We start from the raw sequence: 136,280 nt of genomic DNA, 5'->3' as shown, positions 1-136,280 counted from the left end.
AAAGCAGTTCCTAGTGTCAAAGTCTGAGCACAGTAAGCTCGTTATGGGCAGGAAATGTGTCTGTCTATTTTTGTATTGTATTGTCCCAAGTACTTAATACAGTGCTTTGCACACAGTAAGGGCTGAATAAATACAATTGATAAATGAATAATAATAATAATGTTCGTATTTGTTAAGTGCTTACTATGTGCCGAGCACTGCTCTAAGCGCTGGGGTAGACACAGGGGGAATCGGGTTGTCCCACGTGGGGCTCACAGTCTTAATCCCCATTTTACAGATGAGGTAACTGAAGCACCGAGAAGTTAAGTGACTTGCCCAAAGTCACACAACTGACAAGTGGCAGAGCCGGGATTCGAACCCATGACCTCTGACTCCAGAGTCCATGCTCTTTCCACTGAGCCACGAAGTGACTTGCCCACAGTCACACAGCTGACAAGTGGCAGAGCCGGGATTCGAATCCATGACCTCTGACTCCCAAGCCTGTGCTCTTTCCACTGAGCCACGCTGCTTCCCTATGAATGAATGAATGAATAAGCCCATAAATAAACCAAACACCTTCCTTAATGGAAATCTCATCATCATGATTTTTAGATACTGGTAAGTGTAAATGGATCAGCATGACTATCTGATCATTCTTAAGGCCATTAACCCCCTCAAAACTGAAACCAAGAATTCACGTCATAGCGTATTAGCTGATTCACTAAGGCATAAATCCTGTATATTTTCCTTGTGGTATCATCTAGATAAAAATGAAGACACATTTAAAACTGTATTTTTAATTTACATGATGCAAAACAACTTTGATACACTTTTATTTGTTTAACTCAATATTAAACTTTTTCTGTCTTTTCAAAAAAGTGTTACTCCCATGTCTTGTTAAAGTCGCCCTCTGGTGGAAGAAAATCAGGATGTAATATGCCAAAAGAGCCTCATTTTGTACTGCTCTTCTTGTAATATTTTTAGCATACAACTTCCTATTTCTTGAGAATATAAATTTGACATTATTTGCAACTGCAATTAATATCTTTAAAATAAATTGTTAAGTGTGATGGAAATTCCTGATATTAATTTTAGTCTGAATATAGTTTACCCAGCTGAGAAATAACTTTTGATTCATTTAGAAGAAGGAAAAAAAATCATACAATGGTTAATGACAAGGACTTTTTATATGTGTCTGTGTAATCATAATTATTCAATATTCTTAAAAGGTTATCTGCTCTATAGTTTTATTTTGCATTTATTCCTAAATCAATAAGGATGTTGGTTGTATAAATGTAAAAAAAAATCACCTTAGACTTTTATCTCATCAAAGACTTATAAATGAAGACTTTTCTTTTGGTGTCATTTGACTCTGCTTTACAATATTAGTCTTAGAATCATTTAAAAAGTACAAATTATTGAAAGCCTGAAGCATAGGAAATAGTATATTCATCTCGTGAATTAGATCTATGTACACAGCCTAACACCTTTTCGTGCTATATTAAAAGGTCTAGCAACAATTCCCTTTGAGAAGCTTTATTAAGCTGTCCTAAACAATTGAAAGCACAGTGTTTAAACACTTGTCTTAGTATTTTAATTATATAATTTGCTTTTTAAAATCACTTTTTTCCCCTAGGGCTTAAATTCCTAGGGTTTTACTGAGGAGTGAGTCGTGAACTAGAAATGGGTGAGCCTTTTTGCAAACCCAAAAGTTACCATAATCTACCTGTGAGATTGATATAAAAACAAGCCTATGCTCATAGATTATTATATCACTAGAAGTTCTCAGCCTGGATCCAATGGAAGCTTACTTCATGGAAGCTCTACTTGAAAATAGCCCTGGAATTCCTCAGCTTGAAAATTAGCAGAGTTCCAAACATCTACAGAATGCCCATCGAAAATGGAACAATATAATTATTATTATGGTATTTGTTAGGGACTTACAAGCACTTGTCAAGCAGTGTTCTAAGTGCTGGCCATTCACTCCAATGAATGAAATGACTAATCCGTTGAATAATAATACTACTAATAATAATTATGGTATTTGTTAAGCACTTACTATGTGCCAAGCACTCTTCTAAGCGCTGGACTAGATACAAAGTAATCATGTTGTCCCACGTGGGGCTCATAGTCTCAATCCCTATTTACAGATGAAGTAACTGAGGCACAGAGAAGTGAAGCGACTTGCCCAAGGTCACACAGCAGACTAGTGGCAGAGCCGGAATTAGAACCCATATCCTATGACTCCCAAGCCCGTGCTCTTGCCACTAGGCTATGCTGCCTCTCAAGCTGTAGGTAGATTTGGACTGTGGGAAACATGTTTTTGTTTTGTATTAAAGGGTGAATTTCATGTAAGTAGGTCCAACATCTACTAGGCTTTTGCTAGAGGACTCCAATAGACATGGAATAGGAAGCCACGTTTCCTGAAATTGCTGCTGCCCTCTAGTGGTGGACATTATCGATCACTCATAACGATCCGTCTTTAAAGCCATACAAATAAGCTCAACCTTTTCATTCTGGGATTGAGGTTGATTGCTTTACATATCTGCATAGGAAATTCTTAAAACTGCATTTAGTATTTCCACATTTCCCTCCAGTTCATGTGTGTGTGTGTGGCGGGGGAGGAATTGGTGGCAGGAGGGTGGGGTGGAGTTAGGAGAGAGAAAGAGGAGGGGTGGAAAGGTGAATTCATGAATGCCATCTGTATACACAGTGAGGAGAACATTTAGGTTGGTACTTCCCTATGAACCCCATAGAAATGATTTATGTTCAGGTCAGGCCAAGGGGAGATGAAGGGGAGAGGCATAGAACATCTGCAGTGTAGATGTCACTGGATTGGTTCTCTGATAAGAGGAAATGGCGATGTTCACCATAAGGAATCATGGTGCTTACAGTGAAGCATTCTTTGCTGTCTCAATCAGCACTTAAGATGTCTATAAACTAGTATCCTCCTGCTCAGAGTAGGACTAATAGAGCTAAGTCGCTTACTGTTCAATGAAATATATCTATTGCTAAAACTTTTGTCTACTACTCTTGAAGTAGGCAAATCTGATCTCTTTGGGCAGAAAGTGAGTCCTTGAAAGCATGACTGGAAGGAGGGTGGACTTCTGTCAGGGCAAGCTGTAGGCAGGGCAGACTGGTATTCACCAACAGTCTAAGCAAACACTTCGGGCAGTCTCTTCCTGAAGGCAGAATTCAGGTGTCTAGCCAATACAGAAAGGATGCACATGAATCTGTTCCATAGCACCAAGAAAGAGTAAGTGACAATGCCAATCAATTTCATTTAATGGTATTTGTTAAGCAGGCACATAGTAACCAGTACCAGTACCATGTGCCAAGCACTGTACTAAGGGCTGGAGTAGATACAAGTTAATCAAGTTGGACACAGTCCATGTCCCACAGTCTCACAGTCTTAATTGCCATTTCACAGACAAGGTAACTAAAGCCCAGAAAAGTTAAGTGACTGGCCCAAGGCCACACAATAGACATGTGACAGAGCTGGGGTGAGAACCCAGATCCTTCTGACTCCCAGACCTGTGCTCTATCCACTGACTATGCTACTTCTCATTCAATCAGTCATATTTGTTGTCAGAACACTGTACTAAACATATTTATATTTATTGTTTGCAGAGCGCTGTACTAAACACTTTGTAGTAGAGGTAAAAAATCCAATTCCTGTCCTCAAGGAGTTCACAATATAAAGGGGGAGACAGGTACAAAATTATTTATGGAGAAGAATGAAAAGATGGAGACGTGAACAATATCTGCTGAAATAGGAGAGTTTGTAAATTGTTAGGTAAGTAAATGCTACAGGCAAGTGGGAGTGCAGAAAGTGGTAGTTAGGTAGATGTGATCTGGGGAAAATTAATTGGAGAATGTCTCCTGCAGGAGATAGGTAGGCATACTGAAGGAATTTGAGGATGAGGAGAGCTGTGTTTTAAGTGGATTTGAAGGGGAAGGTAGTTCCAGGATGGGTAGAAGGCATTTTGTAAAGGGTCAGAGTTAGTGTGGGAGAACAAGACAGTTTTCTTGGGATGAGCACAGAAGACATGTTGGAGAAGTAGTGGATGTGAATCGGGCAAAAAGGTAAAAGAGTTGGTAGTGAGACGTGAAGTGAATGTTCAGGAGTTTTGATGAATGCAGAGGTAACTGCAGAGGTTCTCAAGGAGGGGAGACACATAAGCAGTATGACCTTTTAGGAAAAATGTTTTGGATTGTGGTATGCAGTATAGATTGAGGAAACTGAGCAATTTGGAGACAGAGGACCTGTGAGGAAGTCTGATATAGGACAATAACTGAGAGAAAATAAGAATTTGTGCTAGGTTAGAGGCCATTTGGGTGGAAAGAAAGGAGATGATAGGAGAAATAACAGGTACCCTGGTGCTCGCCCCTGCCCAACAGTACTTATGGAGATACTCTTATGTTCTAGTAATTCCCCTGTCCCTAATCTCTTTTAATGTCTTTCTCCCCCTGTAGAATGCACTCAGAGGTCACCCAGGTGCCTGCAGTCAGCAATTCACCAACTCAACGGAACCACTCAAGCAAGATCCCTCATCATATGTTAATGGCGAGGGACATCAGTCTTGAGAACATTGCTGCCTTTCCCACTGGATTTGCTGCTCTCTGAATCAAATCAGAAGTCCAGGAAAATGTGGCTTGGTCCAACATGGCCCCTTATTTCCTAAAATACAAGCACCAGTTCAGGGCTTAGGTGGTGGTACCTCTAGGGCTACTGAATCTGTCTGGAAGGGAATCACCATGAGGCTTCCACCCCATTTCACTGCCCCTCCACATTCCCTCCTATCATGGTGCTGTCATCACCACTGGTGGAGAGACTTCTCCCTGCAGATGTGGATACTTGAGGAAATAGCCCAGGGAAAGAAGGCTGATCACTGGGTTGAGTCAGTCACTCCGTATTAAGATGCTCTGTTTTGGTCGATATTCATCGAGATTTCCCTGGAATTTTCAATATGTCTTTCTGTCCAGAGATTTAATTCTCTCAAAGATGTTTAGGCAACCCTCGTCGAAATTTTGATTGAAACATCTCAACCAAAGCAAACCACATGGCACATTCCCCAAAAATCTATAAAATAATGAATCTAAGTCCGAAGCTTCCTCAGCACAGCCTAAGCTCCTCAAGGTGGGAGGCGGGGAGAGAGGGGCCACATGTTTTACCATTTGACATCCATGACATGCCTAGTGCAGGTGTTCGTCAGACATATGAAACAATTTGTTGCTGAAAACAACCTATTCTCCCCACAGTGGGGGCAACCAGCCCCTTGAGTCCAAAAATAGAGGGGCCTCCTTCATCCCCTCCCTATTTCTACATGCTCTCTCTTTTTTGAGTATCCTGCTCTTTAAATGGGGGACCTAGAGCACAAAGTAGGTGGGAAGGGGAAGTTTGGGTTGAAGTCAACATCTCCCGTCCTCAAGGGCTTATCGCCAGGCTTGAAGTGAAAAGTCTAAATCTGAGATATTCCTGATTTTTCAGTCACTAGTGGCAGTGGTATTCCTCCCTACTACATAGTTTGGTATAAAGCATTTTCTTCTGCTATATGTATAAATGGGCAGACTAAATTTGACAGTGAGTTAATGATTGGTGATTCCTGTTGATATTTTCAGAGTCAACTGATATACTCCAAGCAGCATGCAGTCTGTGAGTAAGGAGCCAAAAAAAAGGACTTCTTAGAGAACCTGTAAAGAATCAGTCATGACACCAGGCATGTGTAAGCTACACCAGTAGAGACTGGCAGTCCTGAAAGGAAAAGCAAAAATCCCTATGAGGCAATACATGTCGAAAGATATAATGATTCCCAGGCTACTTGTTCAATAGCAATTTCCCAAACAGAAGGATTAACATTAACTCTAACAGGCTCCAGTCTGACGGAGCTAGTCAGAGCTGGTCTGGGGTTGGTGCATTCTTTCCTCTTTCACACCTACTTCAAGAAGGCTGTGTCTGCCAACTGGCAGTGGGACAGAAAAGCTGACTTAATTAGTAGTGGAACTCCTGAAGGCAATAGCCAGTCTTGCTCTCCACATTGCAGGTGGGGGTGGGGGTGTGGGGTTAGGGGAGAATTCCTATTAACCCATTAGGGACTGAAATTATGATCGTCACAACTCAAAGTAAGTGCAAAGATAGACTTCTTGGGGTTGAGGTTGTGAGACACTGGCTTTGATTGTGAAATATGCCTATCTAGTGATGATGCTCCTCAAAACTCTCCAGTGGTGGATAATTCCTCTCCACATTAAGCAAAGATTCCTAACAATTGACTTTAAGGCATTCAAATAGCTCTTTCTCTCCTATTTATCCTTCCTCCCTTCCCATTACTACTCCCCACTAAAGAGCTCAGTTCACACTCTTAACTCCTTCCAAGGCAACCTATTCACCGCGTCTCATTCTCTCATCTCTGTCACATACTTTCCTGCTTTCCTGGAACTCTTTCCTACTTCACATCTGGCAGACCACTGCTCTCTCCATCAGCAAAATCCTTCTCAATTTCATCTGCCGGAGAAAGCCTCCCCTCATTAATCCCTCAGTTCGCCGCCCTATTTCTCCCCCTACTGACATTCCAGCACTTCCATTTCACCTAAACTCTTGGATAGACCTTCACCTAGCACTGCTACCCAACTACCTGTAATTTATGTTAGTTCCTGTTTCCCCTGCATACAATGTATCAGGCTCAAGAATCTCTGCTGAGGAATTGATTAAAGCAAAACTGGTCTGCACAGCACCAGTCACAATCTCTCACCTGCCCAGAGTCCCTTCCAACTGAGGTATGGAGTACAGTGATGCAGTGTCCTGCAAAGAGCACCCAATTTTTTGTTGTTGTTTGAGGGACCCATTTACAGGTGAAGTGGACATAGCATAGTGTCGATGTTGTGTCAGAGCTCTCTAACTTGGCAGGCGACTGCTGCTTTGGAAGTTAATCGCTGTGGTCTTCACAGCCTATGTTAGCCATTACTTTTCTCGATTCTTGCTGATTATGTCCATCTTTCAGAACACTTCAAGGTAGGCTCCATAATAATAACATAACTCCATACTAAGAATTATTATTGTGGTATTTTTTTAAATACATACTTGAAAAGCAGTATGGCTTAGTGGCAAGATCTTGAGCCTGGTAATAAGAGGACCTGGGTACTAATCTTGGCTTCTCCACTTACCTCCTGTGTGACCTTGGACAAGTCATTTCACTTCTTTGTGCCTCAGTCCCCCATCTGCAAAATGGGGATCCGATACCTATTCTCACTCCTACTTAGACTGTGAGCCCCATCTGGGACCTGATGATCTTGTATCTACCCCAGTGCTTAGTATAGTGCTTGGCACATACTAAGCACTTAACAATTAATACAGTTATTACAATTATTGTCATTATTATTATTACTACTACTATGTGCCAAGCACTGGGGGCAAGATAATCAGGTCAGAAAAAGTCCCTTTCCCAAATGGGACTCACAATCTAAGTAGGAGGGAGTACATCCATTTAATCCCCATTTTGCAGATGAGGAAACTGAGGCACAGAGAAGTTAATTGATTTGCCCAAGGTCACACAACAGGTTAGTCGTGAAACTTGTATTAGACCTCAGGTATCTGACTCCCAGACCCATGTTCTTTCCATTAAGCCAAGCTCCAATAGAAGAATTCCTAGTTGTAGAGCTGGGACTAGAACCCAGGCTTCCTGATTCCCAGAGTCATGCTCTTTCCCATGAAACAGCTGAACAGCAGATGCTAGACATTGTGTGAAATGCTTCAGAATTGTTAAGTGAAATTTGACCTGACACAGAATGTTCTACACAAGCACTTAATATTTCCCAGCTGCTTTTTTGTTTAAGTTCCATGGGTTTGGGGGGAAAATAGCTTCCTTGTACCAAGGGAAGTTCACCTCTCTCAGTTATTCAGTTGTTCATTCTTTCATTTAATCATATTTATTGAGCACTTACTGTGTGCAGAGCACTGTACTAGGAGCTTGGAAAGTATAATTTGGCAACAGATTAAAAAAAACCCTACCCAACAACGGGCTCACAGTCTAGAAGAGGGAGACAGACAACAAAACAAAACAAGTTTAGAATTGAGTGTTCCTTTTGTCACATTGCTACCTTCACACTCTACTGGCTTTGTTTCCCATTATTCCCGACACTCCAATTACAACATCTCTGACCACAGTGAAAACCTCATACAGCATCTCATCTGCCCTCAGTTTCTGCAACATGATACTTTGACCAGTTAAAGATCATCAAGTGCTCTTTCCTGTTTTGTGACTAAATATTTAAAAAGCTAAATGATGTTAGATGTTTTTCTTCTATTGAAAAAGAAGCCACAACTTTGCAGCACTAAAGAGGAACAATGTTCTTTCTATTTTTCTTGTCTGCCAAGAAGGGAAAGGGGAGCTAATAAATATTAAAAGCTTTGGAACCAGAATGAGTAACAGTGTTTTTCTGCTCTTTTATGTTGTGCATCTTCTTTTTTCTTCTGGTCATTATCTGTGGAACATGGCTTTGTATTAGCAATCTCCAGATGAAATGTTTTTTTCCGGTTTAAGTTTGTTGACTCGGACTGTGAGGACTATAAAATGTCACCAAGGGTGAGGGGAGAATTTGACTTTTGAAGGTTTGAGGTTCAGTAAGGCCTGTAATCTCATTTTCTTTTCCCTTTGAGAAGCTTGGGGTTCTGAAGGGGACATTATCAATTAATCAATCAATCAATCAATCAGTGATATTTGTTGTGAGTCAACTGTACTAAGTTCTTGGGAGAGTACAACAATAGAATTGGTAGGCATAGCATTGCCCTCAAAGATTTTACAATGCAGAGTTCAACTCACATGACTTCAGAGTTCCACCTCAGACTGTTAAAACTGAAATGATATTGATTGTATACCAGGAAACTTTTTAACCTGACAAACTCGAAAGGACAAAAGACTTCTGTTGAAGTCTAAACTCATCCTTTAGAATGCAATCTCACTAAAAGCAGGGCTTCTGCTGCACTTTCCCAAACAGTACAGGGTACAGCACCTCCATAAATACCATTACTGGTAGTGCTGCAAATAGTGATGTCCTCTCTAACTTTCAATATCACTGAGCTAAGAGTTTGGTTCCAATAGATCTCCCAAGTTCAGGAGCTTCTTAGCCACTGAGTCAAAGACCTTGATACTGAGATTGGGTTAGGATCTAGAAACAGAGAAATTCAGGGGCTCCAGCTTGTTGACAAATTCATGAGGGGAAAAATATTATTTGTTGAAGGGTTTCTCCTCTTGACTGGAACCAAGAATGAAAAATAACTCTTTCTCCATGCAATCAGGAGTATACAACTTGTATACAACTTGTAGAATCTATTTTACTTTTAAACTGTGGGGAAGATCAAGGAGGCAGTTGTGAAAGAATAGAGCAGGAGAAAATAATAATGTGTCTGGTGTAGATGAATAATTTGCTCTAGTTGCCTTAAATGTGAGGGTGAGGGAAAGACCTGCCCAACCCTGGGTAACCATAAGACATGATCCTCTTAAGCACAGAGACATTTGAGGTGGAAGATAAAATATGTGCTGACTAATCTTGACATGCGTATAGCATTTGCTCACCTAAGGATTTATCGAGGGTTTTGAGTCATTAATTAACATGGGCCATTCATGACTATACATCACTTTAGAGTGTGAAGTTGGATAGGATAAGGAATTAAGGAGCACAGAATTCATCCCACTACCTTTATAAACTGGTTCTGAACCAGTACACTGGGGCATACTGAAACCTATGGCAATGCCTGAGTCTAAAGAGCCTGATACTTTGCCCTGGAGTTACATCGGATGGGGAGAAATTTCTACTTGCTGGCAAAGGTTCCTAATTAGTCAATCAATCAATCAGTAATAATTATTGAGTGCTTACTGTGTGCAGAGCACTCTACTAAGCATTTAGGAGAATACAGTTTAACAGAGTTGGTAGATAGGTTCCCTGCCCACAACTAGCTACAGTCTAGAGGGGGAGGCAGACAATTATATAAATAAATTAATTATAGGTATTTACATAAGTACTTTGGGGCTCTGGGAGGGTGAATAAAAGGTGCAAATCCAAATGTGATGATGGGGCAGAGGAAGTGGCAGAAGAGAAAATGGGATCTTAGGCAGGGAAGACCTTTTGGACAAGATGTGTCTTTGATAAGACTTTGAAGGTGGAGACAGTGATCGTCGGTCAGATATGAAGAGGGTGGGCATTCCAGGTCAGGGGCAGGATGGGGATGATGGGTCAGCGGCAAGGTAGTTGAGATCAAAGTAAAATGAGTAGGTTGGCTTTAGAGCAGTGAAATGTGTGAACTGGGTTGTAATAGGAGAGCAGCAAGGTACGACAGTGTATCCTTGCCCTTGTCTGTCAAGCCAGTAGCCCAGTACTACCAGCTTGGTTTAGAGTGAATCATGAATCAGATTTATCTCCCAACTCAAGACTCACTGGTTGCTAGGTTTGTAGGCTGATGTCATTCACACCCCCAGAAAAGAGATGACTTTTATGTTGTCTAGTTCTCTTAAGCCATGGGCTCATTCCTCCAAGTGGGAAGAAGGGGCATTTTAGGTTGCTGAAACTCAATGAAATAGGATCAGTGAATTGGACTTGGAAAGAACTTCAGGGCTCATTTAGTTCATCTCTGCTTTTCAGATACATCCCAGTCAATTGAGGATTTATAGTTCCAATAAAAGTCTCTAGAGGAGGCAGTTCCCCAGCTATTTTAGAGACTCTTCAGTAATTCTTACTAAGGTCAATATCCTGGGTCAAACCTAAATTCCCTATTCTGTGTCTTAAGTCTGGTCCTCCCAGATGGACTACTACTAAAAACAGCCTCTTTAACTTCTTCTCCGGCCTCTAGCCTCTTCTCTCTTTAACCTAGTTGCGAGTATCATTCTTCAGTGGCATTTGGAGCACGTGATTTGCATATTCAAAAGCTTCCAATAAGTACATATTGTTCTTATCTTGAAAAACAAAAATTCCTAATCAATCAATAGTATTTATGGAGCACTTACTGTGTGTGTGTGTTTTATGGTATTTGTTTAGCACTTACTATTTGCCAGGAACTGTTCCAAGTGCTGGGGTAGATATAAGCTAATTAGGTTGGACACAGTCCCTGGCCCATATGGGGCTCACAGTCTTAATCCCTATTTTACAGATGAGGTAACTGAAGTCCAGAGAGGTTAAGTGATTTGTCCAAGGTTACACTGCAGACAAGTGGCAGAGTTGGAATTAGAACCCAGGTCCTTCTGACTCCCAGGCCCATGCTCTTTCCACTAGGCCATGAAATCCTTGGGAGGTTAGCTTCAAAATTCTCCATCCACTCTCTCACGTTCCAGTTTGTGCCCTTTGGTTATGCAAAGTACCCTCCATCTGTCGCTCCCTTATGTCTGTCTCTGGCCCATGTCCGGGGCCTTGTGTGAAACACATTTCTCCTCTACTCAGACAGTCATGAGATTCTCCTCTTTCAAAACTTCACACCTCTGAGAAGAGTGCTTCACTAACTGCTGATCTTCCTGGACATGTCATTCATTGGTCTTCTTAGTTCTCAGGTAAATATTTGCTTATTTATTTATTTATTTATTAGTGTTATTTTATCATTTGTAATGGAAAGTGCATGGACCTGGGAACCAGAGGACATGGATTCTAATCCCATATCTGCCACTTGCCTGCCATCTGACTGTGGGAAAGTCATTTAGCTTCTTTGTACCTCAGTTTCCTCATCTGTAAAATGGGGGTTATGTACCTTTTCTCTGTCTTACATAGACAGTGATCACCATAATGGACAGGAATTGTGTCCCTGTATCTACCCCGTGTTTAGAACAATGTTTGGCAAACAAAGATTAACTAACACCACAATTATTATTGCTATTTAAAAAAAAACCTTTACCACCATTCTCAAAAGTCCTCCTCGTGATGAGGTACAATGAAGAAAAAAAGGGGTTATACAAAATTTTAAAGAGACCAGTTGAAGAGTTCCAACATCAGACAAAAAAACACAATCGGGTGGTACTGAAATCACAGTTGGGTGTCACTGATTCTTAAACATGGAAAAAAAAATCATCACGTTGCATAAAATTGGCCAGTAATAGCATTAGCCTACACTTATTGATTGAATGCTTCAAATCCATTTGTAATCACAGCATCATCTTCCATTACTTGTCAAATGGAAATAGCCCATAGGTATCTATGATCTAAACAGGGACATCTTATGGACTCTTTCAGAGTGAGATGGAGATAAGATTTATCAAAGATAAAAGGATCACAGCTATCACACTTTTTTATGTTATTTGGTAAACATTTACTATGTGTCAAACACTGTTTGAAGCACTGGGGTAGCTACAAGTTAATTAGGCCAGACACAGTATCTGCCCTGCATGAGGCTCACAGTCTAATTAGGAGGGACAACAGGTATTTTAATCCCCATTTTACAATTGAGGAAATTGAGGCACAGAGAAGCTAAGTGACTTACCCAAAGTCACACAGCAAGCCATTGGTGGAGGAGGGGTTAAAATTAAAATAGTAATTAAGCTATTAGTTAAATGTTTACTCTGTGCCAGGCACTGTACTAAGTGCTGGGGTGGATACAAGCAAATTAGGTTGGACACAGTCCCTGTCCCATGTGGGGTTCACAGTCCCTATCCTCCTTGTACAAATGAGATATCTGAGGCACAGAGAAGTGATTTGCCCAAGGTCACACAGCAGACAAGTGACTGATCAGGATTAGAACTCATGACTGTCTGACTCCCTGGCTTGTGCTCTATCCACTATGCAATGCTGCTTCTCAACCTAGAGCAAAGCTCTGAACAGACCATCATCTGGGGTGCTCCAACCTCTAACTATAAATATGGTATTTGTTAAGCATTTACTATGTGCTGAGCACTGTACTTATGCACTGGGATGAATACAAGCAAATCAAGTTGGACACAGTCCCTGTCCCATGTGTGGCTCACAGTCTCAATTCCCTTTTACAGATGAGGGAACTGAGACACAGAGAAGTGAAGTAATTTGCTCCGGATCACACAGAAGATACGTGGCAGAGATGGGATTATAACCCAGGTCCTTCTGACTCCTGAGACCGTGCTCTATCCACTAGCTCATAGTGCTTCTTCTAACAGCAAGTGCATCAAAAAATAAGCTACATACTGCTAACACAACTAAACACTAAGCTTCTGGAAAATAAAAACATGTGCAGCACTAGTTTAATATCTCTGTTGTAAGAAGAAACTCAAACTACATTTCCTCATATGAACAATTATTTCCCATGATACTGTCTACCAGGCAGTCATTGAGATGTTAAGTTTGGCCAAGTGGAGTCACCAAAACGATTTGATGCAACCTAGAGAGAAACGATCTACTCTGAAGACAATTTGCCAGAATCTTATAATTCTGTCATAACACTGACAAAAGTGAGATGTATAATACCCTGCATTTTGCTACACAAATCACGTTAAGGTGACAGGAAAGCAGAAGGGACATAAGGCTCTGAAAACCATCACAAAACCAATACCTTCTACATCATGTTAAACATTGTATTTGGTCCTGAACCTGCTATCATGAACTTCTAAAAAGTGAAGAGGGTTCCAGACTCACCACACACAAGGAGGAATATTGAAGAGATGGCAATAACATTTCAGCATCGTCCTCCAACCACCTTTTACTCTTGAGGATGAAGTCTTTCAGAACATAGAAAGCTTTTCCACATGCAAAGACATGATAGATGGGACAAATGCTTCAACTACTAAAGATGAAGCCACAACAACATTGAGTTAAAAAAATGACAAAGCACCTTGAACTAAGGGCAAAGAAAAAACCCTGACTAAACTGACTAAACTGCCACACAAGCTTTTCCTCAATGTACAGAATATTTAGGAAATGCCTTGGGATCTTAATATCACCATCTTCAAGAAGAAAGGTGAATGATTTAACTTTGTGGTAATCATCAAGGCCTGCTCTCTTTATATCACTCTCATCTATTCTGCTGCCCTCCCCTTTCCCATATCCTACCTCTGGGACTGGAACTTCCTCCCTCTTCATATCTGATAGTCCACCACTTTTCCCACCTTCAAAACCCTCCTAAAATCACTTCTCCTCTAAGAAGCCTTCCCTGACTAAGTCCTCATTTCCCTCTTTGTTGACTATGCACTTGGCTGTGTACCCCTTAGGTACTTTGATACTTGCTCCAGCCCCACAGCATTTATGCACTTATCACTTAGCACTTATGTGTTTATGTACTTAGCACTTATGTACTACTTCACTGTACTTTACTGTAGTTTATTTTAAATACCCATCTCCCTTGTAGATCATAAGCTCCTGTGGGTAGGGGTCACATCTACCAATTCTATTGTATTGTACTTTCCCAAGTGCTTAGTACAGTGCTCAGTAATGCCGCTGATTGATTGATTGACAACCCAGAGGCTATTGAAAAATGTAATCTGCTGAATGCCTATGTAATCCTAAAGTAGCTGCAGATCAGAGTATGGTACAGAGGATCTGACCTTTGTAACATCAATCAATTAATTAATGGTATTTAGTGAGTGGTTACTGTTTGTAGAGCATTGTACTGAGCACTTGGAAGAGTACAATGCAACAGAGTTGGTAAACATACTCCCTGCCCGCAAGAAGTTGTTATATATAGGAAAAGAATATATAGTGAGCGTCACTAAAACCTTTACACAACTTTCTTACACATTTACAAAAGCATTTTGCCCCAGCAGTAAATCCAAACTCTGGAAATTGATGAGTAGATTTGACTTCCCTGTAAAGTTCATTAAGAATCTGAAACTATTTCAGAATGGCATGAGTAGTCACATCAAAACTGAAAACACCTGCCTAATTTATCTCTCATCACCAGTCCTGGTCAATTTATTCAATGCTGCTCTGCTAGACGATATAACAAGAAAGTCAGACACAGTTGCTAGAATATTTTTCTGCTCCCCTGGAAAACTCTACCCACTTAGTGGACTTCCAACATCATGTCAAGTCCTAGAAATAATCATTTGAGAATTGCTATATGGAAATAAATGCACTCTAGAAACCCACACTCCAGAAAATATGTCAGTGGTTGTCATCTGCTTGGCTGAATCAGCCATTTATTATGGATTGGTGTTAAGTGTAAAGAAAACAGACAAAATATCTGCTGTACTAGAGAAGCCATACACACAGCCAAAAATCTACGTTGGTAGCACAGAGCTCAACATTGATTCAAAATTGTGCTTCCTAAGCAGTAGATGAACAATACTGTGGTTATAGATTTATAAAACTAAGTTAAAAAGGCAAGCACATGCTCTGGGAAACTGTCCAGCAGAACATAGCAACAGTAAGGCACTAAGTACAGAAGAAACTCAGTGTATAGAGCTGTAGTGCTATGCAATCCTATGCATGATGGGAGATCTGGACTGCCCACAGACAAAACTTCTAATTCTTTAAATTCATAAACTGTTCTCAACATTGTGGCAAGACAAGATCACAAACAATGAAATTCTGAACAAAGTCAGTGTCCTAGAATTGAAGCTGCTGCCTCCTTAACATAACTGTGTTAGGGGGGACATTTGAGGACAATAGGTTACCCAAACAGTTTCTGAGTGGCAAATCAACCAATCATATTTATTTAGTGCTTACTATTTACAGGACACTATACTAAGCACTTGGGAGAGCATAATATAATAGGGCTGGTAGGCACATTCCCTTTCCTCAAGGAATGTGGGAAGCTGCTTCTCTAAGAACCAACTTGGCCTTGTGGATAGAGCATGGGTCTGGGGAGTCAGAAAGACCTGGGTTCTAATCCTGACTCTACACCTATTTGTTGTGTGACCTTGGTCAAGTCACTTCACTTCTCTGCGCTTCAGTTATGTCATCTGTAAAATGAGGATTAAGACTGTGAGCCCCATGTGGGACATGGACTGGATCCAACCTGACTAGCTTGTATTAGCCCCAGTACTAAATACAGTGCCTGGCACATAGTAAGCACATAGCAAATGCTATTACAAAAAAAGAGCTTAAATTTGGGAAACTGAAAGCAACAAGGGCAGAGGAAATATTTTAAGGCTATTGTGAAAGAAATCCTTAAGCAATGCTGCATCTCAACTGAATACTGGGAGATACATTGCTGCAGTTAAAAAAGCATGTATTCAAGAAAGGAGTGTTCTTTTCTAATAGAGGCTTTATAAGGATAAAGTTCCTGTGACAAGGAGGCAAAAATGAATATAACTCCAGGCACCTCAAATAATTACCATGGCAAACCATCATCTTTATGAAATCCTTACTTTGTGCAGAGCACTCCTACTCAGCACTCCGTCAAATACAATAATTAGTAGATCCCACCCATGCACTCGTGAATTTACAGTCAATCATATGTATTGACTGTAAGCCCGTAAATGGGCAGGGATTGTCTCTATCTGTTGCTGAATTGTACATTCCAAGTGCTTAGTACAGTGCTCTGCACATAGTAAATGCTCAATAAATACTATTGAATGAATGAATGAACACTTTGTGCAGAATACTACATTTGGGTCAGGTGAGTACAATATATCAGAGTTGGTAGAAAACGTTCCGTGCCCACAGCGAGTTTAGTCTAGAGGATTAGCTATAGCTGCAGAAGGAAGGACAGTTAGTCTTGGTGTTTGCTCGATATGGTTGGAGTTTGCAGTCCTATATTGGCCTTTTCAGTCTCACCTAGATTCATGGGTGAATTTCATTCCATGGCAGTCTTCTTCAGACATGAAGGACAGACAAATAAATATACTTAGTGTACATTTAGCATTTTATGTCCTCTTATCCCCATTACATTGTAAGCTCCCTCACTAGAGAACCATTTCATCTATTTCTATGGATGTTCCCCAAGTGTCTAATACAGTGCTTGCCACAGGGTAAGCCCTCAATAAATGCTGTAGTTGATGATTATTTTCCCTTGTTCTTTCCCAGTGGAGATGAAAAGTAGCTGATCACCGTCCCTCATAGAACAAGTCTTTATATTCTTGAAGATTAGTGTTCAATCATTCATTCTCCTTTTCTACTTCCGTTCTATAGCGCTCCTTTAATCGTTCCTCCTGGCCCTTCTTTTCCAATCCATTAATCATTTCTATGGCTTTCCCCTAAATCCTTTCCTAGTTCTCATCATCCATCTTAAAGTCCAAAACCGGAACTTGTAATTGAGAAGGCAGCTGCCGAAGCCGTTAAAATTATAGATAATCTCATGGTTTGTTCACACTATATCCCTGTTCTTACAGCCAAGCATTATTCCCACTTCTAAGGCCAGTTATAAAGTTGGTGGGCATTGGCTCAAGGGACATTTGACCAATAGGCTTTAAGAGTCCTGTTTACTTCATATGTCTCAGCCCACTTTCTTTTAACCATAATCTAGTTTAGTTTAGGTGACCAGATTTATCAGTAGAAAAAAGAAGTCTATTGACATTCTAAAAGAACTTCTCAGAGCATCAAGGACACCCCAAACAGATACATATATTGTTAGATCTTAAAAATAATTTTTTTTGTTTCTATATTTTTCTTTATTTTAAATATTATTGGCTAAGAAATGATAAGAAAAGTTGGAAGACTGGACCACTCAAGGAGGGATTTGATAAAAAGTTGAATTATAAAAAGTGATGGTGAGAACTGCACTCTTTTCTGGGGAATATCCAGGTCTGGTTTGCTTCTGCTGTTAACATGCTGCCCTGATCCAATAAGACAACAACTGGAATAAAGCTCTGCTTCCACTTTGACCTCATTTTCACCAATGGGCATGGAGGGGCCTCCTAGATTAGTTTCTCATAAATTAATTCCAGGGAAGGAAGGGGGAGCATCCTGTCCTTATCTCCTTACTAGGTAAAAAGGGGAGAATGTTCTGTATACAGAGGTTTCTGGGACACTGGACAAAGGGAAAATCCCTTAAAAAGAGATGAATAGTCCTCTTATACTGGTTTCCATAAAAGATCTGTAATATCTTTCCATAGAACAAAGTAAGGTGCATGCCATAATTCCCTCAGGACAGCGGACTTGCTGGTGGGAAAAATGGGTAAAGGTAGGGTTGGAGTAATTGAGTTTTTTTTACTTGGTTTCCCAAATTCAGAGGTTTCTATACCCTGTCCTCTGCCAACTATTTCTGAGAAAAACCATCACACTGGGGCAAATTCCCAAGAGGAACTTAAAGTGTGAAAATTAAACATGACCCTCCTGCCCCAAGAAAAATATTAAATTCAGAATAAAAATGGCGAGGAAGCCATAATCTCCTGCATTTCCTCAACCCTCTTTCTATTTCCAGGCTCTCTCTCCTTAATTCATCAGTTCCTAAAGAGGGCAGCATATGTTGGCAGGAGAGGAAGAACCACGTTCAATTACATAATAAATCAGTCTGCTGGGGATTCATTAGGGATTACCAAACAATTTAAGTCAAAGTTCAAGAGTATAAAATATTACAATAACACTGTTTTGCTAAACCACTGTGCCTGGTTTTATAAAATGAATATCAAGTCCTGACTACTAGGTGACCTACATTTTAAAGTCTTAGAGAGAGCATTTAGCCAAGATAGGATCTCTTTATTATCTGGAACCAGATTTATTACAGAATCTTGCCCTCGACGCCTGGGTGTCCTTTGGAATTTAGATAACTGGCTTTTGGTGATCTTGGCTATAGTTTTGCTTTCAGGAATTGGTTCAAAGTTTTGGTGAATTCATGAGTCTTAAGTCTTCTGACTCCTGTATCATTACAATAAGGCCATTTCTTCTATTCCCTTCAGACAGCTTTCCATGGCAGGCTGCCTCTCTTGTATTGGGTTTGCCAATAAAATTAATCATTCTCTGCATGGTGTGTGTTGTTGTCAGTCTGAATTGTAAATCATCCAGAATACCCTTCACATATGGTTAGTGTTAGTTACATTTTGAGGTCCCAGTTATCTCACTCCTTTCTGACCCATGTGACCATTTCCCCATTGCATAATCACTGCTTGGCTGTATAAAGAGTTGGGCTTGCAAAACTTATTAATATTTTTCTGCTCTTTAAAGATTGTACCAGATCTGATAGAGAAAGTCCTATCCAGAATACGTTGATATTGCTGGAGAATTAGGAGTGCACTCCCTATTAAAATGATGGGAAATAAGTAGGTTCTTTAAGGGAGAAAGAATGGACAGAAATGACAACATTCAAGCCTGCTAGAGATGGGAAATCAAAAACACCTGGTGGCATGTGAAGAGAGAATGTAATATAAGCTATGCAACCACCCAACTCCAGTGGAAATGGAAAATGGAAAATGTCTCTATCTGACCTAGCTACAGAAGTGATACTACAGCGATTTGTATCCAGTATAAAGATTCTATGAACAGGGAAGACTATTCATCATAATCATCATAAAAATAACCAACTTTTTTTGAGTATTTTCATCATTTAAAAAACCTAAGGAGTTGAGGAATATTTCATAAAAAAAGCTATTAGAGATCACCCCTACCTCAATGGTGCTCACAGTCTATGGAGGAAATGAACAGTTCAACAATATGGAATACCTATCAATCCCGTAATCTTATTTATTGAGTGCTTAGTGTGTGCAGAGCACTGTACTAAGAGCTTGGGAGAATATAATATAATAGAGCTGGTAGACACATTCCTTGCCCACAAGGTGACTGCAGTCTAGAGGGGGAGAGAGACAATATAAATAAATTAAAAAAAATAAATGTTACAGATATGTACATAAATGCTGTAGGCTGAGGCAGGGGTGAATAAAGGGCACAAATCAGAGCAAAGCAGAAGAGAGTGGGAAAAGAGGAAATAAGGGCTTAGACAGGGAAAGTCTCTTGATTGAGATGTGCTTTCATTAGGACTTTGAAGGTGGGTGAGTAATTGTCTGTTGGGTATGAAGAGGGAGGATGTTTCAGGACAGAGGCAGAAGGCAGGGGCAGAGGCAGGAGGAGGGTGAGAGTTTGGGGGTGAAATAGATGAGACTGAGGTACAAAGAGTAGGCTGGCATTAGAAGAGTGAAATGTATGGGCCAGGTTGTAATAGCAGTAAGGTTGTAACAGTAAAGTAAGGTAGAAAGGGGGAAAGGTGATTGAGGGCTTTAAAGCCAAAGGTAAAGAGTTGCTGTTTGATGCAGTGGTGGGTGGGCAAACACTGGAGGTTGAGAAATGGGGAAATGATCCGGTCAGCAGAGTGAAATATGGACTGCAATGGGGAGAGACAGGAGGCAGGAAGGTCAGCAAGGAGGCTGATAGAAGTAATCTAAGGCGAGATAGGATAAATGCTTGCATTAACATAGTAGCAATTTGGCTGAAGAGAAAGGGGTGTATTTTAGCAGTGTTGTGAAGGTTAAATCAATAGGATTCACTTACAGATTGAATATGTGGGTTGAATGAGAGAGGAAAGTCAAGGTAAGGCTTGACTTTAAAAATTATACTTTGCACACTTATTTTGAACTATCTGCATGTCTTTTGTGAAGGTACCACTCAGAGAAGCAGCGTGGCTTAATGGAAAGAGCACGGGCTTGGGAGACAGAGGTCATGGCTTCTAATCCCGGCTTCACCACTTAGCTGTGTGACTTTGGGCAAGTCACTTCACCTCTCTGTGCCTCAGATAACTCATCTGTAAGATGGGGATAAAGACTGTGAGTCCCAAGTGGGACAACCTGATTTCCTTGCATCTACCCCAACGCTTAGAACAGTACTTGGCACATAGTAAGCACTGAACAAATACCATTATTATTACCACTAGATTATCCCAGGACTTTTAAGAAAGTGAAAATTAAATCAAGAAAGCCACTGAGACTCTTAAGAGAGCAAAAGGCTAATTGTGGCAGCAGTGGGATATCCAGATTCAAGCCAAATTGAAGGTTTACAAGGCTAGTATCCAGTGTACTAATGTGTGTGACTATGAATTTCACCCATGTAACCACAGCCCAGTTATGCTTTTACAATAAGCCTCTGCTCTTTTAGCATCCTATAGTTTATCATGAGGCTAACCCTATTTTATGGATGGAGATCCTCCAGTTTGCTAAATTTCCCAAAGATCGAGTCATCTGGGCAGTTTATTAAAGCATGAACCCTCCCTTTTTCTTCATTTGTACAGTTGCTGTTTGACTCCTCCCATCTATCTTTTCTTCTTTAACCAGAGCATATTGTATCTTCTCAGTGTCTAGCTTTTAGACCAGCTGGGTGACATATTAGATGTCAATACCATAACCACTCAAATTCACATCTGTTTAAGCTGTAGCTGGGAGAGAAGAAAAACTTCAACCAATCAGAGAAATCCCTACATCTCTTTAAATATGGAAGTAAGAAAAGTTAAGGATGGTCTTCACTGATTTCTAAATTCATTATTGACTTGTGCTTGATCTACTTTTGAAAATTTGAATCCGCTTCTTTACAATATTTTGAAAGTACAGGGAACTGTGGTCTGTTCCCTATCGAATCCAACCAATCAGTCAATTACTAGTATTTGTTGAACATTTACTCTGTGCAGAGCACTGCACTTAAAAGAGTATAATAGACTTAGTAGACACAATCCCCATTCTCAGTGAATTTACAGTCTAACGATGAAGACAAGAATTAAAATTAATTACAGGTAAGGAAAGTAAGAAAGTATAAAGATATGTACACAAGTGGTGTAGGGGTGGGGAGAGGGTGGGGCAAGAACCGATGCTTTAGGAGTATGGACTCAAGGGGCACAGTAGGTAGGAAAATAGGATGAGGGTATGGAACATTAGTCAGGGAAGGCTTCCTGGAGGAGATGTGGCTTTAGTAGGGCTTTGAGGATGGGGAAAGTAGTAGTCTTTCAGATATGAAGGAGAAGGGAGTATAAGGCAGCACTATTTCAGGGCTGAAGGAATCTGTTATATTAAGGATTAATTAAAAAAAATTAGTCTGTACTTTTGACCCATTCTCCAACATAATAAGCATCTATTTATAGCATTCACCTATTCGTTAGGAGTCAGGACTTAGGGCAAAATCTTCCACTTATAAACAGAAAAAAAAAAAAGAAACACTGATATGTCTGCTGGATGAGGTGCTCTCTGGGAAAGGAAGTGAAGTTGGAGAGTGGATCTGAAGACATTCCTTGAGTCCACAGAGGGTGACAGAAAGGTCATTCAGCTCAGCAATGGGGACATTCCTGACTGTGGCCTTTGCATGAGTGACATGTGGAAGGCAAACACAAAGAGAGGTTAATGGGAAGTAGCTGAAGGGAAATGCTGCAGTCCCTGCCACCTTGGTAACAGGGCTGTAAAACACCCAGCAAAGCAGCACAACCAAACCCCAGCTGGTGATCAAATGCCCCTAGTGAGTGTGAGATCCCAGGGAGAATTGTTTCTTAAAGATAAAAATGTGTCGAAAGTTGAAACGAAAAACAGAAAGAGGGGCTTCTTAAGCTAACTGAAATTGTAGATGTAAATCTAAGGATGTATTTGCAGGACTTCAGATCCAGTGGAAAACCTGTGCCAGGGGAGCACATGGCATGTTCTAGTAGCGTGGCTCAGTGGAAAGAGCACGGGCTTTGGAGTCAGAGGTCATGGGTTCAAATCCCAGCTCGGCCACTTGTCAGCTGTGTGACTTTGGGCAAGTCACTAAACTTCTCGGTGCCTCAGTTACCTCATCTGTAAAATGGGGATTAAGACTGTGAGCCCCACGTGGGACAACCTGATTCCCCTTTGTCTATCCCAGCACTTAGAACAGTGCTCGGCACATAGTAAGCACTTAACAAATACCAACATTATTAGTACTGCTATGTTGGAATGACCACACGTCCAAAATGTGGAAAGAGATTTCCCCATTAGAAGGGTTCTTTTCAGGACACCACCCAAAAGAGAAAAAATTCCAAATGGGATACTAGCCTCTGTAGTCCTGAGAAAACAGTAGTGAGTCTGACTCTCCTATCTACAAAGGAATGAAGATAGCCTTGTTGAGATCTCACTGGATCCTTTGTGGACCCGGGCTTAAGTCTGAGAAGGCATGTCCCTACTCCAGAGAACAGCTCAATAATGTTATATCCAAAGTTTCAGAATGCCCTTCAGGAAGCATTTAGGGAGATCTGGGTTCAGAGTAGATGGTCAGTGCCATTGGCTCAATCAATCGATTTATCAGTCATATTGATGGAGCACTTACTGTGTGCAGAGCACTGTACTAAGTGTTTGGAAAAGTATGGTATAACAGGATTGGTAGACATGGTCCTCACCCACGATGAACTTACAGACTAAAAGGGGAAGACAGGCATTAAATTAAATATATACTCAAGTGCTGTGGGACTGAGGATGGGAGTAATAAAGGTTACAGATCCAAGTACGTAGGCCAGCCAATCAGTCAATTGTATTGACTGAGTGCTTGAAGTGTGCAGGGCACTGTACTAAGCACTTGCTAAAGTACAAAATAACAATATAAAAGACACAGACTTTGCCCCCCATGAGCTTACAGTCTAGAGGAACTAGATGATGCAGAAAGGAGAGGGAATATAGGAATCCAGGGCTTAGTCAGGGGAGACCTATTGGAGAAGATGTGCTTTTAATAGGGCTTTGAAGAAAGCCACTGGACCAGCTAGCCAGTGCCACCAGGTTGAATTCTCCTGGCAGACTATTGATGATAATAATAATCGTGGTCTTTGTTAAGCACTTATTATGTGCCAGATACTGTAATAAGTGCTGTAGTAGTAAGCAAGGTAATTGAGGTGGACACAATCCCTGTCCCTAGGCAAAGTCTTCATCCCATTTTACAAATGAGATAACTGAAGCACAGAGAAGTGAAGTGGCTTGCTTAAAGTCACATAGTAGATAAATGGAGGAGCAGGAATTAGACCCCACTACTATTCATTCATTCATTCATTCATTCATTCATTCAATCAATCATATTTTTTGAGTACTTACTGTGTGCAGAGCACTGGACTAAGCACTTGGAAAGTACAATTCAACAGTAAAGAAAGACAATCTGCTCACAATGGGCTTACAGTCTAGAAGGGGCGAGACAGACATCAAAACAAGTAAACAGGCATCAATAGCATCAATATAAATAAACAGAATTATAGATATATACACATCAAAACAAGTAAACAGGCATTAATATAAATAAAATTATTGCTATGTACATATATACACAAATGCTGTGGGGCGGGGAGGCGGGGTAAAGCAAAGGGAGATGCTGGGAGATGGGGAAGGGAGAGGTGAAGCTGAGTAAAAGGAGGGCTTAGTCTGGGGAAGCCTCTTGGAAGAGGTAAGTCTTCACTAGGGTTTTGAAGAGGAGAAGTGGGATTGTTTGGGGGATTTGAAGAGGGAGGGCATTCCAATCTGGTTAGGACATGGGCCAGGGGTGGGGCAGACGAGAACAAGGCACAGTGAGAAGGTTAGCACAAGGAGAGTGGAATGTGCGGGCTGGGATATAGAAGGAGAGAAGGGAATTGAGGTTGGAAGGGTCAAGGTGATGGAGAGCTTAGAAGCCAATAGTGAGGAGTTTTTGCTTGATATGGAGGTTGTTAGGCAACCACTGGAGATTTTTGATGAGGGGGGTGACATTACCAGAACGTTTCTGTAGAAAGGTAATCCATGGAGCAGAGTGAAGTACAGACTGAAGTGGGGAGAGACAGGAAGTTGCAGATTCTGATGCAGTAATCCAGTCGGGATAGCATGTGTTTGTACTAATGTGGTAATGGTTTGGATGGAGAGGAAAGGGTGGATCTTGGCGATGTTGTGAAGGTGAGACCAGCAGTCTTTGGTGATGGACTGGATGAATGAGAGACCTTCTGACTCCGGGCCAGTGCTCTGTGAACCCCACCCATTTGTGAATGAACCCTTTGTGTATGATCCCAAATGTTCCTGTTTGATAGACTAAAAACCAGTTTTTTACTTTCAAATTGATTGCCACCTCACAGTTTAAGATAGATTGACTTGGAAAACTGCCAGATTAAAACAGTTGCTTGAGGGTTCTTATTTACTCTTATTTCTGATCTGTAAATGTGCTAAGGGGTAATTGTTCCTTATCTACTATGAATAACCAGGAGAGAAATGGAATTTTGTTTTCTGGCCAAGCACAATTTCTTCTTAGGGAGGTCATTACCTTCCTCAAACTATTTAGTGTTTTATTTAGTCTGTTGTTTTAGATAGGTGATTTTGATAATAAGCCTGTAAATAAACAGCTTTTCTAGTCATTTTAGATCTTTGTCTCAGAGTTTCCCAAGGGAACATCTGGGTTTAAACAAGGCTAGGGCATTAAACAAAGCTTAACACCATTTCCCAACCTCCCAGATAGATGTGTCATTGTCAAAATTACTGGGGTGAGCTCTGAGACAGATCAGTAGGTTGATAGAAGGCTAACTTTGTTGATGAAGGAATTTCTCATAACAGTGGGTTGGCATTTAACTTTGCTCTCTGCAGATTCTGGGCAAATGTGGACTTTTCCATTGGAACAGTTATCTCAAAAATATTCTTGCCCCATAAAGAGACACTTACTTTTAAGAAGGGAAAGTTATTATCATACTCATTTTAGAGGTTGTGAAACTAAGGCATGGAGTGGTGAAAAGATATATAGAATGATAGATTAGGACTAGAGTCTTCTGGCTCCCATGCTGACATGACTGATGTAAATGACACAGCATAAAATAGGAATTTACAAAAACAGTGATCTGTGTAAGATTGTTATGAGCGGGAAAAGTGTCTGCCAATTCCTTTGTATTGTACTCTCCCAAGTGCTTAGTACAGTGCTGTGCACCTGGTATGTGCTCAATAAATACCATTGATTGATTGATTGACTAACGAAAGACCTAAAGAACTTTCCCAAATTAAAGTAGGGTATACCAAAATGGGTCAAATGCTTAGTACAGTGTCCTGCACACAGTAAGTGCTCAATCAATAGGATTGATTGATTGAGGGACTAGGAGGAGTTGTTGCAAAGGTCGGGCAGGGCCTGAGTTGGTCATTATTACAAGCTGCTCTCCCTTACCTCCCTTATTCCTCTCATGGTGCACTCTCCACAAGCAACACCTACTCCCACTTGTTGGAGGGCAGTGGCATGGTGGGAGACCAGGGGAGAAGAAGAAGGGAAATGGGGAAAGAGCTTGGACTCCACATCACAGAGGGGTCTTTTTAGAGCACAGGGTCCACTACAATTATCTTATTATTAACTCCTCTTCCTCAGACTGAGGAGACAAGAAGGCATTTTGTTAGGTACATTTTCTTAGGAAAACCCATATTTTCACGATTCCTTCTGGAAAAATAGGGCAAGTTGATTATCCTCTTTCTGTTTTAATCAGAGAGAGAAATGGAGAGTAAAGCCCAATTTCTGATCCCTCGAAGATCACTAGGAGATGTATGATTCTGCAAGAAATATAACAGCGAGCCCAAAAACAGGATTTCATGCACTTACATCGATATTTATGCTGGTTGAACAGCTGCTTCAGGCAGCAGGAATGGCTGAATTCTCAGGCAACACTCAGGCTTTGACAGGCCCCAAAGAGCCAACAATTTTGAAAATCTATTTCTCAAACTTATTGCTCACCAGAACACCAAAGGGGATTGAGAGCTGCATAGAGCCACCAGATGGCCATCTCCCAGAGAAATATCTGGGCAGTCTGGGAAATGAGCGGTTTCAAAACCAAAGGTCCTGGAGACTATATATTGTGAGTTTCCAACCCTTTTAAGTAAGATTCCTTCCTCCTGTTATTTATATAGTTCTCGCTATATAAAGAGAAATTTATATATGCATCTATACAGCTTTTGTTGTAACCAGTGTGGAATACTCAATAACAGTTTTTGAGCACTATGCAGAGCACAGTACTAAGCACTTAAGTGATGATAATAGAGTTAGAAGACATGAACCTTGCTCTCAAAGACCTTTCAGTCTAGCTGGGAGACAAACACTAAAATGAAATAGAGGGAAAGGGAAGCAACAGGGTTTAAAGTTATTTATATTATTGTTATGAGAGAGCTGGAAGGTTATTGCCCAAGGACGTAGGTGAAGCAGAAGTGTTATAATGATTACTGTATTTGTTAAGCACTTACTATGTGCCAGACAATGTACTAAGTGCTGTGGTGAATATAAGCAAATTGAGTTGGACACAGTCCCTGTCCCATGTAGGGCTCACAGTTTCATTCCCTATTTTACAGATGAGGTAATTGAGGCCCAAAAAAGGTAAGTGACTTGCCCAAGGTCATACAGCAGACAAGTGGCAGAGCTGGGATTAGAAACCAGACCTTCTGACTCCTAGGCACATGCTCTATCCACAATGCCATGTTGCTTCTCTAGTGAAAACAGTTTGGAGAAATGAGAGATTGGTCAGGAAGTCCTTCTGGGAGAAATGTGATTTTAGAAAAGCTTTGAAAATGGGGAAAACAGTTGTCTGTCTGATGTGGAGGGGAGGGAGCTTCAGCCTGAGGGAGGAAATCCAGCTTTCCTTTATATTCATAGAGAGAAAAGAACTTCAAATCTTAAGAACTCTATGTGGACTGAAGAAGCGGGTAGTGAAAATCACTGGGCTGGGGTGGGATGTCATACTACTTATAAGACCACACTGCCCTCACTATCACTGGGTTCCATCACCTACTTGAGGCATACAGGGAGGGAGAGGAATAGGAAGTGAATCTTGCACACATTTTCCCTGCTCAAATGGAAAATAATAACATTGGTATTTGTTAAACACTTCCTAAGTGCCAAGCATTGGGATAGATAGAGGATATTCAGTTTGGACACAGTCCCTGTCCCACACGGGAATCATACACTAAAAAGATGGGAGAATTGGTATTGGAGCCCCATATTAAAGAGGGACAAAGAGGTTAAGTGACATGGCAAGCAAGCAAATGGAGGAGAACCCAGGTTCTTTGACTCCCAGGGCCATATGTTCTCTGATCTGTCCACAAAGTTGGATTAGCCTCATGGTACTCTAAAGAATACTAAGAGAGCAGAGGCTTGTTGTTAGGGCATAGTTGGATTGTGGTTACATGGGTGATATTCATAGTCATATACATTAGGGAAACAACATGGCCTAATGGATAGAGCACAGGCCTGGAGGTCAGGAGGCTCTGGGTTCTAGTCCCGACTCCGCAACTTGTCTGCTGTGTGACCTTGGACAAGTCACTTAATTTCTCTGTGTCTCAGTTACTTCATCTGCAAAATGGGGATTAAGACTGTGAGCCCTATGTGGGACAGGGACTGTGTCCCATCTGAACAGCTTGTACCTACCCCAGTACTTAGAACAGTGCTTGACACATAGTAAGTGCTTAACAAATACCATCATCATCATTATTATTGTTATACATTAGTACCCTGGATACTAGTTCAGCCTTGTAAACCTTCAATTTGGTTTGACTCTGGATGACCCATTATTGCCTCAATTTGAATTAGCCTATTGCTCTCTGAAGAGTCTCAGTGGCCTTCTAGATTTGATTTTCACTTTCTTAAAAATGCTGGGTGGATCTAGTGGTACCTTTGCAAGAAATATGCAGATAGTTCTGAACAACTGTGCAAAGTAAAGCCAAGCTGTGCGGTTGGAGAATTAACCTGAAATTAACTTGAGTTACTTGAAATTATTCTTCTCGAACCAGAGGATCCAACTGATTTTTGTTTTTATTTTGTGGGTTTGTCAATAAATCAATCATATTTATTGAGTGCTTACTATGTGCAAAGCACTGTACTAAGTGCTTGGGAGAGTACACTGCAACAGAATTAGCAGACACATCCCCTGCTCTTAATGAACTTACAGTCTAGAGGGAGAGACAAACATTTATACAAATAAATATTTTATAATATACAATTTATTGATTGTCCTTATCTTTTATATTTTCATCATTCACTTTGCTAGTCCCTGCTCCCTCATTTTATTCTTAATAAGATTGTGAGACTCATGAGGGGCAAGAAATAGTTGTTTCCCAAAGCTTATTATAGTGGTCTGCACACCGTACACACAATAAATATTACTACTACTCCTACATAAGCATGTAAATAATAGCTAGAATCTGTTCATCATTTGAGCAGCTTTTCCTATCCTGGACTTTTCATTTGTGTTGGGAAAGAAATGTAATTGCAGATGGACACTTTAAAGAAATTTAAGTGACCTCAATAATTAGTTTTATAAAAATTAATTCCTCTTTCCTCTTGTTTTTTTCTCAGGATAGCATGACCGTATTCTTTTTCCTTCCTCGGAGAATTGGACAAATAAAATCCATTATCTTTACTTGTTACTGTGAGAGTCCAATCTTGTCTACAAGGATTGTGTCTAACTACTCCATTGTATTGTACTTTTTCAGGCCCTTAGTACAGTGCTCTGCAAACAGTAAGTGCTCAATAAATGCCAATGATTGTTTGACTGATTAATTGATTGTCACTGACTCATCTCAGGGCAGTGCTACCCTCCACATTAATTGGAAGTGCTTTATTCTAGGTTCTAATCCTGGCTCGGCCACACATCTGCTGTGTGATCTTGGGTAAATCACTAATTTCTCTGGGCCTCAATTACCTCATCTGTAAAATGGGGATTAAGAGTGTGAGCTTTATGTGGGATAGGGACTGTGTCTAACTTGATTAACTTGTATCTACCTCAGTGCTTAGAACAGTGCTTGGCACATAGTAAGTGCTTAACAAGTACCATTATTATTATTCCTCTGGAATATGGCCATTGCAAGGACTCTTGGGTCCAACAGCTATTCTTATTCCTGTCTCCAGAACAGGAATGCTGCTAAGAGATCCTTCTTACTGCCACCAAAATGGCTCACTAACAAGGTAACTGGCCGTCTTCTGCCAATATTTTTTTTTGTTTTTGCTTATGTGTCTATTGCCAAACTCCTCACCCACTTATTCTTAAATTTGTAGGGAGGTCCTTATGGTCCATTGGTGGCCAGGGACTATATTTGTATGTCACCCACATACTCCTTTTTCAGCACTTAATGCAGTGCTTTGCATATATAATAAGCACTTAATAAATACCATTACTACTAGACCTCTGTTTGATAATAAGCAAGGCAGTGGGGATTGATCAAAATAATCTTAAGTAACACTTATTCATAGTCATTAAAGTTTAGTGTTTTTTTTTAAATTTGTTCCAAAATCATTGCCCTGAATTTTTAAGGAGCTGGGATCAATCAAGTATTCTAACCTTGGGATGTTATCCACTACTCTATTGATACATGCAGATTAAACTCTGAGGTTCTGTAGCTATCTGTGATTCACCTCCAGATTGAGGAGTTGAATGCTACACCTCCCTACAAAACACTGGCAATTTTTGCAGTTTCCAGGTAAAGTTAATTACCTTAATTACCTTAATTAATCATTGGCCAGGTGATGCCCATTGACATTACTAACTGAGAATGGCTTGAGGGCAAGGCATTCTAATGGCGACTATCTGGAAGCAACATGATAAACCTCTACTGCTTTTCATCTCCAGTTACTATTCTGGGAAGCTGGTAAGTCAAATTTAAAACATTGGTGAGCCTTGAGCAGTCGTGGTCAAAGTTCATTCACCCTGCTCTTTTTCTGTGGCTTGTGTATACTGTTTACTTTATATTCACTTTGCTTCACCTACTTGAAAATGTTAGAACTATTTTTAGGCTCCACTGGTGGAGGTAGGAGCAGCAGAGGGATGTGGTATTGCAGAGATGGTTGTAGTGATAAAGTGGTGAGAATATTGAAGGCTCAGAGAAGGAGGGGAGTGGAGCCTTCAGGGAAAAGGGGCACTTGTATGGTAAGCGTTCATATCCTTTTTCACGTGTTTGTAGAGAATGGTGTGCTAGGAATACAATTGAAAGAATAAACAGGATTACTGCTCTTGAGTAGTGTACATGCTTATGTAGAACAAGCAGGCCAGCAATTATATTCATACTTATAGATTGCAGGCTCTTGAATGCAGAAAGGAGATATTTTCTTTTTATTGTCAGACCACAGCACTATGTAGCATCTGCAAAGAGCTTAATACTAACTTTCTGTGTAGGTGCCTCGGGAGGAAAGCCATCTGCATCAGCAGTTCCTGTACCACTGGTGCAAGGCTTTCTCTAAACCTTGGGTTAAAAGCAAATTTTCATCCTAGCTTCCCTGTCTCTTATGGCATCACTGAGCCTTACAACATAGAAGAAATTGAAGAGAACTGTCCCTACCGAAAAGCCCTGTTTAACTTTGATAGTCATAAGATTTGTTCAATTGTATTTGTGTGCTCACTTTATGAAGAGCACCTCACTAAGTGCTAGAAAGAGTACAATATAACAGAGTTGGTAGACCCTTTCCCTGCCCAAGCACAAGAGTTGGTTGTTAACTCCACCAACAGTCGCATTGTGGACTAGCATGGGAATCTGCCTGAATTTTTCAGGGAAGCCTAGGTCTACTGATAATCTGAGATGGATTAACATGGTGTAAAGGTCCTGGTTGTGGTATCTGCCTATTTCCTGAATCTGTGAAGATCATATCTGCTGGGTGGAGATTTAGTCTAAAGCCAGGTGGTGATTCAAGTAGTACATAGCTGACTAGGCCTTTTCAGTTGGTTTGATAGGCCTCTGGTTACAATCTTGATTGATGAAAAACAGAATGTTTTGCTGTAGTTTCCAGTCATCTGGCTCTCTCCAGTCATCGTGAAGATGCCAGTGCACATGCACCCATTGTTCACTCCTGTTGGTGAAAGCCTGGCTGCTGCCCTAAATACAATGACAATGTGGGTTATATCCTATAGTATTGTATGTGAGCCAGAATCACTTCCCTTGCCTGTGTTGGAAACTTTAAGCAAACAGTCTGGGTAGGACACATTTGACTATGTTTCTCACATTGCTCCTGCTGCCCAAGAAGAGCACATTTTGCACCCACATATTATCCTTCAAATGAGTGTATGATGAGGACAGCGGCGATATGCAGACTAACCCATTGTGTGAGTTCTTTGTGGTGTGGGGTACACAAAGTTCTCCATTCCTTAGCTAGATTAAGAAATTCCTAGGGCATAGTCATGCTTTAGACCATAATAGGAAGCTCAGGAATTTGTAGCCATTTGTATTCCCTAAAATGCCTTGGCTCTCCTGATAGAGCAGATGCCACAATCTGTTTTGACATCACCCCACAGTTCCCTGAGGTAGGTACAGGAGAGGCACTTAAGGTGTCGGTGTCAAATGCAACAATTCTTTATCTGGTATTGGCACAGGATTCTGGAAAGCTCCTGATTCTCTGGAGGATATGTTTTATACCATTGATGGGGAAAAATTCAGCTTCTGGCCATGTCTAGCTAGCCTGATTTTCTTTTTTTTTTTTCCCCACTGCACAGAAAGGCTTAAATTTTAAGACTCACAAACTACTTGTCCAATCTCAGATACAGTCATGGAAACTGGTGAAGGTATAAAAATCAGCAAGCATGGCCTAGTCCATAGAGCATGGGACTAAAGTTGGCGGGGGTAAGATCAGAACCCAGGTTCTTCTATTTGCTGTGTGACCTTGGGCAATCACCCATCTTCTCTATGCTTCAGTTACCTCATCTGTAAAATGGGAATTAAGACTGTGGGACATGGACTGGGTCCAACCTGATTAGCTTGCATGTACTGCATGCTTAATACATTGCCTGGAACATAGTAAGTGCTTAAATACTATTTAAAAATAAAGGTCATCTCTATTGATTGAGAACAGTTAGGCCTTTGCCAGCTCCCAGTTTTGCTGCCTCATCCACTGTGCCACTCTAAATTCCCAGAATCTTGCTGGGCTGCCATGTGGTGAAGGGAACAGCTCTAAGCTATTAGTATACTGCATAGCACCTGCAGTTAGACACATTTGATCCATAGAAACACAAAAGAAATGTACTTATTATGTCTCAGTGGCCTCAGATGAATTTTTCTTACCTTTTCATTCTGAATTACAACAAAAACCACTACTAAAAGTAATCAGTATTATTAATCACTTACTGTATTAATGTCTGAGGTAAAATACATAGTTGGGAATTAGATCACTTCTGGCCCTCAAGGGGTTCACAGTCTTAGAGTATAAGGGAAGGGGGAAAGAGGACTGGCAAAAGACATATAAGGAGTGAAAGAATGAATACACCAAATTTAAAATAAGCAGCACACTAGTAGCAAATCTATTAGTATGCTAATCAATAATTATTGAGATTTTTAAGAAGCATATGGATCTTCAAAATGTCTTCAATCTGAAGCTTTTTTTTTTTTTGCTCTCAGCAGCTTTAGCCAATGAAATTTGATCTGGTTGGAGTGGTGAGAGGGATGGTGAAGACTGAGCTCCTTATCTTCCATCCCAAACCTTGTCCTTTCCCTGCCTTTCTGGTCACTGTGGACGGCACTACCATCCTTCTCGTCTCAAAACCCACAACCTTGGTGTCATCCTTGATTCTGCTCTCTCATTCACTTCACACATCCAGTCTGTTGGCAAAACCTGCCAGTCTCACCTTCACAACATTGCCAAGATCCACCCTTTCCTTTCCATCCAAATTGCTACTTTGCTGGTACAGTCTCTCATAATATCCCGACTGGATTATTTCATCATCCTCCTCTCTAATCTCCCATCCTCCTGTCTCTTCCCGCTTCAGTCTATACTTCACTACACTGCCCAGATTCTTTCTACAGAAAGACTCTGGGCATGTCAGTCCCCTCCTCAAACCTTCACTGGTTGCCTATCAACCTTTGCAGGAAGCAAAAACTCCTTACTCTTAGCTTCATAGCTCTCCATTCCCTTGCCCCTCCTACCTCACCTCCCTTCTCTCCTTCTATAGTCCACCCGTACACTCCACTCCTTTGCTGCTAACCTTCTCACTGTGCCTTATTCTCACCTATCCCACCAGTGACATCTGGCCCACGTCCTACTTCTGGCCGGAATGCCCTCCCTCCTCACCTTTGCCAAACTAACTCTCTTTCCCTCTTCAAAGCCCTGAGAGCTCACCTACTCCAGGAGTCCTTCCTAGACTGAGCCCTCCCTTTCCCTCTGCCTCTCCTGCTCTCTCCATTCTCTCTACTTCCTCCCTCCTCTCTACCCCCTTCCCTTCCCCAGAACACTTGTGCATATTTTAATATATTATTTATTACTCTAATGATGTGGATATATGTATGATTCCATTTATCTATTATCATGGTGTTGATGCCTGACTATTTGTTTTGCTGTTTCCCTCTTTTTAGACTGTGAGCCCGTTGTTGGGCAGGGATTGTCTCTATCTGTAGCCGAATTGAACATTCCAAGCACTTAGTACAGGGTTCTGCACACACAAAGCACTCAATAAATAGGGTTAAAGGACTGTGGGGTTTTTCCGTTTGTTTTTTAAACTGAAGACCTAGTATAAGGTGGCATGGCAGCAGGATAAGAGGTATGAGAAGAATAGAAAACCTTTGTAGGTCTTTAAGGAGTAGGGAGATTGGGTGCAAAATGATATCTTAGAAAAATGATATCGACAGCAGAGTGAAGTAGTGATTAGATGGAAGATAATGTAGGCTAAGACATCTGCTAGAAATCTAATGAAGTAATCAACCTGGAATATAGCTACTGCTTGACCAGTGTGGGGGACCATTTGGATGAAGAGGAAGAGCTGAATTCTAGTGGTACATCACAGGGAAGAAGCACTGTGTCCCTGTCTAAACTGGTGAAGTGATTGAGACTTCTTGTAAATTCATTTGTAGGATATGGATCCTCTGAGATGCCTTTTTAGCATGAAACATACTTACCTTTATGGAATATTCAAACACTGTCAGAGAGCTGCCATTTTTTTAAATTTTGGAAACAGGCACATATTAGCATTTAAACTGAGGAATCTTTAAGGAGGCAGTCCTAAGGCTAAGAAGGTCCTCCCAGCAGTCCCTAAAATGTCATCTTCACAACCAATTTGAAATGCTACACCTTAGTGCCTCAGGTTTGTTCTCAGCTTGCCAAGAATTCAAAGTTTCAATCTTGCCAATTGCCAATTTTAATGTTCTCCCGTAAATCTATTGAAGGGACTAATGGAATGAAAGTGTGAAAGGATAACCCCCAACTGATTCCAGTCATTAACAGGTCATAAATTATTTTTTTACTGTTCCCATTTTGGTGACTCATTGGATTTTCAAAGCATTGTTTTTTTTTTCCCCCTTAGTTTCACTTCAGTCCTGGCTCCCTTCTACCAGGGCTGTTGCTACAGTTTGGAATTGATCTGTCATAAAGGTCTCCATGCAGAATGTCTTACAAATTTGGCTCTCCCATTCTCCATCTTATGCCCCACGTTACTTGACAAACTGTAGAGACTAGAGTAGATTGGGAATTCTGGGTGTGTGACTTCTGAAGTTGAACTTTGGCTGTGTCCACCTTATGATGGGTATCTGGTACATTTGAATGATTTTTAAAAAGGGGAGAAAGAGGCTTGCTGAGAGTGTATGAAAAATGTTAATCCTCTCACCCTACAATCAGACCTGGGAATACTAATTCATAAAAAGACAGTGTAGTTATAAGTAAGAATCACTGTCTTCAAAAGAAGAATGAGGCCCAAGACAGTCACTAGGTCACTTGGGATTGTTTCTTTAGCAAAGACTTGGGAATAATTTGGGGTTATCAAGTCCCAGTGTGCCATAGAGATGTGTTCCAAGAAAAAGGGAGTAAATTAAAAAATAATGATTCAGCTGGTCTTTACCATTCTTATTAGTTTATTACTTTTTTGTGGTTCCCTGTTATTTCCAGTGTGGCCCATTCACTACTTTTTTTAAAAAAATTTATATGATGTATTGTTCTTCGGTACATTTAGATGAAAAAAGTGGAATGAAAACCGGGGAAGAATTTTGGGAATGAATCTTGAAAAATGAGTCCAATATTTCATGAATCAGGCAAACACTTTGTAATGATGCCATTTCATTTATAGACTTTTTTTTTTCTTCTGGTCAAAATTCTCATTATGAAACATTTCCCCTGCTTAGCTGCCTTCCAGAGAATTAGAGTTGTGAACATAGCCTTATCATAGAAATTTCATGTCTACAAAAGGAATATAACTCAAATGAACATTCCCTGATATTCTTAAAACTGATTTGTAAAATTAAACCTGTAAGGTTCTAACCTTCTTCTGCTCAATCCTCTCCAAGTCCTGTGCAGATCACTTTCCATTCTTTCCATTGTGACTGGATAACAACTTAGAAGTATTTGTGTTTTCTATTCTTAGAAGAACTCTTCAGACTTTCCTCCAGGATCTCTGCATATTCCTCAAACTGGCTTTCAGTGGATGGAGAACTATTGCCTTTAAGAAGGAAACTAAATTGTTAGCTGGTCCTGTTTTCAAGTGGACCCTTCTAGGAATGAGCAGTGATGGGTATATCCAAGAGTTTCTGAGTTAGGATTGGATGTGGACACGGAGGAGGAACAGTAGAATTCGTTTTCCTCCATTTGGTTTAGTAAAAACCCAAGGCCCGCCAGTGGGTGGGCTTTATATTCTGCTAGGTGGGTTAGGTTTCAATGTCTGTTGCAGTTGGCTCTTCTGATAAGTAGGGAGATACCTCAGGTACCCTTACAGGTAGCCAACTTGGAGGAGATTTCTGATTATTGGGAAAATACTACTACTATTTCTACTATGATACGAAGTCCTTTGGACAAGCGCAACACAAATTTCTTGGCATCGTTACTATTTCACAATTGATAAGCTTGAACCCCTGGGAACCCTGTAGCAGCTACATGCAAAATCCTTATGTTACACTTTAGAGATTTGAACAATATTTATTCTCACTTGAGTTTCTTCACCACATATGTGCCTGGCTCCCTAAGTCACATACCCATAAATCTGGACTATTTGGAATTCGTGACTTCCAGAGCTCTTATCAGGTATCTCCATATGCACATGACTAGTCATTTCATCTCCTATTTTTCCATCAAAGTCCAAAAATCCCTTCCTCATTACCCGCTCTATGGTGCAACCAACCAATATCATCATCTTAGAATGGGAGGAATGTTCTCACCACAGTCACTTAAAAGGCTCATTTGAGATATTACTCTGTTTATAAAAAAAAAAAAAAGGCTTGGGTTGAGACTTTCTGAAAGTTTAATATTTTTCCTGTAAAATAGACTCGCTCTGTTCTCATCAGCTTCCATGCCAAGATGCAGTAAATTCTAGAAGGCTTTAATCCCCATGCCATTTTTGCCAACAGTGGTATGGAAACTGATGAGGACAAAATAAACTCAAAACACTATTAACTGATCGATTAATTTATCACGGGCTCCAAATAAAACCCACATTTTATACCACCTCTGATTCAGATACTTACATAACCATCTTTTTTAAATGGTACTTGTTATCCACTTTGTGCCGAGCACTGCACAAAGTGCTTAGACTTAGTTTCTGTCTCATATAATAACTGAGGTATTTAAGAGCTTACTCTGTGCTAAGCACTGTACTAAGCGCTGGAGTGGATACAAGCAAATCGGGTTGGACACAGTCCCTGTCTAATATGGGGCTCACAGTCTGTATCCCCATTTTACAGATGAGGGAACTGAGGCACAATGAAGAGACTTGACCAGGGTCACACTGCAGACAGTGGAGCGGGGATTAGAACTCGTGACCTTCTTACTCCTAGGCCCTGAGCAGGGCAGGCTGTCAACAGCAGCATATAATTTTAGAACATGGGGAAGGTGACTGTTGTGAGCATTTGACTCTAAACAGCCTACTTATGTGGTAAATATCTTGAAAATAGCTCTTTAAACCGCAATATTATTTAGGTGTCATTGAGTTCATCATTGCCCTTGTGTTCTTTTGGTGTTTTGTCTTTATATATTCAAACTTTCTTTGTATGTCTGTCCCCAACCTCCCAGCTCTCACTCCCTTCCAAGTGCTAGGGATCATCTTTTTTTTTTTAATTCTTGTATTTTTTTTCTAGTGCTTGGTACAGTACACATCCAATGAATACTAGTAAATGAACATTTTTACCTCCACTGACTGCATTGTAATTGAGAGAGCTGGTAGCAAAATCCTCTTCTCTCTGCTCACTGACCATGATTCTTTTAAGATCATGTTTTTTTAAAAGTATTGTCAGATGGCCATATTGTAATGTAATGTAATGACCATGCCGAAGTTTAATAAAAATGGGAGGGATAATGGGGTGGAGACTAGCAAGAGAGATGCTTATTTGTGTGTGGGTGTTTGTTTGCACATGTTGGTATTTAAGCACTTTTGTGCCACACATTGTACTAAGTGCTGGCATTGATTCAAGATAATCAGGCCAGATCCAATCCCTGTCCCACATGGGACTCAGTCTAAGCACATCCTTCACCCAAGGCATAGGCAAAGTAATCCAGCTTTTCCCTCTTGTAATTTTAAAGAAAATGTTTCATGTGGAAAGATGGAGAAATGCTTAATTGCCAAGAAAGACCACAGGGCTGCCCCAGGCAACTGTTAATCACTTATAAAAAAAAAACAAAACAAAACAAAAAACAATGCAACAGATTTGACATGTGATTTACAAAATAAAACAATGCTTTATTCATCAACCAAACGTAAATTTCCTGAAATGAACATTCAGTAGGCTAAGTGCAACAATGACCAACAGAAAAGACTTCTTCATTAGGGTGTACCACATAACAGTGGGCCACCTATCTTTAGAGAAACAAACTGCTTGTGTAACATTACATTATAGGATCAGAATTGACAACTCACACCGCACAAGCTAGTCTCTCCTTTTACTATCTATCCCACTGATTTCTTCTGAAGGTTGAAATAGACAAGCCATTTGAGTGGTTTTATGCAAAGGTAAAAGTGTGGTTTTTAAAAAAACCTAGCTAGAAAAAGCATGGGATTTCATGGCAGCACAATTTTTCATGATATTTTTCCTTCAATGAGGAACATTTATGATTTTTTTTAAAAAGTAAAATTCCATTTTAAAGCAAAAGCTCATTGATCTGTCCATCATACTTCCCCCCCCACCCCCCCCAAGACAAATGTCCACTGGATTACAAAATGATACACAACAGTTGTACTAGAAAATTTATTTTGACTTGGCTTGAAGGGCACTTTTGGGAGATATGCTCATTTCCAAAGAGTGGTTAAAGTACAGTATCACATACAATCTGAAAATGGTCATTCTTTCAGCTTTTCTTTCAATTTGATAAGATGCAGGGAAAGGTCACTACATATACACAAACAGCACAGTATTTAAAAAAGGAGGATGCTTATAAGCAGACAGGACACAGACAGATATTTCATATAGTTCAAGACTGTCCCTTTGACACCTGGACACAGACTTTAGTGCTTCTATCATTTAAATGATTAAAAGGTTTAATAGTACATGTATTAATTATTACATATGTAATATTACATTATGTAAAAATAGTACATTTTAAATGCTTTGATCATGTATGTCACAAATCCTTTCTGGAGTGTAACTGAGAGAAATGCTATTTGGCTGTCAGATACTTTAGATGTTGAGATAAATTCAACCATTTTCTCTCTCAATCCAGTTAGGAAATGTTATTTGGAAAGATCTTTGTGAAAGAGTTAAATGAAATATTTGATTTTTCAATCACAAAAAAGAGAAAGTTGTCAGAAGAAAAGGGAAATGTACTACTGTGAATTTGTTGAAAGAAGATAGCACCAGATTCTGGGAGCTACTCAATCTTAAGCATAGCGTTTGTTTTCACTTTCACCCTAAGTATCATGCAGACCTGTGAATTTACTTCTCGAATACTCCATTTCTCAACCTGTGTATTTCCCAGACTATGGTGACTCTTCTCCTCCAATTTTGAAGGTATTCAAATTCACTCTTTAAGAAACTCTCCCTGTTCATTACAGCATCCTTTTGGGCCACGTCCCAGCATGCATGGGTATTGTGGGGGGTAGAGTTGGCACACACAGTTGATGTGTCTTTGGCTTATTGCACTTTATATCAGAATAGTTTTCTTGAGCAGCTGAAATATCATAATTACACATGCATTCCTACAGCAAACTCTATTCTGTTTCTGGAAAATATTAATAGTGTAAAGTCCCAATCATCAGGGTTGCAGAATTGTCATCTGGCTTCAGATGTGAAAGCCTAGAATTTGGTACCCTGGTTGGGAAGAAAAAGGCCTAATATGCTCCCATTTTGGAGCATTATTCAACAATCTGCTGGGCTCTTAGCCAACAGCCAAATCATACTGCATTTAGAAGAGGTAGATATTTAATATTCATTCAATCATATTTATTGAGCACTTACTGTGTGCAGAGCACTTGTACTACAAGCGCTTGGAAGAGTACAATACAACATTGAAATTCTACCACACTTCACATCATCAGGTTAGCCTTAGATACAACTAAATAGCTGAATAACTGATTAGGTTTTCTTATTTGAAAACAATGTCCATGCTCTTACTGTACCTAAAGGTTTGGGCACTTGAAAAAATATTCTTTTCTCTGACAAGTTGGCAAATCTAATTGGGTGATTTCTAATTTGTGTTACTCAGTTTTAACTTTTAAAGCATCAAGGTGTTATAAATCCTTTCTAGCATTTACTCTGGAGACAAATCCAGCAAGTGTATTGCTTCATCAGCAATCCTTTTCTTCCTAATTCAGGAGCACCGCGGAATCCATCTTTCTTGCTCAGCCAACACTGAATACTCTTCAGTGTTAAATTGATAGTTTCAGGAAGCCTGCAAGCTTGTCAATATATAGTACTGTATATAAATGAAACAACAAACATTTCACATCTTGTGTCTCAAAGGCATATAAACAAGGCACTGAGCACTACAGTGTTGATATGTCTGTAAAAAAAAGTAGCAGAATCATAAAAAGAAGTGAAGTTGCTGTAAGTTACAAAAAAATGAGGACATTGGGGCAAAGCTGTAAGCTAATTTACAAAGACAACTAATTATAATTTACTTTGTAAAACTACTTCATATAGAAAGATAAAACTTTGAACAGATCAAACTTAAAAATAATAAAGGTTTCCCATACAAGGATAATAGATACATTAATATACATTGCTTTTCATTCATTAAATATTAAGAACACTTTTCTGCATCTATACACTCACTGTCATACTCCTAAAGACATACAGAGGTTAAACATTATGGCAATCCTGATAATCAGGATTTACACAGTTGAAATTCTTATCGCTAAAGAATTGAGCTACTTTATTCTCTCAATGCTTAAAATGGCAAGCTCCAGGATCAATTCTGCAGTTATCTGGAAGGCCAGAACTTCTGGATTCTCTTAAAAAGAAGAGTATCCAGAGGGGCTTCAGCACTGAGTCTCTGAACCATATCCAAACCCTATCTTTATTGGGATTTTAAAGCAGATTAAGCAGCACCGTGGCTTAGTGGATAGAGAATGGGCCTGGGTATCAGAAGGACCTGGGTTCCAATCCCAGTTCTTCCACTTGTCTGCTATTTTGGGCAAGTCACTTAACTTCTCTGTGCCTCAGTAACCTCATCTGTAAAATGGGAATTAAGACTGTGAGCCTCATGTAGGGTATGGACTGGGTCCAACCTGATTAGCTTGTATCAACACCAGCACTTAGTACAGTGCCTGGCACATAGTAAGCACTTAACAAATACCATAAGAAACACATTGGTTTAGGCTCTTCATTGATGCATAGCTTCTGGGCCTAAATGTATAAAAGGAAGTTTGTTCTCTTTGCTTTCAACCCCCATGTATTTCTTATTGAAGGAAAGGAGTTGTGGGAAGAAAATATAACAGCCTGTAAAACCATGCATACAGTCTGGATGCTGAATGGCTATCCATCCCCCAGAGATTAAACTGCAGTGTTATACATGATTTCTGACTTGACACAAGACTCAGCCATCATTTAGATGAACAGAAAACTATAAAACAACACTTTGTGAGAGTCTGAACGGTTAGAGAAGTGGCATTTGCTTCCATCATTGCAGATCTCAGGACAAGTGACATCTATAAAAGTAGATAAAATCTTTGGCTAGAAAAACTGAAGGACTCAAACTGACATAGAGCTTGGACACTCCTGGGGCAAGGGGACTGTGAGTAGCCCAGGCAGCCTTCTACCAGGGTGCTCCTTGGGCTAGCCCATCACTGCCGCTAACTCCACCTTCCCTTCAGTGGCCATAACTTCCTTCTCTATATCTTGGCAATTCCGCCTCTCACATAAGTTTTCCTTTAGTTTGTTGAGCTCATATTCATGAAGGATCTTTATGGTTAGAAATTTTTCCCTTTTGATTCTGGCTTTCACCTCTTCTGGGACATCAGGAATCATCCAGGCCACAAAGAATTTGACCACGAACACAATGTGCTGGAGGATGTGGGAGGAAGAGAAATGGAGAGTGCATGGTTACATTATGAAGGTCTGCGGTAACAGTGTCTATTTCAGAGTTAAGTATCATGCTTTCCAAACCTTGTAAGTGTTCTCATTATTATAATCATGAAAGTTTGCTCAAATCACAGACTTATCTCAGATTGGAGATAAGATGGATGGAGGGCCTGATGCTAAGCTATGATGAATAGTTTTCCTACAGTGCTGACTGTTTGTCCCTCCAGGTGCCTATGCCAACAAATTTTTGTTATTACTTTGGCTAGGAGAGAGGCACCCATTCCAGGATTTCATTCAAAATAGTACTAGAAATAGCAGTGCTGGTAGCAGAATTAATTGACCATTTATTGTGGTGTACTGTATTTGGGGCTTGGGAAAAACAGAAAAAACAGATAATGTTCCAGATCTACAAGGAGCATAAATGTTAACAGAAGAGACTAATATTAGCAACAATTACAATATTTCAACTAGACAAAGCTCTTAACTTCCAGGATAAAGTGTTTTAAATCTTTAATGACATGTCTTCAAAATCCATCGCCCTTTTCCTGATGGTCCTGGTAAAGATTATATGCATGTAACAGCAGTGTGGCTTAGTGAAAAGAGCATAGGCGTGGGAGTCGGAGGTCGTGGGTTCTAATCCCGACCACTTGTCAGCTGTGTGACTTTGGGCAAGTCACTTAACTTCTCTGTGCCTGTTACCTCATCTGTAAAGTGGGAATTAAGACTGTGACACCCACGTGGGACAACCTGATTACCTTTTACCTAACCCAGTGCTTATAACAGTGCTTGGCACATTGTAAGTGCTTAAATGCCATCATTATTCTTATTTATTATCTACTGATTATTACGATTGACAAGATTGCATATTGGCAAGAAAGACACCAGATGCAGCTGGTTTTTTGGGAAATGGCTTAGTTGTCAACCTCTGGGGAATGGTAGAAGGAATTATATCTCTAGTTACCTGATAAGATATTTTACAAAACCCATTTTAAAACTGTCATCTCTTTGGGTTCGATGAGAATCCATTTGAAAAATTGTTTATCAATTTCTTGTCTAGGACTTGGCTTGCTACTGATGCAGCCTACTGGGAGTACAGTATAAACTTTGAACCCCAGGTCTTGTTCAGATTTTTCTGAGGTCATAAACCAAATCCTGTCCAATGGAAAATTTCAGTGTACACATCAGACCCAGGTTTTTGTTTTTTTTTTTGTTTTTGGTGGGGAGAGGAGGAACCTGTGGATGATTCCCCCGATATATCTCATCCTTCACTCTTCCCCACTTCAATTGGCATGTAAACCTTCTTTGGCCCAACCCAGATAGTATAATCACAAGCACTTCAGCCAATGGTATAACATTCTAGCATTGGAAATGTAAATGATGAACACTTCACAATCAATTTCTCCAAAAACTATGACTTTACTCACAATATTTTCTCTATTGAAAGAGGAGAGATTGGGGAAGTGCCTAGATCATTTTGTTAAAATGAACTGTTGGTATTTTTTGATCACCTACTTAGGGCAAACTACTGAACTAGGCATTGGAAGTGTAAAAGAGAAATAATACACATAATATCTGCATTCAGGTGTCTGACATAAATTTGATGAAACAGGCAAGGGCCTATACCAAGTAGGACATACCTCCATTATAATGATGAAAGCCATCTTAGCAGCGAGGATGTGCCAGAATTGCATTGTGTGCTCATATTTCTTCTCATGGCTGGGTGGATATCGGTAGTCCCTGTACCTGTAAGACAAAGTGAAGGTGAAAATCTAGACCGGATGTATTCAGGCATGTGGAACATGAAAGGAGTGATTTGGGTGTATGAGCATTGAAGGGGCACACTGAAGCAGTGAGGAAATAGAGAATCATTTTTAAAAGCTATGCTAAAGGATAAAAGGGTGAATTTTAAAGAGAGCTTGGAAGGTTAGCAGGAGAGGCCAAGGAGCCGGGGGTATAGGTGGGGTGGTGTTACCTAATGGTATAATAGTGGTATCTGTTCACTGCTTATTGCATGCCAAGAACTACAGTAAGAGCTGGGGCAGATAAATAGCCCCAAAATACCCCCTGTTCTACATGGGGCTCCGAGACCAAGGTGGGGGGGAGAGAACAGTGTCCATTTTATGCTCATTTTACAGATGAGGAAATTGAGGCATAGAGAAGGAAAGTGAATTGACCAAGACCCCACAGCAGGCACATAGTGGACCTCAGAACTTAAACCTCCTGATTCCCAGGCCCATCCTCTCTCCCACTAGGTAGCTTTTCAATCACAAAGCCTACTTTCACGGGAGGGTCAATATGACCATTTTACTTCAGATGAATGAATGAAGTTCACTGTCACAGAGCCTCTCTAATTCCATACAAATATGTTAATGTAACTATTTTGTCCATGACTGAATGCTAAATGTTAGAAAATTTGTACAAGTGGGTAATAGTAAAGTAGAAAATACAAACCTGCAAATGGAATACGTGACTGATGTGTTGGAGGTTATGGTGCTGTTTGCCACAATTGGTATTTGGTACTCTGAGAGGCTGTTGCTAATGTAACCAGCCATAGGGGAATCTTTATCTACTGAGTAGGCATAGTAGTAAACTAGGCGAGGGATCATGTCTGATGTGAAGGCGACAATGAAGGCCTAAAATCCCGAAGACAAAAAAGGGAATATATCCTGGGTTAATCAATTCCATTCAGAAACAGAGGATTCTGATATACAAATTTTTAACTTGTAAATCCCCTTGCTTGGCAGATATATTTAAAATAGTTGAACTCTGGTCAAACTTGGGACTTATGTGGCCAACAAATGAATGGACCACTGGCATGAACTAGGGCTGGCAAGGGAAACTCATACTCCAGTAGTACATTGATTGTTCCATCAGTTGGAACAGGCAGCATGGGGCCCAACAGTTGCTTGGATTTGCTCTAAGTGTGACATGTTTAATTTCACTTGTTACTCAGGGAGGAATGGAATTTATTGGAACAAATGGAGCAGCAGATTACAACTAACACAAAGTCTAGGGTGAGTTTCAAAATCATCACAAAACCCAGTCCTTCCAACACAGCAAGTCAATTTTGAAAAGGGTCAACTTACATTAGTCACAACAGACAAGATAGCCATTGCATTTAGAATTTCCTGCCAAACACCAATGCTATGGGCTTTTGCAGCAACAGGTCTCCTGTACTGTGTGGTGAGTTTCCAGGAATCCACTCGAATCTCCAAAATGTTATTCATAAGAGCAAGAAGTGGAGCCAAAGGAAAGGAGGCGACGAAGAGTGTAATAAATCCAAACTGGATGACTGCGGAGAAAGATGGAAAATCACAATTGGCAGTGCTTCAGGGAAATCATCACAAAGCTTTGATTTCAAATATCAAGCCCCATTACATGAAATGCACCTTGAAATGCAAGACTATCACCATAGTCCCCAATTTCATCTTGGTCTCTGACTAGAAATGGGAAAAACACATTTTGAGGATTGTGAAAATGTAGTTACCCTTGAGCTGTGCTGTATAAAGAACCTAAAAAGCATCACAAGACAAAACTATAAAACTTTAAAGATGTTTTGGAGCCATATGAAACTCTGCTTGATTGTGTGGGTAAAGGCAACAGTAAACCTAGACTTAATGGGATCAATCAGGTTGGGGCTTGCCCACACCAATCATATTTACTGAGTGCTTACTGTGTGAAGAGCACTGTAGTAAGCACTTGGGAAAGTATAATAAAACAGTACATTGCCTGTGTACAATGAGTTTACAGCCTAGAGGGAAGACTGACATTAATATAAATAAATTATGGATATGTACATAAGTGCTGTGGGACAGAGAGGGGTGAATGGTGCAAATTCATCCAATCATATTTGAGTGCTTACTGAGTGCAGAGCATTGTTCTAAGCGCTTGGAAAGTACATTTGGCAACAGATAGAGATAATCTCTACCCAACAACAAGCTCTCCAAGTACAAAGGTGATAAAGAAGGGAGTGAGAGAAGAGGAAATGGAGACCCAGTTGGGGAAGACCTCTTGTAGGAGATGTGCTTTCAATAAGGCTTTGAAGGTGGGGAGAGTGACCATCTGTCAGATATGATGAGGAAGGATGTTCAGGCCAAAGGAAGGATGTGGGAGAGATGTTGGCAGTGAGATAAATGATATCAAGGTAGAGTGAGTTGGTTGAGGAGCAATTAGAAGAGCAAAGAATGTGGTCTGGGTTCTAGTAGGAAAGCAGTGAGGTAAGAAGGTAGAAGGGGACAAGATGATGGAGTGGTTTAAAGCTGATGGTAAAGAGTTTTTTATTTGATATGGAGGTGAATGAGTAACCACTGGAGGTTCTTGATGAGTGGCGAATCATTGAATGAACATTTTTATAGAAGAATGATCCAGGCAGTAGAGTGAAGTATGGATTAGAGTGGGGAGAGGCAGGAGGCTGGAAGGCCAGCAAGGAGGCTGATGCAATAATCAAGGCAGTGTAGGGTATATGCTTGGATTAATGTGATAGTTTAGATGGAGAGACAAGTGTGGATTTTAAGTGATGTGAAAGAACTGACAGGATTTAGTGACAGATTGAATGTGGGTTGACTGAGAGAGATTAGTCAAGGATATCGCCAAGGTTATGGGTTTGTGACACAGGAAGGATGGTGGTGCTGTTTACAGTGATGGGAAAGTCAGGAGGAGCACAGGGTTTGGGTGGGAAGATAAGGAGTTGTTTGGGACATGTTAAGTTTGAGGTGTCAGTGGAACATCCAAGAGGAGATGTCCTGAAGGCAGAAGAACATGTGAGACTGTAGAGGGCTGGAGATGTAGCTTGCAAATCACCCGCATAGGAGATGGTAATCAATGAGTGGTATTTGAAGGCTTACTATGGGCAGGGCAATGTACTAAGAGCTTGGGGGTGAGTACAATACAAAATAATTAGTGGACCCCTTCCCTGCCCATAACGGAGCTTACAGTGTAGCGGGGGAGTTGAAGCCATGAGAGTGAATGAATTCTCTAAAGGAATGGGTGTAGTTGCAGAATAGAAGGGAAGCCCAGAACTGAACTTTGAAGGACTCCTACAATTAGCGAGTTAGTGGATGTAGACAAATTACTCAAGGAATTTGGAGAACAATGGTAGGAGGGAGATGGAGCAATAACTGGAGGGAGCTATGGGGTGAATATGGGGTGTGAGTTTAGGGTAAGGGAGACATGAGCATGTTTGAAAGAAGTGTGGGGGGAGAAAGCCATTAGAGAGCAAAGACTTGAAGATGACAGTCAAGAAAGGAGGAGGGAGAAAGTGCTCTGATAAGGTGCAAAGGGATGAGGTTGAATGCATAGGTGGAGGGGTGGATTTTGAGAGAAGACAGGAGATCTCCTCTTTAGATACTGCTAGGAAGGATGGGAGAGTTGAAGGGGCAGGAGGAAAGGGGGACTGGAGAGAATAGGGGAAATTTTATGGAGATCATGCATAATGGCTTCTCTTTTCTCAATAAAGTATGTGGCCCGGTCATTGGGGTGAGAGATGGTGAGGGTCGAGGGGCAGAGGCTTTGAGGAGGGAATTTAAATGCCTGAAACAACTTGTAATGGCAATGGGCATGGGGGTGAAAAAGGATAGAGAAATAATTTTGCTGGGTATAGTTAAAAAATGCAAGGACAAACTCAAGGTGGAAGGGGTCACCCTGATATCTGGATTCCCACAAGCAGTGCTCTGTGGCTTGTGCACTGGAGTGAAAGAAGTGGACTTTGGAGTTAATGCAAGGTTGTGGGCTAGTGATAGATCAAGAAGGGATGGGGAGTGAGTGAGTGAAGTTTAGTAAAGATGGTGGTGTTGAGGGTGTCAATTTTGTTGTCAAGGGAAGGTAGTTTGGGTCTGGAGACTAAGAAGGGCATGATGACTTGAGAAAATTGGATGGAGCCAAGAGATAGGAGGTCTCTGTGTGGGAACAGGGCAGATCTGTGGGGAGAGGGCATTTGGAAAAGAGGGCAGGTGAGGAGGTTGTGGTGGTACAGGGATTTCAGAGTTGGTGAGGGTAGAGATCATACAATGACTAGAGACGATGACATCAAGTGTGTGGGCAAGTTGGGTGGAGCAGGAAGTCAGTGGAGTAGAGAAGTGATAGAAAGCAGGCAGTGGAAGGGTTGTCAGGAACATCTATATCGATATGAAAGTCCCTAACAAAAGTTATGGGGAGGGGCACAGGAAGGGTTGATGGGAATAGTATCCTCCTGGTCTTTACACGCATGAGTCTCCTGGCTCTACCAGAATTCGCCACTGAATTTTTCCTAGACTACCATCCAGAGGGGAGGAACGTGCAGAGTCTGTTTCCATCTTCAAAAGTACCAGCCAGAGGTGCTTTGACCTGGCTACACTAAGGTGGCTCTATCCCTGAGTGGAAACAAAGCTAACTTTTTCTGCAAGTGAATAGCTTATTCCACTGGGTAGAAGAGTTCCTTAACATACGGCAGAGCCTCAGGCAGGGGAAAGAAGGAAGGTGGACAGTCATGGTAAGTAAAGTTTTTATTTAAAAAGTAAGCTAACAATTTAGTAATGGTTTCCAGATCATGGCCCTCACCGAACCCTTGTGGCAAGTCTGATGTTTCAAGACACAGTACTAACCGGAAAAAATGGTTTTCATAGGGCATTTAAAAACATAAAACTTACTACCAGTGAATTAGTAATAAGCCTACTGTTGGACAGACCTTCTTTAACCAATCCAGCTGGACTCAAGAGCCTATGAAACCAGGAAATGCTGACACATGCAACATCCAACGCAAAGTTCTGTTCAAAACATATGCTTTGGAGCCTGTGGCTGCAGCTTACCCATTTCTAGATATTCATAGAACAGCCCCAAGGCTCCAAAGCTCTGAAGATCATGATCCTGTTCCCATCGGCTATACAACTTCTCAGAGTTGGTTCTTGCTTTTCGGCGTCTCCACCAGTTCCAAATCCACCTTTGGAGAAGGGGAAGAAGTCATAGTATGAATGAAAGTAATCAAGTCTTCCAAATAATCAATGGTATTTATTGAGCCCTTACCGTGTGCAGGGTATACTATACTAAGTTAGTGAGGGGGAGTATAATAGAATTGGTAGACAACCTTTGCCTATAAGGAATTTGCAACCTAGAGATCTCTAATCTTGCTCAAGATTAATAAAATGGAACAACAAAAATTATATTTATATACACATTAATTTATATTAACATGTCTTCCCATCTAGACTTAAGCTTGCTGTGGGTAGGGAATGTCTCTTACATTGTTGTTTGTATTAAGGGTTTGGGAGAGTACAATGCCCTGCACACACCAGACACTCAATAAATGATTGATGTCCTTCTGTACCTCAAATTCCACATGCCCAAAACTGAACTCTACATCTTTCCCTCCCCCCAAATTCCTCTCCATGATCTAACTTTACCATCACAGTGAACACACCCACCTCTATCCCCATCTCAAGCCCATAGTCTTGTCATTATCCTTGACTCCTCTTTCAATCCCCATAATTGAGTCTGCCACCAAATCCTGTCAGTTGTTCTTCACAACACCTTCAGAATCTGCCCTTTAGGGAACAATACATACGGAACAATAGCTTCTTGAATATTTCCCCATATCTGTTTTCCAGCCATGATGATAGTGAGTTGGGTGGTCAGCTCTATCAGGCAGCCTGCGGGATCACACTGAAACAAAAAAAGGGAAACAAAGTCATTTCAAACTCTTTTCCCAAGATGCAATGATCACAATGAAACCTTTTCCATTAAAAAAACCAAGCAAATGGGTAGGGGCAAAAAGGAGACAGGACTTTCTGTCCATTAGTAACAATAGCAATGGGATTAAGAAAGAAGCAGCATGGCATAGTGGATAGAGTATGACTCTGGGAATCAGAGGTTCATGGGTTCTTATCCCAGCTCTGTTGTTTCTCTGCTGTGTGACCTTGGGCAAGTCACTTCACTTTTCTGTGCCTCCATTACCTCATCTTTAAAATGGGGATAGGGACTGTGTCCAATCCAATTTGTTGAATCCACCCAATTGCTTAGTAGAGTGCCTGGCATATAAAAAGTGCTTAATAAATACTGTAATAATTATTATCAAGAAAGACTATATTATTGTAGTACTGCCTAGTATGAATTCTTACCTCTTCATTTCTCCAACGGCTAAACATGTATGTATAGGATCCTGGGTAGCCCACAAACTTCCCTTTGAAGAAAGCCACATAAAAGCAGGACGAATAATAGTTGACAAATTGGAAGAGAAACATCTTCATTGTAAGTCTGTTCTCATACTCTAGATGAGTCCTAGGAATTTCTGGAAAATTAAAAAATTTATTTTAATGGTTTTACCCCTCACTTCCTAATATCCTCCACTCACTGGACACCTGAACTGTTGTTCTTGCCAGAGAAACTCTTTCTTGACCTCAATTTTGGAAATTTTCTGGTCAAAGCTTAGAATCATGGGAGAGGCTGAGCAAATTATATTACAATACTAAAGTATTTTCCATTCCTGGAGCTGTAGAATTAATAAAATCAACCTTGCAGAAGAGGGCAGGGTGTATTTTTTGTTTTCATTTAGGCAGATGTGGGAAGTTTGAATTTTGGAGGGTGAACGTCAGGTGATGTCGCTTTTGGTGGAAGGGACTGGGCTTAGGGTTGAGAGCAGTGATATAAAGCCTAGTAGAACCCAAACAGAAGGCACATGTGAATTATACTGTGTATAAGTAACAGTAGAGTTTCATATTTCACAATTTAATTTCCATCTGAAATGTGTAGCATCTCAAACCCTAATTGTTGTTATTCCTTTTTCCATGTACCAAATATTGTCTATCCTCCTATATGATCTGCCTTCACTATGTGTTTTGGATAGAAAACTCTTGGAGAATTAGAAAAAAAAATCTTCTGATAACATGCACCTGCCAAGATAGAATGGGATTCAAAATCAGTAGAATCAGAGGCACTGATCAAGGAATGTGTATTTCTTCCAGTGAAATACTACTTGGGGTTGGATGAATGTTTTGTGGAAGTGGGGTTTTTGAATTTAGGTGTACAGGAAGTTTGAATTTGGGCAGGAGGAAGTTAAATGATGTCACTTCTGGTGAAAGGGGCTGGGCTAGAATTTATGATGTCTAGGGGAGTCCAAATGGAAGAATATATTTTGTGGCTGTAACCACAGTAGAGTTTCTTACAAGTTTTCTTTAGCAAGAAGCTCATGAGAAAATGATCCTCCTGTTACAAGTGGCATGTCTACCAACCTTGTTATATTGTACTCTCCCAAGTGCTTAGTACGGTGCTCTGCACACAAGAAGAGCTAGCTCAATAAATGAGACTGATGTTACTGGAGAACTGATTGTATTTTAATTAGGATTCACGTGCTCATAATGCAAGCCATCTTCTTAAAAGGCTTCCTGTCTTTCACTACATTGAGGTTGAGAACGTGTTGGCTTCCCTTTTCTCCACTAGGTGGTAGCAACAACACATAAAACCAGTGAGAGTCGTATTCCTCAACTGATAAGCCCTAATATCGGGAGCTAATTCGTTGAGGTCAGTGACATTTCATAGGTATAAAATTAGTTCTTCCCATTAACATAAAGACATACACACTAATGTGATTGCTCTGGTGTTAATCTTCTGTGTTTTAGTGCAATTTAACTGCATTTCAATTAGAAGATGACAAAGCAAATTAACTCAAGCACATTTTCATTTAAGCAGACTGGATAGCTTGGGCTTTAAAAAAAAAGTAGTTTATTTGCTCTGATTATCCTGTTATTGGACAGCAGAGGGAAATGGAAGTTAAAATGAGACAATAAAAACTTGCCTGGTGTGAGCAGTAAAGCAACAGAGAACTAAATTTGGACTTTAGGGTCCCTGGGCATTTAATAGGATTAAAACTATTCCCCAGTGGCCAATCAAGAAATGCATCTATAACTGCTATTTAACTGCCTTAAGATTCAGTGATGGGGATCAAGTAGGGTGTTCTTCTATAGAGTGCAGGATGCCAGGAGGCCAAAGACTAAAAGCCCTAGTGCTGATTTAGGTTTATTATTATTAGTAGTACTAATATATAAAGTGCAAACTATGTGGTAAGCTTTAGGCTAAATACAGTGTTATATCAGATACAATCCCTATCCCAGATATGACTCACATTCTCTTATCTCCATTTTACAGAAGAGGAAACTGAGACCTAGAACGGCTAAGTGACTTGCCCAAGGTCATGCATCAGGCCAGTGGCAGAGCTGGGGCTCTATTAACATGGGTCTCCTGACTCCCAAACCCATGCTCTTTCCATTAGGTCATGCTGCTTTCATTCTGTGCCACTGTTCTCTATCTTTCCTTATTAGAAAGAATGATAGTAACGAGTCAAACTTCAATGGCACATTTAAAAATGCTAGAAATTTAGGAGACAGTGAAGGGTGCTGTCTTGCCATCATGGAACAGTGCCAGCTAGGGAAGGGGCTCCATGCTGTCTGGAAAGGAAATTTTCTGAAAGCTCTCAGTGGAAATATTTTCATTTTAGATTGAAAAATTAGATAATTTGCTTTGGAAACATCTGCAATCTTAGATTGTAAAATTAGATTCTGCATATAAAATTAGATTATTTGCTTCTTGAAGACAAGGATTGTATTGTTTACTATGATTGTATGTTTCTAAGTGCGTGCAAATAGAATCAAATGAATACTGTTTATGATATGGGATAACCTCTTTAGACTGAAGAGGTTTCATACTGAGTCCTTAGTTGTTTGGATTGGAATAGTATATAAACATTTTCCTGAAGGGAGGTGAAGAAATGAGATCATTTTGGAGATCAGGTCATTCAGAAAGTCCACACTTAGGAGTTTGTATATAGCATTTCATTATTGCTAGAGATTTTGTTTCACTTTAATAAGGGATGGGACAACACTTTTAGTCATTCAGCTTTCTTGAGAAGGGAACCTTGAATTATCATTCATATGATGATTTGAAAAATCAAATGCCAATCATTATAAAGTCATTGCAGATAAAGGCTCCATGACTAGGTTCTCCAAGTAGAGACTGGTGACAGGATAATGGTTTCAAGAACCCCAATAGGGCTGTCGGGAGAATCTACTCAGCAGTGATTTAAGGACCTGTGGTTTTCAACTTGACTGGTGTGAATTATTCAAGTTCTGGGACCAGTGACTGAGTGGTCTGTTCCCTGCAACTGTAAGATGTTTAGTCTCTTGATCACTTTGCCCTTCGCGCCTTATTTGGTTCCATAATCATTTCACGAACTCCTTAGGTCTTTCTAGAACAATGGCCTGAAGTTATTTGATTTTGGTTTCCCTAGACATCTCCTGAGGATAACTCTTTCCAAAGAGCTGTTTGAGCTTAACTACTATCTGGATTGGGGCAAATGTAGCCTGAATTTCTTGCAGCCAAATGCTTGAATTTTCTCACCCTTTTAAAGGGATAGCTGGCAAAAGAAATGACTGAAAGTAAGGATGCAGGGAGTTGGGAGACACCAGGGCAAATTGTATGCACAGAAAAAGCAGCATGGCTCAGTGGAAAGAGCAAGGGCTTGGGAGTCAGAGGTCATAGGTTCTAATCGCGGCTCTGCCACTTGTCAGCTGTATGACTTTGGGCAAGTCACTTAACTTCTCTGTGCCTCAATTACCTCATCTGTAAAATGGGAATTATGACTGTGAGCCCCTTGTGGGACAACCTGATTACCTTGTATCCCCCCAAGCACTTAGAAGAGTGCTTGGCGCATAGTAAGCGCTTAACAAATACCATCATTATTTATTAATAGATTTTTTTTGACCTGGCTGTTGTTTATAAAACTGTGGATAGGGATAGATGCAACATGTAGGTCGAAATATTTCACCTTCTAAATTTGATTTAAAATTGGGACCAACTGACTTCTTTAAGGGTTCCTAACTATGCACAGAGTTTAGATTTATGGATTGCAAAAGTAAATGAATGTCAAGTGGAAAATGCATCCAAGCAATAGAAATAAATTGAATACACAATATAGTATATTACTTGCTTCAAAATTCTTTTCTTAGAACCCTAGTCTCTAATGTGGTTGGTTCTATCATCCCCTATTTCTCATGGTGAAATTAAAGCATTAACAAGGTCAATTTTAACCTCTGAAAATGGTTAAGATTTTGAATGGTTAAGAATCTCAAAGATGCTTGGAGAAAACTGATATCCAATATGTTCTGCTTGGATTAGTCTCTACTTCTCTGGGAACATATTTTAATATAATTTGGTTAAAAATAGATAATTTTTACCCACCAGGGTTATATGTTAGCCGGATAACCCCTCCATTGTAGGCCCAGATTATAGATTCCACTTACCCATATCTGTAATCCAGATTGCTATTCTCTCATACAAAAAGTTCAGGATCATGATGATGACAAAGTTCAAACACGATGCAGTGACTGATGTTGCCAGCTGGGGAGTCAACAACCCTTGGATGGGTTTGAGAGTTTGTGCATTTTCCATGAAGCGAGCAAATGCAGCATAAACTGCAAGACGGTATACAATCACAGCTATCATGCTTGCTATAATCAGAGAGATCTAATAGGGGAGAATATTGAAAGTTCATCATTTTATACTCTTCACTATAAGGAACATACAATATGGTCGGACAAGATTCCCTGCACCCATGTATGTCTCCCTCCATTTCATTCTTTATTCTTTAGTTCTGATATGCAAAGTGCACCAAACCAGATTCTATATGAGCCACAGGCAAAAAAAATATATAAATTCAATATAAGGCTCACAGATCATGGAGCATCCCAATAAACTATTTCCCACCTAATTATTTACTCCAAAGTCAGTTTCCTACATCAGTGTGAGAATAGTTCTCCTTTATAGGAGTGTAGTTTGTGAAATTTAAACTTTATTTGACCCCAAATAATTTCAGAACCTGGAGATCACCCCATGTAAAAATGTGATACATAATCTCTAGTAAGGGGGACCCAGGTATGTGAGAGGTATTACAATTATTTTAGTTTTAGAAAAACTTTGGCTTCCATCACGTAAGCTAAAATACAATCATTTAGGGGTTCATTCATTCAATTGTATTTATTGAGCGCTTACTATGTGTAGAGTACTGTACTAAGCATTTGGAATGTACAATTCGGCAACAAATAGAGACAATCTATTGTCATAGATTCATTGCAAATAATTTAAATCTTGCTCCTATTTTTCCAAAAAGCAAAAATTCCGGCCCAAGAATATGATAATTTTTAAGAGGAAATGGGAGCTATTCTTCTCAATATTTTACACAATTTATCTTGTATTGATTGTTACTGAAGTTTTTTTGATGATAACTTCAGGTTACAAAAGAAAAACCAGAAATGCAGAGGCTAAGTGAGCTGATGACTTCTTTGAACATGATAAGTTAGATAGTCATACTCTGCAATGCTGGGAAGCCAGGTAGGAGACAATGAAAAATGGTTTATTAGTTTAAAGGCACATATAAAATTGTCTGAAAGATGAATCAACTATACTGAAGCAGCCTGGATGCTGTTTGTTCTTAAACTCTTGCACATCCATCAGGAGTTTCTGATCAATCAATATCCATCTGCTGTTTCCCACGAATATGCGAATAGAAATAGGGACATAGAATCCTTTGGAGGACAGTCACAAGGTGGCTGGGGGAAAACTGAGATAGAACAAATTGTCTTAGCAGGAAGAGGCTGGCAGAGACAAGGTATCTCTCACCAGCTTCTCTCATCAGACCCCTCCCCAGCTCCCTTGACTTTGTTCCTCTATACACTCAAAGTCTGCTTTGTTTCTAACGAACTGCAGTGGATTTTTCCCCTTCAAATCAGTTTTTGAATTTAGCCTCCCAGTTAATATCAGTTTCCTTTACTTTGGATATCCCAGGGTGAAAATTCTGAAAATTGTTTCTAGAATTTTCTTGTAATTCTGTTCTTCACTAAAATAGAATGTCTCCTGTCTGTACATCTAGACAGAAGCAGCTTGAATTAGTTTCAAATTTTCCCATTATCACACTAGGAAAATAACTTGTTTGGTTTCAAAATGAGCATTGTTCGAAGAGTAGTCCACCACTATTCTTATTTGATTTCTTTTAATAGAAAGTGCACTTTGCATGTCAGGTTGAAAGCAGAAAACATGCAGTAACATTCTGGGCCCAATACTTCACAGAGAACATACCAGGTAAAGTGAGCCTGAAAATAAATACAATATGATGCATGTTAAAGGGATGAGTAGGTTTGAAAAGTTGCTCACCCAGAACAATACTGTAGCTCCCGAGAAGCAGAACCGCAGAGCCTGACTAGTTAGAGGCAAATAAGGCTCCATCTCCTGTAATAGTCAAGCAAGCACACAAAGTTCACAATCCACAATCATATTTTACACCAAGCAGCAGTCAAAGCCACCAAGAGCTGTGGGAAAGCAACCATCCCAATGAGAGACCATTACTGTTCATGGAAAGTCAATGCTGGGAGCAACATCAGGTGAAGTCAATGTCTGTTGGGCTATAAATAGTACATCAAGAGTATAGGGTCAAATTATCATACCATCGTAGGGCTACGGAGATGGATTTCTCCAATGAGCAGTATAGCCCTTCAGGGTTTTTTCACTGAAGGGCTTTGGTCAAAAACGCCAGCTGGACACATACCCGGCTGATTGTACTTGGTTTGGGATGTTAAGCTGGGGGAGTGGGTGTCTGATTAAAGTCACAAAAATGGGTCTCTTCCTGTTGCTCTCCCTCAAGCCAGCACTGCTCTGCATGACTCTGAATGCAGGTACATTCTTTAAATTGACGCATAAATACTTTATTCCTCACTTCAGCCACCAAGCCTAGCTCTTTTCATATTCTACTCCTGGAAAGAGTTAATTTGATTAGTTGTCATTCCTAGCTGCAAATAAAGGCAGCTAGCTCTTACCCAAAAGACTATTGCCATCCAGCAGAGGAATAGCTTGCCATAGAAATCTAAAGTCCATTTTTTTCCAACCAGTTCTATTTCCTAAAATATCAGATAAAATGGTTAATAATGAATAGAAATGAAATAGAAGATAGAGTTAGGCCTTATAAAAGCTGAGGCCCCTTAACCAATGAACTGGACCGTGTGTTTGTTTTCTAATAAAGGAACCCATTCTCTTCCTGAAATGACTGCTACTTGTGTTACAACTGATCTCTGGGTAGTGTTATTCTCTGCTTTGAAAGAAGTTGGTCCCAGCTGTCCCTAACCTATATTTTGGCTGCAATCCTATACTTCTTATTCTTGCAAGAAAATGAAAAAGATCTTCTTAGCCTTCACCACTCTAACATGCTCAGAAATGAGTTTCCAAATAGATAAGGATCCTTTGGGGTCTACTGATGCTAAGATCTCAGAGATAAAAACAGAAGTGTTGTGATCACAGAATAAGAATGACTGGGTTTGGGGTCTTCTCTCAATGTAGGACACTAGATACAGAAACAACTCCAGCCCATGTTCTGCTTGTGGTGGGGCATACCTCTCTCCTCTTAACCACTGGTGCTTCAGCAACTATCATCTGAATGGCAAGGGGCCAGAGAAGAAGCACCCTAGTATTTTCATGGACAAAATGAGCAAGGAGGCAAGACATTCTCTCAAGGACACCTATATGGATACAGTCTCACCATAAGCAGCATAATTTTCAAAATAAAATACAACTCTACAATTAATTCTTAAACTACAGCATTATCCATTTTGACCAGCTGAAAATATACTTTATCACATTTAATCCACTACAAAAGATAACCATGGTTAATGGAGGCTAGCTTTTAAAATCACATAATGGTAAGCAAAAATTATCCCATCCTTTCACTGGAGTTTACAAATCTACTTGAATTCATAGTATGGGGGACAATGAAAGTTGCATGTTTTGCTAAGGGACTATTTCTCAGCATTTATAATGCTTAGAGTCCATGACCCAGCTTAATGTATGTGCATGTTTGCCTGCCTACAAATGCATATGCATCCTTGGAGAAATTGTGCTTTAGTTAATCATCTCATAATAATTATGGTATTTGTTAAGCGCTTACTATGTGCCAAGCACTGTACTAATCTCATCTTCTAATTGCTGTGGTGCACCCTCTACAAAAAGAGTAAACAATGTAAAGATTACATCTGTTGGGTGGGCAATTACTGTATTTTTACGTTATTTGTTAAACACTTACTATTTGTCAAGTACTGTTCTAAGTAGTGGGATACATAGAGGTTGGACAGATTCCCTGCCCCACATGGGGTTCACAGTCTAAATTGGAGGAAAGAGAATTTTAATCCCAATTTTACAGATGATATAACCGAGACACAGAGAAGTTAAATGACTTGTCCATGGTCACATAGCAAGCAATTGGCAGAGCCGGTATTAGAACCCAGGTACTCTGACTCCTAGGCCTTGTGTTCTTTCCACCCTGCCATGCTGCTTCTCCTACTGACTGAACAGCATTGCTATTTAGAATGTAAAGAAAAAAATGATGGAAAATTAGCCTTACACCAGGAACAAAATCAACTTCAATACACTGTAAATTTGCTGAACTGTAATCTTTAGCTGTTCATTTTTTATATAATCACATGAACATAACGATAGATACACATTTGGAGCCCTACATGGATTTTCCAAAGAAAGGGAATTAAAGTTTGTGGGGTTAAGCTGTATATTTTTCTAAGCCACTGATGTTCCAAAAGCTTTTGGAAAGAAAGCTTCTGGAAAGCCTCAAAAAACCCAAACACTTAATTTCATAGAGGAAGGGATTTCCAGAACAAAGAGCTGCACAGGGAACTTTGATCTCTGTTTTAAATGTCAATATAAGCAGATAGGGTTCAGCAGAGAGGTGACAGACTTTGGGATCTGAGAATCTTTGACTCTCCTGCTTTAGAAAAATGGATTGTCTTGTAGACAATATCACAAGCAGTATTAAACAATTTACTATAGTATTCTATTAAATGCATTCATTTCTAATCACTTAGATTCGTTTAATGGAAAATAATTAGAACCCATCCTTTCCCTTGGGCTCGGCTCCCAGTAGATGTCACTTTCTATCCAAATCTTTCTGGCTTTGTACTCAGACCTATCTTCTCTTGAGAGAAAATGAATGAACTTTCTCATGCACTTTGGGTTTGGAATTGAAGTGGAAGGCCATGAAACATAGGGGAGAAAGAGATGATGAACAGGAAGATGAAGGGTCAGAACAATGAATTATGGAGAATTTATTTATGGGCTCTTGTGATTTATGGAGTGAGTAACAGGTGGAGTTCAATGCTGTGCATGAAATGTCTAATTTTATTGAATATTCTCACTGTAACTAGTAGCATGAGGTTCCTGGTTGACAGATGTTAAAACAGTCCATTTTTAGGGCTGGTTAGGCAATGCTGTGAAAGAAATGGCATCATCCTTTCTAGAAGCATGGCGTAGCGATTAAAGCAAGGGTCTGGGAGTCAGAAGGTCATGGGTTCTAATCCCAGTTCTTCCACTTGTCTGCCGTGTGGCCTTGGGCAAGTCACTTCACTTCTCTGTGCCTCACCTATCTCATCTATTAAATGGGGATTAAGACTGTGAGCCCTATGTGGGACAAGGACTGTGTCCAACCCGATTTGCTTGAATCCATCCCAGTGCTTAATACTGTGCCTGGCATATAGTAAGTGCTTAACAAATACCATAATTATTATTATTATTAGAGAGTCTATGATCAAAAAGATGAACCAAGCAAGGGATACATTTATATCAGAGAAAAAAAAACACCCTGAATTTTTCCTTCAATTAAATTTAAGGTTGTAGAGATGAAGGGACTTCACCTTGCATGTGATATTTTGCTGACTCAATTCAAAGTGAGATATGCAAATGCCCAAAACTCCTGGGACATGTCCACATTTCTCTGAAAATTATGAGAGAGAGAGAGAGAGAGAAGCAGAATATTCTTGGAGATGGAAATAGGCCAAGGCAAAACTGTATTATGTAAAGCACTGGTTTTCACTCCTATGACCAGAGAAGTAAATTACAGAGAGACTACCCTAAAGAATAATACATTCCCTTTATTGCTTTTTGTCTCTGCATGTAGCATGTAAGCATTAATTATAATAATAATAATTACTTATGGTATTTGTTAAGTGCTTAACTATGTGCCAGGCACTGTACTAAGCATATTATACCTGATGCTATGATGGTGTGAAGGATAAAAGTGCCTGTTAGTTATATAATTATTACTCCTATGTAATGCACAAGCCAGGAAAATCTCAGAACTTTTATTAGATACAATTCAGTGTTGGATAATACTGTGTGCCTGATTTTATGGTGCTGGGTAGTTATCTAAAAGTCAAATGTACTTTCTTAGGTGGAACTCAGCCAGGTCTATATCAAGTTAATAAGGCCTAATAGGATACTTCAGAATACAGACCATTTACAAAGTGAGTTAAAACAAAGGGCAAACAGGATTGTAATATGAAATGAGGTGCAACGGTCATTGGCTTACCAGGGTCAACAAGTTCCTTCAGGACCCCCAAAGTAAGCTAATGACCTAAAATCTTTTTATTTTTCAAGACTTGTTTTCTAGACTGTAAATCTGGGTTTTTTGTTTGTTTGTTTGTTTTTAATGACATTTTAGTGCTTACTATGTTCCAGGCACTGTACTAAATGCTGAGGTAGATACAAGCTAGTAAGATTGGGTACAGTCCATGCCCCGCATGGGGCTCACAGTCTCAATCCCATCTTTTTTTTTTTTTTACAGATGAGGTAACTGAGGCCCAGAGAAGTAAAGTGATTTACCAAGGTTACAGAGCAGACAAGTGGTGGAGCCAGAACTAGAATCCAGGTCCATCTTTCTCCCAGGCCTGTGCTCTATCCACTAGGCCATGATGCTTCTCACTGTGGGCAGGGAATGTGTTTGGCAACTCTGTTATATTGTACTCTCCTAAATGCTTCTAATACAGTGCTCTGCACTCAATAAATACCATGATTTGATTTATATCCTCTAATCCTCTACCACACCCACTTTCAGTTAAACCCTGGGATAAAATTCTATGCACTGAAGGCTAATAACCCACTATGGGAGTAGGAGTGAGTTAGGACTGTTTAAAGTTACTTTTCAACTAAATCTAAAAAATGAGAGAAATGTTGGTATCTTCTTCAAATTTTAGATTATTGTATTACTAAAGTCTCACTGTTTCTTCCATCAGTTAGGATTTTGTATTTTTTCAAGTGCTACATGGTGTGGGAATTAAAAAAACAACAACTCCATGGCATAATGCCAAAGAAACTGTATTAAATAACAAGAAAAATAGTAATAATCATGGTGTTTGTTATGCACTTACTATATGCTGTGCACCGGGGTAAATAAAAGATACAAGAACCTTTGAATTACTACATTATAGAACATCTGGTTGGTGATCTTTTGTTTTGTACTTAATGGGCATTTTACATTCTTCACAGGATTGTTTGCTACCTGAGTCACTGGGTTCTTTTTCTTTTGGCTACACTTTGCTTCATACTCTGGTCTCAACTGGAGCTGTTGCTGTTCCTCTTCAAAATCGACCAAATCCCATTCATATTCCAGCCTGGCTTGTCGTCGCTTCCAAAACTCCAGGAAGAGCGTGACTGCAAGGGGATAAATGTAAGTAGGAAAAAAAAATGGTGTGAGAGGACACATTAGAATATAATTCCCTCTTCAACTTGCTACTATTTTAATGATTATTTATTGCTCTGGTGAAGTAGCAATTTCTTCTCTAAATATATCATGCACTTGTTATAAACATAAACTTAAAAGCAGGAAGAGATCAAGATTTTAAGTATATTGCCATTGGCGTACTGAGTAGGATACCAGAGTTTTACTCTTGAGGCTAATAGAAAAAAAACCAAGATCCCAGATTAATCTCTTTGAACATAGGTAGAGAAATATTTTTGCTGTAGCACAATTTTCGCTAAGGTTGGGTCTACACAGGCAAATTGAAATGGAGGGGTGAGAATTGCTCAGTATTTGGATGCTGGATTGATTTGTACTATGCAATTCTGACATGATATATTTTTCCTTGGTAATTTGATCGCAGTGTTAATGGAATTAAGGCAATATTTTGGGTAACTAGCTGTTTGTTTGGATACACTGTGTCACAGGGTGATAAGAAGTGGCTTGAGTGCCAAGTGCACGGCAGCAAAAGAGATTCTTTAAATCAAAACTGGAGATAAGGCTAATATGAATGGGTGGCCTGGGAGTCAGGAGGACCTGGGTTCTAATCCCACCTTTGCCAAATGTCTGCTGTGTGAACTTAACCTCTCTGTGCCTCAGTTACGTCATCTGTCACATGGGGATCAAGATTGTGAGCCCCATGTATGACAGGTATTGTGTCCAAACCAATTTGCTTGTATCCACCCCAGTGGTTAATACAGTGCTTAGCACACAGCAAGTACTTAACAAATGCCACTATTAATATTATTATTGACTAGTGTCAAAATTGTATAGTACTTTATGGAAAAAGAAATTTTACGAAACTGAAACCATTGGCTAATGATGGTTTACACTTTTATTCCAGGAAAATTGTGGCCAAAAATGGATAAATGGGTAAAAGATAAAATGGGCTTTGAAACCCTCTGAAATAAAGGAATTTCTGAAGGGTATATTTTGAAGATTGAATCCTAGCATGATACAGTGGAGCAGGCAACAAAACCCAGCTCTTAGCGCAGGGGTTTATGTTAGAACAATCAGAGACCCATCGGGCACTTGGAGGTTGGTGATAGTCACCTTGGACAAGAACCCAGAGCTAATAATAATATTTAAATGCTTACTATAAGTAAAGCTTGTATTTAGTGCTGGAATAGATAGAAGGAAATCCAGATGGATATAGTATCTGTCCTAAATGGGGATTACAGTATAAATAGGAGGTAGAACAGTTGTTGAATCCTCATTCTTCAGATGAGGAAACTGAGGTACAGGGAATTTAATGACTTGCCCAAGGATACATAGGTGGTAAGTGGCAGAGTGGTGGTTAAAAATAATTTTCTCTGACTCCCAAGCTGGTGCTTAGTTCACTACGCCACACTGCTTCCATATTATAGGCACCCTCTCCACCTGCAGTCTAGCTGGGTCATATCCTCACTGATGGAAAGCAGAGGACGTACCCTGACCTTAGGGTCCAGACTTGTTAATACTGCCCTTTTTGGGTATGACCTTTTTTTTGGGGGGTAGTATTTGTTTAGTGCTTATTATGTGAAAGGCACCATTCTAAGCACTAGTGGTTTGTGGGCTATACTTTAGTTAGTTGATTTAGGTTGGTCACCTGAAAAATGTTACCATATTCTCATACTGAACAGAATTTACGCAGCTATGAAGTGACTTAAAACCCCAAAATAAATCCTCCAAATGTTACACTAAATTCTATGAAAGAACCACCTGATGGCAGCATTAACCAAAGTACAGGTAATCCTCCCACAACCTAGTAGCTATGTTCTTGAAAACCGATATTTCAGCTAAATTTCCTATGACATGAATCATTCCAAATGGTGTAATGTTGAAATTCTCAGTCAAATCCATAGTGGGTCAAATTCAAGACAGTTTATAAGTTTCAAAAAGCTTTTTCACCTTCCATAAACCTCTTGAATAATTATAAAGCTAAGCTTTATAAGACAAAAAAGCTTGAAATAACTACTGTACTTCATGTATTTCTCTAACATTTCTCCGATACTCATCAGTGGTCCTTAATACCTTTTAGAGAACTAATGTATGCTACTTAAAATCAATCTCTAGTAAATAATGAATTTTAAATGATCACAATGTCTTCTCTTTACAATGCTAATGAAAAATTGAAAAGTGGGTCTTGCTGGAAGTAGCATTTCTGGCTAAAACTTTATTCTCTGGAAGTTATGGCAACAATATTCCCCAATTCTTCCATCATTATCTATCTAATTTACAAGGTGAAAACGTGTTAGAGGAAAAATGACTTGTACCCCACGTGTTTGAGTAAATGCCAGGGGCTGAGAAGATCAGTGAGTGTATGAGAGGATCAACCAGTTAATCAGCGGTATTTATTGAGTGCTTACTGTGTGCAGACCTCTGAAATAAGCTCTTGTGAGTGGAAAGTACAATTCAACAGAGTTGGTAAGACATCCCTAAGGTAAAAAGGAGACAGATTCAAAGCAATGGTTCAGAACTGTACTGTATATTTATTCATTTATCCAATTTAATGATAGGAGGCCAGGGAAAATGGTGAGAACTCCAGGCTCCTTTCTTCATGTTTTAGACATTTCTGCCTATTTCATCCTGGTCAGGACCCATCCTTTTTTCTTTGTGAGTCAATTACTTGTAACATTTTTCACCTTTCCTCATTTGAAAAGAGGGGAAAATAAAGGTTTGCTACAGTTGAAGAGTTGAAGCCACCTCTAAGCTGTGGGACTTGTTTGCTCTTGATACTTTATCAAAGCTAAGAAATAATAATAATTGATAATTGTCGTATTTAAGTGCTTACTATGTGCCAGGCACTGAGGTAGATACAAGATAATAGGGTTGGACGTGGTCCTTATCCCACATAGGGCTCACAGTTGTAATTCTCATTTTACAGATGAGGGAACTGTGACACATAGTGACTTTTTCAAGGATACATAGCAGAGAAGTGGCAGAGTTGGGGTTAGAACCCAGCTTCCTCTGACTGCTCTATCTGCTCGGCCAAGCTGCCTCTCAGTCCATTTTCTCTAGTAGTCAAATATTTATCGATTAGACAGTCTAGGATTGCCAGAGCAAAGGTCTGGATCATATTTATCTGAGAAAAATTGGGAAATTAGTGAATTTAGGGTTTATTATGTTCTGATTGATCAGTAAAAGTACTATTGTTTAAAGGTGCTGGCAAATAATGGTATGTAACTGAATTTTTCCGAGCAAAGCAGTGATATGTACATATGAGTAAAAAGCAGAAATTTGTGATTTCATTTAAGAAAACAGCTATCTATCCTTCAGAATACTTACCCCAAATTCCCATGAATATTGCAAAAAACAGCGTTGCCACATTATCAAATAAATAGGAATACTGCAAAGGGAACACAAAGAACATTGAGCCAAAAGTCAGCAATGAAGTTAAAGAAACTCCAAATTTTCCAACCCCGAAGGAAAAATTACAGACCTCAGAGGATGCACATGTGCTATTTAGTCTCCAGGGTTCACATTTTTCATCACACAGAGGGCACATGATGATCTTCCCTCCAATGCTACTGTCACAGATTTCTTTGCTGTGGGAAAAATACTTTCCATTTTTATAGGTCTCTATGCCATGTATTTTGTGAATTCTAAACTATGTCTAGCAAAATGCTCATTTGCACAGTTTCCTTACTCACATAAGTAGAAAGTGCTGATATGAAGTAATCTGTCTAAAAGTACAAGAAGCAATTGCAGAATATCCATTAAAGCCTACATTTTCTTAACTGAGAATTTCTTCAAACAAGGCATCCTCAAGATGGAGATCAGTGATGGGATACCATTGTTTCTGCATTTCAAAGTATATGCATGCTTTGCTGTAGTGCCAGTGTTAATTTATCCTAAGATTAAGACTTTTTCTAGAGTCTTTAGCCAATGATATGATCAAACATTCTGCTTTATAGCAGCTCAGTTCAACTACAATATTTCCTAGACAGTCCTTTGCGAATGCTATCATGATCAAAGTTTTGTTCTACAATAGCTAAATTGAATTCCACACTTAGGCAGTTGATACATTAACCACACAGCTAGAGAAGGAGAAAAAGGTTCCGAAGTTTCTAGGGTAGGGAATTAACTACTCATTCCTTAACATCCTCCCAAAAGAGGAAGCTCATTGTATACCAAGTCCCACTGGTTAACTTAGCTGGGACACAGCCAACTAAAGGGGGGGATTTGGGACAGAAGGAAGCTAGCTAGGAGGCTCCATGATGAGCCACTGTCTCCATTTCAGGGACCAGAGTGACAAGACCTAGGAGTAAAGGCTCCATCATAGGTTCTGCTGGAAGCAGACTTGTGAAGTTGGAGCTCACCAAAAAGACTGTGGTCAGCAGGGTGAACAGCCCCAGAAGACCTGTAGATGTGGTAGGTACAGAAGTGCTACTGAAATATAGTGATTTGTGTGGGGAGACTACCTCTGGATTGTATCATTAATATGTTTAGAATAAGGGTAGGTAGTTATTCCCAAATTTTGGTTTAAGATCTGTGGCACCATTTAGTTATATTTTAAAGATCTGTTAAATTTTTAAATAAGAAAAATTCCTGGTATCTGCTAACAGCCAGTGGTTCTTGTGATCCTTTTCTCTGTGTGTGGAACTCAAGAACTTTGGTGGGCTCACAATCAAAGAAGTTCAAGGTATTTTGTATTCCTTTAAATTTCAGCAAACAATCCTGAGAAAACAGGACCGGCTAGCTGAAACTTTAGCTTTGGAGAGAGAATAGGCCTGGGAGTCAGGGGACCTGGCTTCTAATCCCAGCTCTGTTACTTGTCTGCTGTGTGACCTTGGGCAAGTCACTTACTTCTCTATGTCTCACTTACCTGATCTGTAAAATGGGGATTCAGATTGTGAGCCCCATGTGGGACAATCTGATTACCCTGTATTTACCCAAGCGGTTAGAACAGTCCTGGGCACATAGTAAGCACTTTAACAAATATCTTAACCACTTAATTAATTATAACCTTGGGCAAATCATTTAATTTTTCTGTGCCTCAATTTCTTCATCTGTAAAATAGGGATTGAGAGTGTGAGTCCCATGTGGGAAAGGGACTCTGTCCAACCCGATTTGCTTGTATCTATCCCAGAGCTTAGTACAGTACATGGCACATAGTAAGTGCTAAAATACCACAATTATTATTATTATTATTGTTCCCATACCATCTAAGGGTGGAAACTCTCAGAATCAAGCAGGTCAGACAGGAATAAATCACATAATCTCATAGTGCATCAGCATGGGCTCTTAATTTTCCTGCCATGGTCATAAAAACCAGGAGTTACTGAAACCATGGTGTAATATCCTTAGTGTCTGATTTTCAAAAGTGACAAAAGTATCCAAGGCCACAAAAAGGCAAGGGAGACTCCAAAGTGGTCACATACTACTTACCTGCTCATATTTTCGTCCATTGTAAATAAGCCGTAGAAAAAGCATATTGCTCCAACCACTGCTGCAAAGAACAGCATCTCTGTGTAGAATCCCAGCCAGGCGAAATAAATGCCAATTTTCTCCCCATAGTATCGCCTATGCAAACAGAATAAAAAAGTAGAAATACAATCAGGGAAGAAAATTGCATTTACCTTACTTCCCATCAGATGTGGCTTTATTGGGTGTAACATGAGTTCACTTTTCTGGCATTATCTCAAAAGGCTCTTGGATATCAGATAGCCTTTTTCAAACAAATTTTCCCAAGTGTAAGGGTAAGAGAATCTCACAGAAACAATTTGGTACACCAACCTCTTCCACAGTAGGAGTGCAGAAAGGGCAAACTCACCAAAGTCACCACACAAGGACATCAATGATTATAGTGGAGCCCATGAAGTCAAAGCAGGAAAAAGTTATTTGAGAATATGTGAAATCACCTCTGGAATCCCAAAGATTCATTAGTTTAAACACTGTATCTAGTAGGCTTATATTTTCTCTTGCAACAATTCTCCCTAAAGGTAGTTTCACAGATTCTTCCAAGCCATGAAACAGCCACTCAGTGCAAAACACACAATCCTAAATTATTTTTTACTGGTACATCACACTAGAGATTCAAATTCAACACTTGCTTTAAGAATTCTTGTTTTCAAGCTCCTGTCATGCTCTTCTCTATACATTTTCCAAACCAAGCACCATTTCTAAAAAGGACAATATTGAGAGCTCTTGTACTTTGGAACAGAATGACACCCTAATGCAACCTGTTATCCTGGCTCTGCAATCAGCCTGGTGAGTGACCTTGGGCAAGTCACATAACTTCTCTATCTCAGTTTCCTCATTTGTAAAATGGGGATTAAATAATTGTTCTCCCTTCCCCTTACTGTGGACTGCATCCGATCTGATAATTCTGAATCTACCTTCGTGCTTGGCACAGAGATAATGATTAACAAATACCTCAATTATTACTGTCATGTTACATTACACCTTTAAGACCCATAGGCCTCCATTCCTTGGAGACCATGCCCCTGTGGACAGGGCAGTGTGGGGAACACCACTATTAAGTTTGCACTCACAGATTTTTGTTCTAGCAGGTACCGCTCCCCTGCTGGATCTGGAAAGAAATAGAGGTAAAGCCAACATAGCAGCTCTACTCCTTGCTGTCTCCTGGCAAGTCCTGGCCCCCAGCCCAGGGAACTGTGGGAGTGGGCTATCAACTTTTCATTTCCATGGAAATGAGCTGCCTCATGGTGTAGTGGGTAGAGAACAGGCCTGGGAGTCAGAAGGACCTGGGTTCTAATCCCGGCTCTACTTGTCTGCTGTGTGACCCTGGGCAAATCACTTCTCTGTGCCTTAGTTACCTCATCTGTAAAATGGGGATTTAGACTATTAGTCACAGAGGGGCTGTTTCCAACCCGGCTTGCTTATATCCAACCCTAGCGCTTAGTTCAGTCCCTGGAACATAGTAAGCACTTAACAAATAGCTTAATTTATTATTATTAGGCCTGCTGCCAGCTGCCCACAGGAGGAGCACCGAGAGTAGGCCAGCTCAGCCAGAATTACTGTGGGTGCGTGGTACACCAGGGAAGGACAGGGCTCCAGACAAACCTGGATGAACTAAGAGGCGATGGTGACAGGATGTTGGATACATTAATATAAATAAATTACAAATAGGTAGACAAGTGCTGTGGGGCTGGAAGGGGGGGATAAATGAAGACAGCAAGTTTCAGAGATGCATAAGGGAGTGGGAGAAGAGGAAATGAGGGCTTTTTCAGGGAAGGCCTCTTGGAGATGTGCCTTCAGTAAATTAATCATGCCATAGTATCTGTCAAACATTTACAATGTATGAAACACTGTACTAATAATAATAATGTTGGTATTTGTTAAGCGCTTACTATGTGCCGAGCACTGTTCTAAGCGCTGGGGTAGACATAGGGGAATCAGGTTGTCCCACGTGGGGCTCACAGTCTTGATCCCCATTTTACATATGAGGGAACTGAGGCACAGAGAAGTTAAGTGACTTGCCCACAGTCACACAGCCAAGTGGCAGAGCTGGGATTCGAACTCAAGAGCCCTGACTCCAAAGCCCATGCTCTTTCCACTGAGCCACGCTGCTTCTGGGTTAGATATGAGTCAAAGAGGTCTCTTTGCCCAACCCCAGGGCCCTGTGGGGATGGATGGACTCTGTGCCTATCTTGCCCACCACCAGGGCAACTGGATGTCAGCAGGGCAGGAGCCTTGCGTAAGACCCCACAGCTGGAGCATTGGCTGAAAGCTGCACAGCTATAACATGATGTGTCACATTGTCCATCATGGCTCCAGAGGGCTTAGGGTCTTCTCTCCATAGAAATCTGAAGCCAGTGTGCATGAAATGGCTGCTTTTTATATAGGTAAGCTGAAACAGCTTCTGAGAGCTGACATACAGTTCCTTTTTCCTGATCCAGCTCAGCTCAACATCAGCCCTGGGCAAAAGTCCCTTTCCCCTTCCCCGAATCCCCACCTATAATGTTTCTCACACTCAGTGATCTGCCCCAAAATTTGGGCCCAGCTCAAATGAACAGTGGGCAGCCCTTTTTAAGACCAATGTGAAGCCCTATATCTTTACCTTCCCAATCAGAATATATATAATATATATGTATATGCATATATCTTTGAAAAAAGTAACAAATACGTTTACAGGCACCTCATTGCCAAATAGGAGCTCTGATTATATTCAGTTGTATTTGTTGAGCCCTTACTTTGTGCAAAGCACTGTATTAAGTGCTTGGAAAGCATATGCCAAGGATTGGCAAAATGTAGCACTCATTTTATTTTCTTCCCACATTAAGGCACTGGCCTTTAGAAAAACAAACACCCAACCAAGGCCAGAGGATATTGAATTCAAAAGCAGTTCCAGGAACTCATGAACAATGAACTGTAAAATGTCAGAAATAACATCATTAGTTGTAAGGGGAACATGGTTAGGAATACACAGTGTTATGTGAAATATGACACGGATGTTTATTAATGTTATTTCACTCAGACTGTTATTGAAAGTAACTTACCTAATAAGATCTAAAGGTTGCTCTTTGTAAAACCGTAAAAACCGAGCCCATTCTGTGTACAACGTATATCTTTCATTGCCACAATTTTGATCCTTTGCTTTCTTCCAATACTGGCACTGTGGGAATTAACATGGCAAAGGACAGAATGGATTAGCTGAATTGAAGATGATGTTGCAGTAATAGCTTACAGTATACTATGGCAGAGGTGTTTTCTCTCCAGTTTCACAAGCTAATTTTATCTTCTCCTTACTGCTTTGTTAATATCACATTGATATAAAATGGCTCTGGCAAGAAGAAAGTCTGCAGTGCTCTCTAATGAGATTGTTTATCCTTCCCTCACATACCAAGATATCACTGTTTTCTAGTTTAATTTTAGGCCTTTGGCTTGAGACACCATACTTACCTGGCTCTGAGAAATGTTGTAGGGCCTTCATTACTCTCATTGTGATCTAAGCAGCCAATTAAGAATGCAGCAGTTTGGGAACCACTATGCTGCAATGCAACTGGCTTCTAGCTAATCTGGATTCCAAGCCCTTTCTTGCTTTTTGTGGCTCTAGTACTGCTCACTGCAGGGTGCTGAAGATGGAGGGGAAAAAAATAGCCAATTTGGGTAACGAGTGAAAAGTGACTTCTAAAAGAACATGACAAATTAGCTGACATTTCTTCAATATTCTCCATATATCTTAGAAGTTGAGCTATAATATAGGGAACACCAGCAAAAGATAATATATATTATGGTGGTGAAGTAGATGTAATTCCAATCCTTCTTACTGTAGGTCAGCCCAGGAGCATCTTCCACTGTATTATACGGAGTTGCCAGTGGCTTTGTGTTTTATAGCTAAAGGTGATTTTCCTGTGACACTTATTTTCCATTAACCTGAATGCTCTGAATCCAAGAGACTAATAAACAATCAGATCCTGAAGAATTGGACCGATCCTCTAGTTTGTAAGGTTGTTGTGGGCAGGGAACAGTTCTACCAACTCTGTTGCACTGTACTCTCCCAAAAGCTTAGTACAGTGCTCTGCACACAGTAAGCACTCAATGGCATTTATGATGATCATTTTAGATCTTTTCTACTCAGTGGATGGCTCCTCTGATCATTTAAATATACACCTTCCCTAACCACATCAATCAATCGATGGCATTTACTGAGCAACTGCTGTGGGCACAGCACTATACTAAGCACTTCAACTGAGCAGCATCACTCTAGAAAACATAAAATATACAAAATATTCCAAAAGTACCTTAAATGTGACCATGAGCTTTTTTCGGATGCTCCAATCTAGCCCCCAATTTCAGAAAATCTTTCAGAAAAATGTGGAAGGCTTCAAAATTCCCTGATTTCTCTTTACTTTTAGTTTCAACTTGCTGGTGTGGAAAAAGACCATATTTGTCCTTATGGGCCAAGTATCAACTAAAATAGAATTAAAACAGCACTAACCACACCGGAGGGGTCTATGCAGTCACAAAATCTTCCTCTTAGTAGGTGACTGAAGACAACTTATTCAATATAATTTGTTTCTCCTAAAGTAATGAAGTAATTTATTGCAAAGGGAAAGCATCATCGTAGCCTTTTGAAGAATACGGAAAGAATTTAAAGTAGGCATGCTGACTAAACAGACTCTAAGAAGTTCATTCTAATAGAGAAGTATTTGTGTTCAGGAATGCTGTTCCCATAAATTGTGGTAATGGGAATGCATCCATATTAAAAACAACTGGAAAAAATGTTCCACTGAGTATCTCATGATCCTGGCAAATCATTTCTTTACGTTAATTTCCAGGACCACACTATGGAAATATCTGTTTCACAGTTTCATCTACCTATCTCTAACTTTTCCTAATCAGATCAATATTGACTTAGCCATATTGGGGAAAAACATTTCCTTGTTTTGGTAACAGGTGAGGGCAATAGGAAAATAACTAGTTGAATATTTATGCTAACCTTCAAGACTGAAACCTGCAATGTTTCATCATCAAAGGTTTCAAGTCCTCTAGACTATAAGCTCATTATGGGCAGAGAACATGTTTACCAACTCTATTATATTGTACTCTTCCAACTGCTCAGTACAGTGCTCTGCATACAGTAAGTGCTCAATAAATACAATTGAATGAATGAAGACTATTGATTATTCATAAAAAATGTCAAATTTGGGGTTCCCCTTCTCCTTCCAATTTTATGTTACTCTGAATCTTGATTTGAATTGTCTTGAGAACATTCTGCTGGGAATGGCTTCAGGCCAAATGTGTACTTACATCATGGAGTGGATAAGCAGCAGTGTAGGTACCATTGGACAACAGTCTTTTAATCCCAAACTTCTTCTTTCCTTCTTCTGTACCATAAGGGCACCGTGATAGAATATAGTAAACCTAAGAGATAGAAATCAGTTGATTATTTTTATACTCTCCCTGAAAATTCCCCTTACTCCATTTATTCATGACTCAGTCCTCACATTAACACGGTGCTATTAGTATGATATTTATTTCACAAATAATGAAATGACTTAATTTCAGGTCACTGAGTCACAGCTCCTGTAAATGGCTGGCCATTTACTCTGTTGACCCATGCCACCTCTTTATTTACTGTTTCAAAATAGGCTCCCAACTGTTTTCTGTAAAAATTTCCTAGGGGCATTTTCTACATTGCTCACCCTCAGTCAGTCTAGGCTGGTGGTACAGTGGTATGCAACTCTGCAATGCACGAAGGATCTTTGTACACTGGGTTTTTCCAGGATCAGATGGGTGTTGTAGATTGTGAAGCTTTCTGTCTCGCCAAGAATGGTGGGGCAGTTTTCTCCAGAGACAGTAATGGGGCTGTGATTTCATTAGGTGTCACTTCAACAGTTCCTGGGAGATTTCCAGGGGAATGGAAAGTGAGTCAGTGGTTGGCACTTTGCCCCTCTGACTCACTGTAATCTGATCATTTTGCAAGGAGGTACAGGAATTGTTGCTGGGTGAGATTTAAAATACCTTTTTGGTGAAATTGAAGTTTTCACACTAGTGGCATGTTTCCATCCCATACAGATGGTTTCCTTTAGAAAAGCAGCATGGCCTTGTGGAAAAACCATGAGTCTAGGAGTCAGAAGAATCTGGTTCTAATCCCATCTCTGTCACTTGTCTGCTGTGTGTCCTTAGGCAAGTCACTTCACTTCTCTATGCCTCAGTTACCTCATGCCTCAGTTACCTCACCTGTAAAATGGGGATTTAGACTGTGAGCCCCATCTGGGACAGGGGCTGGGTCCAACTTAATTTGCTTGGTATCTACTCCAGCACTTAGTACAGGGTCTGGTGCAAAGAAAGCACTTAACAAATGCCACGATTATTATTATTATTATCATTATTACTATTTTCTCCTTTTTTCAAGGTCTATGAGGCAGAGGCCCTGTTACACATGGAATGTATCCCCTTTGTGACAGTTTTGCTGGACAGTTTGGAAAGGGTGTGTAAATCAAAGAAACTCTGGTAGTAATAATAATAATGGTATTTGTTAAGAGCTTACTATGTGCTTTGCTGTTTTAAGCTCTGGGGGTGGATACAAGGTTATCAGGTTGTCCCAAGTGGGGATCACAGTCTTAATCCCATTTTACAGATGAGGGAACTGAGGCACAGAGAAGTTAAGTGACTTGCCCAAAGTTACACAGCTGACAAGTGGTGGATCCAGGATTAGAACTCACTGTGTATAGAGCATGGGTTTGGGATTCGGAAGGACCTGGCTGTACCACGTGTCTGCTGTGTGACCTTGGGCAAGTCATTTAACTTCTCTGCGCTTCAGTTACCTCATCTGTAAAATGGGGATGAGTGCAAGCCCCATGTGGGACATGAACTCTATTCAACCCAATTAACTTTTATCTACCCCAGCATTTAGAACAGTGCTAGGAACATAGTAAGCCCTTAACAAGTACCATAATTATCATTATTATCATTACTGCATGACTTTTTTGTTTCATTTCAGTAGGAAAGAAGAGATAAAAACCTGAAGGATTTTTTTTAAGGTATTTGTTAAGTGCTTACTATGTGCTGAGCACTGTTCTAAGCACTGGGATAGATACAGGGTAATCAGATTGTCACATGGAGGGATCACTTTTTTTATCCCCATTTTTACAGATGAGGTAACTGAGGCACAGAGAAGTTAAGTGACTTGTCCAAGGTCACACAGCAGACAAGTGGCGGAGCCGGGATTAGAACCCACGACCTCTGACTCCCAAGGTAGAAGTGAGATGACGGGGGGCTTACCCAAATGGGTTGGCACACTCTAGTTCCAGAAGATCTAGAGTACCCCAGAGTAGCAGCAGCAATTAGGTTAGACACCTGGACTCTAGACCACAGCAAGGAAGAAGATCATGGGTGAAAACACTTGAAATAGACCTCATCACTTCAGTGGATGAACTTGATGTCCAGGTGGCTCCAGAAATATTTCCACATCCCCATTTAGCCCCACTAAATTAAAAGGAAACTTAACTACAGGTTTATTTCCAGAAGATTTAAGCCAAAAATACAGTTTTCAAAAGAAGTATTTCCCCATGAAGGTAGAATTGTGATCTTGGAATAACTCTACCTGGGAGAGATAGAGCTATCATCTAAATGGTCTACAGCAGAGGTAGGACCTGCTGGGGTTTCAGTCTGTCTGATTTTGAGGTGATACGTAAAAAGTTAGTATACAACAACCAACAGCCAGCAAATACTCTATCTTTCACAAATAAGTGGTTTTTCAGTGTTTTGGAATGTAAGGGTGAACATCAACTAGTCCCTGAGGGAGGTTCCCCATTTCCAGCCCTCCAAGATAACAGCAGATTGTGTGTACAGTATTAGGGAAACCTCATAGAAATTTATGAGGTCATTAGGGAGAATAAAGCTATTGGTTACCAAGAATAAATATAATAGGACTCAAGAATTCAAGTAGAGAGGGTCAATCAAGTTACTCAGCTACTCCAAAAGCCCATTTTGCAAGTTTGGGGCAAAAAGTAGATCTAGTGTCTGTAAACTGATCTGTGTCCTCATCATAGCGACTTGGCATAGGCAGCAGTAAAGATGATGATTTTTCCATTGAGAGACTCAGAGGGTTACGACAAGTGAACAGTTAACCCATAAGTGCATACCAAGCCTGCACAGAAGACCATGTGGGTGGAGAGAAAGTGACCACCATCACGGTGCACACACAAACCACGTGGAGAGAAAATGTGTATCCAAGTGTGGCTCTTTCTACAGGGTAGTCCCTCAGGGAGACAAGGGTCTGTCGGGGAACCCAGGCAACAAACTCAGCTCTAGTCACTTAAAAGTCGCTTGATGTTGGATAACTGTGATCTGCTCTGGGCTGGTACCCAAATACCACTGGAATCACTTGTGGATTGGCAATCAGAGGAGTTGCTAAAGGTACTGGCTAATATCTTTTCTTGCTCTTGCTGTTTGATAATAGTTGCTGTAGCTCCCATTTCCTGGTCACCATCAAGGCATTTTTAAATATTAAAAGGGATTTTTAATTCTTGCTCTCAAATGAACACTTAATCTACAGATATTGATTTCTCTGGATTCCGATAAGCTGCAAACATTACTTTGTCTTCAGTCCCTGAATGGGAGTCTAAATGTTATCACTGTTTAAAGAGCTTTTTTGGCAAGCCAGAGGAAAGTGCGTTGACCCAGGAAACAGGTGATGAAATCACCAGCTCCCTGGAGGGAGAGGCAGCTATCTACAGGGGAAGTAGCTTAATATCTCACTGTCTCTCAAGGAAGACCAGGAAAGAGTCTCAAGGGTCTGTGTGCAAGCTTCATAAGAAGCTGTATCTTGATCTCTGCTAGAATAAGAACTGTGACTATCATGATGCTTGAGAATGAGGGTAAAATTTTAACTGGAGGGACGTGTAAAGAGCTGCAAAAGCAGAATAAGAACCTCCAAACAGTTCACCCTCAGATTAAGTGTTTCAAATACTGCCCATTTTAGTGAATTCAGATCAAAGATCTACAAAGATCAGGACTTTTTCTTCACAAGATATCCAGAAATAATGCAACAACTTGAGTGAATAGATGCCTATTACTGTTCTATGTATTGTGTGTACATTCAATTAGTAACTGATTGACTCACTGCTAACGCATCTACCAATTCTATTATATTGTACTCTCCCAAGCACTTAGTACAGTGCTCTGCACACAGGAAGTGCTCAAATATGATTGATTGCTAACTACCTATGCGAAATGTGAAACTAGTGTAGCCAAAATCTATATAGATCTCAAATTTTCTCTTGAAAAAATTATCAACCTATCATATTTATTGAGCATTTACTGTGTGCAGCACTCTACTAAGCACTTAAGTAAATTATCTTGCCATAATTATCCTGAATTTGCCTGATATACCCAGATAATGGAGGAAAAAGCTTGGTTTGGGGCTTGAAGCATTTAGATTAGTCCCTCTTTGAGGCACACACATAAACAATTTAATAATAACAGTAATATTTAAGTGCCAACTATGCGCCAAACACTGTACTAAGCACCTGGCTAGATATGATACACTCAGATCAGACACAGTCCCCATCCCATATGGGGCTTTCAGTCTAAGGAGAAAAGACAGGTGTAGTATCCCCTTTTAGCAGATGAGGAAATTGATGTTCAGGGAGGAAACTGACTGCAGGAAAGTGTCCCAGTTCACATAACAAGCAAGAGGCAAAACCAGTATTAGAACCCAAGCCTCCTGACTCCTAAGCCCATGATTTTTCCACTAGGCTGCACTGCTTCATAGAGAGGAAGATTCTGATTTTTTAGGAATCAGGTTAAGTGTTGGTCTACTTACAATTCTGTTCCTTGTTGAGGGCAGAAAGAAACTATTTTCATCTTCAATGATGAAGAGTTCTTGCTTCTGTTTGCTGAATGGGGCCGTGAAGTAATCAACTTCAGGATGCATGATTTTCTCTGGAAGCCGAAAGGGCTCGGAGATACATTCCAGGAGGTTGTCCTTGGTAGGAGGGAGATCGCTCTCTCGAATAGGCATTTTAATATTCAACACCTCAGCATAGGTGGCCAGTACCTCCCAGGGGGCATGGATCTTGACAAAATACGTTTTGCCATCTTCGGAATCCTGTCCGAGAAGAGTTTGAGTTGATCAGCTAATTGGCAATTGAGGTATGGAAATGAAACCAAAAGGCTTATTTTAAAGCATGCAAGGTAAACATATATTTCCTGCTCAATTTATTGTTATATAAAGGGGAGAGGAAAGGGAGAAAGACAATCCAGGCAAAACCACCAAAAATGAGTCCAGTGCTATGTGCACAGTGGGCACTGAAAACATGATTTAATTGAATGGAATTATTAAAGAAAATGTCTGTTTTCACTAGAGTCAATGTTACCCTGAAAACTGAAATTTGGAAACAACCCTTTCCTTTGTCATGTGATCATGCTAAAATGAAAGTTTTTGTGCTTACAAAACCTCAAAATATGGACTTAAATGCAGTGATAGTGCTTTGTTGGATTAACTAGCAGCCTTAAAGAAAATGTTAAGTTGCCATTTCATCAGCTCCAGTAATTCATGAGTAATGAACATTTTCAAACTGCTATAGGAAGATTAACGTAATTTCTCAGCATTAGAAACCTTCCCCTTTCCCATTGAGAACTCCATGAGCTCACAATGCTGATGACATGAGAAATTGGCACCCACAGTGGAGCACTTCCATTTCCATGTTCACCAGATTCAAGGAAAAAAAAATGGGTGTAAGGCAGCACTGAAGACCCATTCATCAAAAACAAAACAAAACCAAAAAACCCCTGTGAAGATAGCAACCCAATCCAGTATTTTATGTCTGCTGCCTAATATACAGATTGGTAACCACAATGTTACCTTTTTGTCTTCAGTTTCCAACTCCAGGCCAGCCTTTAAAAGGTTTTTTTCAAATTCTCTTCTTCTTTCCTAAAAAGATCCAAACAATCACTCTAAAATGACCAGTCTGTCATTGTATTAATAACCTCACTTCCTTAGTCCAAAAGTTGATAAAATCTTCAGGCTGTGGGTTTCTCTAGGACCAAATATTTTCACGGGAGGGAAGAAAGATTTTTACTCTGGTGCTACAGTGAAAGCATGCTCACCTCATTCCCTCAATAGCAATATTTTCACTCTTTACCCTTTCTGGTTTTAAAGTGGGAATGGGAAAGGAGGGCTCAGCTCCACTCTTGAAGAGCCCTAATTCCAAATGTATTGGCTTATTCAATCACTGTAGATGTCCAGGATTGAGTTGGTAGGAGAGGGAAGGGAGAACATCCATTTATTTTTATATTCAGTGAAGAGCAGAAATAATCTGTACTCAGTTAATGGAAATTCAAATTTAAGACTGCAGACAATTTGTTTCTTATCTTCTCTTAGGAGTTAAAATTGTGCATGGATGTTTAGGAAATGGGAAGTTAAGAGTTTTTGCTACATTAACATCCTAGGAAAATGGGAAGAATATTCCTAAAGTAAATAGAGTATTCTCAGCTGGAAGATCAGTTAATGGCATTGGGCAGGCCTGGAAAGAAGATGGTACTTGAGTACAGTATAAGTCCTTAGATAATTCAGTTGACTTTTGGCTCTCGTATTAGTTTCCCTATTAGTCTTTGGCAAATTTCACTCACTCTCTCCAGGATATATCCAGCAACTTTTCACTGCAGAAAAATGCAATTCTTAGAATAAATATCAACTGTGAAGGCAGATAAAAATGAGGCAATGCCAAAATTGAGCACAATGCTTTTCTTGTATCTGCCTTAATGGACAGTTAACATTTTGACTGGCTTTGAATTTCACTCATGATTAACAGTCACAATTTTGCATATGTTACTAAGCTAGAATTCATTCTTACACTGGTGCTCGTACCTTAATTCCTCCAACCATGTATTAAATTCCTGGAAAATACAAGGAACTGCAGGAAAAAGACTTTCTAATTTGGATACTACTTGTTCATAAGCCTGTTCAATTTGACTAAGAAAAAAAGGCTTTTGTAATAAAGCCAAAGGTAATAAACAAGCTGCTTTCATAGTGAGTTATGGATTCAGGCTGGGTGCCTAGAGGAATCATTTTTTTCTGTAAATGCAGAAAACAGCAAGTAATTGGCTTAAGAATCAAAAAACTCAAAGTGCAATTCTTTAGTTTAGGAGGCTTCCTGTCTACCACATCAACTTTAGGAGGAAACAGAGAATAAGGAAGGACATATCAATCCTAAAGATCAACAGAACTACATAGGTAAATAGATTCAGCTAATTTAACATGCTGTTGCTGGGTAGCAAAGACTTCAAATTCAATTCCAAGCACACAGAATAGAAAGCAAATGCTGTTATCCTTCTTAGCAATTGCCTGGAATAAAAATGTATCATCAAAGGTTATACTTCATTTATTCTTTCCCAGACCTGTCATTCCTCATAAAAGCAGAGTTCACATTAGCCAGTGCACTGAAACCTGTCAGTCTTGAAAGATCCAAAATCCATTTCTCTTTCTAAAGGATAAATATTGCATTCATGTTCATTTTAAAGTGTTTTACAAAAGGCCATGGCTATGAAAACACATATCAATGTAACACAAGCCAAGTAGAACACAAAAGAGTGTTGTACCTCACCAGCATGTACTTATTACAAATCCTGACCTCCTGTTCATAATAAATGAACAATGAATTTTGTTTTCATTGAATGGCTGTGCTAAAATTAAAATTATTTCACTTGCTGATATACAACAGAAGGTTAAGCTTTATTTGCTCTGGGGTATTATGAGTATTTGAACTCTACTTATTTAGTGTTAGAGTTATAAGGGTGAATACAGAGTTGTAATTAGGTGTGACAGTCAGTTCTCCACTATTCTCTTTCAAGAGCAGAACACTCTCTTTTCCAAAATGCAGCGGGACTGATATCTTATTCACTGCAAAATTTTACATGATCCAAGAAGCAGAAGATTCCCTAGTTGTGACCACCAGAATCCATAAATAGCTTATTAATGCCCTGACCAGTATGAGATGATACTAAAGAAGAATGATAAACACATTTATCTAATCTTATACAACATCTCCCAGATACACCCCCACCTTTTCAACTACAACAACAACAACAACCCCAATACAAACTCTGGTTATATCATACCTAGGCTACTGTATCAGCTCTTTGATGGTCTCCCTACCTTCAGTCTCTGCAGACTCGACTCTATACCAAACACTGCGGAGAGCAACTCCTGGAAGCACTGCTTGGCCCACATCTCTCCTCAACACGCTCTCCCACCCCTGGCTTCTTGGTCCTCTGCATCAAACAAAAACTCCCCATAATCTGTGACAGTGAGATCTTCGCCAACTTATCCCTCCTATCTATCTGCTCTGTTCACCTTCTGCTTCCTAATTCTCTCTTTATTGTTCATCTCAATCTAACCTAGCTGTGCTTCACTCAACTTCCCAATTTCCATTCTCTTTCTTGCTCATGCTGATTCCCACATTGGAACTACCATTCTCCCTCCCCAAATCCCCCCACATTTGAAGCCCACCCTCTTCCAATAAGTCTTCCCTGAAGAATTCCCAGAGCCCTAAGTGTATATTACCCATAGCTGTGTCTAATATTTATGAATTTGCTTATACCCATCCTCAGCCCTGCTGAATGTATTTATTCATTCGTTTTGATTACTCTATGTGTAGATATTTTTATGACTATCTCTCCACTTAGACTGTAAGCTCTTTTTAAGCAGAAAGTGTCATTTCTTTGTTTTGTACTTCCCAAGGACTTAGTAAAGTGCACTGCACAAAATGGAATACAAATACTATTACTACTAATTTGGTTTCCCACTTCAGAATGATACCAAAAGAACCAGGAAAGATTAAGCATTTCCTTCCATAATGAAGATCACTCTGCTTTTTCCTTCCTATCCAATTATGCATTTTGACACTGGGGCTACAGCCAATTCCAAGCCAAATTGCGTTTAACAGGGTGGCTAGGGATGCGCCACAATGTGGGACAAGAGAGACAGAGAAGCTTACTGTTATAGTACTGGTGCAAATCTATGACGATAATTTGAATTAGAAATTATTTTACTGTATTTCTGTGGTAGTAACTCTAGGCCATTCAGCATTATATGCACAGCATTTACATATGTGTTTGACAAGCTGCAACTCTTATCCACACTTTAGATGTAATACATTCTAGTTTGAGTGATAAAAGGACTAGCAGACATTTTTAGTAATTGTGTAGGAAAATAGAGGTGGAACATTTTTCCGACAAAATACGTAAAATGAGATGCTCTACGTATAAAATGTGTATCAGTGAGCCATTTTAAATAAGAAAAGTGAGCTGAAATATGGTTAAGCATAGGAGCTTTTGGGTTAACATCTGAAAAGATCCATTTTGTTTCAATTTCCAATCATAATAGCTCTAATTTACTTACCACCTTTTTCTCCCCTTCCTGTTTTGGATCATCAACATAAGAAAGTACAAAGTCTATGCGTCGGGTTCCATCCCTGAAGAAAACAGAATCCTTGCTTTGATGACGTTTGTCAAACTGTGGAAAAGACCAAAGATGTGAATTTAACTGTCCAGCTCTATAAACTAAACTGAAATGGCAAAAAAATGAAAGTGGTTTTCTCATATTTGGGAGGAATTTGGTTTCAGAGTTGGAATGCAATCCAAGACAATCATCCCAAGAGTAGACTCTCCGTGGTATTTAGCGATGGAAAACAAAATTGATTTTTGTTGGTTTTCTGCAAATAAAAACCCTCTCATTAGTGGTTATGCATCAAATACTGAGAAATTGGGATGGGGGTTAGAGGGAGGCTTGCATGCATACAAAACCCGATGCTATATATGCTGAAATGCAGAATCAAAGAGCTGCTCATTAGTTTCCTTATAAATGTACTAATTGCTATGTAATTTCATAGTAGAGGACACAACATTTTCATCTTTTCTTTGTCATGATATTCTTGTTTGAACACTGGACTGTTTCATTGTAAAGTTAGTGATTAGTCTTTGACTATCACTTCACTGGCAGTCTTTATTTAAAAATATATATTTTTAAACAAAGGAAAATTTGGAAAGCAGGCGGTCATCAGCATTTCTAATTACAAAGAAGGCCCATGCACTCTTTTGAAGCACGGCTCACTTCACCAGGAGTTACCCAGAATGAAGAAGGATATATACTGAGCTATGTTTATGTGCTTGGTGCTTTAATTAGAAAACAGGGACAAATGGAGCAAGTTCTATCTGTGGTATAGCTGGCTATTTCCTTCATAAAATACCAAGAAGTGCACTACAAAGTGGCTTCCCCCCCCCAAAAAAAGATTTATTTCTCATTAAACAAATTTGTCACTTCCCCATTTTTATTTGGAGCAACCCAAAATGTTGGATGTGACTCACACTCAAAGCTCATTTTGTTACACATTGCTGAATGTTTTGAATGTTTCCATGCTTTAACAGCTGCATGACTTGCAATATAGATGATGATTAAGGTGATTTTGGAAGAACAATATATGGAGACTTCATGACACTTCCATAATATAAGAACAAAGGCCTCTAGAAATCTATTTTTCTGTCTGATTCTAGAGTCAAGCTTTCCTACCTACAGTCTTAATCCCCATTTTCCAGATGAGGTAATTGGGTCATAGAGAAGTGAAGTGTCTTGCCCAAAGTCACAGATCTGACAAGTGGCGGAGCTGGGATTAGAACCTATGACCTATGACTTCCAAGCCTGTGCTCTTTTCACTGAGTCACGCTGCTTCTCTGCGAGCCCCATGTGGAACAATCTGATTACCTTGTATCTACCCCAGTGCTTAGAACAGTGCTTGGCATATAGTAAGCATTTAACAAATACCATCATTATCACTGCTCTTATTGAAGAGGCAGTGTAAAAATACTTTCTTCGGTGAGACCTTCTGCACAGTTCTAACAAAGAACTGTTCATATGTCTCCCCCCGATTAGACTGTAATCCCGTCATTGGGTAGGGAATGTCTTTATCTGTTGCCGAATTGTACATTCCAAGCGCTTAGTACAGTGCTCTGCACATAGTAAGTGCTCAATAAATACTACTGAATGAATGAATGACTTCATTTGAGTGTGTTGGTCAATGCCTATGAACATGTAGTTATTTACGACAAATGGGAGACTAGTAAATCAAGGCTAATCCTCACCCACCTCATTCTCCATGTGGGTTGAGGCCCCTTAAGTGAAGCCACAGGAGGACAATTCAGGGGGATCTTTCACTGAAAACATGTGCCTAAAATACTTTTAGGAACAAGACTGAATGAAGACATCAGGAGACTTGGGGACATTTTCCCATCCAGTTACTGGGTGCATTTTGTATTAAAGTGGAAAATATCTCCCTTTTTGAGATAAGGATATTATTTCACCTCATCCCTCTGCACCTATACTATGAAGATAAGGAACTGCTGCCAATTACAACTCTTGCCACATAGAAAAATTACTGGAGAAAGGCAATTTTTTATGTCTAACATCTGAAGGCTGGAAGGGAAAATCAGGAGCAAATTATTATCTTTCTGCACTATTATTTGTGACTGCTATATTCACACCCTGATCAGATGGGGGCATGGTTTCTGAATCTAGCTTAATCTTTTGCTGATATAGTTGGAACCTTTTGCAACCTCTCCTCTGCTTTTTAATGAAGATTACATCATGGGCATCAGTAAATTAGTTAAGCAACCAAAAGCCATGTAACATGAAGGGGCAGGTTCAGGATTACTCATAATTAAAAACTGATGGGCCTCCAATTCAAACTCCAGCCAACCGAGTTGGGGTGGATGCAAACTGAGTGAGGTAAATGATTGAAGTACATTAGGAAAATATTTTGGTTTGGATATTTTAATTTCAAATGTGAGACCAGGTGCACTTACTCCTTTGCTTGAATACAAATACTTATCTTACATATATACCAGAGCCTCTGCTTTCTCTTCATCTTAGATCGTATATACTTGTGGTACAGGGACCGAGTCTATTTAGATCATCTCAACAGATTTTAAACAAAGGCTCATGTAATATGACTACTACTTAAATACTGACTGTAAAATCTAGTTTTGATGGATACAAGGTACATTAAATCTAGAAATCAGTCAGAGAGGACACAGCAATAAATTGTATTTACTGGGTGCTTACTGTCTGCAGAGCATAATATTGAGTGCTTGGGAGGGTACAACATAACAGAGTTAGTAGACATGTTCTCTGACCACAAAGAGCTTACAGTCTAGAAGAATACCTAGCTCAAGAAGAAAAAGAATTATCAAAGATTTTCTTGCTTTTTAGATTTTAATAAAAACTTAAATGCAGAGAGATCTATTTTATGTGGTACAATGAGAACAGAAAAGAATAGAGTTGCAGCCAATCTGGTAATAGTTCTTCCTCTAGACTGTAAGTTCATTATAGGAAGGAAACATGTTTACCAACTATGTTATACTGTACTTGCCCAAGTGCTTGGTATAGTACTCTACACATAGCAAGCGATCAATAAATATGACATTAATCCTGAGTAGATAATAGAGGCAAAGTACCAGACTAAGTATCACAGAGAGTTGTAAAAGCATTTAGTATGTATCTGTCTTCCCTGGCTAAGCCCTCTTTTCCCCAGCTCCCTCTCCCTTTTTCATCATCTATGCTCTTGGATCTGTGAGCTCTGGAAATTTGGTATTTATACCACCCTCAACCCCACAGCACTTATGTATATAGTATATTATAAATGATTCATTTATATTAATGTCTGTCGCCCCCTCTAGTCTATTAACTCATTGTGGGCAGGGAACACTAGGCGTGTTACAACAAATAAATTTGTTGTACTCTCCCAAGTACTTAGTATAGCGCTATGTACACAGTAAGTATTCAATAAATACCATTGATGATGATGATGATGTATACCTGCATATTCAGTTATTTCATTCTATACACTACCAATTATTTCCTTGTTCTTCCTCCTGCTCTATGTGTAAACTATTTATTTCTACCTGCCTCCTTCATTAGACTGTAGGTCCCCTGAGTCCAGGGACTGAGGTGTACTTTCTCAGGTGCTTAGTACAGTATATCACTGTAGTGCAACTAGGAGGACACTAAATACCAACGATTCAATCATTAAATAAGATGACAAGGTATACTTTTTTATAATGCTCGGAAGGTTTAGAGACTGATACATTCTTATCAAAATATAATTTCCTCAATTATTTTTCTAATATTTTGGGCAGAGGAACAAGATTAAAGAGAGCCAAATGAAACCGAAACTATCAGCAATATGGAAAGGCGAATGCCAGTAAAGGACTAAGACCACCTTTGTGATCTATGCATCATGTGTGGTTTCTGTTTGGTAAAAAGGGAACACAATACTTTTGAGGTCAATTGGGAAGGTGTTCATTGTGTCTTATAAAGGGGCTGCATTAAAGATACAAAATTTGTGCTACTGTTCTTTTTTCTCCCATACATATCACAGAAGAGCTACAATTCTGAGAAGCAGCATGGCTTAGTGAATAGTGTATGGGCTTTGGAGTCAGAAGGACCTGGGTCCTAATCCTGGCTCCACCACATATCTGCTGAGTGACCTTGGGCAAGTCACTTAACTTCTCTGTGCCTGAGTTACCTCAACTGTGAAATGGGAATTAAGAGTGTGAGCTTCGGGTGGGACAGGGACTGTGTCCAACCTAACTCACATCTACCGCATCATTTAGAAGAGTGCTTGACACATAGTAAGCACATAACAAGTAGCATTATTATTATTACTACTGTTATTAATGATAATAATTCTAAACATTTAAAAGTTGGGAAAGGAAGCTGTACATACTCCCTCTGGATAGGATTATAATATGAGCAACTGCACTGCTTCCCCTGATCACTAAAGTAGCTTGAGAACTAGGAAACGGGAGAAAGAATCACTAAAGAAAAAAAAGTATTCATCTGAGTTGGAGAAGGCCGAGTTAGAGATGCCACACAGTGAAGCAGGTTATCTGAGCCTGCAGCCATCCAAATCACTAGCAATAGCATTCAGCACTGGTTTACCATGAGACGCCGCTTCAGGAACAGATTATATTTCTTTGCAGTCTGTGAAACAACCAATAGAGAATTAGCAAACACTTTCTAATCCAAGGATGTCCATTTTAGGTTTAAGGAGGCTCAGTGCAACCACTTTGGGGAATAGGAGTTACCCTATTTTGCAAAGTGCAGTTCTATTCTTGGCATTGCTAAGCACGAGGAGTAGGTAGTTCCAGCCATAAATTTAATGTCCTAGATGGCTTTGCCACTCAACTGTAGTGACATCACCACCACTGCTGCTTCTGCTAGAGCCCGTTTTTGCCATCTTCTCCTTTTCTTCCCTGAGCCATGATTCAAGATAAAATTAGGAGATAAAATTGACACAGAAGATAATCTAATGGAGACAAAGAGGGGAAAATGAAGTTTCTACAGATGGGAGGAGGTGAACTAGAAAGGTATTTAGTCCTGGGACAGGCATACCTAAATAAGGTTCAAGTTATATAACAATAGACCCACTCATTATTTCAGAATCTGCTTGAAGAAGAATGGTCAGTATGGGACAAAAATACTGCAAAACATTTCAGGATATCAACTATTACTGCATATAGTATTTGAAAAACTGCCCTATAATTTGAATTAGAGTCACCAAAAATATATTAAGGGAGTGAGAAGTAACTTATTTCAGCCAACAATTTGATAAATTAACTATAGTTCTTGTTATGGTTATCCTTTTAAAATAAGATGCTATCTGGTGAAAGAGATGGAAATGAGAAGGATAATGAACAAATACATTAAATGAGGCCAAGCATGCATTAAGTTGTATAATTAACACTTCACACAACACAAAACCCAAATGATTCAACTGAGTACTTTCATACCTAGTCAAAATGATAAGGATTGTTCCTCAAGTCATCCTTTAAAGTATTAATGAAACTAACTTTTCCTGTTTGCTGCTGTCAGAAACAAACAGGTCAAATTCAACCATGGCATAGAGGACAGTGAGTCAGAAGGTCATGAGTGCTAATCTCACTATACCACTTGTCTGCTGTATATACTTAGGCAAGTTACTTAACTTCTCTGTGCCTCAGTTACCTCATCTGTAAAATGGGGATTAAGACTGTGAGCCCCAAGTGGGACAGAGACTGTGTCCAACCTAATTTGCTTATATCCACCCAGTGCTGAGTACACTGTTTGGCATATAGTAAGTGCTTAACAAATAACGCAATTATTATTATTTAAAAAAAACAAATCTTACTCCCTCCTACCAAGACTATGAGCCCCATGTGGGAGAGGGACTATGCCCAACCTGATTACCATCTATCCACCCCAGTACTTAGTTCAGAGCTTCTCACATAATAAGTACTTAACAAAATCAATCAATGTTATTTGAGTGTTTCAATATGCAGAGCACTGTACTAACCATTTAGAAGAGTACAGTATCAAAGAGTTGTTAGACACATTCCCTGCCCATAAGTCACTTACAATAATAATGATAATAATTATGATATTTGTTAAGTGCTTACTATGTGCCTAGCACTGTTCTAAGTACTGGGGTAGATACAAGGTAATCAGGTTGTTCCATGTGGGACTCACAGTCTTAATCCCCATTTTATAGATGTGGTAACTGAGGCACAGAGAAGTTAAGTGACTTGCCCAAAGTCACAGAACTGACAATCAGGGGAGCCAGGATTAGAACCCACAACCTCTGACTCCCAAGCCCGTGCTCTTTCCGCTAAGCCAGCTGCTTCTCTAGAGAAGGAGCTTTACAATACCATAATTATAATTATAATGGAATATTGCCATTCTTAGAAATACGGCTCAGGAGCAGGAGGATTTTTAACCTATTATGAGGGAAATTATTATTTTACTTTTTTACTCCATAGCAAAGCTACTAAAATTGATTATTTCATGAGAGGGAACTAAGAAAGGATGCTGGAGATGGTTCAGTGTATTTTTTTTACATGCACTCTTTTGAGACCAAGAGGCCAAACAGTCTTCTGAAAACACTGTTCACTGGATTTAAAACATTACATACATTTCCCAACTAAGAGTTAGAAATAGTTCAATGAACAATTTTTAACCAGCAAAAGGGTGTCACACCTGTAAATAGCACACTCTGGGAGTCAGGGGAAGGCTGAGGATTCTTGGGAAAACAGGGAAGTTTTATTTCCCAAGATCTCTCCATGGCAGTGAGGACCCTGTTTGGGTCCCTAATGTCGGTTATGCTGAAAGTATTCTGGGTTTGACCATACCATGGCCAGATTTTCAGAAGCCACCCAGAAGACTAGCATACCAAGAAGAGGAGGGAAAAGATCCTGATGCCTGACTACTTGTTTTGCTGTCTGTCTCCCCCTTTTAGACTGTGAGCCCATTGTTGGGCAGGGATTGTCTCTATCTGTTGCCAAATTGTACATTCCAAGCACTTAGTACAATGCTCTGCACAGAGTAAGTGCTCAACAAACATGATTGAATGAATGAAATCCAACAATCTATCCAAGAACCTCAGATTCCAGAATACACCCAATCCAGTTCAGATTCCTCAGTGGAGTCGTAAGCTTATTCAATTTCAGTGCCTTGCCACTCTGCTGTACTACCATCACTACTGGTGCTGTTTCTGTCAGACCCTGTTTTCACTCCCCTCTCTTTGGGCCCTAATAACCACCAAACCATCATTGATCACCATCATTTATTCTTCAGTGCTTTAATTGGCAAATATGAGTTTCAATTAGAAAAAGTGACTCCTTCCAAAGGCCTGATTTTCCAACCAAAAGGGAGGATTTGGTTGTAGTGTATTTTGCTTCTATATGACCTTCAGACCACAAAGGGTAACTCTGACACTCTCAGATGAAGGACAATTCTGAAACTCCCTAAGAATTAAAGATGGAAATCAAGAACAAAACCTCCACAATCTTTCCAATTTGAAATACATTTTCTATTCACAAATTTTTCTGAGTACATAGTTTGAAATCGTAGGAATGGACACACTGAAAACTGAGTTGATAGCAATCAATTATAAATGATACCAAAACAGTCCATTTCAAGTACTTAATGAATGGCCACATTCCAGGTCGAAAGTCCATGCAACCTCTTTTCTTACAGATGCAACCTCTACATTGCAAGACAAATTCTAATTGATCACCATTTTGCAATCGCAACTGCGAGTCTGAAAACTGTACCCAGAAAATCAGGTACCTTTGTAATGATACTGAAAATAGCTTGTTCCAAAGAAAAATAGAAACCACAGAGTGTAAGCATCTAGCATGTCTAAGGATTTAGCAACCTAAAAGAAGAGAACGTTTTTAACTCCTCTGTTTTGAGAATTATACTCCATGAAAACTGCCCTCTTAACGGTCACCAATGATCTTTCTTGCCAAATCCAACAGCCTCTACTTCATCATAACCCTCCTCGACCTCTTGGCTGCCTTTGACATTGTGGACCATCCCCCTTCTCCTAGGAAGATTATTTAAACTTGACTTCACCGTCACTGCCTTCTTCTGGTTCTCCTATCTTTCTAGTCACTCATTCTCAGTCTATTTCATAGGATCCTCCTCTGCCTCTTACACCCTAACTTTGGAGTCATTCAAGGCTCAGTTCTGGGTCTCCTATTCTCCATCTACACCCACTCCTTTGCAGAATTAATTCATTCCATGGCTCCAACTACCTTCACTCTGTAGATGAATCCCCAAAATACATCTGCAGCCCTGATCTTACTCCTCCTCTGCAGGACATCTCTATTTGGATGTTCTACCAACACCTTAAACTTAATATGTCTAAGCCAGAACCCCTCATCTTCCCATCCAAACCCTATCCTCCCCTTGATCCTTCCCATCACTGTATACAGCACCCCCTTCCTCTCTCTCTCACAGGCCCGTAAACTTGGCTGTATCCTCAACTAATCTCACTATTCAACCCTCATACTCAATCTGTCACCAAATCCTGTAGTTTCTACCTCCACGACATCACTAAAATCCACCTTTTTTTCTCTATCATTTGATAAGAAGTCTATTCTAGTGGAAATAGCACATGCCTGGTATTTAGAGGCCTTGACTTCTAATCCTGACTCCTCCATTTACCTGCTGTGAGATCCTGGGCAGATCACTTAACTTCTCTGTTCCTCAGTTTCCTTTTCTGCAAAATAGGGATTCAATACCTATTCTCCCTCCTTCTTATTCTGTGAACCCCATGTGGGACTTGATAATTTGTATCTACTCCAGCACTTAGTACAGTGCTTGGCATAAAGTAAGCTCTTAGATATTATTATTATTGTAATTATTATAATATTATTCAAACTACTATTGCATTGATCCATGCACTTATCCTATCCTGCCTTGACTGCTGCATCAGACTCCTTACTAACCTCCCTGCTGCCTCTCTCTCCTCATTCCAGTCCATACTTCATTCTGCTGTCCAGATCATTTTCCTAAAAAGAACCATTTAGTCCATATTTCCACACTCCTCAAGAACCTCCAGTGGTTTCCCAACCACCTCCACATCAAATAGAAACTCCTCACTATTGTTTTAGAGCACTCAATCACCTTGCCCCCTCCTATCTTACCTCACTGATTTCCTACTACAACCCAGCATACCCATTTCTCTAATAACAAACTACTCCCTGTACCTTGATCTCGTCTATCTTGATGCTGACCCTTGCCCATGTCCTGCCTCTGGCCTTGAAATCTCTCCCCCTTCATGTTTGACAGACAATTACCCCCCCTCAACTTCAAAGCATTGTTAAATCACATCTCTTCTCGAGGCCTTGCCTGATTAAGTCTTCATTTCCCTTACTCCCTCTCCCTTCTGGGTCACCCTTGCACTTGAGTTTGTATTCATTCATTCAATAGTATTTATTGAGCGCTTACTATGTGCAGAGCACTGTACTAAGCACTTGGGATGAACAAGTCGGCAACAGATAGAGACAGTCCCTGCCGTTTGACGGGCTTACAGTCTAATCGGGGGAGACGGACAGACAAGAACAATGGCAATAAACAGAGTCAAGGGGAAGAACATCTCGTAAAAACAATGGCAACTAAATAGAATCAAGGCGATGTACAATTCACTAACAAAATAAATAGGGTAACGAAAATATATACAGTTGAGCGGACGGGTACAGTGCTGTGGGGATGGGAAGGGAGAGGTGGAGGAGCAGAAGGAGATGGGGGGAAAAGAGGCTTTAGCTGCGGAGAGGTAAAGGGGGATGGCAGAGGGAGTAGAGGGGGAAGAGGAGCTCAGTCTGGGAACGCCTCTTGGAGGAGGTGATTTTTAAGTAGGGTTTTGAAGAGGGAAAGAGAATCAGTTTGGCGGAGGTGAGGAGGGAGGGCGTTCCAGGACCGCGGGAGGATGTGACCCAGGGGTCGACGGCGGGATAGGCGAGACCGAGGGACGGTGAGGAGGTGGGCGGCAGAGGAGCAAAGCGTGCGGGGTGGGTGGTAGAAAGAGAGAAGGGAGGAGAGGTAGGAAGGGGCAAGGTGATGGAGAGCCTTGAAGCCTAGAGTGAGGAGTTTTTGTTTGGAGCGGAGGTCGATAGGCAACCACTGGAGTTGTTTAAGAAGGGGAGTGACATGCCCAGATCGTTTCTGCAGGAAGATGAGCCGGGCAGCGGAGTGAAGAATAGACCGGAGCGGGGCGAAAGAGGAGGAAGGGAGGTCAGAGAGAAGGCTGACACAGTAGTCTAGCCGGGATATAACGAGAGCCCGTAATAGTAAGGTAGCCGTTTGGGTGGAGAGGAAAGGGCGGATCTTGGCGATATTGTAGAGGTGAAACCGGCAGGTCTTGGTAACGGATAGGATGTGTGGGGTGAACGAGAGGGACGAGTCAAGGATGACACCGAGATTGCGGGCCTGAGAGACGGGAAGGATGGTCGTGCCATCCACGGTTTGTACCCTTCATTCACCCAACCCTCAGCCCCACAGAATTCATGTACATTTCTGTAATTTATTTTAGTATTTTTCTCCCCATCTAGACTGTAAGCTTGCTGTGGGCAGGGAATGTGTCTACCAACTCTGTTATATTGTACTTTTCCAAATGCTTTGTACAGTACTCTGCACACAGTGAGTGCTCAATAAGTATGGTTGATTGATTATAATGAAGGAATGAAAGGGGCCAGAATGCAGGAGTTTTTATATTGGATCTACCACAGGAAATGCAAATAGTCTTTCCAAGACTTGGCAGTTAATATCAATAGAATTAATTCTTGGCTAAATTAAATGGAACACTGACTGCCCTTCTTGCCCCTCTTGATTCTTGGCATGGAAACTCAGTGATGAAACAGAGTCCCTGTTTGTGTATGGCATCAAGACTAAAACATCAAAAGACCGGAAACCTTTGGAGGAGTTTCTTGAAAAGAGTTTAACTGGAGAAGCAGCTCCTTTTCAAAATAATATGTAAAGTATACAAAGCAATATTTTGACCCAAATTAGTAGGCATTGTCTTAGGAGATTTATGGGGTCCTCCATCAGAGTTAGAGAGACAGCATATAGAAGGTAAATAGGGAAGTGTGAACACTTGGATTGATTTAATTACCCTAAGGCAATTAGTTCAATTATCCCAAGGTCCAGGCAACTTATAAATTGTAACATTCTGATGTATCAAAAAAAGAGATGCATGTATCTGCCTGAAAGAAATCCTATTTTAGTCTACTTATTTCATAACAATATCCTCACAGGAACTCCTTAGATATATTATGAGAAATAAAATTGGGAAACTAGCTGATTTAAACAGCATCTTGATAAGACAGCCCTACTACTATCGAGCCTATCCCCACTCCTACAAATTGCCCTTTCCCACCCCATCATTAGTGAAAATGGAGAGCATCTGCTCATTACAATCTATACAATGTCCCTCACACATTTTCTTGAATTTATAGTTTCATAAGACCACATCTGCAATTTTGAAAAGTACTGCCAAAAGCATCAACATCAGCAAAATAGATAATTCTTTTGAAGAGATGCTGCTGTTAAAGCAATCATTAATTATTAAGTTTGTCTCATTTCAACTCTTGGCACATTTATCAGTAGCAGCTAAAAAGCGTCCCTGGCCTCTTAAAGCAGCACTGGTTCAGCTAAATAACTCTCTCTTAGATATATAAAAGATTTACAGATAACTCAAATCTTTGCATCTAAAAATAACTACCAAATAAATTAGCAAAAAAATCTAAAGAGTTGAGACAATCCAAAATTGGGAACTGACTAAGAGAAAGTTCTTGAAAAATATATCTTATTCAGTCATGTTTATTAGAAGCACTATAGTCTTTTAGTGTATCAGTCTTGGTTGTCATCATCTTAAATCTACAAGTGTTCTGCTGAAGATCATTAAAAATACTTTCACATTTATAATGCATGGGTCTTCTTTGACCCTTGTGACTATAATCTACTTGCAACAATATTATTTGGATTAGTCTTGTACAAAAGAACCCGGAGAAAGGAGGTTTTCTAATGAGACCATAAGAACATAAGTAATGCCATTTCTGTATCACCTCATCCATTGGATGATCCATCTTACAATGTGATTTGTTTTCCTTTTTTATCACTTACTTTCCTTCTCACAGTACATTACAGAACTCCCATTAATACATTTATCTAACCCCTTTATGAATTTCCTAATATTTCAGCTTGCACAATTTCCTGTGGTAATTTCATACACTTACCACCAACTCTGTGAGGAAGTATTTCCTTTAATTGTGTATCTAGTATGTTCAGGCTTCAGTGAATCCCCTCCCTGTCCTGGAGATGTGGAACAACAAATCAATATTCAGCCAGTCCTGCCTGATTTTTTAAACTTTAATAATTCCTCTCCCTGTCTTTATCTTTCCAGATGGTTTCAGTCCACACTCATATAAAACTTCTTCCATTCCATTGATCTAGAAATAGTTTTTCTAGATCAATGGAATGGAAGAAGTCTTATAGTTGATCTAGTTTTTTTAGTTCCAAAAAACTGTAGACTCTGGGAACAGAGAGCACTCCATAAATACCTTGACTGACTGACTGATAAAATATGCTGCCTACCACTCTTACCATATGAATATACTCCATGGTAGAATGCTGTGGAACTGGAAAACTTAGTCAAATACTTAAAAAAATTTGATCTGGAATATTGATTGTGCAATCATTTTTTTTTTCCAAATTGCCAACCCCTGACTCAGAGAATACCTCAGTTTATCATGCTTCGTACTGTACAACAATCATTACCAAGTCAAACACTAACTACACAGAATTGCCTTGTTATATGTTCCAAGTTTCAGTTGACAAAGGAAAAAGTGAACTTGCAGGAATTTTCTAACCTGAGCAATATTAAGACTTTTCATGAAAACTCATATCATGAATGAATCTTCTCTATTTCCATATATTAACTGGTTATTGTCCATTACAGCATCCTGGAGTTTTAAATGGCAAAGAATAATAACACATTTGCCATTATCAAATAGTAAGATTGATAGTACATGACATTACTGGAGCAATGCCATGAAATAAAGAAAAAATAAATCTTTAATACCAAGAAATTTCTCAAAGAAGGTTTTATGTTTGATTTTTAGTGGAGTAGTCATAGTTCAAAGAGGAGGGCTGGCAGCTAGTGAATCAGGGCAGTGTAGAAAGCTGCAGAACAGAAAAAAACTGGATAATTTCTCTCTCTAAACAGTCCAAATTCACTGGATAACTGCCAGAAACTTCTTAATTCAGGTTTTTTTGTTTGTTTAATTTTTGACTAACTATTCATGGTTCAAAGAGGAGTGCTAAATTGGTTGCTCCTTCAATACTGAGCCACACTGTTTTTTTAAGAAACAGCATCTTATATTTATCAAGAATTTTGAATGTAAAACTTCATGTTGAGGTTCTTTCATAATCTATTCATTAAAAAAACCACTGATGATCTTATTATTGATATATTTAGGATTCTAAAATAATTAAAATATTAAAAAACAAAAATTATAGCTTGGATTCAAGCTTCATATGTGATTATTTATTATGTTGGTATTCGTTAAGCACTTACTATTTGCTGAGCACTGTTCTAAGCACTGGAGTAGATACAGGATAATCAGGTTGTCCCACATAAGGCTCACAGACTTAATCCCCATTTTACAGATGAGGTAACTAAGGCGCCGAGAAGTGAAGTGACTTGCCCAAAGTCATACAGCTGACAGGTGGCGGAGGCGGTATTAGAACCCATGATCTCTGACTCCTAAGCCCAGTGCTCTTTCCACTGAGCCATGCTGCTGGCAAGTGGAAAGAGCATTAATCTGAGAGTCAGAGGACCTAGCTTCTAATCCTGGCTTTGACACTTGCCTGCTGGGCAAGTCACTCAACTTCTAAGTGTTTCAGTTTCATAATGCATAAAATTGGGATTCAGTAACTGTTCTCCCTCCTACCTGGACTTTGAGTCTCATGTGGGACAGGGACTATGTCCAGCATGATTATCTTATATCAAATTAGAGAAATGTGGTCTGGTGAAAAGAGCACAGACATGAGTGTTCCAATCCCGGCTCCACCACTTGTCTGCTGTATGAATTTGGGCAAGTAACTTAACTCCCTGTTCTTCAGTTACCTCATCTGTAAAATGGGGATTAAGCATGTGGCACACTATGTCCAACATGATTAGCTTGTACCTACTCCAGGGTTTACTACAGTGTATGGCACAGAGTAAATGCTTAACAGCTACCATAAAAAATTCCACTATTATAATTATTAATAATATTACCTGGAATTAATTATAACACATTGTAACATCTATCTGGCCAATACTAGTGATGAATGGAAACCTTTAAAATGATTAACCAGTAGTATTTATTGAGTACCTGTTTAGAACACTAAGCACTTGGGAGGGAACAAGAGGGTTTAAAAAACATAGTTCTGTCCACAAAAGGCATATATTCTAGAGTCGCTGAAGTAAATTACAGATAGAAGAACAGAAAGAAAGATGGATGGATATGTACATAATAACTGTGGGATTTGTTCAGCACTTATTATGTACCAAAGTTCAGTGGTAGATGTAAGATAAGCAAGTGGAACACAGGACTTGTCCCACATGGGACTCACTTTCAAAAAAGTAGGAGGGAGAACAGGGAACAGAGTTAGTGAGTTTGAGCATTAGGCTACTTAAGATATATACCTAAATGCTTTGAGAGGCTGTTTAATCCCAGATGGTCAAGTAGCTCAGAAATGATAAGATGATATTTGGGGTACTATAACTTGGGGAAGGTAGAAATTTACTGAGGAAGACCTCTTGGTGGTGATGTAATTTGGAGGGCTTTAAAGATGAAGAGAGCAGGGTCAGTCAAATTTGAAGGGGGTCAATGGTGGGACAGATGAAAACAAGGCTCAGTGAAGAAGTTCACTTGGGAAAAATAAAGAATGTTAGGTGGGTTGCAGTGAGACAAGACAGTGGATAAGCAGGAAGAAGAGAGTTCATTAAGTGCCTGACTGAAGTGTCTGCTTGATATATAAAGGAATCGAGGTTTTATAAAATGAAAGGTGTTTTAGAAAAAATAACCCAAGAAGCAGAATGCAATATGGACTGGAGATGGGTTGATATTGGAGGCAGGGAGATGTGTGAGGAGTTTGTCACGTTTCGATTAAAATTCTCTGGAAACGAGAGGTTTTCTTTCAGGAATCAACATCAGGCTTCTACAAAACACAAACCTATAAGATTGAACCTAGGCTTATTTCTGAAGTCCCTGGACAAGATCATAGATGCCCTCAAATTTAGGAGCACCAATTTAGTTACGCTAGTTGTATCCTCCTGCCCAGAGAACATCTAGACCATGTTACTAACTTAAAGGTAAATTTAAGGTTTTAATGGTCCTTTTTATCTTATGATTTAGGACAGAGTTATAATTCTGGCAAACCAGCTAGTTGCAGTTTTTCTACCCATTTGCCAATATCATAGCTCTAGAAATTTTGTGAAATCTAATTTCAATAACCCGTAGGCTCTTAGAAAGACCTGGATAGATCAAGAATATCTTTCATTATTTGGATCTGGTAGATGAAAAAGAGAAAGAATCTTAAGACTTGTTCCAATTCCTAGAAGCAAACAGCCCTGGGCAAAACTTAAAACTTAAAAAGAAAAAAAAAAGGAAAATGAACAAAGGACATAGTATTATAAATACAGTAATTATCTAGGGGGTATCCTATGTTTTTTGTATTTGAGAATGTAAGAGCATTTGTTCTATGGTGGAGATTAGGCCAGTTAAAATATCATGAAGGAAATGAACACAGCCAAAATGAAAGCCTATGAAAATGAATATCTTGTGCATGACAGATGTTAAGTTGCAATAATGTATGTTCAAAATAATGATGGATATAGTCTACTGCACCATAAACACTTCCACACTCAAGTACTATAAATCAGTTTGGTAGTGGAAAAAAAAAAATCTTCTATGTTAATAATGTAAGCATGAAAAAAGAACCTTTCACCGGCTAACCCATTAAAAAAAAATGAAAAGCAAAAACTTTCCAGTTCTCACTCCTATGTGGTCAAAAGTAGTTTAAAATTAATCACATTTATGCACCCTCTGTGAGCCTGTTGGATCCCTGTTGATTTGATAGGCAAGAGCAGGATGAGGCAAATCCTCAACTGTACATTTGCTAAACAAATATTCGAATGTTTTCCAAAAGCTAGATTATTTATTTACATTAAGGCAAATCAAATACTGAACAGGAGGAACTGAAAAATTTCTGCAAAGGTTGGGGTTGGAAATGAGAGCTGAGGAAGAACACAAAGAAGAGAAACTTTCAGGACCCACTAAGAAAAGACACCGCAAACAGACCCATGCAAGGAGGTTTGACTACTGTTTGCTGCTTACCCCTTGATGATCAGAGATGAGTAAAGTAGTCTCAGTGCTGCTTAGGCCCTGCCAGAGGCATCATGGGAGAGATATAATGCTGTTAGTGATGATGCAAAGGCAGTGGGACACTTTTGTTTGAACAACAAAACTATTTAGACAGAAACAGAGACGTTTATGATGGTGTTTAATTCTTTTTTCTTTCTTTCTTTTTTTTTTTTTAATTGTCCTAAATCCCAAACTGGAGCCCAAGAAAAGCAGAACTAGTTAATCTCTTGGACATCTTTGTTCCTCAAAATAAAGAGTTTTGAAAATGAATACCTTGAAAGAGGCATTAATATATTTTCTCTAAAAATTTGTGTTTGTAAAAATGAAAATGTTCTTTATCTTCACCTTTCTCATAATAATCATCACCTCCTCCAGTGTACATAAATTAGGATGATCTGTTCTCATTTAGACAGATTTACTACTGCTAAGGCATGCACAGTAAAGTACCAGATTCAAACATGCATGAGCCTTATTTGGGAGGACAACATAATATGAAAAAAAAGGAAGCAAGAAACCTTAAACTCTAGTGTCAAAATTCACTTTGTCATTAGCCTTTGATAAGCCACTTTATATGACCTAAATTTAAGAATTAATTTGTGGGCAAACATGCTTGACACAAGAGGTCATAGAAGTGAAAATTAGTAATGCACAATGTAGGTAGCTGGTGTAAATTACTAGGAAAAATCAAATGCTGGATGATGAGATAAACTCAAGGAAGTCAAAAAAGAAAAATTACCAAAACTCTTGAAAGTATAATTATAATATGAAAATTAATGATTACTAGAAAGGTAGTAATATTCTTTGAATTAAATTGTTTTCTGAAAATGAATCATATCAAATGTTGAAGATACACAGTAGAAGACATTCCAGAAATTGGAGTATATAAACATTTTAAAAATGCACCAATAAACAAGAAAGAGCAGTTTATTTTCCACACAATTTGCTTATTTTGTTTCTGAATTATAATGGTGTTTCCCATGACACCGAAATTTTGGTGTACCACAAACTGAGTTAACACATATGAAGGTCTTGTTCCCAGTGCACATAAGCCCAGCTAGAGGACCATGGCCCCTTTCTGGTCCACGAATTATCACCAAATTAGTGAACTGTGGACATTTCCACCTTTTGATGTGGACAGGGAATGTGCCTATTATATTGTTATATTGTACTCTCCCAGACAGCTAAAACAGTGCTCAGTACACAGTAAGCACTCAATAAATACAATTGATTGATCAAACAGCCATCTTGTGACCATCCCTGATGGTGAATTTGGACACAACTCACTGTCCAGCCGTACATTAAGAATGCACCTTTCTCTACTGCTGATACAGAAATGGCCTTGTTGAATTATGTGCAGGTAAACATTTGTAACAAATACATATCAAAAGTTTTCTTTGGTTTTCAAAGTGTATAAACAAATTGCTCCACTGGCTTAATAATGGAGCACATTCTAAGGTGTAATCTTCTAGACCATCTGGAGAAAGGCTGACTTTTTATTTAAAATTATAAGAAAAACACATAAGCAATTTTAGAGGTTCATTTACCATATTAAAACATTGAGAGAGGTTTTTTTTTTTCTTTTTGCCAATTAAAAATGAAAGATTTAGGTGTATGAAAAGTGAAATTAGGTCATCTTGTTTCTTTTTGCTTTCCTTAAAGGTCAGTTTAGACTCTCCATCCAATTCAGTGTTTGGTCAAAGGAATATCTACAATGCACTTCACTTCTCTCCCACCCATGCTAATAGCTTTCAGGGCCCATACAGGCCTTCATTAGAATGCTGTTACAGCTCTACCCTATTAAAGTCTTATTTTTTTGTCTTCAACCCTGTCAGAAACATAAAACTGCAATTCATGAAAGATGAAAGTAGGGCAGATCAAGCAGCCAACCAAAGTAGCTTGAAATCTTCAATGAGTTTCTTTGTGATACTTAATAGGCAGAAGATAATTTCTGGGCAAATCATTCCTGTTGGCAGCAATTTCCCTTTATAAACTTGAAAACACGATATTTTTCATGGCTACATTTGCCAAGTCCTCAATTTTGTGCCATTTCTGTCACATTATCATTTAAGACTTAGAATTTGCTCTTAACCTAATCTTTTAAAGAATGCAATATATTATTCCCTTATTTTAAATCACAATGAAAATGTGATTTTCGAGATGTTATGGAAGGGCAATACAGGTATACTTCTTGGAAGTTTAAGGGTCTCTGGTTATAATGCTTTCTTTTAGTGCTGTTATAGTTGTTGTTCTATTGAACTGTAAGCCTGGAACTTCTGACAGCTCTCTCTCAAAATATGCTCTAGTTTTGCAGCTGGTGAAAAATGTATGTTGCAAAATTAATACTGGCTCAAACACCTGTCTTTCCCTCCTCCTCAACCTTTGAATTATTTTGACTGACCTGAAGAGAGAGAAAAAGCTCACATCAATCTATTTGTTCTCTGTTTAGCATTAGATGACAGATTTCTAACTGTTAGTACTAGGTGCTTTTTTGCTAAATGGGATGTGAAAAAAAACCTTACATGTATGGACATAAAATTTAATTCAGATTTTATTATTGGTACATATTTACATGTACATTTATTCATATATCTATTTTGGTTTTAAAATCTTTTGATACATTTATATGGTTTTGTTCTTTTTTTTTTAAGCTTGAGAACACAATATAATGCACTTATAGGCAGGGAACGTTTCCGCTAATTATGTTGTACTCTCCCAAGTATTCAGAACAGTGTTCTGCACATAATAAGGGCTCAGTAAATACCACTGATTGATATACTCATGCCTGTGGGGTACTGCCCTTCATTTAGCACTATTTTGCTTTATACTCCATTTTCATGAAAGTATTTAAGAGGCTGTTTCAATACATAGAAGCTAGTTTAGGCTTCTATTAAGAAATGAGCCTATCTGGATTCTCATTCTGCTTCAGGGTCAGGACAATGACACCACCCTAAGTGCTGCCCAATGGCAATACTTGAATTCATTTCATTAGTTTCTGCCCTAAATATCCAAGTGATTTGCCAATAAAAACCTGAATTTCAGGGAAGTCTTGTGAATCCCATGTGTAACAGGGACTGTACTGATCTACTTATGCTGTATCTACCCCAGTGCTTAGCAGATAGAAGCACTTAAATGCCACAAATATTAATATCAAAGGTATGTTTGTTGTTGGATTAAGACTAACTCTAGGAGATTTGACTTAATGTGCTTTGGGTGTTCCATTACCAACTTTTATGAAAGTAAAACAAATTCAGATCTAATGTCTTCATTCACCATTCTCCTACTTCACAGGGTGTCAAGTACAGAGAAACATTTTTCAAAAAGCACTTATGTACTCAGACACCTGAGAGTGTTTATTTTTGGGTGTGGCACAACATTATCTACAGAATTTATTCACCTGCTACATAATTGTAGAATTCAAAAGAATAAAGATGGTCTTTCTGCGATCATCCTGTCCATGTCAAGGAGCTAGGCTGACAATTCTTTTAAGAAAGTGCTCTTATTTTCATCAATGCCAAATTTTTAAAAAAAGTGTATTCTAAGATTGAGAGCAAAACTTAAAACTCTGAAATGTATTTTTAGTTCTAAAAATGTGATAGCAAAAATCCAAGGAAAACTTTTTCATTTTAAAAGAGTGATTAACTGATGACTAATGCTGTCATTAACAATTGTGGTCACGGTTTTAGAAGAGTGACAAAGTGTACTCATTTTTCTCTACATGCCACTTTCAAAGCTGTTAAAAATCATCTTTAACCTAAAAAGGACTTTTAAATCCCACTCTAACCATTTCAAAAAAGCAAATGAGACTATAAGAAATTAGTATGCCAATTCTCTGACTACTCATTCAGTAAAAGTCAATAGACAGAGCAAGGCCTGCACTACAGTTAAATCCAAAACTGGTGCCTTTTGCTGAGGGAATATGCATGCATCTCACAAGTCTTGTCTTCCCATTCTGTTTCTATATTGTGAATAGATGTGCACAGGGCAGGTAATGTGGTCCAGAATTCAATTTAATCCTTCAATGCAAGATTTAAAGATATTTGCACCTGTATAGCTGTGACAGCATAGAAAAAATCACTATCCAGTGAACACAATGAAGATAACCATTCTGGATAATTTCGAACTCTTAAAGCAATTCTTCCCTCAAATTATTACCAAATAAGTATTTTGGTATGCCATTTTACTTTGCCAGTGTAGACACAGCCTACTGAGGCATTCAAACTTACAGAATAGCAAGAAGAAGCCAGCAATAATCACAGATTCCAAGTAGAGTTTTTCATCTCTCAGTTCATTTAATCCTGGAGCTGACCTATGAAAGTCCTTAACTTTAAGAAAAATTATGCAAGGAACAAAGCCACTAAATTTTTATGAGCATTAAATGTTTTGTTTTGTTTTTTAAAAAAGTATGCCTAGGCTGAGGATAAGCTTAAAAACATAAACCAGTAGTAAGAATCTTTTAGTAAACCACTGATAATAGGTATCATCACACTTCAAACATTGATAAGCTTTTCTCTATCTGGAACAGAACTTCTTGACAAATAGCATGGATTAGACATAGGTGTTCAAATTAGATACTTTTGATCTGTTTTCACAAACCTGGATTCAGGGCTATTTAAAAGAAAATCTTAAAACCACAAACCCTGGGTTCGCCTCCAACAACCACTAATGCAGGCATAAAAGAAAAGACTCTTTTTTTCTAGCAGGGAAGCATTAAATGTTGATAATGTTATCCCATAAATCCAGTGTGATAATATTTATTTTATACTAAAACTTTAAGTAAATTCAAAGTGCATAATTCTTTGCTTATTTTATACTTACATTCTAATAATGTTGCAAAAATTAAATAAAACCTGCATGAAACATTCTATTGCTATTCTTAAATCTAGAAGAATAATTTGGTGCATAAAAAAATTCAGGAGTGTGTAATGTGAGGAAATAATTGGATGACAAAGGTTCTAAGACATTGGCAATAAAGCTATATTCCCTACATTTTCCTAACTCCTGTTGAAAGATATGAATCATAGACTTTACCTCAGAGTTGCTGCCTGGAAGTTCTGATTCTGTGTTTGAATGTGTTTCGTAGAGCGGTCCATTTGTTTCCTCCCCTACAGGATACAGGAAAAAGAAATCCATTTTAACTACCTCACAAATCAGAAAGATTTGATGCAGTGGGTAAGGATGAAGCAGGAATTCTGGATGTCAAGCTAGGAAGAAAGATATAAAAAAAGAAAAAACACCCACAAAAAAACACCCAAACTACAAACAGAACAAAGAAGGAATTCAATGCCCACAACACATTCAAAGTTGAGCTTTTTAGAATAACTCAAATGATTTCATCCAATAAATGGTCCTTTTGACTTCCAAGACAAAAGACCTCAAAAGTTTAACTCTTTCAGCTAACTGATAATAATAATCATAATAATAATCATAACAATGATATTTCTTAAGTGCTATGTGTCAATCACTGTTCTAAGAGCTGGGGTAGATACAAGGTTATCATATTGGACCCAGTGCCTGTCTCTTATGGGGCTCACTGTCTTAATCCCCATTTTACACAGGAGGTAACTAAGGCACAGAGAAGTTAAGTGAATGCCCAAGGTCACACAGCAGGCAAGTGGCAGTGCTGGGATTAGAACCCAGGTCCATGCTATGCCACTCTGCTTCTAATCAGGTTGTAACCTTACCAAAATATTAAACCTAATCCTTATCCAACATACTCATCACAAATTGCATTTCTCAAAAGTTAAATTGTTTGCACTGAACATTTGACAAATCCAAACCTCTGTGTCATAAGTCCACACCTTGACTGATGATACTTTTCTGGCATCTCTACCAAATTTACTGTTTAGAGTCTCAAGAACACAAAAAAGTACACAAATACAGACTAAAATGTACTTTTCAGGAATATAAAAGAAATGCACAGGACTCAGATAAAGCATAATCAGCCTTATTCCTTTTCCTAAATTATTGAAAACCTGAATTTAGTGATATTTCTTAGCTTGCAGAAAGCATCAAGATGATGGAGCACAAGAAAAGGCCCTTATCAATCATTGTTTGAGCAATATCAGGAACACCTGGGATACCTGGTTCCATTTTCTGGAGTAGGATAGAATGTAATCAGCCTTGTGACACAGAGATAATTACCTTCCCTGGAGAGGAGGTGGGATTATATAGCTACAGCTCAGATATTGTTTCATTAATAGAAAAACTCTGCTCAATTCAAGGTAATAAGGATTTCCCCACCTCAGTATCTTGTGCTAAGCATCTTGACTCTGCCCTACTCTTGTATTCTGTCTTCAGCTACAGAAGCCCGGATTTGATGGAGAATACTAGGCAAGGAAAGAAGTCAGGGGCAGCAATCTAGCCTCTGTGCTATAGCATATGGCCCTACCCTTCTGATAGACAAAAAAAAAGAGATTATGAAATGAATCGAGCCAATTTTATGCACAAGCAAAATAGCTATTTGTACCTCTCTCCTTCCCCACCCAAAAGATTTCAGAGATTTAAACACCCTCCCATATCTCTGCCCTTCTATCTTCTAAATTTCTATTCCCTAATGATTGAGGATTTTTTCTGATATAGAAAAGGAAAAAGGCTGTTAAAGTAAAGTGACAACAAACTACAAGGCAGACAGAAGACTTCTACGTGTTAGTACAATACCTTCTGGATTTGTTGGCTTGAACTTGATGAGAACAGCAATGTTATCTTCAAAGGAAAAAACATTACATTAAACTAATGAGGTTATCTTTTCAATGGTATTCTAATAGTTTTTCACCACTGTGTCCTCTATTGCTTTAGAGGACTAAAACATCAGAACAAACTAATGAAGGGAAGTCATTGTTTTCAAAGCAAGGGTAAGATGGATGAAGCTTAAATTTAAATAGTTTCATGTGACTTCCTCTTTCTTTTCTAACATCACAGTCAACGATCTGGAGTTAGCCTGTCTTTTGTTCATGGTAACAATGGAAAAGACAGTCTTGGTAATTCTCTCCAAGCAAGACAAAGTAGTATCGTTCATTCACACAGTAGACAGTAATAGTAGTCTCATATTCCACCGATATGCCAACTAATGTTTTCACCAGGATCCTGGGGCTAGAATCCTATTTCAAATCCCTGTTGAGTATTCTATTCATCTGGAGCATTGGAAATGTAAAATCTCAGCTTACGCTTGCACTGACTGGAAATTTGAAAATGAAAGATTTCAAAGTAGTTGATATGAATTTCTTTCCAGAAACTAGCACATGCCGATTTCTTTTTCTACTCACAATTCAACCCAATCAACCTGCTGAAGTTCCATTGAAAGCAAGAGCAGGTACTGTTTACTCACTTCTCTATATCTGTGCTGCAAAATCATGACATCTTTTGTGTTCACTCATTTTACATTTACATATGTCCACACCATCAATACCATGCATTCAATAGATTATGCACAGCAAAACCAATAAGGGCAATATACTGTCTCTTAGGTGACTGACACCAAATATACAGATGGGTATCAAAGACCCAATGGCCACAATAGGTAAATTGTTGATAGATCATGTATTAATTGCTGCTGTAGCCCAAGATGCATAACACCCACCCATCATTATGTCCAACTACTGTATGGAATTCAATTTCTTTCCCACCCCAATTCTCCCATCCCTCCCTAGACACAAACTGAAAGTCTCTTCTGCTCTCTCTGAAAGAAGCATAGAATTGCGAAGAGGTAGAAACTGGCTAATCCAGCTAAAATCTCTGCCGTCCATTATACCTCAATCCTGTGCTGTTTTAGAAAAAAAGGGGAGAAATCTCCATTTCCCACTAGTGAGTGAGAAGGTTATCATGACTGGCACTAAGGCTATAATCTTAGTTCCAACCACCAGCTAAGATTTGGGGATTTTAAAAAATCTTCCTTCAATTTTCAAGAAAGCAGATGATTGATTGATTCCCACTGATTGAAGAAGACCCTGATAAAGAGAATAGTCCAAAAGGTGTATAGTGATGTTTAGAAGGACTTAGTCTATGGTAAAGTGCTTTAATGAAGAAAACACTGCAGCTGTTGTTAAAACTGGATACTAAAGTTGAAAAATCACTACCATTAGTAGTGGAGTTTCTACTTCTATAGCCTACTGCGAAGACTAATAATCATATTACTAGTCTTTATGTTGTGATATTATATTTTGAATTAATCCAAGAAAATAAATAATAGTTTAGTGCTATTTTAATGTCACAGTATATTGCAGGTAAACAAATTTCATATTTTTCCACAGATGCTGGAAGTTTCCAATTTATAACATGTCTAATGTAAAAATATACTCCAAAATTCAGCTTTTTATGATACCTCCATGTTTTCAAGGCACATACTATGCCTGATTCTTGGGGTATGGCTATACATCATAAAGTGTCAGAGAAAATAAAGCATCTATTAAAAATGAAACATTTCCATACATGTTCAGGTCAATTCAGAGGATACCTTCTCTCCAAAAACCTCATGAGTTAGAACATGCGTTTGGATTTTATTAGAATCAAAAACCTCATGAGTTAGAACATGCGTTTGGATTTTATTAGAATAAGTCAATTCTCTGTCATAATTAAAAATGATAATGGTAACTTGAATAGTTGAGTCAGTTCTTGATTAACCACTCAGTTATGGATCATACAGATTCTTTCATCAACCTCTGTTAAACTGCTATTTACCATCTAAATTCTCATTAGCATCCACATCAGAAGCTGGGCAAAAATGAGGAATTCAGGACAGCCAGTTTTACTATCAAGTATCACACCTCTGGAAAGTGGAGGATTTTGAATTCAACCAATCATTCATATTTATTGAATGTTTACTGTGTGCAGAGCACTATATTAAGAGCTAGAGATAGTACAACAGCAGGCATGTTCCCTGCCCACAACAAGCTTATAGTGTAAATGGGGAAGCAGACATTCATGTAAACAAATGAATTATGTATATATTCATAAGTGCTGTGGGGCTGAGAGAGGAGTGAAGAAAAGGTAAAAATCCAATTTCAAAGGAAATGCAGAAGGGAGTGGGAGGAGAAGAAATAGCGGCTTAGCCGAGGAATATGTGCTTTAAATAAGGTTTCGAAGATGGGGAGAGTGATCATCTGTAACGTACAAAGAAGGAGGAAGTTCCAGGCCAGAGGCAAGATGTGGGCAAGAGATTGGAGTAGCAAGATAGATGAGCTCAAGATACAGTGAATATATTGACATTAGAGGGGAGAAATGTGCAGGCTGGGTTTGTAACAGGAAATCAGGAAGGTAAGGTGGAGGAGGCAAGGTGATTGAGTGTTTTAAAGCCTCAAAAGGAGTTTCTGTTTGATGTGGATGTAGATGAGCAACCACTGGAAGTTCTTGAGGAATGTCTTTGTGGAAAAATGATCTGGGCAGCAGAGTGAAGTATGGGCTGGAGTGGAGAGAGACAGAAAGCAAAGAAATCAGTAAGGAGGCTGATGCACTAATCAAGGTGGGATAGGATAAAGGCTTGGATTAAGGTGCTAGCAGTTTTGATGGAGAGGGAAGGGAAGATTTTAGCGATGTTGTGAAAGTTGAACTGACAGGATTAGAGAGATGAGCCAAGTTTACGGGCTAGTGAGACAGGGAGGAGGATGGTGGATCTGTCTACAGAGCTGGGAAAATCAGAGAGAGGACAGGGCTTGGGTGGGAATATGAAGAATTCTGCTTAAGACAAGTTAAATTTTAGATGTTGATGGGACATTCCAGTAGAGATGTCCTGACACCAGGAGGAAATTTGAGACTATAGAGAAGGAGAGAGATCAGGATAGGAGATGCAGATTTGGGAATCATCTCCATAGAGATGGAATTGGAAGTTATAGAGTGAATGAGTTCTCCAAGGGAGTGGGTGTAGAGAGAGGTGGATGAAGACATGAGCCTTGAGGGACACCCAAAGTTACAGAGAGGGAGGCAGCAGAAGAGCCCGCAAGAGTGACTGAGAAGGAATGGCCAGAGAGATAGGAGAACTTGTAGAAGACAGTGTCAGTGAAGCCAAGAAAATTCAAGCATTCATATTATCCTTGACCCTCAATAGGAAGTATGAATGAATATTGGATTTTCTGTTTTATTTCCAAACTAGCCACCATTTGATGAGAACAAGTGATGCAGACTCAAATTCCAGAATGGCTATATAAACTGAAACCATGCACTTACACCACGCTGATTTCAGACACAATGTGGTTCCTTCTTATCAACAGAAAGCAACAGTTGACTGGTGAACAAAAGACAGCCAAATGAAAGAGACTCTACCACAGCAAATAAAGCTTCCTTTGTGTCTCCTTATCAGTGTAGAAATGATCCTTTAATTAACTTCCTAATTTAGTAATTCAGACAGCACCTGCCCCTCCTAGTTATTTATTTAAATGATTAGCAAACCATTAATATACATATTGTTTGGATGTGCCTAGCCAATAACATCTTGTATTTTATATATTGTGCTCTATATATAATCCACATGTACTGTATATAGCAGTTCTCCAATTTCAGATATGGAACTGATAAATGAGATCCTAACCACATGTATGAATGTGGTTTAAAAGACGTGTCAGGCCATGACCGACACTGCCTTGCACATTGTTTACCCTTAAAAGATAGATCTTTTCTGTGTTAATGGGCTTCCCTGGGTTTCCCATGGAAAATCTGGCCATTTTCAAGCCTGCCTCTTGGCAACCCAATTATTGTAATCTTTTTCTTAGGAGAGCAACCTCTCTCTCCTGATGTCATCCTCCAGGTTGGCTTGTCAGTTGCAGTTGTTATTGTAATAGTCAGTGGACATGCCACATGACTTCAAACTGTTTATTCTGGAATGCCACCCTGTCAATATCATTGGAATCTCACCCTGGCACTAACACTGCACCCATCTGGGTCCTACAGAATGGCCCATGAAATGTGAACATTTTTGTCTGCTCTAACATAATGTATTACAGTTCCAATTTGTGTATAAATATTATGCTAGTGGTCACATCATCAAGCCACAGAGAGAAACCGGCCACGTTAATGCTGCAAGAGAGTAGAATCAGTAGTAAGGAAGGGCTGGGAAGATAGGTGCTTAGAGTACATTGTTCTAAAACATAAGTGAAAACCTCTATAATGCTAAAAAAAAAATCTGAAATGTCCACATTGTAATGACTAGGTACTGGCCATTCAATGGCCTTACCTGAGCCACTGGCAAAAAACACTATGTAGAGAGAGACCAGGCAGAGGACGGGAGAGCCAAGTGAGAATAGAGGGAATAGAGGTGTGCTATTCCTTTGTATGCCACTGGCCACACTAATGTTGCAAGATAGGAGAATCAGTAGCAAGTAAGGGCTGGGAAGACAGAGTATGTTGTTCTAAAACATAAGAGAAAACCTCTATAATGCTAAAAAACCCCCACCCAAAATCGGAAATGCCCACACGGTGATGAACAGGTACTGTTCAATGAACTGTGTAGAGGGAGACCAGGCAGGAGGTAGGTGAGAGCCAAGTGAGAATAGTGGGAATAGAGGTGGAGAAAACCTAATCCTGCTTCAGATGAATTTTGAATGGAACAGGAAAATTCCAGAAGAGCTACTAATGAAAAGCAAAGGTCTGTGTGGATGAAATGAGAAGGAGGGCTCCATTCTGCAGACATAACATGAGGAAAAAGAGCTATGCCAGCATCCACAAATCAGATGAAGGTTCCAGATGCATAAGATCAGTCACAAGGCAGCTGCAGCAGAAGAGAAAGGTGGCAATATTTTGGGTTCGAGCCAGAGAGCTTAGAATCCTGATTTTAGATCCTGGCAAGTCTCCAATAAAGAAGCCAGGAACTGGAATAACCACTACCTCTCCTTCCCTTTTCCAAACCCAGTTCCTGCTATGCACTGGGAGCAGCAGGATCCCTTGTTCCTTTGTAATTATGGATACACAGTTTGAACATTCATTAATTGGTCATGGTGTCACAACTTTCTCATTCCTATCATGGCTAACATGACCCAGATATGCTGGATACCCATTTGCAAAAATTAGATGCCTAGAATGTAGCTTAATATTTTGGTATGCATTTTTAAAGTACTGCATCCATCAATAGTTAAATGGCTCCACTGCATTTATACTGAATAGCAGATCTGAGGTGATGGGATGACTTTGAAACTATCATGAACTTCCACTGTTTATTAAGCACCCACTTATTTCAGAGCACTACAGCAGTCACTGCAAGGTCAGGGAGGGGTACATGAGTGTCAAGCTGGGGAGAACATAGGGCCCTTCACTTAGCAAGCTCTCAGAATTAAGATAAGAAGCTAGACTAAACAAAAAATAAGGAATTTGAGTCCAAAATAAGCAATATAAATGCACACAAAGGTACAGGAATGTACTTCAATCCATTCAGACCAACAAATGAAGAGGGTAGCAAAGTGCAAGTCAAGTATGTCATCAGGCCTAAAAGTTTCTAATGTTTATTACCAATTCCAAACTGAAATTCAGCTATTGGCACAGGTTCACATGGACATACTACCTATCTGTATGAAGTGATCTTTAATGGTCTTTAATTAGCTAGGTATTTAGTCAGTGCTTACCATGGATGAAGCCCTATGCAGAGTCAGAGACAAATGCAGCATATTTGATCAAGCACTGTTTTTCAGGAATCAGAAGCCTAGCAGTCAACAAATAGTTTGAAACACCTTTAAGATCCTGAATTCATTTAAGCATTTTTAGCCCAAATTACTAATATCAGTGTAATTTCCCCATCTGAGATTTACAGGTTATATCCATCCACATCAAATAGCAGCAGGAGAAAAAAAGGGTTATGGGGAGGAGGTTAAAGGACAAAGTATTTTTTTAAGAAATTCAGAGGCTGCAGGGCCTTGGGTTGTCAACCCAACTTTGCTACATGAAAAGGAAAAATAAAATGCATTTGTTTCTGAGATAAATTGTCCCTTAACTGGAATAACTGATTATGTTTAATTTGAAATGGGTCAGAAAACATAGTGTAAATTATAAATTTCCTGTGCTGCGTTTTTGGGGCTTGGAGGAAAATTCTGCAATCTGCTTTACCTGGAAGGTTTATTTGGCCTTTACATAATTAAAATTAATGGCAAACGAGCAGTTTATGCAAATTTGAACTATTAGACTTGTACACAGAAGTCCACAGTCCAATTGGAGACTCTCAATTAATCAGTCATATTTATTGAGTCTCCAATTGTTTAAAAATACCATATAAGGAAAGGTTACTGAAACAGAATACTTAACAGGTTGGAAAATAATGAGAACTATCAGTCTATCGTACAATACTACAGAGTTATTAGACACATTGCCTGCCCAGAATAAGTTCACAATCTAGAGGGGGTGACAGACAATATAAATATATTATGGATATGTACATAAATGCTGTGGGGCTGAGGAAGCGGTGAATAAGGTGAATATTCAGTCTACTAGGGAGACAGAAATTAAAATCCTTTACAGATAGGGTAAATTGCAGAGTATAAGGATATGTACGTAAGTACTGTGGGGTTGAGGGTGGAGTGAATATCATGATACATACGGACTGAAATTATACAAATAGAAGTGCAAGGGGGATGCATAAGGGAGTAGAAAAAGAAATCAGAGCTTAGGAAAGGCCTTTTTTAGAAGATGTGTCTTCAGTAAGGCTTTGGAAGTCGGGAGAGTAATTGCCTGTCAGATACAAAGAGGGAGGGCTTTCCAGGCCAGAGGCAGGACAAAGACAAGGGGTTGGTGGTGAAGCAGCAAGATTGAGGTACAGTGAGTAGATTGGCATTAAAGGACTGAAATGTGCAGGCTGGGTGGTAGTAGAAGAAAAGTGAGGTAAGGTGTGGGAAAAGGTGATTGAGTACTTAAAAGTCAATGTTTAACATGGACATAAATGGGCAACTACTGGAGGTTCTTGAGGAGTGGGGAAGGATGGACTGAACATCTATGTAGAAAAATGATCTGGGCAGCAGATTGAAGTATGGACTAGAGAGGGGAGAGACAGGAGGCAGGGAGGTCAGCCAGGAAAGTGATACAGTAATCAAGGAGGGATAGAATAAGTGCTTGGATTTAACAAGGTAGCAGTATGAATGGAGGGGAAAGGGTGGATTTCAGCGATGGCGTGAAGGTTGAACTGACAGGATTTAGTGATAGATTAAATATGTGGGTTGACTGAGAGAGATGAGTCAAGAATAAAGCTAAGGTCATGGGCTTGCAAGGCAGGAAGGATGGTGGTTCTGTCTACAGTGACAGGAAAATCTCTTAAAGGACAGGGTATGGATGGAAAGATGATAAAAACAGAAACAATTTGTCTACAAGAGAAGAGCAAAAGTAATCAGAAGCTGAACTCTAATGGATCCTGAAAATAGCAATTAAGTTGAAAAAAATTCTATTTTTTCAATGTCCATTTCTCCCTTCAACCCAAGAGGACCCATGATTTTTTCTCCAGTTTAAATAGTTTCAAAAACCTGGGAAAAAGGGACTCAGGGGACTGCCCTCAGAGTCTGATTTTAGGACATTTTGTCCAGTACATGCTGATGGCCTCAGTTGAAGAAATGGGTGATCTGCTCATCAGACACGCAGATAGCATGTTAATTAGGACAGTCCTCTAAACTATAAGCTCCTTTTGGTCAGAGAACATGTTTACTAACTCTGTCATATTGAATTCTTCCAAGCACTTAGAACTGTGTTCTGCACACAGCAAGTGCTCAATAAATGATGACTGACTGACCATCAAGAGTTGCCAACACTTTGGAAAAAAAAAAAAGAATATAAAGTGACTTCAACCAACTGAAAATTTGGTCAAAGGAAATCCAGGATGAAATTCCAAACAAACAAGGATAATCAATCAATTAATTTACTGAGCACATACTGTGTGCAGAGCACTGTATTAAGTGCTTGGAGGATTACAATACAATAGAGTGGTAGAAATGAACCCTGTCCACAACGAGGCTTCCGTCGAGTGGGGAGCCAGAAATTAAAATCATTTACAGATAGGATAAATTGCAGAGTATAAGGATATGTACTTAAGTACTATGGGGTTGAGGGTTGAGTGAATATCATGATCCATATGAAATTATCACTCCATGTCAGCATACTAGCTTACTTTGGAGGTCAATGACATAATTTCACACTTCTCAGCTTAGTAGATGATCATTTTGGTCAAATGATAGGTGTCTTACCCAATGACAGATAGCAACTTTAAATATCTAAAGGGAATTCTAAGATATGGGAGAATATTGTCAACAGTGGGAGAACTTTTTAGTTTATGTTAAAAAAGAGCAACAACAACAAAAAACTGGAGGCATTCCCTAAGCTTCACTTCTCTTGGACAAAACACCCTATGGCTCACCCTTATGTGTAAATATGTTTATTTTCCTCAATTATTCATTCATATTTTGCTTACTATACTTTTGTTGTTGGTAGTTGTATCTATCTATATTTGGTCTCTTGCTGTCATTATATGTATAGCATCTGTGCCAATGACCCTCCCCTTCAAAGACAGGCTGGGACTTCTGCTTGTACTGCATGCTCCCAAGAACTGTAGACATTCAATAAATACTGATGATATTATGGTTTTTAAGTAACATTTTACATGTGAGGTTAAAAATCCTCATACAGTGAATAATAGATAAATTTAAAGCGGGTTACTTTCAAAATGGAAGTGTTTAAATTTGTGTTCTTTCCAACAATTATACCATTTTCCCACCTGAAACTTTCTTTGCACTACTGCTATTAACAGTCATAAATATACTTAAATATTAATTTTCTTACTGGAAATGATGTTAAAATTGATTTTTTTGTTCAACATATGAGTTCATCTTTCATGATTCATTCTGCTTAATCAGAGATTTAGCACTTTGGTTCTCGTTTCCCCACAGTCTCCAAATTCCTACACTCAACCTTCAGAGTTTTTCCTGTATACTGTACACTGAATGTAGATTAATTGTGAGCTCCCTGCTTGCCTCTGGGATAGTTACACAACCCCCGATCAAACCTTATTAAAAATCACATCTCTTCCATGAGGCATTCTCTAACTAAGCGCTTATTTCTTCTACTCCCTCTTCCTTCTGCACTGCCCTAATATTTGGATATGTACCTTTTATTTACCCCAATATCAGGTCCAAAGCACTTACGTTCATATCTGTAATTTATTATAATGTCTGTCTCCCCCTCTAAACTGTAAGCTCCTTGTGGGCAGGAAACATGCCCGCCAACTCTGTTGTATTGTACTGACTTAGGACAGTGCTCTGTACACAGTACGGGCCCGTAAATATGATTGATTGATTGACTGGAACGCTTGGACCATGAGAGGGTAGGAGTTCCGAAGCTTGAAATTTAGTGCCATCAGCTGATGAAGAGGATGTGGAAATTTAATTGGTAGGAGGGACACTGATATGGAGAGTGTGGGAGGAAAGGAAGGGGCAGGAACAATGAGTATTTGTGTTGGTTGTTTACTTACTGTAAAACTTTCAGCTCAAACAAAAAGCAATAAAAATGACCATTACGATTTGTAAAAAAAAAACAAAAAACACCTCTATTTGCAAAGTCCTATGAAGGCCTAACAGGCCCTGGGCCTTTGGCAGGGTTCAAATCACACAGAACTCCAGATAAAACCATTAACCCATAATTAACCAATTTGGGTTGGCAATGGACCATGGCACCCTTATATTAAAAGTGTGCCTTCTGGGAGTTTTATTGTTTGAAGCTGAGAAATGAAACATGGGTAACACCAGCTATTGCTATGTATGTGTTGGCTTTGTAGGTGTTGGTTTGAGCCTTGGCTTGTTGGTGTGCTATGTTTGCACTAAACTCTAAATTTATAGGTTCTCAAGCCACAGACATCCTTGTAATTTGTGGACCCGGGCTGCTAAAATAATTACAAGCTTCGATATGCTAAATGTGGATAGTTTGCCTAAACACACCCTACCTCTAGTCATGGGCCTCCACTGTGGCTTATTACCTTGTCTCAGGCTTGATAATATTGATGTTGTATAAGTACTGTAGAACCCCAGGGAGTAGGTAATATCATCTCTTGACATTTTCTATCATAAATCTCTCCCGCCTCCTTTTTGCTTGTAAAAAGAAAACAGTTGGAACCTATGCTATTCATTATTAATATCTGATAGAGATCACTGAAGAGTTGATATATCAAGAACTACACACAGGGATATCAGCATGGTAAATTACTAACTTTTGATTTGAGAGGATTAGATGCCTGAGCAATGCAACTTCAAAACATCTCATTCTGAAGCCTGGAATTATTGTCACTTACTCTGGCAAGAGCTAAAATAATGGCTGTTTAAGCAGAGAGAAAGAGAGAAAGCAGGAATTAGCTTCTAACCTAGTAAGTCTTGGTCAGGTGATCTGTTCCAGGTATGGTAACCTGGTACTAATCCATTTAAGATGGAGTTCAAAATGAGCCTATTAACACATTGATAAAAGATTCTGTGGGGTAGAGATGGATGTGGAGGCAGGAAATTCCCCAGGGCCAGGGAGCCACAGATAGAGGGTGAATATCTAGGGCAAAGGCAGCATCATTCTGCGTGGTTTGACAGGAAAGCTCCAAGACAAAAAGAGAATTATGTGCCAAAATAAGAGGACTTGACTTTACTGACCCATATAGCTGAAAAATGAGCTAATGGGACAGAGAGGGTGTTCTCCTGCTTATACTTTAGATCCTTTGTTTGATTTTCTTTGTAAGCACTCCTTCAATTAAATGCAAGCTAATGAGTCGCACACCTACATGTTAAATTACAACCTTTGCAGTCACCCTTGTTGTACTGAATTGACTTTACCCATCTAGAATTATATAATGCATTGTTTTGATTAGGCCATATCTCATTAAACACACCATTAATAGTGGGCAACAAAGGCTTTCAATATTTTTTAAAACAGCTGTATGAATAAAGAATATTGTGACAAATTAAAGGTTGTGTTTTATTTACAGGTTAAGGAGTTGCTTTCAAAAGAGGCAATGAATTGAACCACCAAACAGAAACGCTAGGGAGTTCTAAGGAGCCAGGTTTGACTTTTTGCACACAATTCTGCACATCCAGAAAAAACTCTGCTATAGCCAGGAATGATATCTATATAGAAGAGATGGGGCACCTGTTGCCCAGGAATGGCGAGCTATCTATAAGGTCCAAAATCCACTTCCAAAAAAAAAAATCCAATCAGAAGGGCTCAAGATTTCACATCTTATTTACATACAAGTGAGGGACCTCTGGCCTGCCCTAAAAGTGAGCAGTGAATCTGGCAAGTCTATGGAGAACTTACTACAAACTCTAGTTAAATTTGCAAGTCAGCTTTTTCTATTTAGTGAGTTCTCTCTCACAGAAAAAAAAATAAGGAGGAATGATGCAACTCCCATAAAAAAATAAACTGAAGAGAATGGAACTCTTTAACCTGAAAAGGCAAAGGTGGGACAGGATTCAAGTTTATTAAGTTTGATCAAATATAACAGGATAGATAAATCATCCAACTTTGATTATAAGATTCGATTAATTAGCAAAAGTTTTTATTACATTTATTAAGTGCTTACTATGTGTCAGATACTGTACTCAGCACCGGGGTAGATATGAGCTAATCAGGTTGGATATAATCATGTCCCACAGGGCTCACAGTCTTAATCCACATTTTACAGATAACAGGCAAAGAGAAGTTAAGTGACTTGCACAAAGTTACAGAGCAGACAAGTAGTGAAGTTCAGATTAGAAACCAGGTTTTCTAGCCCCCACGTTGCTTCCCTAACTTCAAGAAGGCCATTTCAGTCTGAAGTTGGGAAACACTGACCCTAACCAGGCACTTGCTAAATCAATAAATGGTATTTACTGAGAATGTATTCTGTGCCCAGTTCTGTACCAAGTGCTCGGGAGATTACAATGGAATTAGTAGACAAAAATCCCTGCTCTTGGAATTTACTGGGAGATAAGGATTTAACTTATAGAATGCAGCTGATTTTTCAAAAGGCCTGTGTTTTGGTTTTAAACTTCACACAACCATAAATGATGATTTAAAATTCATGGAATTAAAGATCTTCTCTAAGTGACCCGGGTCAGGCCACTGAGAGGTAGACATTAGGGCAATGAAAGGACATTAGCTCTCCTTGGGTGGCTATCATACCAAGTACCACAACACCAGAAAGAGGGCTCCTTCGAAGCTTGAAGGTGTTAGATTAAAAACTAATTTTTTTATAATGATAAAACTGTAATAATATAAATTTATAAAATTATAAAACTGTGTATAATTCTCATTTTTTCCAGCACTTATTTCAGTGTTTATGAGACGATAGGCTCCTCCTGTCTACAATAAGCAACAACAAGGCAGTACTTCACATAGTAAGGACAGGAAATTCATTACTGTTGTACCAGCAGACATTATCAAGGGGTTCAAGGGTTTATACAGATTCCAGAAACACAATTCTAGGCTGGGTGGATCATTAGTCCAGTCCAGAATGATTTTTTTTTCAATATTCTGATACTACAATGCTCTCAGAAACACATCAACATATGTTACTTTAAAACTCTCACCAAAATGCTCTTTTTGTATATATGTATGATATGCAAGTGCTTTATGATCAACTTTGTTAGCTGGTTTTTCTCTCTCCCTTTAAACAAGAGGCTCCTCCTTTCTGTTCAAACTGCAACAGTCAAAATACCTAGAAGAAAACTAGACAAATGATGGACTTTTTTATGGTATTTATAAAGCACTTACTATATGCCAGACGCTGCACTAAGCGCTGGTTGACACAAAGTAATCAGGTTGGGCATAGTCCATGTCCCACATGGGACTGACAATCAAAATTCCCAATGTACATACAGATGAGGTAACTGAGGCCCAGAGAATTTAAGTAACTTACCCAAAGTTACACAGCAGACAAATGGTGAAGCCAGGATTAGATCCAGGCCCTTCTGACTCCCAGTCCGTATTCTATCTTTGCTGCTTCCCCAAAGTGACAATCCAAGGTTTTAATGGAAAAAACTTCAGAGTGTGAGCCCGCTGTGGGCAAGGAGTGTGTCTCTTTATTGCTGTACTGTACTTTCCAAGTGCTCATTACAGTCCCCTGCACATAGTAAGTGTTCAATAAATACAACTGAATGAATGACTCAGTGAATGAAATTAATGGTGTTGCATTTTCTGACACTATTTAAAGAATTGGTGTTTCTGCCCTTTATCTCACTGGCTGCATTACTCTACTAATAAGACCTTAACTTAATCTCTTCCTGTGCTTTCTTATGAGAGAAGAAAATGGCAGCAGGAAGCACGGTGAAGGAGAAGATACCTGAGTGATATCTGTCTCCATTCTCTCCGTTGCTGTGGGAGGAGGGTTAAAGCAGAAGCATTAGATGCCTCCCTCAATTTGAGGATATAGATGCCTTCCTCAATTTTAGGATACTGTGGACTGGGGAGGTTTATAGCTGTGACTGTTGAGGTTGTTGGATTCTATATAACCCTGCCTAGACAATTGCTTTCACATGAAACTGCTCTAACAGAATGTTCTGTAGTCCTCAATCAGTCATTCAATCAATCGTATTTATTGAGTGTACTGTGTGTAGGGCACTGTACTAAGCGCTTGAGAGAGTACGATACAACAGAGTAGGTAAACATCCTATCCGTTACCAAGACCTGCCGGTTTCACCTCTACAATATCCGAGATCCGCCCTTTCCTCTCCACCCAAACGGCTACCTTACTATTACAGGCTCTCGTTATATACCGGCTAGACTACTGTGTCAGCCTTCTCTCTGACCTCCCTTCCTCCTCTCTCGCCCCGCTCCGGTCTATTCTTCACTCCGCTGCCCGGCTCATCTTCCTGCAGAAACGATCTGGGCATGTCACTCCCCTTCTTAAACAACTCCAGTGGTTGCCTATCGACCTCCGCTCCAAACAAAAACTCCTCACTCTAGGCTTCAAGGCTCTCCATCACCTTGCCCCTTCCTACCTCTCCTCCCTTCTCTCTTTCTACCGCCCACCCGGCATGCTCCGCTCCTCTGCCGCCCACCTCCTCACCGTCCCTCGGTCTCGCCTATCCCGCCGTCGACCCCTGGGTCACGTCCTCCCGCGGTCCTGGAACGCCCTCCCTCCTCACCTCCGCCAAACTGATTCTCTTTCCCTCTTCAAAACCTTACTTAAAAATCACCTCCTCCAAGAGGCGTTCCCAGACTGAGCTCCTCTTCTCCCTCTACTCCCTCTGCCACCCCCCCTTTACCTTTCCGCGGCTAAACCCTCTTTTTCCCCTTTTCCCTCTGCTCCTCCACCTCTCCCTTCCCATCCCCACAGCACTGTACTCATCCGCTCAACTGTATATGTTTTCATTACCCTATTTATTTTGTTAATGAATTGTACATCACCTTGATTCTATTTAGTTGCCATTGTTTTTGTGAGATGTTCTTCCCCTTGACTCTATTTATTGCCATTGTTCTTGTCTGTCCATCTCCCCAGATTAGACTGTAAACCCGTCAAACGGCAGGGACTGTCTCTATCTGTTGCCGACTTGTTCATCCCAAGCACTTAGTACAGTGCTCTGCACATAGTAAGCCCTCAATAAATACTATTGAATGAATGAATGAATAAACACATTCCCTTCCAATGATGAGGTCATATTTATTCAATCTGATTGACTTGCATCTACCCTTTTGCTTGTGAACAGTGCTTGGCACACAGTAAGAACTTGTATCATTTGTATTATTATTATTATTCTTTGCCTTGCCTTTTTATGTTATTAATTTGTATTGTTTCTCCATTCCTTATGTATCCAACGTCAATCCTTCCCACCCCTTACTTAGAATGAGTTCCTTCAGTGACAGGTACTATGTATAATTCTCATTTTTTCCAGCACTTACTTCAGTGTTTACCAACAATAGGCTCCTCCTGTTGATAGTAAACTCCTTGTAGGCAGGGATCATGTCTACCAATTCTATTTAATTATAATTAAGCTTTGCACACTGTAAGTGCTTAGTAAATACAACTGATTAAGTGAAATGCCCTAATAATAGAACTATTTCCACCTGTAAAGTATGTTTGGAAGTTCAGAACATCAAAAGAATTATGAGTTTATTCTCCAATATGAAGAACCCTCACAGAACTATGATAAATTACCTTTTTAAAAAATTTTCTTCTGCATTAACAACTATTTATTAAGCACCAAAGGATGCCATCCTTTGGTGCCTAGTGCCTAAGAAAGCACTACAGCTGAGTTCTAGGTCTCTCTATCCACAGGCAGAAACATTTATATTGCTTTTATGGTCCCATTTTAACTTTCAGCATTGAAAGAAACTTTCTCCAGGATGAATGGCCAAAAATGCCTAAGAGATTAAGTAAGCACATATCTCTAGTTCCACTAGACATATGAGTCATCTGATCCCTGAAATATACAAATCCTTGCCTAATTTTGAGATTTTTTAAAAAAAAAGATGTTTGCTATTTTAGTCAACTATAATAGAAATGATATTTTAGATCAGTAATAAGCCAGACAGCATTTTAAAGGATATATGTTTAAAAGACCCATCGGTGTAGTCTGATCATCCCAGGAAATCTCACAATACTCCATTTGTGAAAAAAAAACCTAGCATTTTTGTTTGTATGGGTTTCACAGCTAAAAGTCTTCAGAACTTTGCAGAAAGGACATTTGGGAGACTTTCGATACTTGGAATCCCACTGATAATTTAGGTAGTTGTTGACTCAAGTAAAGAGAAGTGGAAAATGGAACTGATTTTCTCAGTATGAAACAAAAACCTACTATGGAGAAAAATGCAGCTCACTGTGTTTACGCTAAGTTATTTTATTAAATAACTAAAGCCTTAAAGAAACATTTTCGCTTCCCCCTCCTCTCCTTATCTCATTCTTCATCTTCATTCCATTTGGGCTTCTCATGAGTAAAGGTTTCCAGAGTTGGGTAATAAATGTGAGCAGGGATTGCCTCTCTGTTGCTGAATTGTACTTTCCATAAATATGACTGAATGAAATGATCCTCCATCATTAGGTCAATTAATACTACTGAAGAATAAGAAAGAAATGACCATATCAATCAATCCAATCATTGGTACTGTACTAAGCTCTTGGGAGAGTACAACATAACAAAGTTGGTAGACCTGTTCCCTATCCACAAGGACCATATGTGATTTTATGTCCAACTGTGCAATCAAAACAAGTTGGCTATAATGTCATCACTCAAGAATAAATCACAAACTATAATGAACCATGTCTATAGCCATCACCACAACTTGCTTGACTCTATGGAGTCTTGTTTTCACTAACCTGGACTTCATACTGTGTTTATCTGTGTAGACTTAAAAGGAAAAATAAAGTACAGTATTATGAAAAGCACATGTTTTGATACAGTAGCTGCATGACCTGAACAGGAATTTTTTTTTTTTTAGGCTTGAGCCAGTGATTTTATTATCTTAAGGTAAGGAAAAATGCTGATTGAGATCAGTTGAATGTATCAGGATTGAAAATCATATCCCTTCCCAAAACCTGAAAATACATAAACAGACATATCAGGCCAACCACCAGGTACAGTTTGAACTATGTTTGGAAAGAGCTACAACACTCCCCAATCTAAGCAGTGCAAGGAAATATTCCCTATATGTATTTATAAAACATGGGTTCTAATCCCGGCTCTGCCACTTGTCTGCTGTGTGATCTTGGACAAGTCACTTAACTTCTCTGTTCCTCATTTACCTAATCTGGAAAATGGGAAACAAGATTGTGAGCCCCATGTGTGACAGGGACCATGTCCAAGCCGATTTGCCCGTCTCCACCCCAGCGTTTAGTACAGTACCTGATGCATATTAAGCACTTAAATACTGTTATTATTATTATTACGATGATGATGATCTTGTTCCATTTTCTATTTGAGTAGCCTAAAGCTATTGCAGAAATATATGAACAAAGTATTATCATTCCCCAGAATGTTTAATTTCTTACTTTCCAAATCACAGTTCCTATCCTGAGTTAAATTCCTTCTTGAGTACACTGAAGTATAAAATACCACATAATTTCCTGGAAAGCATAGGTGATCATACCATGGGGTAGATTGCCCACATTGAGTTGGCACCTTGGAGGCACTGTCAATACCTTTACTCTCAAAGCTCTAGGCCAGAAAGGTGGCTGTAGCAAACTCACTCTTACATTTTCGAAAGAGAAAGCAGCTCAATGGTGGAACCAAGATGGTGGCTCTACTTTTTGCTCTCTGTACACAGGGTTCCCATCTTCATCACTGGGCTGCGTCTGAGCTGGCACTCTTTGGCCCGTCGCCTTGGGGGCAGTGGGAATGAAAGGTCCCTTCTCCAAAGTCCATGGGGTGAGCCATCTTCCTCCTCCCCGAATTCAGTGCACTGCACATCCACTACCACAATCAGCAAGTGGCTATGTTACTGAGAGTCAGCTGGCACAGCCAGGGCCACTGCAAGCAAGCAGTGCACCAGACAAGAAAGAGGTCAGCTTATCCCACAGATACCAGGGAAACAAATGGTTCACCCTTACAATGTCAGGGTAGGGGGAAAGAGTAGCCTTAGGCCCATCCCCAGGGTCCAGTAATGACAAGCTAAATGGCAACAGCAATGCAAAAGAAGATGGTGAAATAGCAATCCTGAAACAGGTAGTAAATTTCAGTACCATTATTGACTGTGTATTGATTGCTGGGAGTACACAGCACAGAGTACTATACTAGGCTCTTGGTAGACTGGGACTGATGTTGGTAAAAGTCCCACCAAAAACAACCAATGAGCCTCAGTCCTGGAGAAGGCTTCAGGATTAAGAAACAATGCAAAGGGACTGATTATAATAGCAGTGAGAGAGACTCAAATGACTCTTCATCCTTTTTGCTTTTACCTTTCTCTTCTTTTTTCCTTCTTTTAGTCCCTCTTCCTTTTTATTGGCCTCCTGGCCCTTTTTTTCTACTCCTCCCACTAAATGCTCCTCCTCAAGTTCACTTTTGCACAGAATAAAAATTCATCACTGCCTAAGAGCTAATGGAGCTTCCAGATACGCCTAATTTATGGTTAGAGTAAAAGCTTAGCATAACCTGAATCTCTTCCTAGCCCTCTGAGCAGCCAAAGACACAGGGGAAAAGGCAAACTTTTTTTCTTTTTCCAATGACACTCCTGAGTCCCCTACTTCCCTGTCAGATACTTGCTGATAAGAGCCCAAAAAGAATTCAGCAAACATGATTTCATTTTCCACCCAGAATTTAGGCTAAAATAATTTTCCCTAGTTTCAAAAATTCTCACAACTTGCTCAGACATGACATTCTGTTTGTTGACCATCACTTTTACATTCAAGAAATTACTTTAAAGTGCCCTGTAAAGGCAAAATGTCAGTTAATTCACTGCTTCTTAAGAATTGATGTATTAATAGAAACCCACTTATATAAGCCTCTCAAATCCCACTGAAATGAATATGGGTGAGCAGGGTGATCTTCAACACAGCAGCTTCTAAAAATAATAGGAACAGAGGCTATGGTATAGAGCTAAACCTTAAATTGAAAAGTCTTGCTTGTTTTCATTTTGATAATCCTTCTGTGTCCTGAAGCTTGAAGAAATAAATGGATATCATACTAGTTTTCCGCATGCAGGTCTAAATTCAATCTAAAGGCATAGACAAAAACTCAAAGTACATAGAAGGACCAGACCACATCATCTCACTCAGCAGAGTTCTACAAAATCTTCAAGAAAAAAAGCCTTCTAAGCTATCTTAAAATATCTACAGATGGCAAAAGCTTTAAAGTAATCCTTGGCTCTTCTAGAAATTATCCAAAAGTGTCATTTTCACCTTCTCTTGGAATACCATGGAGAGACATTTTCAAAATATCAGTCATGGCCTAACTTTTTCTAAAGTCTATAATCAGCATAGTAACTGTGTTTCTTGGAACACATTTAACTATTACTCCAAAAAGTGCTACTTTTTGATTTTCTAAACCAGGAATGACCAGACTGTGACTTCAAAAGAGCCGCAAGTGGCTCCCCGATAACCTATACTTTGTGGCTTTGTGCCCATGAGTTCATGGCTCCCAGTTGGTTTCCTTCCCATTATTATCATAAAATATATAAGGTACAGGGAGCAACTAGAAACCTCTGAGCTTTGGCAGTAGCAGCAATGTTGGGCAGAGTGGCAGGGAGTTGGAGTGGGAGGGAAAGAAGGGAAAATTTTCCTTCCTCCTCCTCAGATGATCTATTCAGGCTTTTACTAATGATTACTCTAAGTATTATTATTATTGCTATCATATTTGTAAAGCATTCATAATGGCCACAAACACTGAACTAAACCCTGAGGTAGATAAAGTATAGGCATAGATAAAGAAGAGCCCCTGAACCACAGGGGACTCACAGTCTAAGGGGAAGGAAGAAAAGATATCAAATCCTCAATCTTCAGATAAGGAAACTGGAGTACAGTGAAGTCAAGTCCATGGTCACACAGCAGGAAAGTGGCAGAGGCTGGAATCAAGGGCCTCTGACTTCAAGGCCCATGCTCTTTCTCAAGACCATGACTTTTGAACCTCTAAAAATGACCTTACAAAACTCATGAAGTCATCAAGTTTTTCACACTGAACTGTAGGGCATTCAGCTGGAGAGTGGACAAGATTGGTTGGTTCTAGGACGAATCCAATGCATAGCATCATTCAGAAACTTCCTTTGCTTAAGGGTGGAAAACAAAGATAATAAAGAGGATCGAGCTACCTGATGCTTTATGGTGATGAGACAAATGTTACTGTTTGCTAAAAGTAAAGGACAATGTCATATCAGAATACTAAGTGGTATTGCTACAGTTGTTTACAGTCACAAAGCCTAAAAAGTTGGGCCAGATTCCAAAGTCAAAATAAAAAAGAGCCTTCCAAAGTCAAAAGTTCTCGGTCCACTGTGGTGCTTAAGGCACAACTTTATAGTGATCTTGTGGATATCTGAAAGATGAAAGATAAATTGCTACTTGAGTGCACAAACAGGGCTATACTAAGATAGGCACTGGTCTGTAGCCAGGTCCGTATTTCATTTGCAGAGGAAGTAGAAACTATTTTCTCAAAGATAGACAACCATCTCCTTGTTAAATCCAAAGGTCCATCCTAATCTTCCTCAACCGCTCAGCTGCCTTTGACCCTACCTACCATGACCTGCAACCTCGACTTCACTGACATTGTCCTCTCCTGATTCTCTTCCTATCGCTGGCCACTCATTCTCAGTCTCTTTCATGGGCTCTTCTCTGCCTCAATTAATTAATTAAATCATATTTATTAAGCGCTCACTGTGTGCAGATCACTGTGCTAAGGGCTTGGGAACAAACAATACAACAATAAACAGTGATAATACCTGCCCACAACAAACTCACAGTCTAAAGGAGGGTAGACAAATATCAATACAAATAAATACAATTACAGATATATACATAAATGCTGGGGAGTTGGGGTGGGGGGTGGATGCTGGGGTAAAAACAAAGGGAGCAAGTCAGGACAATGCAGAAAAATGGGGTTTAGTCTGGGAAGACCTTTCGGAGGAGATGTGTCTTCAACAAGGCTTTGAAAGGAGGGAGAGTAATTGTCAGATTTGAGGAGGAAAGGCATTCCAGGCCAAAGGCAGGAGTTGGGCCAGGGGTCAGAGGAGAAACAGGTGAGATTGAAGCACAGTGAGAGAGAAGGTTAGCACTAGATAAGGGAAGTATGTGGGCTGGTTTGTAGATGGAGAGAAGTGAGAGAAGTGAGAAGGAGAGAGTGAGTTGAAGTGAGTGTATTCCTCCCGTTAGGGAAGCTCTAACCCCATATTCCTCCAAAAGGGGAAGCTTTAACACCATGTTTCCCCCAAAAGGGAAAGCCTATTGTCGCGTCTAAATAATTAAATTCAATCCGCCCCGCGGAATAAATTCTATACAAAACTCAGGTTTTTCCATCCCCGGTTGGAAGCAGCGTGGCTCAGTGGAAAGAGCCTGGGCTTCAGAGTCAGGTGTCATGGGTTCGACTCCCGGCTCTGCCACTTAGCTGTGTGACTGTGGGCAAGTCACTTCACTTCTCTGTGCCTCAGTTACCTCATCTGTAAAATGGGGATTAACTGTGAGCCTCACGTGGGACAACCTGATTACCCTGTATCTACCCCAGCGCTTAGAACAGTGCTCTGCACATAGTAAGCACTTAACAAATACCAACATTAGGAGGGGCAAGGTGATGGAGTGCTTTAAAGCCAATGGTGAAGAGTTTTTGTTTGAGACAGGTGAGGTGAACAGGCAACCACTGGAGATTTTTGAGAAAGGGGGTGACATGTCCTGAAAAGTTTTGTGGAAAGATGATCCAGACAGGCAAAGTGAAGTATGGACTTGAGTGGCTAGAGAAAGTAGTTTGGGAGGTCATCAAGGACGCTGATGCAGTAATCTAGCAGGACAGGATGAGTGATTGCATGCCCTCTCTCCCTAACTATGTGTGTCCCTCAAGGGTCAGTTCTGCGTCCCCTTTTATTTTCCATCCACATCCACTCCCTTGGAGAGTTGTCATTCACTCACATGGCTTCAACTACCACCTTCTCGCTACTCACCATTGGCTTCAAAGCACTCAATCACCTTGCACCCTTCTACCTCACCTTGCTACTCTCCTACTATAACCCAGCCCACACACTTAACTCCTCTGATGCCAACCTTCTCACTGTATCTTGATCTCTTCTATCTTGCCACCTACTTCTTACCCATGTCTTGGGACATGGACTGGGACACCTTCCCTCTTCATATCTGACAGACAATTACTCTCCCCAACTTCAAAGCCTTATTGAAGGCAAATCCCCTCCAAGAGGCCTTCCCTGAATAAGCCATCCTTTCCTCTTTTCCCACTTCCTTCTACATTGCCCTGACTTGCTCCCTTTATTCATCCACCCTCCCAGCCCTCCGGCACTTAAATACATATGTATAATTGTATTTAATTATTTACATTAATGTCTCTTTCCCTTTCTAGATTGCAAGTTTGCTGTGAGCAGGGAATGTGTCTGTTATATTCATTCATTCAAATGTATTTATCGAGTGCTTACTGTGTGTAAAGCACTGTACTAAGCACTTGGGAGAGTACAGTATAACAACAGATACATTCCTGCCTACACTCTCCCAAGCACTTAGTAGAGTGCTCTGCACACAGTAAGCGCTTAATAAATACGAATGACTGACATTTGGAAAGTGTGAGAATGGACACTGTATTCTAACATCTCTAACTTTTTCTCAACCCATATAAGTCCTATTACCCATGAACTTACCTAAACTATATGAGGATTGTTTTTTAGCTTTCAGTAATTATTTTGCAATTATCTCCATAACTTCTAAACTGTTTTGTTTCAAATAAATTGATACAAATCTGTTTAGAGTCTTCTGTCTGGGTAAGATAATATTAATATAGGATGTTACTGAATGACTACTCTGTAAAGCCTACCACATTAGAAGTGTGAAGAAACTCCTGGCTGGAGCATAGAATCTGTCTCAATGCAGAGTTCAATCCACTTCAATAATCGGAGTGGTATTTGACTGTCAACTCACTGCAAGGCACTGAACTATGTGCTTGAGAAGCCTAGAAGCACAAGACGTGTTCCCTGTCCATAAGGAACTTAAATGTAAAGGAGAAGACAGAAAGAAATACAGTGGAAACAGAATAAATGAAATTATATTCATTTATGCAGTACATATATAATAATTATGGTATTTCTTGAGCGCTTACTCTATGTCAAGCACTGTTCTAAGCCCTGGAGTAGATACAAGGTAATCAAGTTAGACACAGACGCTGTACCACATGGGTACACTGTAATGCCGGGGGCGGGGGGCGGGAGGGGAGGATTTAATCCCCATTTTACATATAATGATGATGATGTTAATAATAATGGTATTTGTTAAGTGCTAACAATGTGCCAGGCATGGTACTAAGATGGGGTGAATACAAGCAAATCAGGTTAGACACAGTTCCTGTCCCTCATGGGGCTCACAACCTTAATCCCCATTTTACAGATGAAGGAACTGAGGCACAGGGAAGTGAAATGACTTGAGCAAGGTCACACAGCAGATAAGTGGTGGAGATTGGACTAGAACTCAGGTCCTGCTGGATGATGATGGTATTTGTTAAGCACTTACTATGTGCCAAGTACTGTTCTAAGCTCTGGCATAGATACAAGGTAATCAGTTTGTCCCATGTGGGGCTCACAGTCTTAATCCCCATTTTCACAGATGAGGTAACTGAGGCCCAGAGAAGTTAAATGACTTGCCCAAAGTCATAGAGCTGATAAGTGGCAGAGTCAGGATTAGAACCCACAACCTCTGGCTCCCAAGACTGGGCTCTTTCCATTAAGCCATACTGCTTAGTGAGTTAACTGAGGCACAGCAAAGTTAAGTGTCTTGACCAAAGTCACACAGCGGAGCTAGGATTAGAATCCAGGGCTCTGACTCCCAGGCCTGGGCTCTTTCCATCAGGCCACCCTGCTTCTGACAAGTCTTCCAAGCCTTCCTATATATTCCACCAAGGCTTCCCTGGCCAACTGTGAACATCTCCCAATCCATGCGATGAGAATGGGTATGATAAATACCTAAATGCAAGTGGCAACAAAAATGCTGATTAGATTCAGGGTGCTGATAATTAGCTGATGAAGGCATGTGGGAAGAGGGAAATTTTAAGAGGGATTTGAAGGAGGAAAGATTTTTGGTATGATTTGGAGGAGGAAAGATTTAACTTTGGGGGAATGGGAGTTCCAGGTTCAGGGAACAACATGAGCAAGGAGTCAGAGTAGGGATGACAAGACTCAGGTACCACCAAGAGGTGAGCACGGGAGAGACAGAGACTTAAAATAGGAGAATAGGCAGTGGAAAGAGCCACTAAGTAAAGTGGAGAGCCTTGAAAGCTATGATGACAAGTCTTAGAGAAGCAGTGTGGCCTAGCGGCAAGAGCACGGACTCAGGAGTCACAGGACGTGGGTTCTAATCCTGGCTCTGCCACTTGTCTGCTATGACCATGGGCAAGTCACTTCACTTCTCTGTGCCTCAGTTACCTCAGCTGTAAAATGGGGATTAAAAATGTGAGCCCCATGTGGGACAACCTGATTACCCTATACCTACCCCAGTGCTTAGAAGAGTGCTTAGCACATAGTAAATGCTTAACAAATACCATAATTATTATTATTTGCTTGATAGTCTCTAGGTTAAGCTCCCCTCTAGACTGTAAACTCCTTGTGATCAGGGAACGTATCTACCACCACTGTTGTATTGTACTCTCCCAAGTACTTAGTACAATGCTCTGCACAAAGTAAGTTCTCAATAACACCATTGATGGATTGGGGATTTTTGAGGAGTGGGGAGATATGTCCCAAGGATGCTGTAAGAAGACGACCTGTGCAGCAGGGTGGATTATGGACCCAGTTGTGATATATCTAGCATTTGAACCAGAGAGTTTGAAATTCAGAGTCATGATTGGCTGAGGGGTTTTTAACAGTAGGGAGACCCAAATGACCTAACAAAACCCAAATATATGTGGCTAAATATGTGACTAGCCCACACACTTCGCGCCTCTAATGCTAATCTTCATACTGTACCTCCATCTCATCTATCTCACCACCAACCTCTCCTCTCTGCCCTGCCTCTGGCCTGCAATGTCTCCTTCTTCATATCCGACAGACAATTACTCTCCCCCTCCTTCAAAGTCTTATTGAAGGCACATCTCCTTCAAGAGGCCTTCCTGACTAAGCCCTCTCTTCCTTTTCTTCAACTCCCTTCTGTGTCATCCTTTATTCATCTCTCTTCCCAGCTCCACAGCACTTACGTACATATCTGTAATTTACTATTTATATTAATACTTGTCTCCCCCCTAGACTAAAAGCTCATCATGGGCAGGAAATGTGCATACTGTTCTCTCCCAAGTGTTTAGCATAGAGCTCTGAACACAGTTAAGCACTCAATAAATGATCACTGAAACCAAAAACATCTTAGTTCTGAAAGTTTGGTACTTAGATTTCAACACAGGATGTTTTACGTTTTATTTTTCCTTGGACGAAGAATAACATTTTGTCCTGGAAAAACTGAAAACAACAACAAAACTTAAGCAGAATGATGCCTCACAGGTGTTTTTTTCCTAACCTTGAGCCTGAAGCTACAGTCTGCTAAATTCATACACTTAATTAATTTTTCATGAAAAGCAATAAGGTGGAGAACCTAAGAGCATTTTCACCTACCAACAGGCAGACACTTTAATACTAATTTTCAGCTCAGTCATAAAAACACCAGTTTCCTGAACCAGGTGAATTATAATTTAGTTGTCTATAACTCCATCTAAAAAAAAACAAAAAAACAGGATTACCAGCCCACTGCAAATAATGTTTGACTTTAGTTACTTGACAGAGTAGTGTTTTCCTTGGCTTTTAGTTTGCTAAAAATAAAACCTAGTGCTTGCATCCCTCCTTACATGTGCATTATATAGCAGATTTCCTCCCCACTTCACTGGGTGAAGAGTTCACAGTGGCAAGATAAGGGACATTTTGTTGTCAGATGCCCTGACATCTCTGTGTCAGTTTAGGGGTTTATTTGTTTCCCTCCAAAACTTCCTTTGCAATGAAAGAGGAATCATTTCATGTGGTGAAGTATGCAGTATGGCAAACATTTCTTGTGAGTTACCAACCATAACTTTGCAATTAATTGATCAATCATGGTCTTTATTGAACACTTACTATGTGCAGGGAACTGTACTAAATGCTTGGAAGAGCACAGTACTACAAAACCGGCAGATATGTTCCCTGCCCATAATGAGTTTATAGTCTTGGGGGGGGGTCAGATATTAATATAAATAAATAACTTATATAATTTAAAGATATGAACATAACTGCTATGGGGTTGGGGTGGGGCAAAAATCAAATGTCCAAAGGTCACAGATCCTAATGCAGAGAAGGGGGAGTGAGCTGGGATAAAGAGGGCTTGATTGGGGAAAGGACGCTTGGAGATGTGACCTTAATTATGCTTTGAAAGTGGAGAAAGTGGTGGTCTCGCGTATATGCAGGGTGAGAAAGTTCTAAGCTAAGGGGAAGAAATAGGAAAGGGCTGAGTAGCAAGATAGATGAGATCGGGGCACAGTGAGTAAGCTGGGGCTAAAGGACTGGAGTGTGCAGGCTGGGCTGTTATAGATCAGAGAGGTGAGGTAGGATTGGGCGAACAGATTGAGTGCTTTAAAGCCAATGGTAAGGAATTTCTGTTTGATGCCTAGGTGGATGGGTAGCCACTGGAGATTCTTGAGGAGTAGGGAGACAGAGACTGAACGTTTTTGTTGGAAAAAATGATCCGTGCAGCAGAGTGAGGTAGGGACTGGAGTGGAGAGAGACAGTAGGCCGGGAGGTCAGTGGAGGCAGATGCAATACTCAAGGAGGGATAGGAGAAGTGCTAGGATCAGCACAGTAGCAGGTGGGACAGTGAAAAAAAGGGCAGATTTTGGCAAAATTGTGGAGGTAGATAATGAAGTCACCTCAGACTGGGTCCTTGGTCAATTTTCATCTTCTCCTTTAGTCACCTCAAGAGTTGTTTCAAATTCCTTCAAAACTTTAATGTCTTATTTTTAAAAAAGTATGTGCCAAGTTAAAGTCAGTTTTTGCCCCCCCAGTTCACTAGACCACCACTCTGTCCCCACTCTCAAACCCTTATTAAAATAACGTCTTCCAAGAGACCTTCCCTGACTAAATTCTCATTTCCCCTACTCTCTCTTCCCTTGGGTCCCTTATGAACTTGGATTTGTACCCTTTTAGGACTTGATATTCATTCCACCCTCTGCCTCACCCTCAGCCTTGTTTTTTTTTTTAAAGTCTCCCCTCTAGACTGTAAAACAAGCAGCGTGGCGCAGTGGAAAGAGCATGGGCTTTGGAGTCAGGGCTCATGAGTTCGAATCCCAGCTCTGCCACTTGTCAGCTGTGTGACTGTGGGCAAGTCACTTAACTTCTCTGTGCCTCAGTTCCCTCATCTGTAAAATGGGGATGAAGACTGTGAGCCCCACGTGGGACAACCTGCTTCCCCTGTGTTTACCCCAGCGCTTAGAACAGTGCTCTGCACATAGTAAGCGTTTAACAAATACCAACATTATTATTATTAAAACTGCTTGTGGTCAAGAAATTTAGTTTCACTATACTCTTCCAAGCACTTAGGTCAGTGCTCTGTACAGACTAAGCATTCAATAAATAACATTAGTTGGTTGAGATTCAGCACTGCACACCTTCCTACAAACATGATATCCCAAACAGGAGCCAGTGGTTAGACGGTAGAATTCTGGTGAAACAGCATGGTCTACTGCAAACAGGACCTGGGATTTAACCCCAGCTCTGCCACTTGTCTGTTGTGTAACCTTGGGCAAGCCATCTAACTTCTCTGTGCCTCAATTTTCTAATCTTTAAAATAGGGATTCAACACCCGTCCTCTTTCCTGCTTAGACTATGAACCCAACCTGATTATCTTGTATCCGCCCCTGCACTTAGTACAACGCTCAACACCTTGTAAGTGTTTAACAATAACAATGAAAAGAATGGTATTTGTTTTTGTTACCAGAGAATGAGAAGAAAGCTGATGTCAATCTGACCAGCTATGCTAGAAGTATTTTAGTGAATTCAATACATTGCGTTACTATTATTTGGGCAGGCTAGAAAGTGTTAAGAAGATTGGGCCTTTCCTATAGACAAGAGAAACAACAGAAGAGTAAAGCTGTTCCAGGTCTTCATTTCTCCAAAATGAGCTCATCGATTGTTACTGACTTGAAGAATGCTATTTTAAGAGGAAAAATACCTCAATCCAGTGAAAATTTGAGACTACTGAAACTGTGACTGGGGAAATTTAAAACCCCAGGTGGAGAGGCAGAAAGTCTTGGCTGCCAAGAACCATCCCAAGGAATTGATTTACAATTGGATATGGATGCCTAAAAGGCATTAACTCTTTATATCCTTTTGGAACTTCAACAACCAAAATTTAAAAAATATAACTAAGTGCTTGGGAAGTACAAAGAAAAGGAAGTGGCAAGTGCCCTGCCCACAGGGGATTTGCATTCTAACAAAGGAGACAGACCTTAAATATAGTAGTCAAATTCAATAACTGGATATATAGAATTTTTGTGAATTTTGTAGAATTTTGATCTACTCTTTGGAATAGTCCCACTCAAGCCATCAGGGGGTACTGTTTAAAAACTTCACTACCCACTCCTTTCCTCAACTCGGAAAGAAGAGTTAACGCTTCTCTGACAGCTGCATTCAGCAGCCATCCACCAGCCAGCCCCGCTTGAGCTTTATAGATCCCCGAGAAGTACTTACTCCTCAAATTCTGCCCTAGCACAAGACCGACATATGTTTGCCTCTTACTTTGGCATCTTGAGCGGAGCCCAAATCACACACCTCGGCAAAGTTACCACATTTCCAAGGAAACCCAAAGTAGACATGAGGAAAGTGTGGTGCAGAGGAGACCACTCTAAATATTTGTGCAATAAAATATCCTCCTCTAAAACCACAACCTCTTACAACTTCTCTTTGTTGCTGTTTGCCTTTAAAACGTTGAGTCTCGGATGAAAATAATAATAATGATGGTATTGATTAAGCGCTTACTATATGCCAAGCACTCTTGAATGTGGAAATTAAAACGAAGGAAAAGGCACCTGGAAAGGTTGGGGAGGGAGGGTCCCCCTGGCAGGGCGTTGGGAAAAAGTTACAAATTTGGCGTCAACGAAGGGAATATTCTCACCAGTTTTTACCCCAACCCTGACCCTGCCGCTCTTCTCGTTCCCAAGATGCGGTCCACCCCAGGACCATCCAAAGGTTGGGGAGGTTTGTCGCCTTGTTGTGGAAGGGGAGAAGGTTAGAGGAGGAGAGGGTGGTTGGACCCTGGCGTCCCGCGCTCCCAGCCCCACCCAGCCGAGGCTCTCTCAGAGTGGCACCCGAGGTACTTGACAGGTGTTCATTCATTCAAGAGTATTATTGAGCGCTTACTATGTGCAGAGCACTGTACTAAGCGCTCAGCCCTGTATTAAGTGCTTAGCCCTGTACGAAGCGCTTAATCTGTCTCGAGTCACGAGCAGGGTCCCGTCCTCCGGCCCGGGGGGATGTCAGTTGTGTGACTTTAGGCAAGTCACTTCACTTCTCTGGGCCTCAGTGACCTCATCTGTCAAATGGAGATGAAGATTGTGAGGCCCACGTGAGACAACCTGATTACCCTGTATCTACCCCAGCGCTTAGAACGGTGCTTGGCACACAGTAAGCGCTCTACCAAGTGCCATCATTATTATCATTACTAAGCTTTTAGCCCTGTACTAAGCTTTTAGCCCTGTACTAAGCGCTTAATCTCTCTCGAGTCACTTGCAGGGTCCCATCCTCTGCCCCGGCGGGATGTCAGCTGTGTGACTTTGGGCGAGTCACTTTACTTCTCTGGGCCTCAGTGACCTCATCTGTCAAATGGGGATGAAGGCTGTGAGCTCCACTTGGGACAATCTGACTACCCTGTATCTACCCCAATGCTTGGCACATAGTAAACGCTTACCAAGTGCCATCATTATTATCATGACTAAACTCTTAGCCCTGTACTAAGCGCTTAATCTCTCTCGAGTCGCTGGCAGGATCCCATCCTCCGCCCCAGCGGGATGTCAGCTGTGTGACTTTGGGCGAGTCACTTTTACTTCTCTGGGCCTCAGTGACCTCATCTGTCAAATGGGGATGAAGGCTGTGAGCCGCACGTGGGACAACCCGACTACCCTGTATCTACCCCAGTGCTTGGCACATAGTAAACGCTTCCCAAGTGCCATCATCATTATCATGACTAAACTCTTAGCCCTGTACTAAGCGTTTAATCTCTCTCGAGTCGCTTGCAGGGTCCCATCCTCCTCCCCGGCGGGCTGTCAGCTGTGTGACTTTAGGCGAGTCACTTTACTTCTCTGGGCCTCAGTGACCTCATCTGTAAAACGGGGATGAAGACTGTGAGCCCTCCGCGGGACAACCCGATCACCTTGTATCCCCTCCCCGCCCCCGGCGCTTAGAACAGCGGCCAGGGACTGTCTGAATCCGTGGCCGAATTGTCCATTCCAAGCGCTTAGTACAGTGCTCTGCACAGAGTAAGCGCTCAATAAATACTATTTAATGAACGAACAGTGCCTGGCACATAGTAAGCGCTTCTCGAATGCCATCATTATTATCTAGGCCGCCCCCAGGCCTAGGGGGTCTCTCTCCAGGGGACCGGCCGGTTGGAAGGGCGCGGTCCCGGGCCGGCCGCCCCTCCTCCCTCTGTCCCCCGGCCCGGGCCCCCCGCCCATCCGGAGGCAGCCTTCTTCTCCTCCTCCTCCTCCCTATTAGTCAGCGCTCTCGGGGCGGAGGAGGGAGGGGCGAAGGGCAGGAAAAAGGACCGGTCTCGGCCGGGCCGTCCGGGGCGGCTTGGCCTGGGGAGGGTCCGGGGGGGAGCAGCCCCCGTCCCCCCGCCGTCCCGTTAATAATAACGATGGCATTGGTTCAGCCCTGACGATGTACCAAGCACTGTTCTCAGCGCCGGAGAGGGGATGGGGGGGGGGGGGGGGGGGGGGGGGGGGGGGGGGGGGGGTCCCAGTCTTCACCCCCTCCCATTTGACAGATGGGGTCACCGAGGCCCAGAGAAGCAAAGGACCCCCCCGGGCTCGGTCGCAGGGGATCGGGGAGGGGGGGGGGGGGGAGAGGGTCCTGCCCATCCGGGAAGGGTCCGGGCTTCTCCCCGCTGGGCGGGCAGGACCGGCCCGGGCCGGGGCACCTACCGTCGGTGGCCTCTGCCATCTCGATGAGGGTCTCGGCCCCGCGCTTCCCCAGCCGGTTCATGGCGGGCCGGAGTAGCGAGGGGGGCGCGGGCTGGGGACGAGAGGGCACCTCCTCCTCCTCCTCCTCCTTCTTTCCCTCCTCCTTCCCCGGCTCCTCCTCCTCCTCCCACCTCTGCCAGCTCCGCTCACCCCCTCGCCGCCGCCGGGGAAGACAGCCTCTTAAAGGGCCAGACAACAGGGCATCTCTGCGGCCCTGGCTCTGCGCTGGGGTAGACCCCAGATGACCGGCTCGATTACTAATAATGTGGGTGGTTGTTAAGCGCTTGCTATGTGCCGAGCCCTGTAGGGGTGGGCTCTATCTGCGGCCCACTTGTCCATTCCAAGCGCTTAGTACAGTGCTCTGCACATAGTAAGCGCTCAATACAGGGGCCTCAGGTTGTCCCACCGTGGGGCTCACAGTCTTCATCCCCCTTTGACAGGTGAGAGAGGTTAAGTCACACAGCTGGCAAGGGGCACAGCCGGGATTCGAACCCGTGACCTCTGACTCCCAAAGCCGGGCTCTTTCCACTGAGGCACGGTGCTTCTCTAATGTTGGTATTTGTTAAGCGCTTGCTATGTGCAGAACACTGTTCTGAGCGCTGGGAGAGATACAGGGGGATCAGGTTGTCCCACGTGGGGCTCACAGGTTTTCATCCCCATTTTACAGATGAGGGAACGGAGGCACAGAGAAGTGAAGTGATTTGCCCACAGTCGCACAGCTGACAAGGGGCAGAATCGTGATTCGAACTCATGGCCGCTGACTCCCAA

General features: G+C 40.1%; 1 protein-coding gene across 6 annotated transcripts; it reads right to left on the bottom strand.

Annotated features, from left to right (window-relative positions):
* Positions 1 to 41,265: 41,265 nt before the first annotated feature.
* Positions 41,266 to 135,617, bottom strand: ANO5 (anoctamin 5). 6 transcript variants are annotated; one of them, XM_029061212.2, is made up of 23 exons: positions 135,474 to 135,617; positions 104,476 to 104,520; positions 102,847 to 102,920; positions 97,792 to 97,839; positions 86,027 to 86,068; positions 81,434 to 81,547; positions 77,897 to 77,965; positions 76,856 to 77,140; positions 72,334 to 72,447; positions 70,080 to 70,195; positions 67,006 to 67,140; positions 65,057 to 65,162; positions 64,903 to 64,963; positions 61,399 to 61,550; positions 56,223 to 56,297; positions 54,317 to 54,539; positions 50,144 to 50,313; positions 49,591 to 49,688; positions 48,839 to 48,969; positions 45,143 to 45,348; positions 44,508 to 44,689; positions 43,694 to 43,799; positions 41,266 to 42,038 (listed from the first exon to the last, which is right to left on the bottom strand). In XM_029061212.2, the coding sequence occupies exons 1-23, from the start codon at positions 135,532 to 135,534 to the stop codon at positions 41,811 to 41,813; spliced, it is 2,841 nt and encodes a 946-aa protein (XP_028917045.1). In that variant the 5' UTR covers positions 135,535 to 135,617; the 3' UTR covers positions 41,266 to 41,810. The 6 variants fall into 6 exon arrangements, with proteins under 6 accessions (XP_028917045.1, XP_028917046.1, XP_028917048.1 ...); XM_029061213.2 differs by lacking the exon at positions 86,027 to 86,068; XM_029061215.2 differs by lacking the exon at positions 97,792 to 97,839.
* Between the last annotated feature and the right edge of the window lie 663 nt (positions 135,618 to 136,280).

This window comes from Ornithorhynchus anatinus, chromosome 3 (genome assembly GCF_004115215.2).
Source record: "Ornithorhynchus anatinus isolate Pmale09 chromosome 3, mOrnAna1.pri.v4, whole genome shotgun sequence".
In the NCBI taxonomy this organism is placed as follows: Eukaryota; Metazoa; Chordata; class Mammalia; order Monotremata; family Ornithorhynchidae; genus Ornithorhynchus; species Ornithorhynchus anatinus.
Note: the sequence above shows the minus strand (reverse complement) of the source record. Positions and strands in the feature narration are given on the sequence as shown.

Coding starts and splice junctions, on each gene's coding strand:
- ANO5 (XM_029061212.2), bottom strand. CDS start 135,534: ATGAACCGGCTGGGGAAGCGCGGGGCCGAGACCCTCATCGAGATGGCA. Junction 64,964..65,056: donor GCACATGTGCATCCTCTGAG/GTCTGTAATTTT, acceptor TTCCCTTTGCAG/TATTCCTATTTATTTGATAA. Junction 44,690..45,142: donor TCTTGTCTGTTGTGACTAAT/GTAAGTTGACCC, acceptor TCGGGATTTTAG/GCCTTCATTGTCGCCTTCAC.